The following is a 144,179-nucleotide window of genomic DNA, read 5'->3' as shown; positions in this document are numbered from 1 at the left end:
TTAGAGACTCTAGGAACAACCAACAACCCTGCATTCTTGGAACGCAATGCCCTAGTAGGACAGTAGGGTATAATGAGTTCTTTAAGGTAAGATGGCGCCTGCCCATTAAGGGCTTTGTAGGCGAGAAGAAGAATTTTAAATTCTATCCTGTGTTCTATAGAGCCAGTGTAAGGCAGCCAGAACAGGAGTAATGTGGTCCCTTTTCCTAACTCTGGTTAGTACACGAGCTGCAGCATTTTGAATCAGCTGAAGCGCCTTGACTGACTTCTTGGTACACCCTGATAATAAAGAGTTACAATAATCCAGCCTTGAAGTAATAAATGCATGGACTAGTTTCTCTGCATCGTTTTGAGGCAAGATATGCCTGATTTTTGCAATGTTACGTAGATGGAAGTAGGCGGTCCTTGAAATTGATTTTATGTGGGCGTTAAAGGATAAATCCTGATCAAATATAACACCAAGATTCCTTACAGTCTCACTGGAGGCCAAATTAATGCCATCCATAGTTAGTATATCTTTAGATAATTTGTTTCGTAGATTCTTCGGGCCAAGTACAATAACTTCAGTTTTGGTCGTGTATAACATCAAAAAGTTTAAGGTCATCCACGTTTTTAAGTCCTTAAGGCAGTCTTGAATTTTATTTAGATGATTAATTTCATCAGGCTTGATTGATAAATATAGTTGAGTATCATCCGCATAACAATGAAAGTTTACAGAATGATTCCTTATAATATTGCCTAACGGAAGCATATATAATGTGAACAAAATAGGTCCGAGCACTGAGCCCTGTGGCACTCCATGGCTAACTTTGGTTTGCGTGGAAGATTCATCATTGACACGTACAAACTGAGAGCGTTCAGATAGATAGGACCTAAACCAGCCTAAAGCAGTTCCCTGTATGCCAACTAAGTGCTCTAGTCTTTGCAATAAGATATCATGGTCGATAGTATCAAATGCAGCACTGAGATCGAGCAAAACAAGAATAGAGACACGTCCCTTGTCAGAGGCTATTAGAATGTCATTTGTGACTTTAACCAGAGCTGTCTCTGTGCTATGATGTGTTCTAAAGCCAGACTGAAAAGCTTCAAATAAATCATTGTTTTTTAAGTAATCACACAACTGTTTTGCGACCGCTTTCTCAAGAATCTTTGAGAGGAACGGAAGATTAGAAATAGGTCTATAATTGGCTAAAACCTCTGGATCGAGGTTGTGCTTTTTAAGAAGAGGTTTTATCACTGCTACTTTGAATGATTGTGGAACATAGCCTGATAATAAAGACATATTCATAATATTTAATAAAGAAGGGCTAATTAATGGAAAAACTTCCTTCAACAGCTTAGTTGGAATTGGGTCTAACATACACGTTGATGGTTTAGAAGAGAGAATCATTGAATTTAATTGTTCAAGGTTTATGGCTGAAAAGCATTCTAGTTTACTATCTAGTGTAATATTAGAACTTACGTTTCCGGGAGCTGTTGATAACACTATACTGGTCAAAGGCAAGAGGTCATTAATTTTGTTTCTCAGAGTAACAATTTTATCGTTAAAAAAGCACATAAAATCATTACTACTGAGTGCTATGGGAATAGAAGGCTCAATCGAGCTGTGGCTCTCTGTCAGCCTGGCTACAGTGCTGAAAAGAAATCTTGCATTATTCTTATTCTCATCTATTAATGAAGAGTAGTAGGCTGCTCTCGCTTTACGCAGTGCTTTCTTATATTCATTGAGAGTAATATGCCAAATTAAATGAGATTCTTCAAGTTTAGTGGAACGCCATATCCTTTCAAGTTGTCTCGACTTTTGCTTTATTATGCGGGTTTCGGCATTATGCCATGGAGCTAATCTATGTTGTTTTATTTTCTTCTTTTTCAAAGGAGCAACAGAGTCTAATTTTATTCGCAGCGCATCTGTGGCACTATCAACAACATGATCAATTTGGGGTGGTGTACATTTTGTATAAGTTTCCTCCCTTACATGCAGACATGCTATCGAGTTAAGTATTGGTGGAATCTCTTCCTTACATTTAGCTATAGCACTAACAGATAGGTTTCTGCTGCAGGAGCTTTTGACTAATGCTTTGTAGTCTCGTAACAGTACTTCAAAAGTTACTAAGAAATGGTCGGATAAAGCAGGATTATGCGGTTTGACTAATAGTTGCTCAATTTCAATACCATAAGTCAGAACAAGGTCGAGAGTGTGATTATAGCAGTGGGTTGGTTTATTTACACTCTGACAGAAACCAACAGAATCTAATATAGAGTTAAATGCAACAGTAAGGCTATTTTTATCATCGTCAACATGAATATTAAAGTCACCTACGATAATTACTTTATCTGTTTTAAGAACCAAAGTTGATAAAAACTCAGAGGATTCTGATAATAATTCTGAATAAGGACCTGGTGCACGGTACACTGTAACAAATAAGATTGGCTGCAAAGTTTTCCAGGTCGGATGCGTAAGACTAAAAACGAGACTTTCAAAGGAGGTATAATTTAATTTTGGTTTAGTATTGATAAGTAAACTTGAGTCAAAGATTGCTGCAACTCCACCTCCTCGGCCCGTGCCTCGGGCAATATGAGTATTGATATGGCTGGGTGGAGTGGCCTCATTTATGCTGACATATTCTTCATGTCTCAACCAAGTTTCAGTGAGACAGCATATATCAATATTATAATCTGATATTAAATCATTTACCAATATTGCTTTAGATGCTAGAGATCTTATGTTTAAGAGACCACATTTAATCTTCCTGTTTTGTTGCACTGTAGTAGTTGTTACATTTACTTTTATTAGGTTATTATGTATGACACCTCTATTAGGTTTTACCTTAACTTGTCCTTGGGCAGACACACACACCGCTAATATTGGGTATTTTATTGGGTTCGGGATTCCTATGGATGACTGCCTAGGAGAGAGCGCAGAGAAGCGTGTAAGACTGCGACATCTGAATTTACTCTGACACAGAAACATCTATATTGATTCTGAGACTTCTACATCCAACTCACAGATGTAACCTTGCTTTGATAAAATAAATTATTCATATAACCCTTTTAGAAGTTAAGTTATAGTCATTTGTTTTGGGCATAGCATTTTCGAGCCTGAAACCTGAAAAACAGGCTCAGGGCTTAAGAGGTTAATTATGTGCCTTTAACTATTGCCTGCCCAATAATGGTTTCTGGCTAAGTCTAGTACAAAAGAGGATAAGGGCAAAATGGGAACCGTTTTAAACATCGGACCAAATGTGATTTTTTTTTGTTTTACTGAGAATAAAGTCAGAATTCTGAGAAAAAAAAAATCTAATTTCTGATATTAAACTCAGAATTCAGAATTTAAAGAATGCTAGTGACACGGAAGCGGGTAAGGGACACATGTGAATTTTATTTTGGACACGACCAAAACTTTATATTTTTGGGGTTTCTGAGAGTAAGGTCAGAATCCTGAGAAAAAGTATAAATTCAAATGTTAAAATCTGAATTCTGAGAAAAAAGACAGTATTGGAAGACAAACTTAGAATTTTGAGATCTCCCAACAATGGTAATGTTTAGGTGGATTAAGGAACTTCCCCTGGATTCTATTAGGCTCTAACGGTTACAAAGAGGTGTCAATCACCCAAATCGACCAATGGGTTCTATACAGTAGATACGGCAAATGTACCCAGAGGTGTTTTCTTTTTTCTAAACCTCTCTAAAAAGGTCATATCTCACTTGTTTTGCATCAATCGTGATACAGGGTACTTATTATATGTTATAGTTTGGATTCCTAAAGCTTTTTGTCTACTATCCCATCATTCAAGGGTGGTTTTCACTATAAGTAATGGGTTTTTAGACATAAACTATAATTTACCTTTTTTTACCATGTTCAATCTGAAGTTACATTAAAAATAAAAACATCCATATTGACTCTGACACTTCTACAGCCAACTCACAGCTGTATCATTGCTTTTAGAAAAAATATTATTAATGTAACCCTTTTAGAAGGGAAGATATGGCCATTTGTTCTGGGAATGTCATTTTCGAGCCTGAAACCTGAAAAACAGGCTCAGGGCTTAACAGGTTAATATATGAATGATCCATTGCCCCTTCCCCACACACACGGTAGGTCCTGCTCTGAATCTGAATCACACACACACACACACACACACACACACACACACACACACACACACACACACACACACACACACACACACACACACACACACACACACACACACACACACACAACACACACACCACACACACACACACACACACACACACACACACACACACACACACACACACACACACACACACACACACACACACACACACACACACACACACACACACACTTCATTCTTGAAAGCAACCCAGCAACATTTAAAGATGCAGTGCAGACCTATGTAGAACTTCCACAGCTACTGGGAACAAAGGGAGAGAAAGATGTGCCAGTGAAGGTCTGGCTGATGCCACTGAAACTGTTTGAACCTGCAGCTACTGGGGTGAGGACAGATATCAGCATTGAGTTAGTGAGGAAGGCGCAGGAAGCTCTGGAGAAGTTAAGGGAGGCAAAAATGAGATGCAACGATTCTCTGGAAGACAAAGTGGTAGAGAGTTTCCCCGTGCTTCAGGAAGAGTTGAGCACTTTCCTCAAACTGTGTGGTTATTATAAAACCAACATGCAGCAAGCCATGGCAGAGAAACTTCCCTCCATCCGTGAAGGAAAGGAAGATGAGAGCTCACTGGAAAAAGTCTTTGAAGACAGGCACAAGTCACCCTTCAACCATGAAAAACTAAACAAGTGGCTGGATCACAAAGAGAGAGAACTCAACATCATCAAGTCCTTTGTCGACACCATGGAGGGAGTAAAGATCGTCCTGAACCAGAACGAGCTGGACAAAGAGGTCCTTGCTTCAGGTGTAGATGATGTTCTGTGCTTTGTTTTCACCTCCATGCTAAAGGGTGATATCTACCTTGATGAGATGGCTGACTTCTTGAAATCACCCAAGTTAGGAAGTACCCATGAAGAGGAGTGGTACTACTCCGATGAAGTTCTGAAATCAATGAGAGAAAAAGCCACATTTCTCCAGGGTGCTTCCAAAGGGCTGAAGAACAACAGCAAATTCCGTTTCCTTATAACGGCCAAAACCAATCCCAAATACAAAGGAGCAAGCATCTACCACTACAAGAAAGGCCATCTGGTCAATGAAGACTTTCAAAAGCCTTCTTCTGTGGAGACCATCACACACAAGAGAGATCTGATCTGGTCAGGCTTTTTTTGAGTCAAAGATATGAGTTCTCCAGCAGTTTGACCATCAAAGTTACTGATAAGATACATTGTTATGTTTTCTCCATCAGATGCCTGTGATCTCCACCTGGACCCAAACACTGCCCACAACCGTCTCACTCTGTCTGATGGAAACAAAAAGGCAACACATGGAGCATCACAGAATTATCCTCCTCATCCAGAGAGGTTTGGAAACACATGCGCACAGGTGTTGTGCAAAGAGGAGTTATCTGGGTGCCATTACTGGGAGGTCGAGTGGAGCACCAGTGACAGGGAGTCTGTTTATGCTGCTGTTGCATTCAAAGAAAAAGCTTCGTTTTTGTTTTGTTTGATCCAGCATGCTGGTGTTTCAGCAATGAAACCAATCTTAAGGCATTGCATGTCAATGAGCTGGTGTGGGAAGCACCCCTTGGTGACTTCAATAGATTTGGGGTGTATCTGGACTGGCCTGCTGGCACTTTGTCCTTCTACGGAGTCTCCGGCAACACACTGAGTCCCCTGTACACCTTTCACACCACATTCACTGCGCCTCTTCTCCCAGGCCTCTGCGCTGGTTATGATTCCAACTATGCCTACCTGTGTCCAGTTGAATTGTAAATTAACTGGATTCATACAGCGCCTTTCCAGTCTTTACGACCCATCAAAGCGCTTTTACATTGGCAGCCATTCACACACATTCATAGAGGCAGAGGCTGTCACACACGTGCTCATAGCCTAACGTTCACACACATCTACACACAGTCGGCCATTCTTGGTCTGCCTAAAGTTTAAAATGGAAACCTATAACATCCCAATTTAACTTAAACTTGCTTCACAAAATAAAATTGCAATCAAACCCAAAGGGACGCGAATGTTTTATTATTGCTTTCAACAATTTAGCTTGTATGATGAAGCATTCTGGGGAGTGGTCTTCACTGTACTCTGGGTAGAGTTCCCATTCATTAACATTGTGTGCAGTTATTGTCTGGTGTGAAGCGGGTACACCTGTTGAACACCTGAGAGGTCAACATGTCCCAACTCCTCCCACTAAGGCAATGATGAAGAACTCTTAGCTTCTTGGTCGCTCTAACGTTTGAAATGGCAACCTAACATCCCATTCTAACTTTAACGTGCTCCACAGAATCAAACATTCATTCAAACCCAGAGGGACCAGAACAAACGAGGATATCAAAAAGTGATTTATTTATCAGTAAATGTTGATTTCATCATCTTCTCAAACTGTTTAAAGTCGATGCTTTACGAACAGTTGAACAATATTTCTTCATAGGAACTTTCTATCGTAGTAACATATACTCAAGCATTATATATCCGGCAATCGCTCTGTCAAAACTGATGTTGAAATACAATATAAACATAATGGGGAACAATAGTTGCTTATTCTGTTGAATCTATGCTCATTATTTTAGGACTTAAGGTTCTTCAAGAGCCAATTGCTTTGGCTTTTTTTAAAGCAAGTTATATTTAGAGAACACAAGAGGAGTCTTTTCTCTCATGAAACCGGTGTGGGTGGGTTTCTCTGAGGACAAGATTAGACATGCTTTATCAACATTAGAATGATGACATATGAAATCATAGTTTAAGTCAAAGACAAAGAATATCTGTTTTGTTAAATGTATCATTTTGATTATGTTGGGAATATCCTATCGCTTATTTCAGCATTTGTTTATTTCCTTCTTTGTGCAGAACTCACAGCTCATGAAGAAAATAAAATGCAGAACTTGTTTTGTTTGAGAGAATCACTGATAACACCATGTAGTTGGAAATATTGCTGATGGTTATAAAGATGAAGCAACATCAGATTCCTGTAACACTCCAACATCTGGATATGTTCACTCTGTGCTTTAATAAAGAGACCTGACTTTACTCTGAGGGCCAGTTGTTATTTATTGTATTCTGGAAGTGGTGTCTCATCCACTATATTCTGACTAACGGGGTCAAATCCATAGTTTTCTTGTTATTGACTTTATATCAATTGCATTCTGGTGAATTGTATATATAGTTGCAAGAAAAAGTATGTGAACCCTTTGGATTCTCCACACATAGCATTGTGTGTTCCTTCCAAACAACTCAATTTTGGTTTCATCTGTGTTACGGTGTGCAGGAAGCAGGACCCAAATGCAGATTTAAGTGACAAAATAAATCCTTTATTTCAAGGCTACAATATTCAGAGACAGAACAGAACACTCACCGCAGTTTACTCACAACACAAGATGAACCGACACTGAACACAGGAAGAGACAAGACTAAATACAGGAAGGGTTAATCACAATACGAGACACAGCCGGGCAGGGGAGGAGAAACACAAGGGCCACAGGTGAAAACAATCAGACAACTAGACACACCAGGGAAACTAACGACGGGAGGAAAAACACAGGAAGAAGGACCAGACAATATACAAGGATGAAAATACCCATAACCAGACATACAAAACTACAACACAGACAGATCCTAACAGTACCTCCCCCTCAAGGGACGGATCCCAGACGTCCCAAAACAAAACCACCAAAAGTCCAAAACTACAAGCAGGGTGGGCGGAGGGGGTCCGGAGGAGGGACGCACCACCAGGCCACCAGGGCGGGCGGAGGGGGACCGGAGGAGGGACACAAAACCAGGGCCAACAGGGTGGGTGGAGGGGGTCTGGAGGACGGGCTTGGGCTGACAGCCCAGGGGCAAGGCAGAGCTTGAAAAGGGGGTTATGGAGGGGCGAAGGCAGTGGCAGGAAGAGTCAGGGGGCCGGGCCCGAGGGCGAAGACCGCGGCTCTCAGGGGGCCGGGCTCGAGGGCGAAGACCGCGGCTCTCAGGAGGCCGGGCAGAACCTGGTGTCGGCCGGACAGATACCGGCGCTGGTGGGACAGGCCTCGGCAGGATCCCCCACGGAAGAGGACCAGGAGTTGGCAGGACCCCCGCCAGGAAGGCAGTCGGCGGAACCCCCAACGGGACAGGACACAGGGTTGACAGGACCCCCGGCAGAAGGGCAGTCGGCGGGACCCCCAACGGGACAGTACACATGGTTGGCAGGACCCCCGGCAGGAGAGAAGTTCGCGGGACCTCCAACAGGACAGGACACAGGGTCGGCGGGACCCCCAACGGGACAGCACACAGGGCTGGCAGGACCCCCGGCAGGAGAGTAATTCGCGGGACCTCCAACAGGACAGGACACAGGGTTGGCAGGAACCCCGGCAGAAGGGCAGTCGGCGGGACCCCCGACGGGACAGCACACAGGGCTGGCAGGACCCCCGGCAGGAGAGTAGTTCGCGGGACCTCCAACGGGACTGGACATGGAGCCGGAAGGACCCCCAGCGGAACCTCCATCGGCATAGGACATGGGATTGGCAGGACCCCCGGCAGGAGAGTAGACGGCGGGACCCCCAACGGGACAGGACATGGGATTGGCAGGACCCCCGGCAGGAGAGTAGACGGCGGGACCTCCAACGAGACAGACATGGAGTTGGCAGGACCCCCCGCAGAACCTCCAACGGACCAGGACATTGGGTAGGGACTTGAGACGTGACTCAAGTAGGGACTCGAGAGGAGACTCGAGAGGAGACTCGAGAGGGGAACCAAGGGGGAACTCAAGAGGGGAACCAAGGGGGAACTCAAGAGGGGACTCGAGAGGAGACTCGAGAGGAGACTCGAGAGGGGAACTAGAGAGGGGACTCCAGAGGGGACTAGAGGAGAGACTAGAGGAGGGACTAGAGGAGGAACTAGAGGAGGAACTAGAGGAGGAACTAGAGAAGGGAACTCGAGAGGGGACTTGAGAGGGGAACTAGAGAGGGGACTCGAGGAGGGACTAGAGGAGGGAAATCGAGAGGGGACTGGAGAGGGGACTCCAGAGGGGACTAGAGGAGAGACTAGAGGAGGGACTAGAGGAGGGACTAGCGGAGGGACTAGAGAAGGGAATTCGAGAGGGGACTCGAGAGGGGAACTAGAGAGGGGACTCGAGGAGGGACAAAATGAGGGACTAGAGGAGGGACTAAAGGAGGGACTAGAGGAGGGAACTCGAGAGGGGACTCGATAGGGGACTCGAGAGGGGACTGGAGAGGGGACTCCAGAGGGGACTAGAGGAGAGACTAGAGGAGGGACTAGAGGAGGGAAATCGAGAGGGGACTGGAGAGGGGACTCCAGAGGGGACTAGAGGAGAGACTAGAGGAGGGACTAGAGGAGGGACTAGAGGAGGGACTAGCGGAGGGACTAGAGAAGGGAATTCGAGAGGGGACTCGAGAGGGGAACTAGAGAGGGGACTCGAGGAGGGACAAAATGAGGGACTAGAGGAGGGACTAAAGGAGGGACTAGAGGAGGGAACTCGAGAGGGGACTCGATAGGGGACTCGAGAGGGGACTCCAGAGGGGACTCCAGAGGGGACTAGAGGAGAGACTAGAGGAGGGGCTAGAGGAGGGACTCAAGAGGGGACTCGAGGGGGAACTGGAGAGGGGAGTGTGGCGGCTGGGGCCGGGACTGGGGCCGGGACCATGGCTGCTCGGGCCAGAACCGGGGCTGAAACCATGGCTGCTGGGGACTGTACTAGGTCTGGAACCATGGCCGGAAATATGGCTGTATGATCCAGTTCTGAAGCCGGAAACATGGCTGTATGGGCCGGCTCTGGAGCCGGAATTGAAGCCAGAATCATGGCTGTAAGGTCCGGTTCTGAAGCCGGAAACATGGCTGTAAGGTCCGGTTCTGAAGCCGGAAACATGACTGTAAGATCCCGTTCTGAAGCCGGAAACATGGCTGTATGGGCCGGCTCTGGAGCCGGAAACCTGGCTGCTAGGACCGGTACCTGAGTACGAGCTGGCTTCCTGACCTTGCGTGTTTTAGAAGTCTTTTGGAGGCTCCGTGGACCTCCAAACGCCAGGCGGGATCCCAAGAAAGGGTCAGAGAATGGAGACTGGCACTCAGGGCTGCGTGAGAAAACTCTGAGAAACTCAGGCAATGAGCCTCTCAACCATGGCATGTTGTCCACCTCCATTTGTGCCTTTTTGAGGACAGCCTCTTTGTCCCTTTTAGCCAAGGTTCTACTCCATACAGCATAATGACACTGAAGAGTGTACTCTAGGGATAACAAGTCCAAATCAAAAATCAAATCAAAATCAAAAATCCGCTGGGTCCATGGTTGGTCGGTTCGTAATGTTACAGTGTGCAGGAAGCAGGACCCAAATGCAGATTTAAGTGACAAAATAATTCCTTTATTTCAAGGCTACAATATTCAGAGACAGAACAGAACACTCACCGCAGTTTACTGACAACACAAGACGAACTGACACTGAACACAGGAAGAGACAAGACTAAATACAGGAAGGGGTAATCACAAGACGAGACACAGCCGGGCAGGGGAGGAGAAACACAAGGGCCACAGGTGAAAACAATCAGACAACTAGACACACCAGGGAAACTAACGACGGGAGGAAAAACACAGGAAGAAGGACCAGACAATATACAAGGATGAAAATACCCATAACCAGACATACAAAACTACAACACAGACAGATCCTAACAATCTGTCCACAGAATATAATAATAATAATAAATTATATTTATATAGCGCCTTTCAAGGGACCCAAGGTCGCTGTACATGGTGGACAAACAAAACAAACAGACAATCAACGGACAAACCAAAGAAATAAATAAAGGAAGCCAGGGGACCAGAAAAGGGCTAGGGCCCGAAGGCCAGGGTGAACAGGTGTGTTTTTAGTGATGATTTGAAGATGTCCAGGGAGGCAGCATTACGGATCTCGGCAGGAAGTGCATTCCAGAGGGTGGGGGCCGCAACACTGAATGCCCTGTCACCAACAGTTCGGAGGCGAGAGCGGGGGATGGAGAGCAGGCCCGTGTCTGAGGACCGCAGACTCCGAGAAGGGGTGTAGGGATGGAGGAGGTCCGATAAGTACTGGGGAGCGAGGGTATGGAGGGACTTGTACGTGAGGATGAGTGTTTTGTATTGAATCCGGGACCAGCCAATGTAGGTGGATGAGGGTGGGGGTGATATGGTGCCATGGCTTGGTGTGGGTGAGAAGCCTGGCGGCAGAGTTCTGGACATATTGGAGCCTATCCAGGGTTTTGCTGGGAACCCCGGACAGGACTCCATTGCAATAGTCCAGACGGGATGTAATGAAGGCGTGTACCAGGGTTTCTGCCACAGAGTCAGAGAGAGAAGGCCGGATTCTGGCAATGTTTTTTAGGTGGTAGAAGGCGGATTTGGTGACAGCTTTGACATGCGCCTGGAAAGAGAGGGTGGTGTCCAGGATGACTCCCAGGTTGCGGACTTCAGTGGACGGGGAGATAGAGCAGCCGTCAATGGAGAGAAGCAGGTCTCCAACCTTCTGGAGCTGCATCTTGGGAGCCAGATATGTTGCCAGTAGTGCTGTGGAACATCCAGGTGCTCTTTTGCAAACTTCAAACGTGCAGCAATGTTTTTTCTGGACAGCAGTGGCTTCCTCCGTGGTGTCCTCCCATGAACTCCATTCTTGTTCAGTGTTTTACGTATCATAGATTCGTCAACAGAGATGTTAGCATGTGCCAGAGATTTCTTTAAGTCTCTAGCTGACACTCTAGGATTCTTCTTCACCTCATTGAGCATTCTGCGCTGTGCTCTTGCAGTCATCTTTACAGGACGGCCACTCCTAGGGAGAGTAGCAACAGTGCTGACCTTTCTCCATGTATAGACAACTTGTCTTACAGTGGACTGATGAACATCAAGGCTTTTAGAGATACTTTTGTAACCCTTTCCAGCTTTATGCAAGTCAACAATTCTTAATGGTAGGTCAGTGTACATCTGGACCGGGTGACGACATTACCTATTGACGCAGCAACCACTGTAAGTTATATTCTTGTTTAATTAGACTTCTCTGTTTCATTTATTCTACTCTGTATAATTGTTCTGTAGTTATTGTAGCTAAAACGGCTAAATCGCTTTTGAGAGATTTTAAATCTCAGATCTGCTCAGGCGAAACCTGCTTCACAGGTCTCAGCACTCAAGCCTGCATTACAATACAGGCAGGGCCAGTCTATTGTCGCCCATCAGCTGTAGATAGTTAACTAATTAGAGGGGCGTGGCCCTACAGCTGTGAGAACGGAGCAATCAGGCGTCCATTTAGGTAGCTATTTCCAGGAGCGTCAGCTTAAGCGTCAGACAGCCGAAGACTGACAAAGACATTGGAGTCCTGCGGGAGTAAGACTGACAAAGACATTGGAGTCCTGCGGGAGTAAGACTGACAAAGACATTGGAGTCCTGCGGGAGTCACGAGGGAGGCAAAGAGGAGGCAAATCCTACTCTGATTGAGCTGGTGTCTTATTTCTCTTTTCTTTAGTTTTCTAGCCCCTCATGCTATAATCATGTGTATTTTCTCCATTCCTGTTCATGTGTCTTCTCGCAATTATCATTGGCCCCGTGTATCTCCTAATCGATATAACCGGCCTGCTCTCGTCTATCCCACATGCTCCACTGAGATCCAACATCTAGTTTCAGGTGGCCTGTGGAACTGCCAGTCAGCTGTTCCTAAGGCTGACTTCATCTCTGGCTACGCCTCCCTGCAGTCTCTGGATTTCCTTGCTCTCACTGAGACCTGGATTACTCCATCCAACACATCCACCCCAGCAGCTCTCTCCACTGCATATTCCTTCTCCCATACACCCAGACCAACTGGCAGAGGAGGTGGCACTGGTCTCCTGCTCTCTCCCAAATGGAGCTTTTCCCTCTTCAAGCTACCTAACTTCACTCCTTCCACCTTTGAATTCCATGCCGTCACAGTAACCCATCCTATACAGTTAACCATTGTTGTTCTCTACCGTCCACCAGGTGCCTTGGGGGACTTCTTGGAGGAATTAGATCATCTCCTCTCACACATCCCTGAAACTGGCCCTCCCGCTGTACTTCTCGGAGACTTCAACCTCCAGACAGGGAAGATAGACAAACTAACATCTCTGTTAACCACCTTTGCTTTCTCACTGTCTCCGTCCTGTTAGAGATGTGGAGGACAAACTGGGCCGCTTTTCAAATCTCCGCGCGTCCCTATCCAGCTGGTTATAATACAGGAAGGAATCCATATCTACAAAGTAACCGTTAACAATAATCTACTTTAATGGCAATATGACAATGCAATACAATCATTACAATACAACATGATATATTACAGTTATATTGTAATGCTTAAAGAGTAATGCCGGCTTACTCCTGCACTGGTTCGCATACTGCAGAGATACTTTCACCCGGGGCAGCATGTGAAGAAGAGGCAGAAAGCCAGGGATCAACCGGAGATATGGCGGAGTAAGAAGGAGGGCTTAAGGGTTAGGTCAGCTGGTCATCTTTTCCGGTCATCTCATTGGGCGACGCAACGCTGGCCAGCAGGGAACCAAACAGGCTCACTTCACAACCAAAAGGTCTCAAGGACCTGCATACCTACACCTCCCCCACAGAGCAATAAAACCCTGTTTACTCCAAACAGCCCCAACTCCAGCTCACAGTTTTACACAACTTATTCCCATTTTAAGCTCATCCATAGTTTGCTAATATGAATACATACAAATATTACCCCACAATTCCCCCTTTGTATCTCCTTCTCCAGAGATAAACTCAGACAAGGCATTTTGAAAGATACCCACTGTCATTCTTTTCTACTGTGTCCGTCCCCCAAACATTGTATACATCCATCCGAAGCTGGTATTTAGAGTACTTGAAACCTTCATGGAGACAGAACACCACTTTCCGTGGCAGTGAAGGAACCATGAGGGAGTAGCTGAGTGCTAGAATCATCAGCCCCCCCCCCCTCGGAGGAATAGCCCACAAGGACAGCTAATAGGGAGGGGGAGATGCGGCTTTCCCTTCACGGGCGGAACCGATCAGAGAGAAGTAGACTCCTCTGCTGCCTCGACAAGTCCCCTGTGCCGTCCTGGCTTGCCGTGTCTTTGTCCCCCCGATCCGCTGACAGCAGCTTCTGGGCTGCCTGCTAGAGAGATGTCTTCCTCCTCCTCGTCCTCCGGCCCGCTGATGGCGGCTTCCGGGTCGATGCTGTAGAGATGTCTTCCCGATCCTCCTTCTCCAGTCCGCTGCTTCTGAGTAGTCCACGTCTGCCAGGCCCACGTCCGTCCTGATGTCGTCCCCTGGTCCTAGCAGGTGGTTTCCCCGCCGCACACTGGCTCCCGTGGTACGAGCTGTCCCCCTTTTCTCCCAGGCAGACGGCATAAGAGGTCCGCTGGGTCACTCGGTCGGGGTCGGAGAGCTTGGAGTTGAGCCACTTTGTCCTGATGACTTTCAGCCAGACGAACTCTGCTGTGTCGGCCTCGTGCTTCTCGGGTCCCCCTTTTGGCGCCAGTAACCTGTGTGGAGAAATCTGATACAACTCCCTCAAGCCTACGCTCAGCTGTTTTGACCCACTTGGAGCCTGTTGGTGGGGTGTCTTGAAACAACAGCCGTCTGTGAACCGGTTTTCTAAATTAATTGTAGACCTCCTATCTGCCAGTACAGCTTCAGAATCTTAGTACTTGGATTGTGCCAACTAAATAAGAACCTCAACATCTTTAGGTAAACTAAATAACATATTTCAATAGCTCTGAATTTCTGACAAGCATCCGTGTTTATTTTTAAATGAAATCCTATTTAAAATCTAAATATAATATGAACTGCTAATGTTTCTGGTAAAGAAACACACTAATGTTATGGATTCAAAAACAACCAAAATCACGATGCTAACAAAGTGAATGATTTCCTGGTGATACTGCTTCTACCTGTCAGTGCTTAGATATTATCACGCTGAAAAAATGAATACAGAATTCCAACAAACTGTCATCAAATGTCTTTCTATTATAAATTTAGATGAAATGTATATCCCCATAATGACCTAAACAATAAAGTCTATGGCTTTTACTTCTTTACCAGGCTAGTTACATGATGTTGTCTAAATTAAATTCTATCTCAATACACTACTATGTTTTAGCTTTAACTGTAATATGTTCTTTCTACATTTCAAACCTCAGTTGCTCTAATGTCTGTTAAAATATTACAAAATTGTTTCATTATCACAGGTCAACTTCTTCGGTTTCACAGTAGCCCCTTGGCCACTACTTCTTTGTTACCTGTTATAATTCAAATCAATATTTAGAAACATCTCAACATTCATCAAACAGTATCTTATCCCCAGATATGGAGCAGGTTAATTACATTCAATGCTCAGTTTGAACATCTGGGTTGGGGCGGAAGGTTTCTGTCAATCCTTAAAAGAAAAATTTAAATTGTGAATTTTACAGCCATGTTAACCTTTATACATTATACTCACTCCCCCCTTTTACACATGAAATCATGTGTAACAAAACCCTGTAATGGGAGGGGAACAAAAACTGTCAGGTAATTGGTTAGGGACATAACGAACATTATTTTAAATTTGACATCATTATCATTATTTCCACAGTGAACACTTCAGTGAAAAGAAGTGTTCCTCTCCGTCCTTCAGGCCTAAAAGAAACAGAATCTTCAGATTTTAGTTTTACATTTGCAAACCGCCAACTCATGTGAGAGGAAAATATCACATGTGCGGTTTCCCCTTTTTGTGGAATTTTTAGGAAACCTCTCGTTTCCCTTGGAGCTCCAAAATAATATGTTAGTCCAAAAACATGCTTGGTTGGTTATTGTTTTAGAATCATGCAGTTACACTGATCACATGCCGGCATACATTCACTCACACTGTCTGGTTGTCATGTCAAGTTTGGTTAGGTTCACCCCAGAGTCAGTCATCCACAGTGCCTTGTCAAGTTACACTGTCGGTCAGGGTCAAAGGTCAGTTGGTCTCCGTCTTTTTTGGCCATGTGTCGTGCTCTGCAGAGACTTTGACATTTCAGCATAGGCCAGTATCCTTTGTCTACAAAAATATGTCACGATTTCAACTATGATTTTCAAGATGATTCTCACTTGTCATTGGGACTTCCGCCTCCCACTTTTCCTGAAACTTGGTACAAAACTCACTTCCTTCGAGTACTACTACTACTGCAATCCATTTACACCTAATTAGTATTAAAATGTCTAATGATCTATTTCAGAAACTTGTCTACAATAACTATTATCTTGAGTCAAAACATTACTAGGATCTGTGTCGCTCCGCATTTCATAGCTCATTATAATTCTGGTCTACTTAAAAAACAATGATAAACTCTTTAGCAGTGTGTGGAACCTTGGGTGTCCGAACATGTAACAATTACTCCCTCCTTTTTTTTTTTTTTTAACAGTGCATTACAGCAATTAAGGCATTTTCATTTTTTCCCTCCCAAAAGAACCCTTACTCACTTTCCCTTAACCCCGCCCCATCCCAACCACCCCTCTCCCGGAGCACTGAGGCAACAGTACATCAATACAATACAAAATGATAGATACAATAATATACATATACATACATACATACATACTAACACATATCCAGGGTTGTCACATGGGCTGCCTATGTGGTGGACAGGGGAGTAATCATATCAGAATTATAGACGGATAAATAAAGGGAGAATCCCTACAGCGACACCATATCAGGGGGAAGACGGTCTACATAGCTGATCAGTGGCCTCCAATGAGCGTAAAACTTATCTGAGGAACCCCGGAGAGTAAACTTAATTTTTTCCAACTTTAGAAGAGACATAGTATCACTCAGCCACATTTGAAAAGAGGGAGGTAAAGGAGATTTCCACAAAAGAAGGATTTTCCTACGAGCAATCAAGGAGGTAAAGGCGATGACATTGGTTTGAGTGTTTGTAATGTTGATTCCATCTGGGGGCCTACCGAAAATAGCTACATGAGGGGATGGAGAGATTTTTAGACCTCCAATGTCAGAAATACATTCGAAGAAAGATTGCCAGAAGCTAGATAATTTAGGGCACGACCAGAACATGTGAGTCAGGTCGCAGGGGGCCTGGGAGCATCTATCACACCGGTCATCCAATCTATCTGGATAAATCCTGGAGAGCTTAGCCTTGCTATAATGTAGTCTATGGAGAACTTTAAACTGTATTAGGCTGAGTCTAGCGCAACTGGAGGATGAGTTAACGGCTCTCAGGGCCTTCTTCCAAAAGTCATCAGAGAAGGTGAACTGTAGTTCCTTTTCCAAATTAGTTCTAATCTTGTTAATGGCAGATTCATCAACCGGAGAAAAAAGATCATAAAAGTAAGAGACATGGCGCCTAGACAAAGTTCTTGCTCTAAGTACAAGATCCACTCCACTGGGAGGCAGGGATTGAGGGAATTGTGGAGAGTGGGTCTTAGCAAAATCCCTTAGTTGAAAGTATCTAAAGAAATCAGATCCTCTTAGATTAAAGGCAACCCGTAGTTGGTCAAAACTGGCAAACAGGCTATCAATGTATAGCTCCCCTATGCAGCGGAGGCCTTCCCTCTCCAAGTGAGAAAATCGGGGGTCAATTGTGGCTGGTAAAAATAGATGGTTGTTACAGACAGGAGTTGCTTGAGGAAGAGTAAGCCAACCAAAGTGACGTCTAACTTGTGCCCAGATCTTTAAAGTGCCAATTACAACGGGGTTAGATGTGAATTGTGAGGGGGAAAGGGGCAGAGTGCTACACGCGAGGGCTTGAAGTGACGTGGATCGACATGAGTTGGCCTCCACAAGACACCAGTCACTCTGGGGTGAAGTGAACCAGAGCATGATCTTGTGTGTGTTTGTGGCCCAGTAGTAACCCATAAGGTTAGGTAAACCAAGCCCACCCAGGAACCTGTCCCTCTGCAGTAATGGTCTACTAGCTCTTGCATGTTTACCAGCCCAAATAAATGAGGAAATAATATTATCAATAGCAGTGAAAAAAGATTTAGGCAAACAAATAGGTAGGCATTGGAACATGTATAGATATCTGGGCAGTACATTCATTTGTATTGTCTGAACTCTTCCTGCTAAAGAGAGTGCCAGATGGCCCCACCTCTGCAGGTCAGATTTGACTGTTGCCGTCAGGACAGTAAGATTTTGTTCCCGTAGCGCACTAAAAGACTGCGTGATTGCAATGCCCAGATATTTAAACCCTGAGTTGGATATTCTAAAAGGCAACGACAACGGAGGTAATTCTGTAGCCAATTGGTTGATAGGGAAACATTCACTCTTTTGGATGTTTAATTTGTATCCTGAAAATGAACCAAAAGTGGTCAAAAGTGAGAGAATGTGTGGAGTACTAGCTATAGGATCGCGCACATACAGAAGGAGGTCGTCAGCATATAACGAGACCCTGTGTTCGATATCCCCTCTCTGAATCCCCTTAATTCCTCTCTCTGCTTTTAGAGCAATCGACAATGGCTCGATAGCAATTGCAAATAGTAGTGGGGAGAGCGGACACCCCTGACGCGTCCCGCGAAAAAGAGGAAAGAATTTGGAGCGCTGGGTGTTCGTACATACAGAGGAGTGAGGAGAAGAGTACAGAAGTCTAACCCAGGAGACGAGGTCTGGACCAAAGCCCAGCTGTTGAAGGACAGAAAACAGATAGGCCCACTCAACCCTGTCGAAGGCCTTCTCAGCATCAAGAGATATGACAACCTCCGGTTCAGCAGGAGAAGGCGGGCTGTGGATGACGCTGAGAAGTCTTCGGACATTTGTGAAGGAGTGCCTCCCCCCTATGAATCCTGTCTGATCTTCCGAAATGATGGAGGGTATAATAGATTCCAACCGGCGAGCAAAAATCTTCGCAAGTATTTTCACATCTACAGACAGGAGCGAGATTGGGCGATATGATGCACAGCTCAACGGGTCCTTACCCTTCTTAAAGATCAGAGAGATAGAGGCTTGCATAAGGGTAGGCGGCAGTGAGCCTTGGACGTACGACGAATTAAACATATCTAATAATAATGGGGAAAGTTGATTTGAGAATTTTTTGTAGAATTTTACCGGGTATCCGTCAGGTCCCGGTGATTTGCCACTATTCATGGACTGTATTGCCTCTTTAATCTCAGCAAGCTGCAGGTTGGCATCTAGTGTCTGTTGGTCGTTAGTCGAAATCTTGGGCATATCCAATTTATCCAAAAATGTATGTAGCAGATCTTCGTTATCAGGGGATTCAGACATGTAGAGACAAGAGTAGTAGGTTTTAAAGATGTTATTAATCTCTCCCGGGTCAGAAGTGAGAGAGCCCAACCCGTCCCGAATCTGGGTGATTTGGTTCGAGGCCACCCTAGCCTTTAGTTGGTGGGCCAGGAGATGGCCAGCTTTATCGCCATGTTCATATATAGACCCTCGTGAGTGTAGAACGAGTCGTTCAGCCTCTCTTGTTAGGAGAAGGTCAAGTTCTGTTTGGAGCCCCATCCGTTCTTTAGATAGATCAGGTGATTGAGTGGAAAATAGTTGGTTGTCTAGATCAGTGTTTCTCAAACTTTTTCATACCAAGGACCACTTAACCAATAAAAAAACACTCGCGGACCACCTAACTCCACAAATATCCCAAAACACATCATTTTTCTAGAACAGATTATAAATCGCCTGAAAATTGTACAAACAAGTGGCAACATGTGTGACGAAGGTGTTGCCCTGGGCTTTATCATGCAATAGAAAGTGAAACTTAAGCTCGTTCCATTGCGGAGATATTCCCGCGAGAGTGCGGAAAACTTAAATGTATTTATTTATTTCAAATGTGAAATGTTACCAATATACTCACGGACCACTAGGGGGCGCTCACGGACCACCAGTGGTCCGCGGACCACACTTTGAGAAGCACTGGTCTAGATTAATGATAGATTCTTCTAGTTCTCTTTGGCGTGCTCTACGAAGTTTATTAACATGAGACGTATGCGAGATGATCTTACCCCTAAGAAAAGCTTTAAGGGTTTCCAGAGTAGGGACGCAGAGGTCTCTTCATTTTGGTTGGTCTCACAGAAGAATGCAATTGATTGCGAAATACACTCACAAAAGGCTGCATCAGAAAGTAAAAGAGGGTCAAGACGCCAGAATCTAAATTCCTTAGGCTTATGATCAAAGTGAAGGTCCAGGATCACAGTTGAATGATCTGATACAGTTATCGGTGAGTATTGAACGGAGACAATCGACAAAATAAATGTTTTATCAACAATAAAATAATCTATGCGAGAGTATGAACGATGTGCATGGGAAAAGAAAGAGTATTGCCTAGCCGAGGGGTGTAAAAATCTCCACGGGTCGACGTAGCCATAGTGGTCCATAAAAGCAGAGAGAGTCTGTGCCGTTTTAGAGGGCGCCACAGTTCTGGAACTAGATCTGTCTAGTGTTGGGTCTATAACACAATTCATATCTCCTCCCAGTATCAATAGATGGGAATTCAAATTGGGGATGGTGGAGAATAGCGATTTCACAAAATTATGATCATCCCAATTGGGAGCATACACAGAAACTAAGATGACCGGCTTCTGATAGAGAGTACCAGAAATGATGACATAACGTCCATTTGGATCTAAAATTGTATTAGTAGGGGTGAAATTTACTTTTTTCCGAATTAAAATGGCTGTGCCCCTTGTCTTTAGGTTAAATTGTGAATGAAACATTTGTCCAATCCACGGCCTATTCAGCTTTCGCTGATCAGATTTACAGAGATGTGTCTCTTGTATAAACATTATATCCGCCTTCAGGTTTTTAAGATGTGTCATAATCTTTGTGCGTTTCACCGAAGCATTCAACCCACCAGTGTTCAAAGAGAGTATCCTGACCGCCTGTCCACCACCAGTCCCTGTACCAGTTATATTAGCCATGACACTGCATACAGCATCGAAGGTGTAAGATCAGCCTTAGAACATCCACAACTAAAAATGGAGAGAACAGTGTACATAAAGATGACAAAACAGAATGTAAATGAAACAGCTGCCTCAAACAAATGGAAACCTGTAGCCCCATCAAGATAAATGCCCCACCCTCTCCCTCCCATCCTCTACTCCTTCCCACCTCCTCCCATGCCCTAGACCCCCTCCCTCCCCACCCCTGAGCTCCATCTGTCAATGAAATTGGCAATAACTTCCCTACCTGAATCATCTCTCCTTCTTCAAGGTGTCTCAGTACCCACATCATGCAGATACAACCTCCTTAGTAAGTGTAACAATTGTGAACAGCAAATGTTAACAAGAACATTGCAAAAGTGCAAGAACATCCCGGGTATAGTGTAAATACAAAAATGAAAACAATTAAATTAAATTAAAATAGATGTAAACATGTCACATCGTCTGCTGACTTGGCCGAGCAACGTTAGTTATAAAATAAATTACGTCCCAACAGAACGACGGCTGTAAAGTGCCCAGAAACAATTGTGAACAGCATGAGTTAACAAGGACATTCGAAAAAGTGCAAAAAACACCCCGGGTATATAGTGTAAATATACAAATGTAATCATACAAAAAATAAATGTAGACAACATGTCGCATTGTGCGCTGTCATGGCTAGGTAACGTTAGATTATACAATCAATTGTGTCCCAACATAACGGTTGTAACGTACCCAGTCCACCATCAATGCAGCGCCAGCGCGGTTTAGCCTAGCCTAGCTTAGCTCAGCCACCACTAGCCTAGCACAACATCAGTGGTTAGTTAGCCGGCTCGCGTTCATAGCCAGCTGCAAAGGCTACAGCCTCCAGGGGCGAGGGGAACCTTTTCTTAGCCCCACTTCCAAGTGTGATCTGCAGGCGAGCAGGGAACAGAAGAGCCGGTCTGAGGCCTAGGTTGTACAGCTTTGACATGATGTCTCGGTATTTCGCCCGCTGTTCGAGAACCTCCTGTGTGAAGTCCTCGTAGATCGGGACTGGTGTCCCACGGTAGCGGAGATCCCCTCGTCTCTTGCGGGCCTCCCGGACAATCAGGTCCTTTACTTGGTAGCGATGCAGCCGCAATATCACAGGTCGCGGTCTCGTCCCTGGCTGCGGCCTAGCAGCCGGCGCTCTGTGTGCACGGTCCAGCTCGGGAGGGGATTGGAGAGTTTCATTGCCTAGCAGCTCCACCAAAAATTCAGAAAAGAAGGTTGTAGGCCGGGGTCCCTCAATAGACTCAGGAAGTCCAATGATTCTAATGTTATTTCTGCGGCTCCGACCTTCCAGATCTGCGGTCTTCGCAGCTAGCTTAGCATTGCTATCTGCTAATACCGCACACTTCTCCTCGAGTATACGGAGTCGCTGATCTTGCAGATTGGCATTGGTCTCAAGAGAGTCTATTTGTTCCCCATGTTCTGCTACTGTGGTCTGCGTTTGGTTCAGCTTCGCCTCCAGTTAGGGCTGGGCGATTTGGCCTAAAAATAAAACCTCGATTTTTCTAACTAATGGACGATTTTCGATTTAAACCTCGATTTTTTTCTGAAATGATATGGATCCTCCTGGATGTGGTGAGTTAAGTATGGCGAGTAAAAAGAAGAACAAAACAGATGGTTGGAGTAAAGATGCGAGGACTTGACATTTTATTTTGGGATCATCCACATTTCCAACAAAGGTTCACGGATGAAAAAAATGCCAATACTGAATCTGATGTTAGAAATGTTGACTGCATCTGGTTTCATTTCAATTTCAACATTTCTATTATTTCCAAATGCACCTGCATGGAAAGAAAACCTATTAAATATCACTGTCCAGAATAATTTGGGTTGCATATTTAGTTATGTGAGAAAAATATACATTATACACTTTTGTCAATCATTTCAACAAATCATATCTCAAAGAAAATTAAAAGAAAGTATAAAGCCTCATATATCTTTGAAAATGTAAAACTGTTTTATGAAATATGTTTTTGTTATGTTCCAATACAAAATATAAAGGCTATAGGTCATCAGTTAAACATTTTTAAAAATAAAATATATATTGTTATATGTTTTTAATATAATAGTGAAATAGAAAAACATGTCCAAAATAAATCAGGTTACAGGATGTTGATTTCAGGAAAGGTAATATTGGGGTTTGTTATAGCTTGCAGGAAGTTAACCATTAGAATAATTGCAATGCATGAATTCCAGGTTAGTCTTGCTGTTGGCATCAAACAAAAAAATCACTTCAGACTGGTTTCATCATTTAAAAATATCATCATGTTGAATGATACAAATACAACAAATAATGATAATAAAAAAATACCCTCAAACAAAATAACATCCCTTTAACTTTCTAGGAAGTTTTCTACAGGTTTTTTCGCGAGGAAGACAAGCCTGTCTACTGCCTCTGGCTTGAGGCATGCTCTTTGGCATGTTACAATATTACCCCCCGTACTGAAAACCCTCTCCGAAGGGGCACTTGTGGCAGGAATGGAGAGATATTTCTTGGCCAGATAACTCAGTCTTGGGAAGTTAGCTTCATGTAGCTTCCACCACTGCATGTCTCTGTCGCAGGTGCTGGAATAAGTTGGTTGTGTTCCCATGTTTTGCAGCGATCGTCTTTCTACAGACCTTACACAGAACAGTTGTTTGTTCTATGTCTGACTGCTTGTACCCGAACCACTTCCATACAACTGAACTTACTGAAGTGGTACCTTTTTTAGGAATGAGTTCTTCTTCATCTGTGTTCGTGGACATTTTTATGCTACGTCTGTCGTAGTGATGTGTCGGTCGCGAACTATTTAAGTGAACGACGGGAGCCGGCTCTCGCCCGCGAACGAGCCGTTTTTTTTTGCGGAGGGATCGGCATGAAGGCACATTATGCAATGTGCAATGTGCACATTATCCCGCTTATTACATGGCCAAATTCTCAGCAAAGTAACGACATGACTCCCAATATTAATTGAAATGCTTTTATGGATTTAGAAAATGATTTTATTGATTTAAAAAATAGTTTTGTATTGATTTAAATTGACATGCATCCGCTAAGAAAAATAGTGCGTTGTTACTGTTTGAACTAACGTAGCAACGGCAGGAACTGCTTTGATAGTGTTTTTGAGGAGCTTTTTGATTACAGATCCAAAAAAAAATCGCGGTTTTTCGGTTTAGCCATTTCACAAACCGTAGGAAAGTAAAAATGCGATTAATCGTGAAAACCGAAAAAATCGCCCAGCCCTACCTCCAGTACCGCAAAGGCAGCTTTGAAATCAGCTGAAATGCTAGTTCTGTGCTCTTCAAGCAGGCTAATTATGCTAGCCATGTCCGCGCCAGCAACTTCACTTGCACTTGAGACAGCAGTTTCGGTCTTTTTTGCCTGTTTCGTCTCCGTTTTCAACGCAGGTTTCGGCATCACATCGGCTTGTTCTGATTTATAGTCCAAATTATGTTCACACAATACGGGTTTAACTCAACTTCGGTGGTTTTAAATTAAATGTAGAAAGTAAAATCGTGGGAGAACGAGACAACGCAGCCCTCACATGTTCGTCCAACCGCTCCCTCCTTTATCAAGGATTTAAAAGCGAAGTCGTTTTATATTTCTATCTTAAAGCCCTCCTATGGTAATAACTATGCCACAATGGTGAAATCAACACTCTAGATTGGAATTTTATATGTGGCTTGGCACCAGCTATTAATACAAATAAAGATTTGTCCTATAGAGTGGTTCCTAAAACTATCCTTTTAATGGTGATCAATATTGTAACCAATGAGATCGCTACTTTATTCATACGTGAATAAAAATCTCTTAAAGAATGATTTGTTAACATGATGAAAATATTGCTACTTTAATATTTTCCTCTTTACTGCTATTTTTAATTTACCAATTGATTAATACATTTTTCTGTCTTTACGTATTTATGAAGTTAATTCAAGTTATTTAAATGTGCGTTTTGTGAATAAGTGTGTTTATGTGTAAACTCACTCATTCCCGTTCTCCTTTTCTCCTCCCCTGGTTTTCTCAAGCCGTGACCCCGGCCTCCTCACTTCCAATCGACCATGCTAACTCCTCTGATTCTGTCTTCTCTTCAGTCCATCAGCTGTTGAAACCATCCGCTGTAACTTTTTTTGCAGCCATTGGCCCAGTTACATCCGCAGCCCCATCATGCCACTGTTGTTGCACACCTCCTTTACAGTATCTCTGCTGTTTTTATGGAGGGCGGATTCTGCTCTCATGTCTATTGTGCCAAATCTCGCGGCGCAGTTTGGAACTTCATGTCCTGTTTGAGGGACCGATGAGAGTTTGCCTCTTTGTCAGCATGCTGGTTTGGTTCTGGATGCCTCAGGTCGTTGTTGGTTCAGCTCTGGTTCTCTGTCTGTACGATGGAGAAGGAGGAGTCTCCTGTTGGGTTAGGTCTTCATCTGCTTGGAGGGTCGGGATCATAGCCTTTCTAACTCAGGGGGAGTCCAGGTCTCGGTACACATTACCTATAAGAAGTCTAGCCCACTGATGTTAAATAAATCCAACCCTTTCCACTCTGTCTCTTTCTAATCATACTATCTGTCTTAGTTGTTAAATGCCATGTAAACAACATAATTAATGTCTACTTATGATATTACAAAAACTCACTCCAAAAATGGTTTCATCCATTGTTACATATTTACCCAACACAACTCCGAAATACTTACATGTTTCCAGCATCACATATTCCACACACTATGAAAGAACATCTCCATATCTTCTCTCATTTTAAATCCCACTGTTACTTCGAACAATAGTAAACCTGCAGAGCACACCAATCGGATCACAGTAATGAAATTTGAATCAAGTGTAGGCCTATGTCTTTTTTCTGAACATTTATTTATATTGTCTAAATTCCTTGTCTATGATGTGCAAACAGTTCGAGTGTAAAATGTGTTTTGCACAATGTATTTACACTCTACAGATTCTTGAATTTACTCATCTCCTGGTGCTGTCGTTGTCGTTGTTTCTATTAACGTGCTTCCCGTCTTCAATACCGGCCAGCAATGTAATGATGAAACTCTAAGCTCGAAAAATGTCAAGGGTGTGATACCCCCTTTCAGCCACTAGATGGCAGCAGCAGAAGTTTCAAGGGTGTGATACCCCCTTTCAGCCACTAGATGGCAGCAGCAGAAGTTTCAAGGGTGTGATACCCCCTTTCAGCCACTAGATGGCAGCAGCAGAAGTTTCAAGGGTGTGATACCCCCTTTCAGCCACTAGATGGCAGCAGCAGAAGTTTACAGACAAAGGGAAACGCTCTCCCTCGATTTAACATATAACAGAGCTCTGGCTTTTAGCTTTCAGCAATGGTCTGTTATTTAACCCCAGTTTTAAACGGCGACCCGATCTTAAATATCGTGTTTCCAGGTTTTTGTCGTGCAGGAATCAAACCTCGCAACCCACAAAACTGCACCGTCTCCACGCCACTCAGGAATAAACTACCTGCAAATCAGCGTCAAACTGCTCTATTTTACGTCACGCAGGACTTTCGTCTACCTGTCGATCAACGTTTACGTTTTGTATATAACTTTCCTAACATAGTCTAGACGTCGGGTCACCATTTGTTAGAGATGTGGAGGGCAAACTGGGCCGCTTTTCAAATCTCCGCGCGTCCCTATCCAGCTGGTTATAATACAGGAAGGAATCCATATCTACAAAGTAACCGTTAACAATAATCTACTTTAATGGCAATATGACAATGCAATACAATCATTACAATACAACATGATATATTACAGTTATATTGTAATGCTTAAAGAGTAATGCCGGCTTACTCCTGCACTGGTTCGCATACTGCAGAGATACTTTCACCCGGGGCAGCATGTGAAGAAGAGGCAGAAAGCCAGGGATCAACCGGAGATATGGCGGAGTAAGAAGGAGGGGTTAAGGGTTAGGTCAGCTGGTCATCTTTTCCGGTCATCTCATTGGGCGACGCAACGCTGGCCAGCAGGAAACCAAACAGGCTCACTTCACAACCAAAAGGTCTCAAGGACCTGCATACCTACACCTCCCCCACAGAGCAATACAACCCTGTTTACTCCAAACAGCCCCAACTCCAGCTCACAGTTTTACACAACTTATTCCCATTTTAAGCTCATCCATAGTTTGCTAATATGAATACATACACATATTACCCCACAGTCCCCACCGACTCATAAAGCTGGCAATGTCCTTGATCTCATATTCTCAAGGAACTGCGCTACTTCTAACCTCTCTGTAAACCCGCTCCACACATCCGATCACTTCTTCATTTCATTCTCTCTACCCCTTTCCAAACATAACAAACTAATCTCTTCTCATCCTGCACTTGTCCGCCGTAACCTTCGCTCCCTCTCCCCCTCTACCTTTGCCTCGTCGGTGCTCTCAGCCCTCCCTTCCTCTGACTCGTTCCAACTCCTGCCTTCAAACTCTGCTGCAGAAACTCTCCTCTCTACTCTCTCATCCACTCTGGACTCTCTCTGTCCTCTCACATCTCGGCAGGCTCGTCAGTCCCCTCCTGCTCCCTGGCTAAATGATGCACTGCGTGCTAATAGAACCGTCCTTAGGGCAGCAGAGCGGAAACGGTGGAAATCCAAACACCGTGACGACCTCCTAACCTATCAGGCTCTCCTCTCCTCTTTCTCTGCTTCGATCTCTCAGGCAAAAAGCACTTTCTTTCAAGATAAGATCCAATCTTCCTATTCCAATCCTAAAAAACTATTTTCCATCTTCTCCACCCTCTTGGACCCCCCCCAAAGCCCCTTCCCCCTCCTCACTTCTGTCAAGCGACTTTGTTACCCACTTTGAAAAAAAGGTTGATGATATTCGCTCTTCTTTTTCTGACTCACCTTTACTCACCGCTGGGTCACCAGACCCTCCTTCCACCAACACACTGACCTCCTTTTCCCCTCTCTCTCCAAGTGAGGTTCTTACCCTCATTACCTCTGCCTGCCCTACCACTTGTCCTCTGGACCCTATCCCTTCAAACCTCCTTCAGACTATCGCTCCTGATATTCTACCATTTCTCACCCATTTCATCAACACTTCTCTAACTTCTGGTCACTTTCCAAACAGTCTCAAGGAGGCAAGAGTAAACCCTCTCCTAAAGAAACCTACTCTCAACCCGTCTGATGTTATAAACTACAGGCCTGTCTCTCTCCTCCGTTCCTGTCTAAATCACTTGAACGCGCTGTCTTTAAACAACTCTCCTGTTATCTCCATCAGAACAACCTTCTGGATCCGCACCAGTCTGGTTTCAAGGCAGGTCACTCCACAGAAACTGCTCTCATTGCTGTCACGGAGGAACTGCACACTGCCAAAACTGCATCCCTCTCCTCTGTCATCATCCTGTTGGACCTGTCTGCTGCATTCGACACGGTGAATCATCAGATCCTCCTTCGCACTCTCCAAAAACATGGAGTTTCAGGCTCTGCTCTTTCCCTCCTCACCTCATACCTCAAAGACCGTACCTACAGGGTGACTTGGAGAGGGTCTGAGTCCGACCCTTGTCAATTAACTACAGGGGTCCCTCAGGGCTCTGTTCTTGGTCCCCTCCTCTTCTCCCTGTACACAAACTCGCTCGGATCAGTCATTAGCCCGCATGGTTTTTCTTACCACTGCTACGCTGACGACACCCAATTAATTCTGTCCTTTCCCCGCTCAGAGACCCAGGTCGTTGCACGCATCTCTGCTTGTCTAGCTGACATCTCTCAGTGGATGTCTGCTCATCACCTCAAGCTCAACCTTGACAAGACTGAGCTGCTCTTCCTTCCGGGAAAAGATTGTCCCACTCTTGACCTAACAATCAACATCGGCACCTCAGTTGTTTCCCCGACTCAGACTGCAAGGAATCTGGGTGTGACCCTAGATAACAACCTGTCCTTCACTGCAAACATCGCTGCTACAACCCGCTGCTGCAGATACACGCTTTATAACATCAGGAGGATACGTCCCCAGCTGACCCAGAAAGCGACGCAGGTTCTAGTCCAGGCTCTCGTCATCTCACGCCTAGACTACTGCAACTCCTTCCTGGCTGGTCTACCTGCATGTGCCATCCGACCTCTGCAGCTCATCCAGAATGCAGCGGCTCGTCTGGTCTTCAACCTTCCTAAATGTTCCCACACCACTCCGCTCCTCCTCTCCCTTCACTGGCTTCCGGTAACTGCTAGAATCCACTTCAAGACACTGGTACTTGCGTACCATGCTGCGAATGGATCTGGCCCTTCGTACATCCAGGACATGGTTAAACCGTACACCCCAGCGCGTGCACTACGCTCTGCATCAGCCAAACGACTCGCTGCGCCCCTAGCTGCGAAGGGGACCCAAGTTCCCATCAGCAAAAACACGTGGGTTTGCTATCCTGGCTCCAAGATGGTGGAATGAGCTCCCCATTGACATCAGGACAGCAGATAGCTTGCACATCTTCCGGCGCAGACTGAAAACTCATCTCTTTCGACTCCACTTCGGGCGATAGAACTATTAACAAAGCACTTATATACTAATAAAGGACTGGCTTATCTAAAGTCAGTTGAGTAGCACTTGAAATGTTTGGCTCTATGAAACCTGATGTACTTATATGATTCTGTTTTCTTCAAGGTTGTGTCTTCCTGGTCGAATGTACTTATTGTAAGTCGCTTTGGATAAAAGCGTCAGCTAAATGCAATGTAATGTAATGTCTTCTGAGAGCTCTTTTGTGCGAGGCATGGTTCACATCTGGCAATGCTTCTTAAGAATAGCAAATTCAAAAGTGGTGTGTATTTTTTATAAGGCACGGCAGCTTTAACAGACACCTCCAATCTCGTCTCATTGATTGGACTCCAGGTTGACTCCTGACTCCAATTAGCTCTTGAAGAAGTCTTTAGCTTAGGGGTTCACATACTTGTTCCACCCTGCACTGTGAATGTTTACATGGTGTGTTCAATAAAAACATGAAAACATATAATTGTGTGTGTGGTATTAGTTTAAGCATACTGTGTTCGTCTATTGTTGTGACTTAGATGAAGATCAGAACACATTTTATGACCAACTTATGCAGAAATCCAGGTCATTCCAAAGGGTTCACTTTTTCTTGCAACTGTATTCATTGTAATCTGGTGAATGGTGGCTTTCTTATTGTGTTCTGAGCATTACTGGTTAAACTGGTGAACGTTACCTAAAGCATTGCATCTTGGTCGAGATGACCAGAATCATTTTCAGCTTTACTTTCAAACTGTTTATGTTAGAATAATATTCAAAAGACTCGTTGTAACCCTGACCCTAGTTGGTCAAACATATGGTCCACAACAAGGCGGCCATCTTGAATTTGGTCAGATGTTCTACTTGGTGCTTTGTGCTGATGATCCATTACAGAGCACTTTACATTTCCTGTAATGTTTTTTCTGAACAGCAGTGGCTTCCTCCGTGGTGTCCTCCCATGAACTCCATTCTTGTTCAGTGTTTTACGTATCGTAGATTCGTCAACAGAGATGTTAGCATGTGCCAGAGATTTCTTTAAGTCTCTAGCTGACACTCTAGGATTCTTCTTCACCTCATTGAGCATCCTGCGCTGTGCTCTTGCAGTCATCTTTACAGGACGGCCACTCCTAGGGAGAGTAGCAACAGTGCTGACCTTTCTCTATGTATAGACCATGTGTCTTACCGTGGACTGATGAACATCAAGGCTTTTAGAGATACTTTTGTAACCCTTTCCAGCTTTATGCAAGTCAACAATTCTTAATGGTAGGTCTTCTGAGAGCTCTTTTGTGCGAGGCATGGTTCACATCTGGCAATGCTTCTTAAGAATAGCACATTCAAAAGTGGTGTGTATTTTTTATAGGGCACGGCAGCCTTAACCAACACCTCCAATCTCGTCTCATTGGTTGGACTCCAGGTTGACTCCTGACTCCAATTAGCTCTTGAAGAAGTCTTTAGCTTAGGGGTTCACATACTTGTTCCACCCTGCACTGTGAATGTTTACATGGTGTGTTCAATAAAAACATGAAAACATATCATTGTTTGTGTGGTATTAGTTTAAGCATAATGTGTTTGTCTATTGTTGTGACTTAGATGAAGATCAGAACACATTTTATGACCAACTTATGCAGAAATCCAGGTCATTCCAAATGGTTCACTTTTTCTTGCAACTGTATTCATTGTAATCTGGTGAATGGTGGCTTACTTATTGTGATCTGAGCATTACTGGTTAAACTGGTGAAAGTTACCTAAAGCATTGCATCTTGGTCGAGATGACCTGAATCATTCTCAGCTTTACTTTCAAACTGTTTATGTTAGAATAATATTCAAAAGACTCGTTGTAACCCTGACCCTAGTTGGTCAAACATATGGTCCACAACAAGACGGCCATCTTGAATTTGGTCAGATGTTCTACTTGGTGCTTTGTGCTGATGATCCATTACAGAGCGCTTTACATTTCCACATGATATGCTCCAGGTTCTTCTGGTAATAACTGATCTTGAAGATGATTTAAAGGTCTCAGAAATGTATTGATTAGACATCATTCAAATGAAGCGGGCGATGCCATGTTAAGTATCAGCAATTCCTCTCTAACAGGAAGTGACATCATACGATCATGTGGAGGAGCTCTAGCATAAAGTGCATTACCTTTGGGGCGGTGAATGAGCGACATTCTGAAATATAATTGTCACATAATGAGGTCAGAGTAATCAAGGAAGTACAACTCGGAAACCTACTTTCCATATTTGACATCGATACAGATCAAATGTTGAGCAGCTTGTTTCCCGACGTCGTGACGTTAAAAACAGAGATCCTTTTCCAGCAACTCGTGCACGTGTGATGTTGTGCACGTTGCTGTTTCCCCAATACATAGCACAAGCTGTGTTGACCTGATCCTGGCCTGTTGTCACTGTTCTAACTAGTCATATGTTAAGAAAGTGTTTTATATTATGTTGTAGTTTTAATTATGTTGTTTTGTGAAATCTAAATTAATATTAAACTCCCAAGGTTTTTGGAATACAACACTTTCCCCATAAATACACAAGTTGCTAAGAGGACTTTTTGGACTATAATGTTATTCTTGAAACCTTTTATCCACTAATCTACGCATGTGACAGTGTTGGTACGTTCTGGGTATTTCATAATACACTTATTTCCTTATCAATGAGACCCCCCCCCCCCCCCCCCCCTCCTGTATTGCTTATCTAGACGCACCAGGCTTCTGAGGAAAAGGGTGGCACCTTTACTCCTTAATCTCCGCAGCAGAAGGGAGCGGCTTCAGAGCGATAACTGCTGCTGCTTCTCAACCTGGGATTTAGTTTGCTCTAGTTTTTGTAAATATCTTTTTTTAATATCCCCAGTTTCTTTCCACCAAAGCAAGTGATGCTTAGCATGCACATTGGGTTTGGATTCACACAGTAGTGATACATACAGCAGTATTCATGTTCTCATAAGGGTTTCAGAGGAGCCTTTGAGTATGAACTTAATTGTCTCTAACCCTAAGAAGCACATGACATGTTTGACCCGCTGAGAAAAGGATGGAGGGGTTTGTTGCTTGTGTAAAATAAGCTCTATGTTCCACTTTCAGTTGTATCAGGCTATGTTCAGCAGAATAATCACATGTTTAAGTATCGAAACAAGTGATTCTTAGGCAGGCTGTGCAGTTCAGATAATTGAGAGAAAGACCCAAATGTGTCCTCTATGTGAAGATTAAAAATTGATGAAATCCTTTATCAAACCAAACAGTCGAAGCTTGTTCTGTACCGGGTGGGGTGAACATGGGATTTGACTTAATGAACAAGTGCCTTGTGGTCCAAAGGGCCTCCTGACCTCAGCCCATAGTCTCGTTGAATGACTTACTATTACACCTGAGTCCAAATGATGATTGAGGAGGGGTAAGTCTGCACGAACCACTGAGCCCAGGTGGTGCTGATATAAAGAACACTCATTTCACCCACTCTGCCTTTTCTCACATTGGTTTGTTTCAAACCAGTGCACCAACTTTTGAATGCTGCATGGCTAATCGTAGAAAAGGTCCTTCATATTCATCGTAATGTCATTTAGTCCGTACTTTGCTTTCTGATGCGGTAACATACTTATTGTATTCTGGTTAATATGATCATTCATTGGATAATATCTGTGATTGCTCTATGAAACGCTTTGCACAGGTTCACTGACGCGTAACATGAAGATAACGTGTTGTGCTGTTTTGGATTCACAGCTCTTTGCTGTCAACATTTAGTGAGTTGCTAAATCGAGCATTAGCATGGAAGAACTTAAAATGTTGAGATCTGGGCTTCCACCCTAATTATTGACCCAATGAAAGTACAAGCTTATCAAACCTGTGTTAAAGTTAATTAACACGTCTGACTCTGCTGCGCTTCCTGTCAGCAGTTACTCATAACTTTGGAAGGACTTCTGTACCACGTTAACTAATGTTACTGATGTTCTTATTCTTTACTAGGATCCCCATTAGCACTAGCATGAGCATTAGCTATTCTTCCTGGGGTCCTCACACACACAAAACATACAACATACAATGTTAGGCTTCCTCTTTGCCTTATACCCACAACTATTTGACTGGCCTCTGGCTGATCACCCATAGAGCAGAATAAAACAATTAATGCATTTTGATATTAGCTTTTTGATAAAAATGTAAAACCGGATGAAAAATGTAATTCCTTATAGCCGCCATACTTTGTGTAGAATTTCTTAGTCCTTTGTTGGAAAATGAGTACTAAAACTTTACATTTTAATTTGTAATCTAATGGGCCGTTTCTAGCTTTTTGGGGGCCCTATGCAAGATGCTGTTTGGGGGCCCTAGGGTGCGTCTCACTTCGGTTATTTTTCATTTCCTCGCTCCTCGGGCTCGGTATCACCGAAAGCTGATTTTTCTGCGCCATCTTGAGTACCGTCCCAGTGGCCTTATTTTTGCCGGAGGATCGAGGAGTGATAACGGAGGAACGATAATCGAGGAACTACCAGACCATCCTCCGGTGAAATCCTCAGATACTCGCTCCGCCCCCTTACTGTGTATCGCTCACTGATTGGACGATGCAGCGCATGCACTGATCTGGCTGCTGTCAGACGATCAGCTGTGCGGCGTCATCACAAACGGATGTCGATTCACGTGACGCTCCGGAGGAAACAACGTCCCATTAATCTTAAAACTAATTTCCCTGCTTCTCGAGGTTTCCTTGTGTCTCTCCATGCTTCCCTGGTGGGAGGGACTAAACGATAGACTGTATATAAAAATGGACGTAGGGTTCGTGACGTCACCCATAGGATTCTTCAGAGTTGCCGAGAAGCCCTTAGTAGGCGGAGTCGGCCACTAACGGCTCGACTGTGACATCAGAGTTCAACTCCCGCCTGCTCCAAATAAGGGCAAAGAGGCGGAGCCGAGGCGGGACCTGCTGCCACCGAGCTGGAAGTTCCAGAGCTAGCTGAAGCTACCAAGCTAAGCTAACATGCTCCCCATCTGCACACTGCCGGACAGTAAGTCCTACTGTAAGCGGACATGAAACTATTCAGCAAAACTATAAATAATAATCTAAGTTATTGAGTTTTTAGCATAATACTTCAGAATCTTAAAATCCCTTAACGTTTGTATGCAATTGTGCTAAATTCAACACTGGAATCAAGCAAATATTAATATGTTTGCATGACATTAGTTATATTTTGATATCACTTAACTATATGTTTAATACATTTAAGTCAAGCTAAGGTACATGTGATGGTAGCTAGTTAGTGCTCTTACCTGTGAGGCCTCCTCCAAACAGCATAATAACCAGACTGTATCATTAAAACTAAGTACCAGTTCTAGATCCTTGACTTTAGACAAACAATTCAAAAGACAACATTTATTTAAAGACCAATCTTTATTTGAATGTGTCTCTTAACCTGAGATATTAGTTATACAGTAATAGTATTGACAATCTAAAAAAACTGAGCAACTCAACAATCAACTTTATGTTTCTTATTGTCTAAAGCATTTATTATTTTCATTTTCCCAATCTCATATTCAGTGTGGACGGATTGAGACAGCGTGGTGTCCAGAGAGATATAGTTGTTTATAGTTGACTAATACAAGCAATATATGTAAATTACTTTAATATCAATAATAACAAGGAAAACATTACCTCTGCTCTCAAGCAGTGAAATAGTAGAACTTTTACATAAACATATATAGAGAACGCACACTCAATTCCCTTAGCATGTGCAATGCACACTAATTTTTACCCTGCAGCATTCCAGAGATCTGAGCTGTCTCCAAATAAGGACATCCCCTTGGCTCACATCTTACTCCAAATACAAAGGTTTCACCTCTCATATTTCCAGCTTCTTGTTACACAGACTGCCATTATTGATACAAAGTAATTAAACACACACATATATTAGACATGTATCGTTCCAGATAATTCACATGCTGTGTTTAAATAAGAATGTCTCCTTCTCCCACATCTCTAGTGAGCCTTACAGGAAATGAATCATTAACTAACAAGACTTTAACTGCATTATATCTGAGGAAGATATCTCTTGGAGTTCCCCTGTTAATTGCAAAGACCATTGATGATTAACAAATAAACTCATGGGCCTCTCCTGATATCCAGACTTTCTGAAAAATACTTTACTTCAATCCAGGGGTAGAAACATGTTTTTTTCTGCTGTAAAGTTGGGCATTTTAACATGGGGGTTTATGGAAATGGCTCCTTTCTGCAGTCAGTCCCTATCGGCCAATATATGAACTGCAGTGTGTGGCACTTCCGTATTGGCGTCCCGGCTCTTCTCCAGAGTTTGCCGATTGGACTAAACGCAGGGAAACAACGCAAGTGAGGGACGCAAGGAATCCATTTAACTGAAGTGAGATGCACCCCTTGTCTTTACAGTTTTTTAACTACAATGGGGGAATTCCGAAGCCTGTACGATGATCTGTGGAGATGCATCAATCTGTTACACTTTAAGAGGAAAACAGGCTAATTTCACAAAAACCAAGCAATTGAAACTTACAACAAATTATATTAAAAAGGTAAACAATAAGGCTCCTCTACGTCAATAAATGCAAGAGATGCAGCATTTTCTCAACAATGTGACAGCCCAACAATGATTTGGACTTTATTGATCCCCACACACACAAGCCACAGCTTTGCTATCATTGCAGTTTAGTTGTGTTTATATCCTACATTTGATTTGTAAGCGTATAATGCTTCACCAAACACAGGAGGGGGCTTGGCTCTCTACAAATAAAGACGGCTCACTTGAATTCTCCCCAAATATATTGAGGCTGAACCTGAACTTTCAGCTTGGGGGCCCCCTAGTGGCTGCAGGGGCCCTATGCATCTGCATAGTCCACCTATAGGAAGAAACGGCCCTGCACAGAATGTCCTAACTAACCATACATGCATTTCCACAAGAGGAAACATATTTCTTTTTATTAGGGTCTGAGACCTAGGTCGGCGAAGACCCTATTGAAATTGGTCGCCCAGCGACCGATAAACCTGCGAAACACACCCAAAACAGGGAAAACGACCGGCAAAAGCAAAGGTTCGGAAATCATGACGGCTGATAGGCCGCCCACGTGACTGCAACTCGCATAATTGATATCGTTACGATCAACTTAGTCGCTCACAACGCGAGCGATAACAATGCAAAACCCACAAAAAACAGGGAAAACGAGGGGCAAAAGCCCATTAAAAGTGGCCTAAATCATGCAGTAGGTAGCCCATGCGACAACAGTGTACAGTGTACTACAGCTTAGCCCACCTCAATGTTAAGTTGCACATTATTGGGATTGGACCGATTATTTGAACACTTTGCCCTTTTGAGCCCTGCAACATATGTGAAAACTCACCAAATTGTGCATGCGCGTCAGAAGTGGTGAAAATTGCGATGTGTAATTGGTTCCGGAACTTTGCGTAAAAAATTGCGTAGGCCACGCCCACTCCGCCCCCTTTAACTTTCACGTAAACGAACGAAACTTGCTACGCATATCTAGGGTGCGGAGACTAACCAAAAAGCCTCTTGGAGGGGTATAAAATACAACACATCCTCACTCCCAGGTCGGCCTATGTTGACGTTATGTCAAGTCCCCTGTCGGCTTTTTCCAACGCAAGGGGGGGGGCCTTAGCGTCCATTTTCAACGCAAGGGGGGGGCCCTTAGCGTCCATTTTCAGCTTTCCGGGATGTCCATATGCTTCTATGGACGCTCATGGAAGCACGGCGTTCGTTTGTGTCGACTGCCCTTAAAGGCAATGTGAGCGTCCATTCTCATTGGATAACGGAGAATTGTACACCCGGAAGTAAGTATTCCTCTTACTGTGGATTGATTTTACAGTGATATCTGCACTACTCATCGACTAAAAAACACCAGATTATCCTTGTTAATTACACAACATTGATTGGTTTAAATTGTGTGCAATGCTTTTGTATTTTTCCCCTTCGATTCGGAGAAACAAATGTTTTTTCTGAGTAAAGGATGGCAGAAGACACTACACTACCCAGAATCCCCAGCTATCGTTTGGACTACACCATGTGCTCTGTTTGACAAACCCCGTGATAGTCCTCAAGCTCTGTGATTGGAGAGTGTGCTCCGAGGGTTACGCCGAGCCTCGAACAGCACTTGAAATGGGATGGAACCATGCACGGCAGACTGTCCAAAACTGGATTTGAACGGGTCCACCGCGTCCCCTCCCCCACCCCGTCCCCAGAACTACAAATGCTGGCTATTCTGTTTCGCAACATGTTCTGTATCTATGGCACGTCTCTACTGGGAGTTGTAGTTTTAAAAGACGTTTTCGTATTTCCCATAATAAGAAGTTGCCAGTATTGAACTGTGTACATCCCTGGAGGTTTAGGGGATAGGAAACACTCACATTTAAAACATATAATTAATAAATGGGTGAAAATTGCTTGTGCCCATAATGGGCAGCATTAATATATATATACACACATGCCAGCTAAGGTCAGAAGAGCTTTATTTAACAGCTGGTCTTATGTTTGTGACCCCTGTTGTTAATTGATAACATTACATTACATTACATTACATTAATTGATAAGCCTGAAACATGCACTTGTTAAGGTTCAGCGGCACATTTTGCAAATATGGCAGTATAGCCATCGATCAGCTTAAGATAAGATATACTTTATTGATCTCAAGTTGGAACATTTGCATTACATCAGCATGTGTAACAGTTAAATATGCAGTGGTGTTTATTTGTAAATCATTTAGTATAATCACACAAATTCTGTGTTTTATATTCAACAATTCTGTGTTCTTTATTTATTGATTGTTCAATACCTGACAAGGTCGGAGATGAAATATCTACATACATCTTATAAGAGTATAATACATTATGTATAATATCAGTTAAAATAAGTGCTTCAACATAGTTAACATTGCTGGAGGTACGCACAAATATTGATAGATGTCTTGTAATGCACTATTGAGGAACCTGCGACCCAAGTTTTGTCATTCAATGCAGAACTACACCATAGTTGTGTAGGCCTATATGATATGTCAATAAACCTTAGAAAATCTTGAAATCTTGAAAGGGATGTGCAAAATAGTCATTATATACAGTCTTTAATTAACTATTAGTAGAGAATAACGAGTAATGAATATACTATATAGGGATCCTATTAATATCTAATAATAAAAATAATGAAATTCAATAACATGCTTTAACCACTAGGTGTCCCTTTATATCAGCTGTGCACCTTTATGGTGTAAATACAGCCTATCTACCAATTGGATCAAATATAAAAGTCAGCCGAATTAGTGTTGATACTGCAAGGAGACGTATTGTGTGAAAAGAAATGTAAGATGTTGTTTAATGGCTGATATATTTATGATCCACGTCACGTTTTCAGTTCCTCATGTTTGTCTAGAAGTCTTCTCATCAGGGCTCTATAAATACAGAACTACGGCAGATATGTAATATTTAATGCAGCCGAACCGTGTATTACAATGCCGGTATGTGATGACTTTCAAAGAGAAAAGCAAGCACACTCGGAATAAAGTATTATTGTATTTTTTTTTAAATGTTTTCGGTCTGTTTCCGTTATTTGTTCATGACGATGTGCTGTGAGATGTGAGACTGAAATTGCACAGGGGAAAATAACGTAGGCTATCTTTAGATGCGGATTTTGTTAAACTAATATGTTTTCGCTGTGGACCAACACTATACATTGACGGGGAAGGGGGTAGCAATAAAGATAACACCATTAAACAGTTACACAACATAACAGAAATAATATCGATAGCAGCGTCCCTAGCAACCACCTTGGTAACAATGAAAACGTTATGGACGCAATTTCCTGAAGTAATCTTCGTAATAACTAGCAAACTAAAGATCATGGACATCCACTGCACACATAATCTGAAATAACAACTCATATTTCTCGCATCAAATGACATCAAAACGCATTTTAATGGCCAAACTAACTTTAAAATAGGCATTTTCCATCGAGAATAAAACGAAGTTCGGCCATGTTTTCTTTTTCTGCAGGGAGAAATTTGAAGATCACGTGACGTCAAACAGAGCACATGGTGTAGTCCAAACGATAGCTGGGGATTCTGGGTAGTGTAGTGTCTTCTGCCATCCTTTACTCCGAAAACATATTTGTTTCTCCGAATCGAAGGGGAAAAATACAAAAGCATTGCACACAATTTAAACCAATCAATGTTGTGTAATTAACAAGGATAATCTGGTGTTTTTTAGTCGATGAGTAGTGCAGATATCACTGTAAAATCAATCGACAGTAAGGGGAATACTTACTTCCGGGTGTACAATTCTCCGTTATCCAATGGGAATGGACGCTCACATTGCCTTTAAGGGCAGCCGACACAAACGAATGCCGTGCTTCCATGAGCGTCCATAGAACCATATGGACATCCCGGAAAGCTGAAAATGGACGCTAAGGGCCCCCACCTTGCGTTGAAAATGGACGCTAAGGCCCCCCCCTTGCGTTGGAAAAAGCCGACAGGGGACTTGACATAACGTCAACATAGGCCGACCTGGGAGTGAGGATGTGTTGATAAAATAACGTACAGGAAGTCAGCCATTTTGAATTTGGTGTTTTTCGTCCTCCGTACGAATTTTGTATCGCGTTCGGGACTTTATCCGAACGACTCGAAATTCGTCGGGTATTATCTCGAGACATGGGCGGCAAATTGTTATCACGCAGTTTTTTTTTTTCCGTACGGCATAGCCGTGATTTTGCGCCAAAGTTCGCGTTCGCTCGATGCTAGGCGATCCCTCGCCATGGAACACGATGATATCATAACTCAAACTGACATACTCAGAACGCCACCAACCTTCACATGATGGTTAACACTGCGGCCCTGAACAGCTCTAGGTCAAATCTGATGTTACTTAATTTGCCGTTACCATGGCAACGGATCCTTCGCCATAAAACACGGTGTCGCTGTAACTCCAATTGACACGGTCCCATCGTCCCCCAATCTTCACTTTTATATCACCGGTCCATGCCTCAACAGCTCTACGTGAAATCTGAAATCTCACCATTTGTCGTTTCCATGGCAACGCTTCCTTCGCCAAAAAATACGATGTTGTTGTAATTCAATGGAAAATCGTCCAAACAGCACCAGACTTCAGACTATCATTAATGGTCGGGCCCTCCACAGCTCTACGCCAATCATGGGATGTCATCATATGCCGTTGCCATGGCGACAGATCTCTCGCCATGAAACAGGGTGTTGTCATAATTCAATGGAAAATCGTCCAAACGCCACCAGACTTCAGACTATCATTAATGGTCCGGCCCTCAACAGCTCTACGTCAATTATGGGGTGTCATCATATGCCGTTGCCATGGCGACAGATCCCTCGCCATGAAACATGGTGTTGTTGTAATTCAATGGAAAATCGTCCAAACGGCGCCAGACTTCATATGATGGCTAAAGGTCCGGCCCTCAACAGCTCTACGCCAATTGTAGGATGTCACCATATGCCGTTTCCATGGCAACGCATGCCTCGCCATAAAACACAATGTTGTCTTAAGTCAATGGAAAATGGTCCAAACTGCACCAGACTTCAGATGACAGTTAATGGTCCGGCCCTCAACACCTCAATATGACAATAGTGAGTTTTCCTCAAAAGCTGTTGCCATGGCAACGCTTCCCTTGCCGTTAAGCACGATATTGATATAACTCCTGTGTAAATGGTAAAAAAGTGTTCAAATTTCACATATGTCCTCGAGACATATATGTGTAAGTTTTGAAATTTCGTCAAATGTCGTTGCTATGGTAACAAAATGGTCGCCGTGAAACACGATGTTCTCATAACTCCAGTTAACAGGCTCCAAACGGCACAAAACTTCACAGGTTTGATAATGATGCAGACCTCAACACATCTAAGCATATTATGGGGTGTCATCAAATGCCGTTGCCATGGCGACAGATCACCCGCCATCAAACACAATGTTTGTGTTACTGCTGTAACTCAAAGACATTGTCCGATCGGCCTGAAACTTCCCACGTTTGCCAACGGCCGAGTCCTCGAGACACCTAGACACACACGTTGACGTGCGGACAACAGCCTGTGGACGCTGCTTGCAGCTTTAATTTTTATTATTATCATAATAATGATACATTTAATAAATAGAGAACATTTTTATACAAATGGTGACACATTTTAAAAAAAAAAGCTCTTATTGGTACCAGTTACAGAAAACAACGTTGTGTCTTTAAAAGAGTACAGACTGAAGAACATCAAATGTGCGTTTCACATTATTTCTCATAAGGTTTATAGCCTGACTCCGGCCTGTTACAGGGAAAGGCTGTGTGAGGTCAGTAGGCGTGTCGTGGTGGAGCTCGGGGAGGAGAGTATCTGAAAGTGACTGATAAGTCACCTCACAACACCATATTTTATCAGACGTGAAGCATCTGCTGGAAGTCAGAAGACCCTCACACAACTCTGCTGATCTACACAACTTCACCAGGTGAGGACTAACAGACGAACATAGATTTATAATAAAAACTTTACTTTTCTGTCTAAAACTACAGCTGCTGGATTAGTGTCTGCAGGGAAATACTACATTAGTTGACAGTCAGATTCCAAGTGTTATTAACTCTCAAGTATGACAAGCCATTTGAGTATTTATTCCATATCCTTGATATCAGACGGCAGCTGCCTACACTAGTTGGCTCTTTGATTTCACTTGTTAGATATATGGTCAAACTAATTTGTCACTCTGCTTTATTATTATAAAACATTACACTAGTCGCTCTTTTTCAGCAACTAGTGGCCCTTTTGTCCGACTAGTTACCAAATAAGCCTTACTAGTGACGCCAGGAGCAGCACTAGCACCAAAGTCCCAACTTGTAAGCTTTTTGATGAACTAGTGACCCTCTGACCGTACTAGTGACGCTAAAAGTCTTACAAGTTAACTAATGCGTTGCAAAAGCTCTGAAATGTTAACTAGTTACAAAAAAGAAGCAGAATTAGTTAACTAGTGGGCGTGGCATACATTTTTCTGTACTAGTTAACTAGTAGCACCCAGAATCACTCACTAGTATTTTTGTAATTATGATCATATGACTTCCTGTCTGCAGTCCTAAGGCAACTTTCTCATTTTAACAAAGTCTTCAATGTTCTGACCTAATTTGAGATACAGTCTGATAGCAGAGTAAGCATAACTGTCTCTGATGTTTCGTTATTCCTCCGCTTAATATGATCATAATTACAAAAATACTTTTGTTTTATACTTTTGTAAATATAGTCATATGACTGTATTTTAAAACACAGTGTATTTAACACTAGAACCGCCAACGGGTCAATTTTACCCGCAGCTGTTTTTTGATTTTATGTAACTTTTTTTCAATAACATATTAAAGTCTCCCAGTCCGTGACTATTCTTGAAAGTGTGTTATGTAGCACCCTCTGTTGTTAACAATTGTCAATATGAAGTCAGATTGAAAAAATCGCCAAAAAAAATGCCATTTATACCTATATCCGCCAGCGGGTAATATTTACCTCATAGAAAATGCAGCGTAAACATGACGTGTTGCTATAGCAACGCCTTTTGTCTACTGCGGTTCCTTATAAATAGAGAGATAGATTGAGAGAGAGAGAGATAGATAGATAGATAGATAGATATATTGATAGATGGATAGAGAGAGAGAGAGATATACAGATAGATAGTTATAGATAATGTAACATCTTGGAGAATACAAGATTTTGGATGACTGAGCTCACGTTGAGGACGTAATGCATGTGTGCAGGTTACGTGCCAGTTGAATGAAGATGGATACTCGCAATGAGAGAAGTAGTCCGCGTCGTCTATTTATGTAGTCAATTATATGTCCATAGAACAGAACATTACAGATAGATCGATAGATAGTTATAGATAGATAGAGAGAGAGAGATTTGTACCTAAACAAAACACAAGTCTAACACCAAGCGTTTAAATCAGCACTCTTAGCGATATTTTATACTTCATGCTATCTGCACAATCTATATCATATGAAAAGCTGAGAGTCCACAGATTCTATTGGTATAAGTTTCATTCCTGTGCGAAAAAAACTCACTGTTCTGTATGATAAATAAAAGAACATTGTAGCCTACCTTGAAAATCAATAGCGGGTACATTTTACCCGTTGGCGGTTTTAGGTTTACAGCGACCTCTGGTGGTTCTAGTGTTAAGCTCTTAAAGAAAACTATTTGGGCTGGGTGGCGCTCCAGCTTAGGGCCAATAGGAGAGCTCGATGCATTATTTCCCTCCTCCTCATTAGCATTATGTGCAACTAGTGTGACTAGTGCGCATTTGGGATCCACTAGTGCTACTATTGAACATTTTAAGCCTCACTAGTTCACTAGTTGAATTTAAATGTATCTCACTATTTAACTAGTAAAGGGCAAAGGGTTCACTAGTTAACGTGAAGACATTTTGAGCCCCACTAGTTAACTAGTAAGGTAAAAAGAGGCGTCAACTGGTTAATTAGTGAACCTTTTGCCTTTACTAGTTAACTAGTGAGTGATTCTGGATGCTACTAGTTAACTAGTACAGACAAATGTATGCCACTAGTTAACAAGTTCTCCTTCTTTTTTGTAACTAGTTAACATGTCAGAGCTTTTGCAGCACATTAGTTAACTTGTAAGACTTTTAGTGTCACTACTACGGTCAGCGGTAGAGATTAAACCAAACCAGCCAAACTCTTTTGAGAGCCAGGGAATGAGCAGCCATGCTCCTTTATTGACCACAGTCCACTGACATTCAAACTGAGTGAAACTATAAAAAAAAGAAGTTACAAGGCACTTAATGACATGCAAGTGTAACATACACAGATTAACACATAGGACCGCTAAGTGTAAACAAGGTAAATATAGCTAATGCTAGCTGTGCAATAAGCATGTATACAGGCTAGGATGGCTAACGCTAGCATGTATGCTAACGCTAGCGCGAATGCTAACGCATTTTCTCATTGAGTTTAAACATCTCCAAATGTCATCACATAAACACAATATATGTGTCTAATCCTTACAGTGTAATAGCGCGTTTCCACTGCAGCGGGTAGCCCCGTTTAAGCGTCCTTAACCGTCCTCAAGCTGCCAGGCCGGTTTTTGGTGGCGTTTCCATATAGCCTAGTACCGGCCAGCGGGTACTTTTTCCCTCTTTTTCCGGCCTCATAAAATCGTGGTTCCCTCAGACCAGGGCCAGGGCTGAACTAGTGACGTCAACACTCTCGACTGCTGATTGGTCAGAGAGAATCGTCACAAGATCGCGCGCGAGTTCATCCCTAGCGTCGCATATATATTTAGAAGCAAGCTTGCAGCATTTTTATAAACAGCATTTTGTAAACGGATGAGCTACAAAAATGGCTACGTCTAATAAGAAAAGCACACCGTGGTCGACCGAGGAGGTGACGACGTTCCTACATCTCATTGGGGATGATCAAATCCAGCGGGAGCTCGACGGAACAACTCGAAATGTGAACAAAAACAAAGCCGATCGCCCCGCCTACACTGCGTTGCTACCCCAGGTCCTAAACTGTAATGGAAATGCGCCACGGCCTGGGCCGGCCAGCGAGGCAGCCCGAGGCCAGAGCGAGGACGCTTAGGGACGCTTAAACGGGGCTACCCCGCTGCAGTGGAAACGCGCCATTAGTGTAAGACTAATTTATTCCGGCAAATTACTCAGACCTACTAATTGACCTAACATAAATTATTGAGTCTATGTAAGTTTACTGCTTGACTCGGATCCACCAACGTCAGCAAGATCTCACCTCTATAGAGAGGCGAAGTCCCTCCCCTTCCGAAAGCCTCCATGGGACCCCGGAAGCGGAAAATTATACATTGAAGTCAATGGAGAGAGAAAGGTTATCTTTTGATCCCGTTTGAATTGTGCCACGAATGACACATATGATGTTTGTCAATTTAAAAGAACATTTTGCAAGTCAAAAAAATAAAAATGTGTCGTAAAACTGTGAAGTTACACATTTTTTCGTGTGAAACCGCTCAGTGAACTACATGTCTCTGGTCTCGCACAATACGCGTCACCAACATAAAGATGGCCGTCACGTTAGCACATTTCACCACATTCTTTCAGAATGAGAATAAAAGTATTTTACGAGGTGAAAATCACTACAAGTCTGGGCACGTTGAGAGCTGTACCTATCTGAAAGGGGAGTTAGTCGGTTCTGTAAGAGCCAGCATGCGGGACCGGCTTTACAAGGTTTCGGTGAGTAATATGAGTGCAATGTGTAACGTTAATGTCAGCTAGCTAACATTAGCTAACAAGGTACAGTAACGTGTTTTGTTTTAACAACTAGTTTTCTCCTTAAGAACTTCGTGGTCTCTGTGTATGCTGTGGATAACATTAGTGTTCACAAGAACAAGGTACACTCCCGTGTTTTGTTTTAGTTGCTCTTCAGATTGAAGCGGCCAGTTTTATATCGACTATACTGTATGTGTGATCTCCTTTTTGTCGTTGTGTCATTTGAGTTTATTTGCTGTGTGTCGATTCAAGGATTTTGGTTATCTAGGCACAGCTGTGTGTGACTCCCTCTGGTACACCGGTATGTGTTTTCCTAATGTAGAGAGCATTGATTAATTAATAAACTACACACTGAGTCTAGATCCTGACCAAATCCTTTTTTATTGTTGATCAAATGTTTTTAAAAAATGTATTCATACACATTTAGAAAAATACAATGTACAATCACAACCAATACAACACAAATTACAAAAAATACAGAAAAAACAAACAATAACAACAATCAGACAAGAGGACAAAACTATGGAAAAATAAACCCTCCCACCCCCAGATCCGGACCATCCTTGTATTATTGCTCATTCAATCTATTATAGCATGCTAACAAATGGTACTTACTTTATTTTTACAGATCTGCATGGGAGACGATGGCACGATGCAGAGCGCTGTCTGTGATTGTGCACAGGAGATGTACAAATGCAGCCACGCTGCAGCATTGGCAATATTTTCCATGTGGCAGATCAGCTCCACAGATGTTGAGTGCCAGTGGAGGAAGCCTGGCACTTCCAAAGTAGTCCAGCCGGTGTCTCAACTTTACCAACAGCGAGAGGAGACATACAACCCACTGGCCAGAGACATCGCCAACTGTCAACTGGGGGGTTGTAAACGAGGCCGAAGGGGTGAAGGCTTTTGTGGAGGCATCAAGTGACAGTGTTCGAATCGAGTCTGGTCTCTTTGTGAGTGAGTCGGGTGTTTTGGGAGCATCACCCGATGGACTTGTGCAGCCATCTGCCCTGCTGGAGGTGAAGTGTCCACACAGCCAGAGGAACATGACCATCGCGGAGGCAGTCCAGTTACCATCCTTCTGTCTCCGTGAGGAGGGTGGGTCATATATTCTCAAGGAGAATCACCCATACTGGCACCAGGTCCAAGGGCAGCTGCACATCACAGACCGGAGTCTCTGCTACTTTGTTGTGTGGACCACGAAGGAGGCGATCATCATCCCCATCCCCAAAGACCCTGCATGGCATGGAAATCTCCTCCTCCTGGAACAATTCTACACCCAGCATATGCTCCCTGTGTTGGCCAGTAGAGAGGAGGACATTTCAATAAACATACTCTTAACACCCTCGGACTCTGCGTTGTGTTTCGTATGTGTGATGGGGTGTTATGCAGAGGGGAGGAAAACAGGACACAGCAGATTGGGATTGTGGTGGAGATGCTGAGCAGTTATTTAATTGTTGCATGTAATTATTATTATACTGTGTGCTTCTTAGTTATTCCATCTTTTGCTGTAACATGGATCTGTATGTAACTCTATATTTACTTGTTATCTACCACACTTCCTTCTACATCATACACCATCATTATACATGATGGTGTATATAGGATATATATATATATTTGTATACATATCTGTAAATTGTATAATTTTATTTAAACGTCTTTTTGATCTCTCAAACTGAGTAAGATTGACAATAAAGTTGACTTTGAAAAATATATATATTCTTTATGAAAATAGTTGACTGTTGTCAAATGAATCCAAATGAAACGTTGGACTGAACTACAACTACGCCTTTAAATCTCTACGGACTGTTTTTCAGTGGGATGGCAAGTTCCTATCTTTAAACATTTATTCGTTTTTTCTCAGAACAGATTTGATTTTATGAAGTTAATTTAACTTTGCCGACCATGTAAGGTCATCATTAAAAGGTACAATCAATTTGTTTAGGGTTGACTAAAATAATGAAAAACATTCATTTGGATAATTTACTGACAGAATAAGAAACTCAATGATGCTCTACTCACCTGTTCCCTTTTTATAAAGTGAAACAGTTGAAACGATAGATTTTAGTCAACTTAAAAACAACCTTCTCCAAAAGCTATCAAGGAATATACCGAATACTTGTTTTAGAACTTTATTACATATTTTTATATAAATAGTTTGAATGATCCATAATTGACAGAAGCTTGTGTTTACACTGACCTGTTACTCATATATTAATGTCTTTGTAACATCAGTAAACCACTACCTCACTAATTTCTTTCATTCATCACGGTTCAGTAAACTAAGTGATACATGAAACAGTTTAATCATTATAATAACGTAGGATTGCAACTCTTTGAAAATGTAGGTGGCTCTTAAAAGAGCTGTTGTGTTTGGGTGTGCTGGTCTCAGGTCAGTCTAAGCCCTCTCTCCGCGGATGCGGCGGGCCAGCTGGATGTCCTTGGGCATGATGGGGACCCTCTTTGCTTGGTTCATCTTACTGGGGGGCAGCTACATGGATGTCGGTGCAGTCCACAATCATTGCGCAGTTGAAGGCAGAATGAATTTATTATTGACTCCGAATGAAGCACAACTTCATGTCATACAATACAATGACTTTATTTGTAATTGTGTAAAAAAATATAAGCATTGATTAGCAAGCAGGACCTGCAGGAACAGAGAATGGTGATGGAGCTGGGAAGAGAGAAGAATAAAGAAAACAGATCAACTTTATTATCAGATATTAAAAATTCAATTTCAAAACAAGTTGCCGCTCCTACAGTTTTCTAGTATGTAAAGATGATTTCACATGACCTATGCAACATATCACACTCAATACATGTGTGTCTCTGGGGGGTGCATTGTGCCTTTGATGTATATAAATAATATACCATAACCAAATACTATTACGTACAGTGGAAATCAGGTTGCCAGAGCAGGTCAGTGCATGTTCCTCAACGTCTCAGCAGTTACAGGTGAGGTAAAGAAAATAAAAGAAAAAAAGGTCAGTAACAACACTTTAAAGTAACAACACTTTGAATAATGATCTCTTCTAACAATTTTCTCTCAATAAGCACACAACGACTGTCTTTCCAACAAACAGATTGTCATCACAATGAAACACGTCCAGAAGAATGTCATGCAAAGCTCCATGCCTGCCTTCGACTCTCCCTGAACTGCTTCCTTAGCACCCGGTGGAGGGCGCAGTAGGCTACTCTTCAAAAGTTTCACGAAATACTTACCATCATGTTTGGTTACTGTTTAACATTTTGGTTTACTTCATGTAATAAAATAATAACTTCATGGTAAGGCTACTAAAAATGACAAGGCTAAGTAATGTAATGCTAACTAACGTGCTCGCTACTCGTCGCTACTAGCTAGGTAGCTAACTTGACTATGTTCCATGCACAACATGTATATGACCTATGATATTACCTGATATGTCTGATCCAGCGACTCCTGGTCCTTTCATCAGACAGGAATCGATAGAAGGAGCAAGTGGTATGATCACTTTTATGACTACAACCTGGTACAAAGCACACAGGCATCTTGTAAAAGTGAATTTATTTTTAGCGATCTATCATTTATTGGAGGGAATAAATCAGTTATGAGATCTTCTTCTTCTTCGCTTTAATTACGAGTCTTATTATAAATCACCGAGCATGCCTGTGACATCACTTACGCGACCCAGAATGGGATTTGGGATTTGTAGTCTTTGTAGTAGCGTATTTTTCATAGTATTATATTTCAGCAGTTTTATGACAAAATGTGACTTTTTTGACATGGAAATGATTGTTTAAGATTGACAAACATCATATGTGTAGTTCGTGGCACAATTCAAACGGGATCAAAAGATACGTGTTCTCTCTCCATTGAATTCAATGTAAATTTTTCGCTTCCGGGGTCCCATGGTCCGGAAGTAGATGGGCGTGACTTCGCCTCTCCATAAACTCCTGAAGAACCAGGTTCAATTAACTGCTGTTTCAATTCAGACAACTCTCTTAAATCTGTTTAAGCGATCCCAAAGGATTTTGATATCAGTAAATGAGGTGTGGCCCTACCGAAGTGTGAGTGTGGCAGGGTGCAGTCTTACCTTTGAAGCAGGAGAGGAGAGCGCAGAAGTCTTTTAAGTTGTTCCAATCCAAAAGGTGGGATCAGTTTATTTTAAGAAAAATAGGTCCAAACTTATACAGGGTTTTTACCTTCTCTCGTTACAACATTATAATCATACTAAACCTATCATGCTGTGATCATGTTCTAATATGAAACTTTAATTCGCAGTTTTACATTTATTAGGCCTACATTAAATTGTAACTTCAACTGCCCAATTCAATTGTGATTTTTTAAATATTCCGATAGAATTTAAAGGCATTTCCTCATTAATGACCAGTGAACATTTAAACTTTCATTCACCAAATTAATTCAAATCAATTCCATACCTATGTTTTCCGACAGGTGGCGGGAATAACATTCAAAAACCCACACCTATCCGCATGAATTCGGAGGAAGATTCCTCACAGCTGTCGGGCCTAATCTTCACAAACACATCAAATATCAAATCATTCCACTAATTTCACAAATAAATTCACTCATTCAACCAAGACATTTTAGAGATATTTACCAAGTCTGAGAGAACCTTACCGAGAGCTAAAACCCAGCTCTCCGGGGTGAGAGCTTTACCTGGAGAGAGTATACCAGGGGAACCCCCCCCCCCTCTCTCTCGTTTGCTCCCTCTCCGCCAGTGTCTTTATGCTCAACAACAGGATAGAAAAACCTAAAAACACCTCCTCCATACCCATATTTGTGGAAGCTGGGCATAGCCTCTGATGTACTAGACTGGACATGACCAGACATATTCTATGGCTATGGCATAAGACACACCTTCCCATGTTTGTGTAAAAAGGACATGACCCCTACTCTGCAGTGCTTGCAAAATATTATTCTCGGCTATGACATAACCACCTTTTTGGGGCCTCAGTGTATTTCTCCTTAAGTCAGGAGCCCCCTTCCCTGTGTACTGCTGTGAGGGAAGAGGGAAGAAACTGTCTCTCCCTTATCAGTGAAACTCATAAACCATTATAGGCCTTACACTCTCAATTTAACAAACCACTTGTGTTTTGTTTATACTGTAAATATAGAAAATCATAAAATATGAAGCATTTTCATCGTGGGTTATACAAGAATATTCATCCATCCATCCATCCATCTTCTCCCGCTTATCCGTGGTCGGGTCGCGGGGGTAGCAGTTCCAGCAGAGAGCCCCAAACTTTATTTTCCCTGGCGACATCAACCAGCTCTGACTGGGGGATCCCAAGGCGCTCCCAGGCCAGCGAAGAGATATAATCCCTCCACCTGGTCCTAGGTCTACCCCTTGGTCTCTTCCCAGCTGGATGTGCCTGGAACACCTCCCTAGGGAGGCGCCCATGTGGCATCCTAACTAGGTGCCCGAACCACCTCAACTGGTTCCTTTCGACGCGAAGGAGGAGCGGCTCAACTCCGAGTCCCTCCCTGATGACCGAACTTTTCACCTTATCCCTAACGGCCCTGTCACACTGTCCCGAAATTGACTCCCGATGGACACACGAATATGGAATTGTGAATTTCGCACGAAGATGGCCCCGAACCACACACGAAGGCAACATTTACATTACATTTAAGACATACAACTGCAATGAAAGTACCAAAAACAATTATGTTACAGTACTATGATACTGTACTGATATCTTCAGACTTTGTTCTTTACTTTATCCGTCGTTATATGAAGAAAATATTACGTTTTCTCCGTAATGTTGTTTCCATAACAACAACAACTTCCTGTCAACTGTCCTTCAAAATAATATATTATATCCTTTTTAGTTTCACAGAACACAAATTGGGTTATTTACATAATATATTTACATGATTTTGTTGTGCAATAAAACAACCCGATGGATACACGATAAAGGAAATGTTCAAATTCGGCTGTGATCGTAGCAGCATCGGGCCATTCGTGAGGGCATCTTAAGCCTTCGTATGACCGCCAGTGGAGTTTCTCAGGCTCCGGCAGCAACTTCGTGAGCGGTGGCAAAATCTTTGGCATGCCAAAAGATAGCCGAAGGACCTTGCGAAGGTTCATTTTCGTGTTGAATTCGTGTGTCAATTTTGTCCTTCGTAAGGCCATCGTGAGGGCATCTTGTTATCATCGGTGCCATCGGGCATTCGCCCCGATCAGAGTGAGGGCGAACGCCCGATGGCACTGATGATAACACGAAGATGACACGATTTGACAAGATGCCCTCACGAGTGCCTTACGAAGTTGCCGCTCACGAAGTTGCTGCCGGAGCCTGAGAAACTCCACCGGCGGTCATACGATGGCTTAAGATGCCCTCACGAATGGCCCGATGTTGCTACGATCACAGCCGAATTTGAACATTTCCTTTATCGTGTGTCCATCGGGTGTCAATTTCGGGACAGTGTGACAGGGCCTTAAGGGAGACACCAGCCACCCTGCGGAGAAAACCCATCTCGGCCACTTGTATCCGCAATCTCGTTATTTCGGTCATGACCCATCCTTTATGACCATAGGTGAGGGTAGGAACGAAAATGGCCCGGTAGACAGAGAGCTTTGCCTTCTGGCTCAGCTCCCTTTTCGTCACAACGGTGCGGTAAAGCGACTGCAGTACCGCTCCCGCTGCTCCGATTCTCCGGCCCATCTCACGCTCCATTGTTCCCTCACTCGAGAACACGACCCTGAGATACTTGAACTCCTTCACTTGGGGTAAGGACTCATTCCCTACTTGGAGTGGATAGTCCATCGGTTTCCTGCTGAGAACCATGGCCTCAGATTTGGAGGTGCTGATCCTCATCCCAGCCGCTTCACACTCGGTTGCGAACCGATCCAGTGAGTGCTGAAGGTCGCAGACCGATGAAGCCATTAGAACCACATCATCTGCAAAAAGCGGTGGTGTAATCCTTGGTCCACCGAACTGCAAACCCCCTCCCCCATGACTACGCCTCGAAATCCGAGCCATGTATATTACAAACAGGATTGGTGACAAAGCGCAGCCCTGGCGGAGGCCAACCCTCACCGGAAATGGGTCCGAATTAATGCCGAGGACCCGGACACAGCTCTCGCTTTGGGAGTACAGAGATTGGATGGCCCTGAGTAGAAACCCCCTCACCCCATACTCCCGCAGCACCTCCCACATTAACTCCCTGGGAACTCAGTCATACGCCTTCTCCAAGTCTACAAAACACATGTAGACTGGATAAGCGTACTCCCAGGCCCCCTCCAGGATCCTTGCGAGAGTAAAAAGTTGATCCGTCGTTCCACGACCAGGACGGAATCCGCATTGTTCCTCCTCAATCTGAGGTTCGACAATCGGCCTGACCCTCCTTTCGAGTACCTTAGAGTACACTTTCCCGGGGAGGCTGAGTAGTGTGATGCCTCTGTAATTGGCACACACCCTCTGATCCCCCTTTTTAAAAGGGGAACCACCACCCCGGTCTGCCACTCCTTCGGTACTGTTTCCGACTTCCACGCAACGTTGATGAGAAGTGTCAACCATGACAACCAAGAATATAATTGACTATATTTGATTATAACTAACTGTCGTTTTAATTATTCAACCTAATATGAAGATCTCAACACAAGTGAAATCAAAGAGCCAATTAGTGTAGGCAGCTGCCGTCTGATATCAAGGATATGGAATAAATACTCAAATTGCTTGTCATATTCAACTCAAAACTCCTACTCCTTAACAGACGTTTAAATCAGGTTCTGAAGTCTGTGTTGTTTCTTCTCAACAGGTTGGAGAAATGGCCTCAGATCTCATGACCGTTGCTGCTCTGGGACGACCTTTCACCCTAGGGATGCTCTATGATGCCCGGAAAGATGAACTGGTCCCAGGTAAGACTTCACATTGTCACAAAACTTTCATCATAGTCACCGTACAACAACAATTCACCAGGCCTAACATTACTTTGTAAGTTATCTTTTGATTGTCATGGTAAATTGAGTGTGTTACGAGAGTTGTTTCTTTGTCTCTTTGTCGAGCATCTGTGTATATCGGGATATATTTTCACTTCTTCTGTCCGTTGATTGAATTTTCTATGCATTTTAATCTTAATTATGTGCCTTTAACTGTTGCCTGCCCAATAATGGTTTCTGGCTAAGTTTAGTACAAAAGAGGATAAGGGCAAAATGGGAACCGTTTTAAACATCGGACCAAATGTGATTTTTTTTCGTTTTACTGAGAATAAAGTCAGAATTCTGAGAAAAAAAAATCTAATTTCTGATATTAAACTCAGAATTCAGAATTTAAAGAATTCTAGTGACACAGAAGCGGGTAAGGGACACATGTGAATTTTTTTTTGGACCCGACCAAAACTTTATATTTTTGGGGTTTCTGAGATTAAGGTCAGAATCCTGAGAAAAAGTATAAATTCCATCCATCCATCCATCTTCTTCCGCTTATCCGTGGTCGGGTCGCGGGGGGGGTAGCAGTTCCAGCAGAGAGCCCCAAACTTTCTTTTTCCCTGGCGACATCAACCAGCTCTGACTGGGGGATCCCAAGGCGCTCCCAGGCCAGCGAAGATATATAATCCCTCCACCTGGTCCTAGGTCTACCCCTTGGGTCTCTTCCCAGCTGGACGTGCCTGGAACACCTCCCTAGGGAGGCGCCCAGGTGGCATCCTAACTAGGTGCCCGAACCACCTCAAACTGGCTCCTTTCGACGCGAAGGAGGAGCGGCTCAACTCCGAGTCCCTCCCTGATGACCGAACTTCTCACCTTATCCCTAAGGGAGACACCAGCCACCCTGCGGAGAAAACCCATCTCGGCCGCTTGTATCCGCGATCTCGTTCTTTCGGTCATGACCCATCCTTCATGACCATAGGTGAGGGTAGGAACGAAAATGGCCCGGTAGACAGAGAGCTTTGCCTTCTGGCTCAGCTCCCTTTTCGTCACAACGGTGCGGTAAAGCGACTGCAGTACCGCTCCCGCTGCTCCGATTCTCCGGCCATCTCACGCTCCATTGTTCCCTCACTCGAGTATAAATTCAAATTTTAAAATCTGAATTCTGAGAAAAAAGACAGTATTGGAAGACAAACTTAGAATTTTGAGATCTCCCAACAATGGTAATGTTTAGGTGGATTAAGGAACTTCCCCTGGATTCTATTGGCTCTAACGGTTACAAAGAGGTGTCAATCACCCAAATCGACCAATGGGTTCCATACAGTAGATAAGGCAAATGTACCCAGAGGTGTTTTATTTTTGCTAAATCTCTCTAAAAAGGTCAAATCTCACTTGTTTTGCATCAATCTTGATACAGGGTACTTATTATATGTTATAGTTTGGATTCCTAAATCTTTTTGTCTCCTATCCCATCATTCAAGGGTGGGTTTCACTATAAGTAATGGGTTTTTAGACATAAACTATAATTTACATTTTTTTTACCATGTTCAATCTGAATTACTTAAAATAAAAACATCCATATGACTCTGACACTTCTACAGCCAACTCACAGCTGTATCATTGCTTTTAGAAAAAAGATTATTAATGTAACCCTTTTAGAAGGGAAGATATGGCCATTTGTTTCTGGGAATGTCATTTTCGAGCCTAAAACCTGAAAAACCAACACACTCTCACTCCCTAAGCGTCCAGGAGCGACGTTTGGTCAGTGTCCGTGGCGTCCAGTTGTGACGCTCCTCGGCTCCTTCAGCGTCATAAAGGGAGGCAAATAGCTTTCAAATGATTGCAATGTATTCCCATCTGCGGCGGGATTTGACGCTCATGGAAGCACGGCATTCGTTTGTGTCGGCTGCCCTTAAAGGCAATGTGAGCGTCCATTCCCATTGGATAACGGAGAATTGTACACCCGGAAGTAAGTATTCCCCTTACTGTCGATTGATTTTACAGTGATATCTGCACTACTCATCGACTAAAAAACACCAGATTATCCTTGATAATTACACAACATTGATTGGTTTAAATTGTGTGCAATGCTTTTGTATTTTTCCCCTTCGATTCGGAGAAACAAATATTTTTTCGGAGTAAAGGATGGCAGAAGACACTACACTACCCAGAATCCCCAGCTATCGTTTGGACTACACCATGTGCTCTGTTTGACAAACCCCGTTTTTTTCACCATTCATTCCAATGGCTGGCGTCTATGTCACGTGATCTTCACATTTCTCCCTGCAGAAAAAGAAAACATGGCCGAACTTCGTTTTATTCTCGGTGGAAAATGCCAATTTTAAAGTTAGTTTGGCCATTAAAATGCGTTTTGATATCATTTGATGCGAGAAATATGAGTTGTTATTTCAGATTATGTGTGCAGTGGATGTCCATGATCTTTAGTTTGCTAGTTATTACGAAGATTACTTCAGGAAATCGCGACGTTTTCATTGTTACCAAGGTGGTTGCTAGGGACGCTGTTATCGATATTATTTCTGTTATGTTGTGTAACTGTTTAATGGTGTTATCTTTATTGCTACCCCCTTCCCCGTCAATGTATAGTGTTGGTTCACAGCGCAAACATATTAGTTTAACAAAATCCCTATCTAAAGATACGTTATTTTCCCCTGTGCAATTGCAGTCTCACATCTCACAGCACATCGTCATTAACAAATAACGGAAACAGACCGAAAACTTTTTTAAAAATAAAATAATACTTTATTCCGAGTGTGCTTGCTTTTCTCTTTGGAAGTCATCACATAACGGCATTGTAATACACGGTTCGGCTGCATTAAATATTACATATCTGCCGTAGTTCTGTATTTATAGAGCCCTGATGAGAAGACTTCTAGACAAACATGAGGAACTGAAAACGTGACGTGGATCATAAATATATCAGCCATTAAACAACATCTTACATTTATTTTCACACAATACGTCTCCTTGCAGTATCAACACTAATTCGGCTGACTTTTATATTTGATCCAATTGGTAGATAGGCTGTATTTACACCATAAAGGTGCCACACCTGATATAAAGGGACACCTAGTGGTTAAAGCATGTTATTGAATTCATTATTTTTATTATTAGATATTAATAGGATCCCTATAAAGTATATTCATTACTCGTTATTCTCTACTAATAGTTCATTAAAGACTGTATATAATGACTATTTTGCACATCCCTTTCAAGATGTTCTAAGGTTTATTGACATATCATATAGGCCTACACAACTATGGTGTAGTTCTGCATTGAATGAAAAACTTGGGTCGCAGGTTCCTCAATAGTGCATTACACGACATCTATCAATATTTGTGCATACCTCCAGCAATGTTAACTATGTTGAAGCACTTATTTTAACTGATATTATACATAATGTATTATACTCTTATAAGATGTATGTAGATATTTCATCTCCGGCCTTGTCAGGTATTGAACAATCAATAAATAAAGAACACAGAATTGTTAAATATAAAACACAGAATTTGTGTGATTATACTAAATGATTTACAAATAAACACCACTGCATATTTAACTGTTACACATGCTGATGTAACGCAAATGTTCCAACTTGGGATCAATAAAGTATATCTTATCTTAAGCTGATCGATGGCTACTGCCATATTTGCAAAATGTGTCTCTGAACCTTGACAAGTGCATGTTTCAGGCTTATCAATTAATGTAATGTTATCAATTAACAACAGGGGTCACAAACATAAGACCAGCTGTTAAATAAAGCTCTTCTGACCTTAGCTGGCATGTGTGTATATATATATATATATTAATGTTGCCCATTATAGGCACAAGCAATTTTCACCCATTTATTAATTATATGTTTTAAATGTGAGTGTTTCCTATCCCCTAAACCTCCAGGGATGTACACAGTTTAATACTGGCAACTTCTTATTATGGGAAATACGAAAACGTCTTTTAAAACTACAACTCCCAGTAGAGACGTGCCATAGATAGAGAACATGTTGCGAAACAGAATAGCCAGCATGTGTAGTTCTGGGGACGGGGTGGGGGAGGGGGGGACGCGGTGGACCCGTTCAAATCCAGTTTTGGACAGTCTGCCGTGGTTCCATCCCATTTCAAGTGCTGTTCGAGAATCGGTGTAACCTTCGGAGCACACTCTCCAATCACAGAGCTTGAGGACTATCACGGGGTTTATCAAACAGAGCACATGGTGTAGTCCAAACGATAGCTGGGGATTCTGGGTAGTGTAGTGTCTTCTGCCATCCTTTACTCAGAAAAAACATTTGTTTCTCCGAATCGAAGGGGAAAAATACAAAAGCATTGCACACAATTTAAACCAATCAATGTTGTGTAATTAACAAGGATAATCTGGTGTTTTTTAGTCGATGAGTAGTGCAGATATCACTGTAAAATCAATCGACAGTAAGAGGAATACTTACTTCCGGGTGTACAATTCTCCGTTATCCAATGGGAATGGACGCTCACATTGCCTTTAAGGGCAGCCGACACAAACGAATGCCGTGCTTCCATGAGCGTCAAATCCCGCCGCAGATGGGAATACATTGCAATCAGTTGAAAGCTATTTGCGTCCCTTTATGACGCTGAAGGAGCCTAGGAGCGTCACAACTGGACGCCACGGGACACTGACCAAACGTCGCTCCTGGACGCTTAGGGAGTGAGAGTGTGTTGGAAAAACAGGCTCAGGGCTTAACAGGTTAATATATGCATGGTCCATTGCCCCTTCCCCACACACACGTTAGGTCCTGCTCTGAATCACACACACACACACACACACACACACACACACACACACACACACACACACACACATACACACACACACACACACACACACACACACACACACACACACACACACACACACTTTTCTTATGGAAACTCCTGGCAGGATATGAAGCTGCAACCTGCAAAACTTTGAAATGATAAGTGTTATGTGAATTTATATAAACAAAAGTTTTGCCCTGAACTGATCCAAAAACTGTTTGCTTGCCAATTTGTTCAGGTCTCAGATTGTGGAATGAGGAAACTCTAAACGTAAAAACAACTGAAACCCCTCAGCACAGCAGTTATTTTGAAATGTCTGCATCTGACTCCATCGAATCCAAGTCCACCATGATGGACATTGATGCTTCTCTGAAGGCCAGTTTCATGAGTGGACTGATAGAAGTTGGAGGATCTGCCAAATATCTGAATGATGAGAAGAAATTCAAGAATCAGAGCAGAGTGACGTTTCAGTACAAAGCTACCACCAACTTCCAACAGTTGTCAGTGACTCAACTCAAAGCGATGAGCCAAGAACAAAGAGATCTCATCAAGAATGGCTTGGCGACTCATGTAGTCACAGGCATCCTGTATGGGGCAAATGCCTTCTTCGTGTTTGACAGTGAGAAGTTAGAAGACAGACAAGTCCAGGACATCCAGGGCAGCATGCACGCTGTGATAAAGAAGATTCCTTCTTTAAATATTGAGGGAAATGTTAAACTCAAGCTGACTGATGAAGAGAAAGCCCTGACTGAGAAATTCTCCTGCAAATTCTACGGAGACTTAATTCTTGAAAGCAACCCAGCAACATTTGAAGATGCAGTGCAGACCTATGTAGAACTTCCACAGCTTCTGGGAACAAAGGGAGAGAAAGCTGTGCCAGTGAAGGTCTGGCTGATGCCACTGAAACTGTTTGAACCTGCAGCTACTGGGGTGAGGACAGATATCAGCATTGAGTTAGTGAGGAAGGCGCAGGAAGCTCTGGAGAAGTTAAGGGAGGCAAAAATGAGATGCAACGATTCTCTGGAAGACAAAGTGGTAGAGAGTTTCCCCGTGCTTCAGGAAGAGTTGAGCACTTTCCTCAAACTGTGTGGTTATTATAAAACCAACATCCAGCAAGCCATGGCAGAGAAACTTCCCTCCATCCGTGAAGGAAAGGAAGAGGAGAGCTCACTGGAAAAAGTCTTTGAAGACAGGCACAAGTCACCCTTCAACCATGAAAAACGAAACAAGTGGCTGGATCACAAAGAGAGAGAAGTCAACATCATCAAGTCCTTTGTCGACACCATGGAGGGAGTAAAGATCGTCCTGAACCAGAAGGAGCTGGACAGAGAGGTCCTTGCTTCAGGTGTAGAAGATGTTCTGTGCTTTGTTTTCACCTCCATGCTAAAGGGTGATATCTACCTTGATGAGATGGCTGACTTCTTGAAATCACCCAAGTTAGGAAGTACCGATGAAGAGGAGTGGTACTACTCCGATGAAGTTCTGAACACAATGAGAGAAAAAGCCACATTTCTCCAGGGTGCTTCCAAAGGGCTGAAGAACAACAGCAAATTCCGTTTCCTCATAACGACCAAAACCAATCCCAAATACAAAGGAGCAAGCATCTACCACTACAAGAAAGGCCAGCTGGTCACTGAAGACTTTCAAAAGCCTTCTTCTGTGGAGACCATCAAACACAAGAGAGATCTGATCTGGTGTAAGTCAAGCTTTTTTTGAGTCAAAGATATGAGTTCTCCAGCAGTTTGACCATCAAAGTTACTGATAAGATACTTTGTTATGTTTTCTCCATCAGATGCCTGTGATCTCCACCTGGACCCAAACACTGCCAACAACCTTCTCACTCTGTCTCACGGAAACAAAAAGGCAACACATGGAGCATCGCAGAATGTTCCTCCTCATCCAGAGAGGTTCGGAAAATGGCAACAGGTGTTGTACAAAGAGGAGTTATCTGGGTGCCATTACTGGGAGGTAGAGTGGAGCACCAGTGACAGGGAGACTGTTTATGCTGCTGTTTCATACAAGGGAGCTGACAGACATAGCTCAGATGTGAGCGGGTTCGGCTATAATTCAGAATCCTGGTGCTTCGGCAAAGATGTGGGAGAATCACAATACTCTCTTGAGGCATTCCATGCCAACAAGAGGGTGTGGAAAGTACCTTATGCCTCTGATGGCTTCAGGATTATCGGGGTGTATCTGGACTGGCCTGCTGGCACTTTGTCCTTCTACAGAGTCTCCTCTAACACACTGACTCACCTGTACACCTTTCACACCACATTCACTGAGTCTCTTCTCCCAGGCCTCTGCGTTGATAGAAATTCCAGCTATGCCTACCTGTGTCCAGTTGAATTGTAAATGATCTGGATTTTTTCAGCGCTTTTCCAGTCTTTACGACCCATCAAAGCGCTTTTACATTGGCAGCCATTCACACACATTCATAGAGGCAGAGGCTGTCACACACCTGCTCATAGCCTAACGTTCACACACATCTACACACATCCCAATATAACTTAAACCTGCTACTCAAAATCAAAAATGCATTCAAAGAGGGACAGGGGAATGTTTTATTATTGCTTTCAACAATTGAGCTTGTATGATTGAGTATTCTGGGGAGTGGTCTTCACTGTACTCTGGTTAGAGTTCCCATTCATTAACATTGTGTGCAGTTATTGTCTGGTGTGAAGCGGGTACACCTGTTGAACACCTGAGAGGTCAACATGTCCCAACTCCTCCCACTAAGGCAATGATGAAGAACTCTTAGCTTCTTGGTCGCTCTAAAGTTTGAAATGGCAACCTCACATCCCATTCTAACTTTAACGTGCTCCACAGAATCAAACATTCATTCAAACCCAGAGGGACCAGAACAAACGAGGATATCAAAAAGTGACTTTTGTTTATCAGTAAATGTTGATTTCATCATCTTCTCAAACTGTTCAAAGTCGATGCTTTACGAACAGTTCAACAATATTTCTTCATAGGAACTTTCTATCGTAGTAACATATACTCAAGCATTATATATCCGGCAATCGCTCTGTCAAAACTGATGTTGAAATACAATATAAACATAATGGGGAACAATATTTTCTTATTCTGTTGAATTGATGCTCATTATTTTAGGACTTAAGGTACTTCAAGAGCCGATTGCTTTTGCTTTGGCTTTTTTTTAAAGCGAGTTATATTTAGAGAACACAAGAGGAGTCTTTTCTCTCATGAAACCGGTGTGGGTGGGTTTCTCGGTTGAGGTCAAGATTAGACATGCTTTATCAACATTAGAATGATGACATATGAAATCATAGTTTAAGTCAAAGACAAAGAATATCTGTTTTGTTAAATGTATCATTTTGATTATGTTGGGAATATCCTATCGCTTATTTCAGCATTTGTTTATTTCCTTCTTTGTGCAGAACTCACAGCTCATGAAGAAAAATGCAGAACTTGTTTTGTTTGAGAGATTCACTGTTAACACCATGTAGTTGGAAATATTGCTGATGGTTATAAAGATGAAGCAATATCAGATTCCTGTAACCCCTAGTTTCCACCGGGTCCGTCTGCGGCGCGTTACGGCCGCGTTGCGGCTGCGGCGCGGCGTCCGCAAGGATCGCGGCCACTCTAGTCAATGGGTGCTATTCCACCAGACGCGCCGCGTTACGGCTCAGAAGCGTCCCAGAAGCGTCTCGCCGCTGGGCTCCGCTCAAAATAGGATTGAAGTCTATTTTTCGACGCGACGCAGCCGTAAGGTAATTTCGGGCAGGCAGGAAGTGGAACGTTCAGAGCATATATAGCATATATATATATATATATATATATATATATACACACCAGAGGTTGCGCTAGACTTTTTCGCTGCCCGTCATTTTGACGGACAGGATCGTAAAATTTCCGTCAAAATCCATTATTACCCGTCGGTCTGTACACAACTGACGGGGGGGCGGAAGAGCACGCTCGTGAACTGTCAAGGGGGGGGATTAACGCCGGTATTATGCCGTGTTGATGCCAATTATTATTATGCCGTGTTGTGCCGTGTTGTTGATCAACAATAACAGATAGCGAATGTCGTCGTTAAGGTGCTTTTTTTCGAGGTCGAAGTTAACCTTAAATGTTTCCATCTTAAGCTTTGTTAGTTAGTTAGTTAGTTAGTTAGTTTCGTGACGGACGTAATGTAACAGTTGTAACGGTTCTCAGACGCGGAGGGATACTGATTTGTGAAAAGTAACAACAACTATTCCCTGGATAGACGCTCATTGTATCACGGCTAAGAAACATCAGATTGCTTGATTTGACTTGTACGTTTCATAAACATATACTAACTGTGCTTAACCCCCCCCCCCCAAAAAAGTTGTAAATCAAACAAGTGCAGTACATGCTATGTTATAAAGCCGTGGAGGGCGGGAGTTTATAAACCAAAGAGTAACCGCCCTTAAGGGACGCTGTAATAAGTAAAGCGAACGCACCCGCAAGGACACCTGTAAGTAAGGGGGTATACTACGAAGCCGGATTTTCGCTTAGCGGCTAAATTCAGGGAAAACTCCGGCTTTCCGGTCCTCCGAAGCTGGTTCTCTTTTTAGCAGGCTAGATCTCCATGGTAATATATGCTAAGCGGCTAACCTGGTCGGGACCAGGTTAGGTTGCAGGCTAAGAGCTCAACTCAGTGAAAGCACCGCCTGCTGATCAATCAGAGCTCAGTGTGCGGAGTTTAAAGCGATCAAGTCATATTACAGGAGAAAGGAAATACAGAAAAGCTGCCGTCGCAGGAAAGACGGCCGGCAACAATCAGCGACTGTGTGAACGTGAACATTAATAGAATATCAGCTCCATCTTCAGAGCAATCTGACTATTATAACATTAGCGTTAAGAAAGCTTACTGAAATATCTGCCACAACATAAGTAACCGGATCAGAGTCACATTAAGTACAGTCCATATCACTTCATAATGTATCATATATCTCCTGATCTGAGTCAGCTGAGCCGTATCTGGCCGTGCAACACTCACAGCGTCACAGACTGTATGCAGAAGTATTATTTTACGCAACACATTAAGTTGAGAAAACACTCGAGACAAATGTAATTAAAGTCAGATGGTGTTTTAGACGGGACAGTGATATCATAAACCTGTTAATGTACGCATTCAAACACTTTTTCTTTTGCCAGTTGTATTCACCTTGCAGGTGCAGCTCTGTGGCTTTGATCCTGGATAAAGTGTTTAAGTCATGGATGTTTAAAGTTTAACTTCTTCATTTTTGACTAGTATTAAAGTTCACTTTTCATTCAGCAAGTATGACGCTGCGCTGTCAGTACGCTTCTCCATGTTTGTGATTGGTCGAATGCTCCAGATACCACCCCTTTCATGTGAACGCGCACCTAGCTAGATAGGACACGGCTGGCTTGAGCGATCCACTTGATAACCAGCGTCGTAGGGTATGACGCCAGAGGAGGCCGGACCAAAACCGCGGCGCAGCCGTTACGCGACGCAGACGGACCCGGTGGAAAGTAGGGGTAACACTTCAACATCTGGATATGTTCACTCTGTGCTTTAATAAAGAGACCTGACTTTACACTGAGGGCCAGTTGTTGTTATTTATTGTAAGAAAGTGTTTTATATTATGTTATAGTTTTAATTATGTTGTTTTGTGAAATCTAGATTAATATTAAACTCCCAAGGTTCTTTGACTGCAACACTTTCCCCACAGATACATCTTTTATGGAAAGTTGCAAAGAGGTTTTCTTGGTCAACAATATTATTATTCTTGGTACATTTTATAAACACTAATCTATGCATGAAAGTGAATCTTAGGTTCTATATATATATCATAAGTATTTCCTTATCAAGAAGACCCTCCCCCTCATGTACAAGATGCACCTGGATTCCAAGGAGACGCTTTGCACCTGGATTCCAAGGAGACGCTTTGCACCTGGATTCCAAGGACATGGGGAGGGAGTTTTGGCATCTCATTGGACTGCCTGAGGGTTAGGGTGTGTCATGGGAATTATGATTATCAGATAATTGAATGCTTTGATGTTATTTAACATTCCAAGGAAATGGGGAGGGAGTGTTGGCATCTCATTGGACTGCCTGAGGGTTAATAATAATAATAATAATAATAATAACTTCATTTGTATAGCACCTTTCATACAGGGGATTGCAGTTCAAAGTGCTTTACATCAGTAAGAAATAAGACATACAATCAGTGTAAAACAAGCAGCAAGAGCAAAGCATAAAGTGGGATCAAATACTGAAACATAAAAACATGGGGAATAAAACATAGAGAAATAGTGCTATGTCAATCACAGAGAATCGTGCAGTATAATAGTGTAAAGCCAAAATGCTTTGGTAAAGAGATCGGTTTTAAGCTGCCTTTTAAAAATGCCTAACGTATTGGGTTCCCTAATATTGTTGGGTAACGTGTTCCACAGTTTGGGAGCGTAGTTTACAAAGGCTGCATCACCGATCTTCTTAGGACTCTTTCTGGTGACCTCTAATAGACCTGCATCTGATGATCGCAGTGTTCTGGCGGGTGTGTAGTTCATCAGAGAGTCAGCAATGTAGCTGGGTCCTTGTCCATTTAGAGCTTTGTATGTGAGGAGAAGCACCTTCAAATCAATTCTGAAAGTTACAGGAAGCCAGTGTAGAGTAGCTAAGACAGGACTAACGTGTTCCCTCCTTTTGGTATTCGTCAGTAGGCTAGCTGCAGAGTTTTGAATGAGCTGGAGTCTTCCAATAGCTTTCTTGGGGAGACCAGTGAATAGTGCATTGCAGTCGGCTAGATATAAAAGCATGAATTAGCTTCTCCGCATCATTTTGATTTATGAATGGTCGTACCTTCGGGTTAGGGTGTGTCATGGGAATTATGATTATCAGAGAATGCTTTGATGTTATTTAACATGTAAATAATGATACTCTGTAAGCCTTACACGTCAAGAGACGTAGATCTCAGCACTAGATGATCAGTCACAAGGTGCCATGTGAGCACACAGTGGGTGATCAGTGGTCTGATCATGGGTCTATTACTCTGATAGGGTCAGGGGTCAGTTATCTCCTGACTAAGCATGTATTCTTTGTCCCTGTATGAAAGCTCTCTCTTTTCACGTTGAGTAGTTGCACCCTGCTGTGGACACATTGCTCTTCATGTTGTTTGCCTCTTTTGCAAAAGATGAAAAAGACTCAGAAGGACAACTCTTTGACCAGTTTATTTCAAGAACTTCCACCACAGCTATAAACAGCCGGAGAACTCTGAGGCAGAGCTGTGGATCCCATGGATCTGCCAGAAACTGCAGTTCCTCAAATGATCAAGTGTCAGATATTGTTATGAAGGCTGTCTATCGATTACAAATTGCAATCGCGATTAATCGCATGATTGGCCAAAGTTAACTCTCGATAAATCGCAATTAATTGCTAATTATTTGCATGTTTTTGATCTATTCTACCTTAACCTGTTAGTTTAGAAGTCTAACACCAAGCGTCTGAATCAGCACTTAGCGAAACATGCTAACGCATCGTTAGCACATAACTCGCGACAAAGTCATGCTATCTGCTCAAACTACATATCATATGAAAGCTGACACTCTACAGATTCCATTGCTATAAGTCTCATCACTGTGCGACTTGATGTGGGAGTGGAAGGAAAGGCAGGAGTCAAAGATGACCCAGGTTGCGGACTTCAGGGGCCTCATTTATAACGCCGTGCGTAGGATTCACGTGGGAAGGTTGCTTACGTAGTAGAAATCCGAAAAATAGGTCCATACATTTGCCGCCATTTTCCGATTCACCGAACATTGCGTACCGGCGAGGAAAGTGCGTACGGCACTTCCTACGCCGGTTTCCCTTTATAAATCACAATGATCGGGGAATCCCTCCGGAGTGGAGTCATGACGACTGGATCTGAATTATGTGTTTGTATTTGGTGGTTTGTGTCCCAGCTGTCGATCAGCTGTGGGCAGGGTCTCCGCTGCAGCCTGTGCGTCTCAACCCCCCCCCCCCGCAGCAACCCTATATCCACCAGTTAAAGGAAATACAACTAATGTGTTGCGTTATATTAGCTGTTCAATTTACCACATATGGTGTTCTTAGCTTCCATACCTCCTGTGTTTTACGAGCGACTTATCAAGTCTTAGCAAACGGCATAAAACACGATTAAACGTGATAGTATATAAAACCATGCTCGAATCTACAACCTATAGAAATGCAACGGCGTCAGTTTAGACGTAATTCTGTCCTCCTGCACTCTAAAAACAAATGCCTTGGCTCAACAAAGAAAATCAACGCAACAGTTTGCATCGATGTTTATTGAGTTAAGACAACTTCTAATGAAATCGTCTTAAAGCAACAAAGTTATTTGAGTTAGGGGAGAAGGCTTTCCCTCTAATATCAGAGGTGTTTTTAATTACCACTTACTTCATAATTGGAGCATAAACACAAGTTTTGAAGTTGATTACTCAAAAGATTAAGTTGTTCCAACTTGTTTTACCACATGATTTAAATGTAATCTTAAATTGTATGGACTTAATTACCATCATTGTGAACACACGTTTTTAAGTTGACAAACATTTATAAATTAAGTTGCTCCAAATATATTGTATTTAATATTTTTCTTTCTTAGCTTTTCATGTTTTTGCCTTTAAAGAAATAAATTCATTGATTCCACAACAAAAATATTAGGAAATTCACTTTTTATTTTGAACTGCAGTTGTTTATTTCAACACATGTTTCAATCAGGAGAGAATTCATTTAGGTTGAACATGTATTGACACATACAGTATGATAAGGTGCATGAACACCTGAAACCACAGCTGACTGCAGGAGAGAGGAGAACCATTTTATAGTTTGGCTGCAGCTCGCTGATTGGTTGCTGGAGAATGAGGTGAAATGTAATTAAAGAGAACGCCTGTGATGAGCTGGTTATATGCAGCTGCGGAGTGAATGTATACACACCCAGTCTTCCTGAAAGAACTTGCGCTGAGCTTCATTTCAATCTTGAAAAAAAAGATAAATAACACAAATTTAAATTTCCCCTCAAATAATAAATAAACACATTAGCCATATAACCATGGGACACGGGCACACAGCAAATACATGCTGCCATCACAACGAAGTTAGAGGCCTTTGCATATTTAAAACCAGTGCCTAATATGTAACATCTGTAAAGTTTTTGTAAAACTACAGAAACAAACTCTCAATGGCCGCCAGTCTGCAGATCTCACACATCCATTTCACAAAAGATGTAACAAAGATGTTTGCACTGCCGACAGTCATTATCTCAAACAGTATGAACACATTTAACGCAGAATGCTCATTCATTTGTTTCCCTCCACCACGGTGGTTGCCATCGTCTGGTCAGATCCTGGGTGGACCGGTCACTGATGAAGGCGATATTCATGTCCTTTTGAAGCACATTAAATCATAGGTTAGCGCATAAGAGATAATGAATTAGGTAATTGCATACTTTTTAAACTCTTAGCGAATTCAGAGCCATTATTACCAGCTGCTAAAGCAATGCTGCTATTGTTTTCACCTATTGAGTCTGCATGTGCGTGTCGTCATGGCAACGTGGTCCTGAAGACACACAGAGGTGCTTTTGAGTACTTTGCCTAGTGTTTAAATGCATGTGGACAGATTTAGTCAATCACAACCGTGCAAGTTTTAGTGTCCCTTCTTATCTTTTTGGCAGGTTCCATATAATATGTGAACTGGTTAAGTGAAGAGCAGAAGCCACTCTTCAAATGTTACACAATCCTTTTCTCACGCCCTTGCTGTCAACACCTATCCATGCTGAACGTTGCTAAGATATTATTGATTTGGCCAAAAGTGCAATATGCTTCAGAATGTAACTGACAGAGAGCAGTGCTTTTGTCCTGTGTTTTTTTCCGCACCTTAAAATGTCCTTTGTATATTTCTATTTGTCTTAACTGTGGGAACTTGTCCAGGCATGTTAAATGGACTTGAAATCCTTAACTCAAGGTGTAGAACAATTAAGTTATCAAGCCAATTGCATGACTTACTACAACTTGAATTTAGTTTGAAGTCAATTAACGCAGAAATCAGAGTTCAAATTACACACAATATTAAGTTGATGTAATTACCAACATTATTACGTCAACACAACTTCTACATTAATGTTTGCAACTTCAAATGTTTATCTAAATCAATTAACTCACATTTTTATCTTGCAACCATGCATTTAATTAAGTGGAGGTGAAAGGTCGCCTGAATTCGTTTTTAGAGTGTGCTTACCGCATCCTTTATGAGAAAACATTTCATAACATTAACACAACATATTCGAGGTGGTTTTAAATAACATATCCGTATTTATTTATTTCTCCAAGTTATGTTCCTGTGTGCACTGAGGAGTCGCACACAGGCGTTTGTTTAATCATTTTAAGATTGGCTTTAATCAATGTTTGAAAATTAATTCTACATTCTACAGAAAAGGTGGAAGTGCTGTCACTTACTTACACAAATGGTGGTGTTACTCTTCTTCCTGGTAACACGTAACACCAGTGACATTCCTATACATATAAGCTTTGTATAAAGTATACAAATAATAAAAAAAATAAAAATACTTTAAGCTCTACTTGTTTCATCAAGTTAAGAGTTAGTTATTGCTATTTAACAGGTTTTAGACGTTTTTAGAAGGAATATATTTCTTTCTGTAGAATAATATGATAAATGAGAGGTAACATTTTATTTATGGTATTATTTCCACACATTTCTCTCCATTCTTCCTTCTGCCAACGCTGTCGCAGTTTCTCGTGTCTCCCGTTATTGTGCGTAGTGCGTACGCATGGGTTAGAGTTTGCGTGGAGGACCGCACGTTTTCCCGTCAAGTTAGTATTTATAAATCGCAAACATTGTGTAGAAACTGGCGTACGCCATTTTTTGAGCGTCTATCCCTTTATAAATGAGGCCCCTGGAGATGAGGTGATGGAGCAGCCGTCAACCTCCAGGATGAAGTCACCAACCTCCAGGAGCAGCATCTTGAGTGCCTCAACCATGAGCTCTGTTTTCTTGCTGTTAGGCTTGAGGAAATGTGTTGACGTCCAGGTTTTTATTTCGTGCAGGCAGTTAAGGGACCGAGGGGGAACTGGGAGGATGGAGTAGTGCTCACAGATTGTGGGTATCATCAGAATAGCAGTGGAAGTTGAGTCCATGATGGCGGATGACTTTTGTTTTCAGTGAAGGTTGATTTCATCATCTTCTCAAACTGTTTGAAGTCGATGCTTTACGAACAGTTAACATATTTCTTCATAGGAACTTTCTATCGTAGTAACATATACTCAAGCATTATATATCCGGCAATCGCTCTGTCAAAACTGATCATGAAATACAATATAAACATAATGGGGAACAATAGTTGCTTTTTCTGTTGAATTGATGCTCATTATTTTAGGACTTAAGGTTCTTCAAGAGCCGATTGCTTTTGCTTTGGCTTTTTCTAAAGCGAGTTATATTTAGAGAACACAAGAGGAGTCTTTTCTCTCATGAAACCGGTGTGGGTGGGTTTCTCTGTTGAGGACAAGATTAGACATGCTTTATCAACATTAGAATGATGACATATGAAATCATAGTTTAAGTCAAAGACAAAGAATATCTGTTTTGTTAAATGTATCATTTTGATTATGTTGGGAATATCCTATCGCTTATTTCAACATTTGTTTATTTCCTTCTTTATGCAGAACTCACAGCTCATGAATAAAAATGCAGAACTTGTTTTGTTTGAGAGAATCACTGTTAACACCATGTAGTTGGAAATATTGCTGATGGTTATAAAGATGAAGCAACATCAGATTCCTGTAACACTTCAACATCTGGATATGTTCACTCTGTGCTTTAATAAAGAGACCTGACTTTACTCTGAGGGCCAGTTGTTGTTATTTATTGTATTCTGGAAGAGGTGTCTCATCCACTATATTCTGACTAACGGGGTAACATCCATAGTTTTCTTGTTATTGACTTTATATCAATTGCATTCTGGTAAATTGTATATATTCATTGTAATCTGGTGAATGGTGGCTTACTTATTGTGTTCTGAGCATTACCCCTGCGAGATGGAGTTCATGACTTTATGAGCTGTTCATGAGCACTCATGAAACATTCATGAACAACTCATTATATGTTCACTTGTCATGTTCATGAACCAAAATTCTTAAAATGCTCATGAACCATTTTAAAGAGCAGTTCATGAAATGTTTATGAACATTGTTCATTCATATAAAGTTCCTGTTTTGCTCATGACAGACTTTTATGAGCAATTTATGAACTTTTCATGATCCAGCCAATCACAAAATTATAATTAAAACCCCCAAAAGTTTGCATGAGCATTTCATGAACTTTTCATGACTATGAGCATTTCATGAATTTTGGATGATTGTGGCAAGTTCAGAATAGTTTTGAATATTCATGAGCATTTTATGAACTTTTGATGATCAGTGTGATGATTTTAAAGACCTCGTGAATATTCATCTACTATTTGAACATTTCTTTATTTTTTAAAACTTTTAATCTTAAAACAAAACAATAGTGCATTTGAAACTGAACATTATCTGTATTTATTTTGGTGACATTCATATCATTTTATGGTTTATCTGTACTGTTTGAGAAGCAGTACGAGTAAGTAGCGCCAAGGTGGAACCTTTGGCAGGTGAGCGGTGACATATGGGTTATCTTAGGGGGGGACACTTCCGCCCCTCCAGTCAGAAGCAATCCAGACGATCAACCGGATCCTGTGCATAATTATTGCTGCTGCACTTTTCTGTTTTCTACAGGTCAGTACATGATGAAAATGATCGATGTTAACTTGTGTGAATTAGATATGATGTCGGAGATGTTTAGGAGAGTGTGTCAGAAAGTTTTGAGCAAGTTTGACATAGTAACGGTATTTTAAAAATACTAAACTGTCGGTGTTCCGGATTGACTGGTTCCCCGATCAACTGGTTGACAGATGTGGAGGCGTGGCCTCGACTGAAATACACATTTCGATCGCTTCTTCTGTCGTTTACATACATCTTTTGGTATATTTGGCTGGATAGGAACACTTTGATGTACATTCAGTTCCAGTGTGTGAGGTTGTGCTTACGATGGCAATATCCGGACGCGAACAGCGAGGACTACAAAAAGAAAAACGAGTTGATCGGGGATGTCTGTTCAAAACATTGCGAGCTCCAATAAATCATTTAAACCAGCTATTGTTGCCAGACTTATTTCTGAATATCGTTCTTAATGTGATACCAAGTCCATCTGATACCTGTGTACACCTTCAGACAGCCTCCAAGTGAAGCACATGTTATTTACTCACAGTTTGAAAGCAGCGTGGAGAAGTCCTTCAGCTGTGTTAAACTGTGATCGCTCGAATAAATCCTTAAAACCAGCTATTGTTGCCCGATTTATCACTGAATATCGTTCCTAATGTGATACCAAGTCCATCTGAGACATGTGTACACCTTCAGACAGCCTCCCAGTGAAGCGTACGTTGTTTACTCAGAGTTTGAAAGCAGCGTGGAGAAGTCTTCAGCTGTGTTAAACTGTTCCTCTCAGGTAAACTGTGATTCGCCCATGGGAAAATGGGATCCGCCCAGATTAAACTGTGTTACGATTTCTGTGGCTATCTACCAGCGATCATGTTTAATATGAAAGACACACACATATACATCCCTTATAAAAACGGCATTCTGCAGCACTCATCCAGATAACATGTGACTGTTAACTCGTTTTGCAAAGATAGCAGCAGAAATGTCATTGCTGCATGTGCAGGGATATTAGACTTTAAAATGCTGATGGGTCATTAATGTTGGTCTCGGCAAACAATATTAGGAATCCTCTATTCAAACCACATAATATTCAGTGTCCATCGACATGAAAATAACAAAAAAGTTCATGCTGGACTCAAACCCGAGTCCCAACCATAGACTGTACAGGGTCCCAACAACAAAGGTCACTCCAGCCCTGCGCGTTATGAGTGCGCCACAGATCAACACGACGTATCGAACCACCACACTATAATATTTTAAATTAACCTTGTTAAAAAGTTCCAGAAAAATGCAACCCGACCATCATTTATAATGTGAGCGAATGTACACTTTAAGCCATATAATATACATATTATAATATAGTATACTGACTGAGGTCTGTATCAAGCCTCATTAAGACCCACCGAGATCAGATATCCTAGTTTATCAGCCTGCGAGCCCACATTATGTTGTGATAAGTGTTAGTTTTACATATAAGTGTGTTAGGGTTAATCTAAAATATTATAGTGTGGTGGTTCGATACGTCGTGTTGATCCGTGGCGCACTCATAACGCGCAGGGCTGGAGTGACTTTTGCTGTTGGAACTCGGGTTTGAGTCCAGCATGAACTTTTTTGTTATTTTCATGTCGATGGACACTGAATATTATGTGGTTTGAATAGAGGATTCCTAATATTGTTTGCCGAGACCAACATTAATGACCCATCAGCATTTTAAAGTCTAATATCCCTGCACATGCAGCAATGACATTTCTGCTGCTATCTTTGCAAAACGAGTTAACAGTCACATGTTATCTGGATGAGTGCTGCAGAATGCCGTTTTTATAAGGGATGTATATGTGTGTGTCTTTCATATTAAACATGATCGCTGGTAGATAGCCACAGAAATCGTAACACAGTTTAATCTGGGCGGATCCCATTTTCCCATGGGCGAATCACAGTTTACCTGAGAGGAACAGTTTAACACAGCTGAAGACTTCTCCACGCTGCTTTCAAACTCTGAGTAAACAACGTACGCTTCACTGGGAGGCTGTCTGAAGGTGTACACATGTCTCAGATGGACTTGGTATCACATTAGGAACGATATTCAGTGATAAATCGGGCAACAATAGCTGGTTTTAAGGATTTATTCGAGCGATCACAGTTTAACACAGCTGAAGGACTTCTCCACGCTGCTTTCAAACTGTGAGTAAATAACATGTGCTTCACTTGGAGGCTGTCTGAAGGTGTACACAGGTATCAGATGGACTTGGTATCACATTAAGAACGATATTCAGAAATAAGTCTGGCAACAATAGCTGGTTTAAATGATTTATTGGAGCTCGCAATGTTTTGAACAGACATCCCCGATCAACTCGTTTTTCTTTTTGTAGTCCTCGCTGTTCGCGTCCGGATATTGCCATCGTAAGCACAACCTCACACACTGGAACTGAATGTACATCAAAGTGTTCCTATCCAGCCAAATATACCAAAAGATGTATGTAAACGACAGAAGAAGCGATCGAAATGTGTATTTCAGTCGAGGCCACGCCTCCACATCTGTCAACCAGTTGATCGGGGAACCAGTCAATCCGGAACACCGGCAACAATAGATGCCATTTTCGCGGGCTTCAGCCGCGCCTGGGTAAATGTGACCTGAGCGAAGGCTCGCAGGCAGGTTAGCTGCTGCGCACGGGTAATATGTTTTGTTTACCTGAGTGAAGTCTTGCAGGCACATTGCCTTGTTTTTTGTTTATTAACCAGTTAAGCCCTGAGCCTGTTTTTCAGGTTTCAGGCTCGAAAATGCCACTAACACAACAAATGATATATCTTCACTTCTAAAAGGGGTAAATTAATCATTATTTTTCTCAAAGCAAGGTTACATCTGTGAGTTGGATGTAGAAGTGTCAGAATCAATATAGATGTTTTTATTTTAAAGTAAATTCAGATGGAACATAGTAAAAACATGTAAATTCTAATGTCCACCTAAAAAAAAACCTTTACTTATAGTGAAAACCACCCTTGCATGATGGGATAGTAGACTAAAAGCTTTAGGAATCCAAAGTATAACATATAATAAGTACCCTGTATCAAGATTGATGCAAAACAAGTGAAATTTGACCTTTTTAGAGAGATTTAGAAAAATAAAGTCTAAGCGGACTCACCTCTGGGTAATTTGGGAACCATCGGTTCCATTTGAACTTTTTCACTGTAAAAATCATTTTTATTACTTTGAATTATCACTATAGGTATTCATTCCATCCAAATACAACTGTTGTGAAAAAAAAACAAAAAAAAACATACTACTCTTACAGTGAGCCTCTGAATTAGCCCCGAGCGAAAAATGCTAACCTATTACAGCACCGAAAATCACTCCTCGCTCCCTTATTACTTATCCTAGCTGCACATCCAACACATTGTTTATGATCGCAAGGAGACACAGAATCTAACGGTGCCCACCTCAACAGCCCAACACTGAAAGATACAAACTCGCGACGTTATCAACAAAAACGTACATCAAAACAAATGGCGCTAGCGCTAATGCGCTAGGCTAACAATGACTTACCTTCCTCGTTTTCTGGTCTAAACTGGTCTTCAATGGCATTAAAACGATAAAAACGATGATGTAGTTAATCCATAGATTATTATCCAATGGGGCTGTGTCCCCTTTGAAATGTTCTGATAATCTATAAGCAATAAAACTGCAATTCCGTTATCTGCTGTCCGCTCTGTGCTCCGTGCGCTCTGGGTCCTGCTGCAATACCTGCTTCTTTACGCTGTAAACAATAAATGAAGTCTGCTGCGTAATGTTGGCACGCTGGCTGCCATTCTTTATACTTTACGCAGGACCATATCTCTGGAACCCATTGGTCGATTCGTGTGATTTACACCTTTTTCTTAACCATCAGAACCAATAGAATCGATGGGCAGTTCCCAAATCTACGTAAACATTACCATAGCGGACGTAATAGAGAAGCAAACGAAGCATATCTGAAAGTGCAAGCCTGGACGGCAATACTTTATACCGAGTATATTGCCATAAATATGATGATTGATTATCAGTAAAACATTCTACGTGACACAAAGACATTGGATTAACCTTGAGATGCGTTTTTATTCCGTTGAACACAACTTTTGATCACAAATCAAAAAAGGTAAGACGTAATTATTGTAATATTTTTGGAACCGGATGTTGTTTACTTTCTCTTTTCTGGCTGATAGCTCCAGGAATTCGAGGTTTTACAGTGATGACATTACATGTGTGGAATCTGTGGAGTCTCAGCTTTAAATCGTATATCTTGTTTGTGCAGTTAAGATAGTAATAAGGGCATTTCTACCGTGTGTTGTGTGTAAAAAAGCGTTAGCATTAGTTAGCATTGTTTCGCTCAATGCTAATTCAAAGGCTTGGTATTACTTTTGTGTTTTTTTTAGCTAACAATTGTTCTTATTGTCAGTTAGCGGAGTTTCTTACCTTTAAAAGGGTATGAAACATTAATAGTTTCATAAATGTTAAGAAGCCCTGAGACATGTGAGAGAAAAAAAACTGTGGGAGGGGTCCACTGGGGGGACCTTCGGGCTTAACTGGATAACATTGACAGTGTATTTTTGTGATCTCCATAATATGTTATATTTGGTAAAGATAGAAAGTATTATTAATAGCGTTGTGTGTTTATATTGACTGTTGAATGTCTCCTTGAGATACAGTAATGGACTGTGACAGACGGATAACTTAAATGGAGAAATGTGATGTTTGTAAAGTACAGCTATTTGAATGTAACTGTGTACTTTGAATTTTGAATAAGAAGCAATCCAGACGATCAACCGGATCCTGTGTATAATTCTTGCTGCTGCACTTTTCTGTTTTCTACAGAAATCATTTATTGTTGCTGTGGTACCCAAGCTTTTGGGACCCGTAACAAACAAATGTGTGCAGCTCAGTGTCAAGAACTGTGCTTCAAATGGTGATAGGATTAATTGTAGTGCTCCACCTGTATACATGTATGTTTGTTAATTTGAATAAAGTTCCATTGTGATTGACATAATTGTTGTTTTCTATGGTTGCCAATTGACCCACAGTCAATGGTTCATGAACAGTTCATGTACATGAACAGTTCATAGCCAGCCATTGAATTCTATTCAGTGACTGGGTATGAACTGTTCATGAAGTTGTTATGAACAGTTCTTGATATGTTCATGACCCATGGTTAATTCATGAACAATTCTTGAAATGTTCTTGGTTGAATACTGAATATCCCTACACTCACTGAACACTCCATTTCATGAATTGTTCATGAACCATTCCAGCACAGGAGTTTCATGAGTAGTTCATGAACTGCCCTAGTGCCATTTAATGTTCATGGAACTTTCATGAACAATTCATCAACTTTGTTATGAGCTGTTTATGAGCTGTTTATGAATATGGTTCACGGAATGTTCATGAACTTCTCATGACAAGTTCATGAACAGTTCACTATCATCTCACTGGGGTACTGGTTAAACTGGTGAAAGTTACCTAAAGCATTGCATCTTGGTCGAGATGACCTGAATCATTCTCAGCTTTACTTTCAAACTGTTTATGTTAGAATAATATTGAAAAGACTCGTTGTAACCCTGACCCTAGTTGGTCAAACATATGGTCCACAACAAGGCGGCCATCTTGAATTTGGTCAGATGTTCTACTTGGTGCTTGGTGCTGATGATCCATTACAGAGCACTTTACATTTCCACATTATATGCTCCAGGTTCTTCTGGTGATAACTGATCTTGAAGATGATTTCAAGGTCTCAGAAATGTATTGATTAGACATCATTCAAATGAAGCGGGCGATGCCATGTTAAGTATCAGCAATTCCTCTCTAACAGGAAGTGACATCATACGATCATGTGGAGGAGCTCTAGCATAAAGTGCTTTACCTTTGGGGTGGGGAATGAGCGACATTCTGAAATATAATTGTCACATAATGAGGTCAGAGTAATCAAGGAAGTACAACTCAGAAACCTACTTTCCATATTTGACATCGATACAGATCAAATGTTGAGCAGCTTGTTTCCCGACGTCGTGACGTTAAAAACAGAGATCCTTTTCACAGCAACTCGTGCACGTGTGATGTTGTGCACGTTGCTGTTTCCCCAATACATAGCACAAGCTGTGTTGACCTGATCCTGGCCTGTTGTCACTGTTCTAACTAGTCATATGTTAAGAAAGTGTTTTATATTATGTTGTAGTTTTAATTATGTTGTTTTGTGAAATCTAAATTAATATTAAACTCCCAAGGTTTTTGGAATACAACACTTTCCCCATAAATACACAAGTTGCTAAGAGGACTTTTTGGACTATAATGTTATTCTTGAACCTTTTATACACTAATCTACGTATGTGACAGTGAATCATAAGTTCTGGGTATTTCATGATACACTTATTTCCTTATCAATGAGACCCCCCCCCCCCCCCCCCCCTCTGTATTGCTTATCTAGACGCACCAGGCTTCTGAGGAAAATGGTGGCACCTTTACTCCTTAATCTCCGCAGCAGAAGGGAGCGGCTTCAGAGCTAACTAGTCATATGTTAAGAAAGAGTTGGATTCCAAGGAGACGCTTTGCACCTGGATTCCAAGGAAATGGGGAGGGAGTGTTGGCATCTCATTGGACTGCCTGAGGGTTAATAATAATAATAATAATAATAACTTCATTTGTATAGCACCTTTCATACAGGGGATTGCAGTTCAAAGTGCTTTACATCAGTAAGAAATAAGACATACAATCAGTGTAAAACAAGCAGCAAGAGCAAAGCATAAAGTGGGATCAAATACTGAAACATAAAAACATGGGGAATAAAACATAGAGAAATAGTGCTATGTCAATCACAGAGAATCGTGCAGTATAATAGTGTAAAGCCAAAATGCTTTGGTAAAGAGATCGGTTTTAAGCTGCCTTTTAAAAATGCCTAACGTATTGGGTTCCCTAATATTGTTGGGTAACGTGTTCCACAGTTTGGGAGCGTAGTTTACAAAGGCTGCATCATCGATCTTCTTAGGACTCTTTCTGGTGACCTCTAATAGACCTGCATCTGATGATCGCAGTGTTCTGGCGGGTGTGTAGTTCATCAGAGAGTCAGCAATGTAGCTGGGTCCTTGTCCATTTAGAGCTTTGTATGTGAGGAGAAGCACCTTCAAATCAATTCTGAAAGTTACAGGAAGCCAGTGTAGAGTAGCTAAGACAGGACTAACGTGTTCCCTCCTTTGGTATTCGTCAGTAGGCTAGCTGCAGAGTTTTGAATGAGCTGGAGTCTTCCAATAGCTTTCTTGGGGAGACCAGTGAATAGTGCATTGCAGTCGGCTAGATATAAAAGCATGAATTAGCTTCTCCGCATCATTTTGATTTATGAATGGTCGTACCTTCGGGTTAGGGTGTGTCATGGGAATTATGATTATCAGAGAATGCTTTGATGTTATTTAACATGTAAATAATGATACTCTGTAAGCCTTACACGTCAAGAGACGTAGATCTCAGCACTAGATGATCAGTCACAAGGTGCCATGTGAGCACACAGTGGGTGATCAGTGGTCTGATCATGGGTCTATTACTCTGATAGGGTCAGGGGTCAGTTATCTCCTGACTAAGCATGTATTCTTTGTCCCTGTATGAAAGCTCTCTCTTTTCACGTTGAGTAGTTGCACCCTGCTGTGGACACATTGCTCTTCATGTTGTTTGCCTCTTTTGCAAAAGATGAAAAAGACTCAGAAGGACAACTCTTTGACCAGTTTATTTCAAGAACTTCCACCACAGCTATAAACAGCCGGAGAACTCTGAGGCAGAGCTGTGGATCCCATGGATCTGCCAGAAACTGCAGTTCCTCAAATGATCAAGTGTCAGATATTGTTATGAAGGCTGTCTATCGATTACAAATTGCAATCGCGATTAATCGCATGATTGGCCAAAGTTAACTCTCGATAAATCGCAATTAATTGCTAATTATTTGCATGTTTTTAATCTATTCTACCTTAACCTGTTAGTTTAGAAGTCTAACACCAAGCGTCTGAATCAGCACTTAGCGAAACATGCTAACGCATCGTTAGCACATAACTCGCGACAAAGTCATGCTATCTGCACAAACTACATATCATATGAAAGCTGAGACTCCACAGATTCCATTGCTATAAGTCTCATCACTGTGCGACTTGATGTGGGAGTGGAAGGAAAGGCAGGAGTCAAAGATGACCCAGGTTGCGGACTTCAGGGGCCTCATTTATAACGCTGTGCGTAGGATTCACGTGGGAAAGTTGCTTACGTAGTAGAAATCCAAAAGATAGGTCCATACATTTGCCGCCATTTTCCGATTCACCGAACATTGCGTACCGGCGAGGAAAGTGCGTACGGCACTTCCTACGCCGGTTTCCCTTTATAAATCACAATGATCGGGGAATCCCTCCGGAGTGGAGTCATGACGACTGGATCTGAATTATGTGTTTGTATTTGGTGGTTTGTGTCCCAGCTGTCGATCAGCTGTGGGCAGGGTCTCCGCTGCAGCCTGTGCGTCTCAACCCCCCCCCCCCGCAGCAACCCTATATCCACCAGTTAAAGGAAATACAACTAATGTGTTGCGTTATATTAGCTGTTCAATTTACCACATATGGTGTTCTTAGCTTCCATACCTCCTGTGTTTTACGAGCGACTTATCAAGTCTTAGCAAACGGCATAAAACACGATTAAACGTGATAGTATATAAAACCATGCTCGAATCTACAACCTATAGAAATGCAACGGCGTCAGTTTAGACGTAATTCTGTCCTCCTGCACTCTAAAAACAAATGCCTTGGCTCAACAAAGAAAATCAACGCAACAGTTTGCATCGATGTTTATTGAGTTAAGACAACTTCTAATGAAATCGTCTTAAAGCAACAAAGTTATTTGAGTTAGGGGAGAAGGCTTTCCCTCTAATATCAGAGGTGTTTTTAATTACCACTTACTTCATAATTGGAGCATAAACACAAGTTTTGAAGTTGATTACTCAAAAGATTAAGTTGTTCCAACTTGTTTTACCACATGATTTAAATGTAATCTTAAATTGTATGGACTTAATTACCATCATTGTGAACACACGTTTTTAAGTTGACAAACATTTATAAATTAAGTTGCTCCAAATATATTGTATTTAATATTTTTCTTTCTTAGCTTTTTCATGTTTTTGCCTTTAAAGAAATAAATAAATTGATTCCACAACAAAAATATTAGGAAATTCACTTTTTATTTTGAACTGCAGTTGTTTATTTCAACACATGTTTCAATCAGGAGAGAATTCATTTAGGTTGAACATGTATTGACACATACAGTATGATAAGGTGCATGAACACCTGAAACCACAGCTGACTGCAGGAGAGAGGAGAACCATTTTATAGTTTGGCTGCAGCTCGCTGATTGGCTGCTGGAGAATGAGGTGAAATGTAATTAAAGAGAACGCCTGTGATGAGCTGGTTATATGCAGCTGCAGAGTGAATGTATACACACCCAGTCTTCCTGAAAGAACTTGCGCTGAGCTTCATTTCAATCTTGAAAAAAAAGATAAATAACACAAATTTAAATTTCCCCACAAATAATAAATAAACACATTAGCCATATAACCATGGGACACGGGCACACAGCAAATACATGCTGCCATCACAACGAAGTTAGAGGCCTTTGCATATTTAAAACCAGTGCCTAATATGTAACATCTGTAAAGTTTTTGTAAAACTACAGAAACAAACTCTCAATGGCCGCCAGTCTGCAGATCTCACACATCCATTTCACAAAAGATGTAACAAAGATGTTTGCACTGCCGACAGTCATTATCTCAAACAGTATGAACACATTTAACGCAGAATGCTCATTCATTTGTTTCCCTCCACCACGGTGGTTGCCATCGTATGGTCAGATCCTGGGTGGAGCGGTCACTGATGAAGGCGATATTCATGTCCTTTTGAAGCACATTAAATAACAGGTTAGCGCATAAGAGATAATGAATTAGGTAATTGCATACTTTTTAAACTCTTAGTGAATTCAGAGCCATTATTACCAGCTGCTAAAGCAACGCTGGTATTGTTTTCACCTATTGAGTCTGCATGTGCGTGTCGTCATGGCAACGTGGTCCTGAAGACACACAGAGGTGCTTTTGAGTACTTTGCCTAGTGTTTAAATGCATGTGGACAGATTTAGTCAATCACAACCGTGCAAGTTTTAGTGTCCCTTCTTATCTTTTTGGCAGGTTCCATATAATATGTGAACTGGTTACGTGAAGAGCAGAAGCCACTCTTCAAATGTTACACAATCCTTTTCTCACGCCCTTGCTGTCAACACCTATCCATGCTGAACGTTGCTAAGATATTATTGATTTGGCCAAAAGTGCAATATGCTTCAGAATGTAACTGACAGAGAGCAGTGCTTTTGTCCTGTGTTTTTTTTCCGCACCTTAAAATGTCCTTTGTATATTTCTATTTGTCTTAACTGTGGGAACTTGTCCAGGCATGTTAAATGGACTTGAAATCCTTAACTCAAGGTGTAGAACAATTAAGTTATCAAGCCAATTGCATGACTTACTACAACTTGAATTTAGTTTGAAGTCAATTAACGCAGAAATCAGAGTTCAAATTACACACAATATTAAGTTGATGTAATTACCAACATTATTACGTCAACACAACTTCTACATTAATGTTTGCAACTTCAAATGTTTATATAAATCAATTAACTCACATTTTTATCTTGCAACCATGCATTTAATTAAGTGGAGGTGAAAGGTCGCCTGAATTCGTTTTTAGAGTGTGCTTACCGCATCCTTTATGAGAAAACATTTCATAACATTAACACAACATATTCGAGGTGGTTTTAAATAACATATCCGTATTTATTTATTTCTCCAAGTTATGTTCCTGTGTGCACTGAGGAGTCTCAAACAGGCGTTTGTTTAATCATTTTAAGATTGGCTTTAATCAATGTTTGAAAATTAATTCTACATTCTACAGAAAAGGTGGAAGTGCTGTCACTTACTTACACAAATGGTGGTGTTACTCTTCTTCCTGGTAACACGTAACACCAGTGACATTCCTATACATATAAGCTTTGTATAAAGTATACAAATAATACAAAAATAAAAATACTTTAAGCTCTACTTGTTTCATCAAGTTAAGAGTTAGTTATTGCTATTTAACAGGTTTTAGACGTTTTTAGAAGGAATATATTTCTTTCTGTAGAATAATATGATAAATGAGAGGTAACATTTTATTAATGGTATTATTTCCACACATTTCTCTCCATTCTTCCTTCTGCCAACGCTGTCGCAGTTTATCGTGTCTCCCGTTATTGTGCGTAGTGCGTACGCATGGGTTAGAGTTTGCGTGGAGGACCGCACGTTTTCCCGTCAAGTTAGTATTTTATAAATCGCAAACATTGTGTAGAAACTGGCGTACGCCATTTTTTGAGCGTCTATCCCTTTATAAATGAGGCCCCTGGAGATGAGGAGATGGAGCAGCCGTCAACCTCCAGGATGAAGTCACCAACCTCCAGGAGCAGCATCTTGAGTGCCTCAACCATGAGCTCTGTTTTCTTGCTGTTAGGCTTGAGGAAATGTGTTGACGTCCATGTTTTTATTTGTGTGCAAAGTTTAAATCTCTCAAGTCATATTACAGGATAAAGGAAATACAGTTTAAACTGCCGTATGCAGAGAAGACGCCGACGTGTCGCACTTATCATTCATATTACATCATCAATCAGATCATCGATCATATAATATCATAATATATCATATATTTCCGTATCTGGCCGTGCAACACTCACAGCGTCACAGACTGTATGCAGAAGTATTATTTTAAGCAACACATTAAGTTGACGAAACACTCGAGTCAAATGTAATTAAAGTCAGATCGTGTCTTAGACGTGAACGCGCTCTCAGCTGGAGAGAGAAACCCTGGCTTGATTTACCGAGTTGATAACCAGCGTCGTAGGACCGCTTAGCGAGATCTCGTTTGTTAGTTTGTTGTTGTTGTTGTTGTTAGTTTGTGTGTTACTCAAACATATCCAGGGTCTGTTGAACTGGCTTCGTAGTACAGGGCACAGGTGGCTGGCAGCGCTAATGTCAAAGACACAGACATTATACATTATATTTGTATTTTACCAGGATGCAGTGACACAAATATTTACATATTTACATGTACTATCTACAGCACCCGCCGCCCCTGACATCCCCCACTCCCCCCGTTGACAATTTACTAGCGGTACCGAAGTGGGCCGGTCGAGAGTCCCGGGATGATTTTTAGTCCCATTCCACCACTGGCAACATGACCGTATGATCGCCCATATTGACGCACCTAATTCCTAAACTTCTAACAGATACAACATAAACCGATCCTTCAGCCTCATATGAGCTCTCAGACACGTTCAACATTAAACTGTCATCGCTGTCTGAGCTTGCTGCTGTGTGCGCCATCGTGCGTTTACATGCAGATGCTGGGATCCTGAACGGTGCAGCTGGAGCGCTGTGCCCGCAATGACGTCACACATCATTTGGCGGGACTTGAAGAATCCCCGAGCAGATCCAGGAAATGGTCAACATTGAAGGGCAGATTAATGGTTATCAAAGTACAAATATCCAAAATCAGTTCAGTAACGGTTTTCAAGGGGACAATATTTACTCAAATTGATGGGTTTGGATGATGGGGGAAACTCGTGTCACAGGCTCTTTAAGGTGTTGCTTAAAATAATACGTCTGCATACAGTATATGTGACAATGTAACTAAGTGTTGCACGGCCAGATACGGCTCGAGAAGCTGACTCAGATAAGGAAATATTGTGATATCGATGTGAGATCGATGATCTGATTGATGATGTGATGTCAGTGTGATATGAATGATAAGTGCGACAAGTCGGCGTCTTCTCTGCATACGGCAGTTCAAACTGCATTTCCTTTTTCCTGTAATATGACTTGATAAATTTAAACTCCGCACACTGAGCTCTGATTGGTCAGCAGGCGGTGCTTTCACTGAGTTGATCTCTTTTCTATAGACGCCGGAGCCGGGCAGCGTAAGATGAAAAAAAAAGTTATTTAGCCTTCCCAAACCTGAGCCTCACGCGCCGTCTATGATTGTATGTATTCATTGTAATCTGGTGAATGGTGGCTTACTTATTGTGTTCTGAGCATTACTGGTTAAACTGGTGAAAGTTACCTAACGCTGCTGCTCGAGTCCTCACTAACACTAAGAAAGTGGATCACTCCTGTTCTGAAGTCTTTACACTGGCTTCCTGTGTGTCAAAGAATAGATTTCTAAATACTGCTGCTGGTTTATAAAGCACTGAATGGTTTAGGCCCAAAATACATTTCTGACCTCCTGCTAAATGATGAAGCATCCAGATCTCTCAGGTCTTCAGGGACTGGTCAGCTTTCTGTCCCCAGAGTCAGAACTAAACATGGAGAAGCAGCGTTCAGTTATTATGCTCCAAATATCTGGAACAAACTCCCAGAAACCTGCAGGTCCGCTGCAACTCTGACTACTTTCAAATCCAGGCTGAAAACTTTTCTTTTTAATGACTGATTTTAAATGCCATTTTCTTAATCTCTTTCATTTTTTGTAAAGCACTTTGAATTGCCTTGTGTTGAAAAGTGCTATATAAATAAACTTGCCTTGCCTTGCCTTGCCTAAAGCATTGCATCTTGGTCGAGATGACCTGAATCATGCTCAGCTTTACTTTCAAACTGTTTATGTTAGAATAATATTCAAAAGACTCGTTGTAACCCTGACCCTAGTTGGTCAAACATATGGTCCACAACAAGGCGGCCATCTTGAATTTGGTCAGATGTTGTACTTGGTGCTTTGTGCTGATGATCCATTACAGAGCACTTTACATTTCCACATGATATGCTCCAGGTTCTTCTGGTGATAACTGATCTTGAAGATGATTTAAAGGTCTCAGAAATGTATTGATTAGACATCATTCAAATGAAGCGGGCGATGTTAAGTATCAGCAATTCCTCTCTAACAGGAAGTGACATCATACGATCATGTGGAGGAGCTCTAACATAAAGTGCTTTACCTTTGGGGTGGTGAATGAACGACATTCTGAAATATAATTGTCACATAATGAGGTCAGAGTAATCAAGGAAGTACAACTCGGAAACCTACTTTTGAAAGCCTTACTTTGGAATGAAAAAGTAGGCCCCTTTCATTCCACCCCATGTGTGGAATATAAAGTACACAGAAAAAAGTCGGCCGTTTGTATTTAATGAAGACTGAACCGTTTCAGTGCGCCTTCATTCTCCATGTTATTTTCCTCAGCCACTTCTTTAGAAGTTACTCATGAAACTGAATTACATAATCTGGAAACTATTCAACCATTCACGCCAAGTAGATTATATCACATCTTATATTGCTGTCTGCACAGGTACAGGATGACTGTAAAAACAACTAGATCAAATGCTATCCCCATAGGCGGCGCGTGAGGCTCAGGTTTGAGAAGGCTAAATAATTTCCGGCGTGTATAGAAAAGAGCTCAACTCAGTGAAAGTACCGCCTGCTGACCAATCAGAGCTCAGTGTGCGGAGTTTAACTTTATCAAGTCATATTACAGGATAAAGGAAATACAGTTTAAACTGCCGTATGCAGAGAAGACGCCGACGTGTCGCACTTATCATTCATATCACACTGACATCACATCATCAATCAGATCATCGATCATATATATATATATATATATCAGCTTCTCGAGCCGAATCTGGCCGTGCAACACTCACAGTGTCACAGACTGTATGCAGAAGTATTATTTTAAGCAACACATTGAGTTGACAAAACACTCAACTCAAATGTAATAAAGTCAGATCCCCTCGTGTTTTAGACGGGGCAGTGATATCATAAACCTGTTGTACGCTTTCAAACACTCGGTAGTTTATTTATTTTTTAACCAGTTGTTCTGTATTCTCCTTGCAGGTGCAACTATGTGGCTTGTATCCTGGATGATATGTTTAAGTCATCATGGATGTTTAAAGTTCATATTTGTCTAATATTAGTTTACTTTTCATTAATGAAGTATGACGCTGAGCTGTCAGTACACTTGTCCCTGTTTGTGTTTGGTCAAATGTAGCTAACCCCGCCCCTTTCACGTGAACGCGCTCTCAGCTGGAGAGAGAAACCCTGGCTTGATTTACCGAGTTGATAACCAGCGCCGTAGGACCGTTTAGCGAGATCTCGTTTTGTTAGGGTTAGTTAAGATAACTCATATCAGACATATCCAGGGTCTGTTGAACTGGCTTCGTAGTACAGGGCACAGCGCTAATGTCAAAGACACACACATTATATTTTTATTTGACCAGGATGCAGTGACAAAAATATTTGGGAAGGCTTAGCCTTCCCTAGCCTACAGTACCCGCCGCCCCTGGCTATCCCCTATTTCCTATTTCTTTGTGAGAGGTGACTTGGTATTACTTATGTCACCCGTTTAAGACATGTTCTTTCTTGTCTGTGGAAATACTGCATTCCCGAGCACAGTGGACTTTCTGTTTATCTGTTTATCACATGGTTATAGCATAATTCTGAGGAAGCCGTTACAGCCGGTTAGGCAGGTCGGAAATGTTTTGGCAGGTGTGTTCAGGAGTGAGAACAGGGGGTCAGGGGAGGAGAGTATCTGACAGTATATAAGTCACCTCACAACATCACATTTCATCAGACTTGAAGCTCCTGCTGGAAGTCAGAAGACCCTCACCCAACTCTGCTGATCTACACAACTTCACCAGGTGAGGACTAACAGACGAACACACATTTATTTTAAAAACTGTACTTTTCTGTGTAAAACAGCTGCTGGATTAGTGTCTGCAGGGAAATACTGCATTACTAAGCACAGTTGAGAGTCAGACTCCAAGTGTTATTAACTCTCAACACTCCTACTCCTTAACAGACGTTTAAATCAGGTTCTGAAGTCTGTGTTGTTTCTTCTCAACAGGTTGGAGAAATGGCCTCAGATCAAATGATCATTGCTGCTCTGGGACGACCCTTCACCCTAGGGATGCTCTATGATGCTCGGAGAGATGAACTGGTGCCAGGTAAGACTTCACATAGTCACAAAGCTTTCATCATAGTCACCGTACAACAACAATTCACCAGGCCTGACATTACTTTGTTAAGTTATCTTTTGATTCTCGTCGTGCCATTTTAAATTGAGTGTGTAATGAGAGTTGTTTCTTTGTCTCTTTGTGCACCTGTGTATATCGGGATGTTCTTTCACTGCTTTTGTCCGTAGATTATATTTTCTATGCATTTATTACACGGCTTAGTTGAATACTTGATTCTGATTGGTCAATAAGAACATTTCAGAGGTTATTGATACACTATAACACACCACTGCAAAATAATGATCTTTGCTGAGGAGGATCAAGGGAGAGAAAGAAAGAGGTTAAAAGACAGAGCGTTGGAAGTCAAATAAATGAACTGAAGCAGAAAGACAGGAAGTAAACACTAACAGGAACACGGTATGGGCTCTGTCGGGTTTAAGGACTTGTTTGTGGAAACTGTGAACAGACTTGGACAGAGAACATTGGTCAGAGCTCCATCAGTTAGTGCAGAGCGGAGTTTACTTTCTTAGAGGAAGAAATACGATCATTTTCAAGTCAATAAAATAATTTAAATGAATATTGGGAGTCAAGTCGTTAGTGTGTTAGTGTGCTAGTGTGTTAGTGTGTAATAAGCGGGATAATGTGCAGCGAGGCGGGCATTATTCAGAGTGATCAGGGAGCCCGACGCTAAGCGGAGGGATCTTGATCAGCGGGTCGGGTCAGAATCTACAGAATGCTAGAGTACAAAAGAAGATTTTTTGTTTGGGTTATTTTGTTTGTTCCTGTGGTCAAAGCCGCAAAGTCACAAATGGCAGATTTTCAGAAAAAAAGTTAAACTAAATAAAAAAATGTACAATTAGATTTTCTCTTAGAAAGTCTTTAATCTCAGAACTGAAAAAAGGAAATCACTTTAGATCTCCTCTGTACTCTAGAATTATTAAATATTGAATGCTAGAGTATTGAAGAGTAAAATGGCCACTTGTGAACCATTTTTTTATATTTAACAAAAAGTTCATTTTTTTGTGTTATGAGATTAAGGTCCTGCCCCATATCACACACACACACACACACGCACGCACACACACACACACACACACACACACGCACGCACACACACACACACACAACACACGCACGCACACACACGCACACACACACACACACACACACACACGCACACACACACACACACACACACACACACACACGCACACACACACACACACGCACGCACACACACACACACGCACACACACACACACACACACACACACGCATGCACACACACAACCCCCCGCCCCCTCCAGAGATCCTGGGTTGGGGAGATCTGCTTTTTAACATACTGTGCCGCCGTTCCGTGGTCCAGCCCCGTCCTGCACTTTTTAACCAGTCTTTTAAAACGGTCTTGTCCTCACAGAGCTTTTATAATGCTTTTAAAAGGGGTTTTACAAGTTCTTAATAGGGCTATGTTTATGGAGGTTTTTAATGTTTTTCTGGTTCAGGACGATATTTACTCCCTCCATGGTGTCGACAGCCCTACGCTCTTCCACAACCTAACCCTAAACCTAACCAAGTCGTCATCCTAAAATTAATGATTCCCCTTATGGGGACCTCCAATTTGTCCCCATAAGGGAGACGAGTCCCCACACGTGACTGTGTAAACAGATTTAGGTCCCCACAAGTATAGTAATGCTAGACCACACACACACACACACACACACACACACACATATTTCTGGCAGGATATGAAGCTGCAACCTGTAAGACTTTGAAATTATAAGTTTGATGATAATTTATATAAACAAAAGTTTTGCCCTGAACTGATCCGAAAACTGTTTTCTTTCCAATTAATTCAGGTTTCAGTATGTGTAATGAGGAAACTCTAAACGTAAAACCAACTCCTCAGCACAGCAGTTATTTTGAAATGTCTGCATCTGACTCCATCGAATCCAAGTCCACCATGATGGACATTGATGCTTCTCTGAAGGCCAGTTTCCTGTGTGGACTGATAGAAGTTGGAGGATCTGCCAAATATCTGAATAATGAGAAGAAATTCCAGAATCAGAGCAGAGTGACGTTTCAGTACAAAGCTACCACCAACTACAAGCAGTTGTCAATTGATCATGTGACTCTGGACACCAAACAGATGGAGTTTATTAAGAAGGGCTCAGCCACTCATGTAGTCACAGGCATCCTGTATGGGGCAAATGCTTTCTTTGTGTTTGACAGTGAGAAGTTAGAAGCCACCCAGGTTAAGAAGATAGAGGTCAGCATGCATGCTGTGATGAAGAAGATTCCTTCTTTAAATATTGAGGGAAGTGTTGGCATCGAGCTGACTGATGAAGAGAAAGCCCTGACTGATAAATTCTCCTGCAAATTCTACGGAGACTTCATTCTTGAAAGCAACCCAGCAACATTTGTAGATGCAGTGCAGACCTATGTAGAACTTCCACAGCTACTGGGAACAGATGGAGAGAATTCAGTTCCTGTGAAGGTCTGGCTGACGCCACTGAAGCGTTTTCATCCCGAAGCTGCTGAGCTGGCAGGGATCAGCAATGGACTAGTTATCAAGATGCAGGAAGCTCTGGAAGATTTAAAGGAAACACAAATGAGATGCAACGATTCTCTGCAAGACAAAGTGGTAGAGAGTTTCCCCGTGCTTCAGGAAGAGTTGAGCACTTTCCTCAAACTGTGTGGTTATTATAAAAAGAACATCCAGCAAGCCATGGCAGAGAAACTTCCCTCCATCCGTGAAGGAAAGGAAGATGAGAGCTCACTGGAAAAAGTATTTGAAGACAGGCACAAGTCACCCTTCAAACATGAAGAACTAAACAAGTGGCTGGAAAACAAAGAGAGAGAAGTCAACGTCATCAAGTCCTTTGTCGACACCATGGAGGGAGTAAAGATCGTCCTGAACCAGAACGAGCTGGACAGAGAGGTCCTTGCTTCAGGTGTAGAAGATGTTCTGTGCTTTGTTTTCACCTCCATGCTAAAGGGTGACATCTACCTCGATGAGATGGCTGACTTCTTGAAATCACCCAAGTTAGGAAGTACCGATGAAGAGGAGTGGTACTACTCCGAAGAACTTCTGAAAACAATGAGAGAAAAAGCCACATTTCTCCAGGGTGCTTCCAAAGGGCTGAAGAACAACAGCAAATTCCGTTTCCTCATAACGGCCAAAACCAATCCCAAATACAAAGGAGCAAGCATCTACCACTACAAGAAAGGCCAGCTGGTCAATGAAGACTTTCAACGTCCAAAGCCTCCTTCTGTGGAGACCATCAAACACAAGAGAGATCTGATCTGGTGTAAGTCAGGCTTTTTTTGAGTAAAATATATGAGTTCTCCAGCAGTTTGACCATCAAAGTTACTGATAAGATATTTTGTTATGTTTTCTCCATCAGATGCCTGTGATCTCAACCTGGACCCAAACACTGCCAACAACCGTCTCACTCTGTCTGACGGAAACAAAAAGGCAACGTGTGGAGCATCGCAGGATTATCCTTCTAACTCAGAGAGGTATAGCTCATGGACACAGGTGTTGTGCAAAGAGGAGTTATCTGGGTGCCATTACTGGGAGGTAGAGTGGAGCACCACTGACAATGAGTCTGTTTATGGGGCTGTTACATACAAGGGATCTAACAGAAAAGACAACAATTTGAGCGAGTTTGGGCATAATCCAGTATCCTGGTGTTTCGGCAAAGGTTTATATTCAGAAAAAATCCATCTTAAGGCATTCAATGTCAAGCTGAAGTGGCAAAAAACCCATCTCCCTGGTGAGTTCAGTAGATTCGGGGTGTATCTGGACTGGCCTGCTGGCACTGTGTCCTTCTACGGAGTCTCCGGCCACACACTGACTCACCAGCACACCTTTCGCACCACATTCACTGAGCCTCTTATCCCAGGCCTCAGGGCTCATCTTGATTCCAACTATGCCTACCTGTGTCCAGTTGAATTGTAAATTAACTGGATTCATACAGCGCTCTTTCAGTCTTTACGACCCATCAAAGCGCTTTTACATTGGCAGCCATTCACACACATTCATAGAGGCAGAGGCTGTCACACACCTGCTCATAGCCTAACGTTCACACACATCTACACACATCCCAATATAACTTAAACCTGCTACTCAAAATCAAAAATGCATTCAAAGAGGGACAGGGAAATGTTTTATTATTGCTTTCAACAATTTAGCGTGTATGATTGAGTATTCTGGGGAGTGGTGTTCACTGTACTCTGGTTAGAGTTCCCATTCATTAACATTGTGTGCAGTTATTGTCTGGTGTGAAGCGGGTACACCTGTTGAACACCTGAGAGGTCAACATGTCCCAACTCCTCCCACTAAGGCAATGATGAAGAACTCTTAGCTTCTTGGTCGCTCTAAAGTTTGAAATGGCAACCTAACATCCCATTCTAACTTTAACGTGCTCCACAGAATCAAACATTCATTCAAACCCAGAGGGACCAGAACAAACGAGGATATCAAAAAGTGACTTTTGTTTATCAGTAAATGTTGATTTCATCATCTTCTCAAACTGTTTGAAGCCGATGCTTTACGAACAGTTGAACAATATTTCTTCATAGGAACTTTCTATCGTAGTAACATATACTCAAGCATTATATATCCGGCAATCGCTCTGTCAAAACTGATGTTGAAATACAATATAAACATAATGGGGAACAATAGTTGCTTTTTCTGTTGAATTTATGCTCATTATTTTAGGACTTAAGGTTCTTCAAGAGCCGATTGCTTTTGCTTTGGCTTTTTTTAAAGTGAGTTATATTTAGAGAACACAAGAGGAGTCTTTTCTCTCATGAAACCGGTGTGGGTGGGTTTCTCTGTTGAGGTCAAGATTAGACATGCTTTATCAACATTAGAATGATGACATATGAAATCATAGTTTAAGTCAAAGACAAAGAATATCTGTTTTGTTAAATGTATCATTTTGATTATGTTGGGAATATCCTATCGCTTATTTCAGCATTTGTTTATTTCCTTCTTTGTGCAGAACTCACAGCTCATGAATAAAATAAAATGCAGAAATTGTTTTGTTTGAGAGAATCACTGTTAACACCATGTAGTTGGAAATATTGCTGATGGTTATAAAGATGAAGCAACATCAGATTCCTGTAACACTTCAACATCTGGATATGTTCACTCTGTGCTTTAATAAAGAGACCTGACTTTACTCTGAGGGCCAGTTGTTGTTATTTATTGTATTCTGGAAGAAGTGTCTCATCCACTATATTCTGACTAACGGGGTCAAATCCATAGTTTTCTTGTTATTGACTTTATATCAATTGCATTCTGGTAAATTGTATATATTCATTGTAATCTGGTGAATGGTGGCTTACTTATTGTGTTCTGAGCATTACTGGTTAAACTGGTGAAAGTTACCTAAAGCATTGCATCTTGGTCGAGATGACCTGAATCATTCTCAGCTTTACTTTCTAACTGTTTATGTTAGAATAATATTCAAAAGACTCGTTGTAACCCTGACCCTAGTTGGTCAAACATATGGTCCACAACAAGGCGGCCATCTTGAATTTGGTCAGATGTTCTACTTGGTGCTTTGTGCTGATGATCCATTACAGAGCACTTTACATTTCCTGTAATGTTTTTTCTGAACAGCAGTGGCTTCCTCCGTGGTGTCCTCCCATGAACTCCATTCTTGTTCAGTGTTTTACGTATCGTAGATTCGTCAACAGAGATGTTAGCATGTGCCAGAGATTTCTTTAAGTCTCTAGCTGACACTCTAGGATTCTTCTTCACCTCATTGAGCATCCTGCGCTGTGCTCTTGCAGTCATCTTTACAGGACGGCCACTCCTAGGGAGAGTAGCGACAGTGCTGACCTTTCTCTATGTATAGACCATGTGTCTTACCGTGGACTGATGAACATCAAGGCTTTTAGAGATACTTTTGTAACCCTTTCCAGCTTTATGCAAGTCAACAATTCTTAATGGTAGGTCTTCTGAGAGCTCTTTTGTGCGAGGCATGGTTCACATCTGGCAATGCTTCTTAAGAATAGCACATTCAAAAGTGGTGTGTATTTTTTATAGGGCACGGCAGCCTTAACCAACACCTCCAATCTCGTCTCATTGGTTGGACTCCAGGTTGACTCCTGACTCCAATTAGCTCTTGAAGAAGTCTTTAGCTTAGGGGTTCACATACTTGTTCCACCCTGCACTGTGAATGTTTACATGGTGTGTTCAATAAAAACATGAAAACATATCATTGTTTGTGTGGTATTAGTTTAAGCATAATGTGTTTGTCTATTGTTGTGACTTAGATGAAGATCAGAACACATTTTATGACCAACTTATGCAGAAATCCAGGTCATTCCAAATGGTTCACTTTTTCTTGCAACTGTATTCATTGTAATCTGGTGAATGGTGGTTTACTTATTGTGTTCTGAGCATTACTGGTTAAACTGGTGAAAGTTACCTAAAGCATTGCATCTTGGTCGAGATGACCTGAATCATTTTCAGCTTTACTTTCAAACTGTTTATGTTAGAATAATATTCAAAAGACTCGTTGTAACCCTGACCCTAGTTGGTCAAACATATGGTCCACAACAAGGCGGCCATCTTGAATTTGGTCAGATGTTCTACTTGGTGCTTTGTGCTGATGATCCATTACAGAGCACTTTACATTTCCACATGATATGCTCCAGGTTCTTCTGGTGATAACTGATCTTGAAGATGATTTAAAGTTCTCAGAAATGTATTGATTAGACATCATTCAAATGAAGCCGGCGATGCCATGTTAAGTATCAGCAATTCCTCTCTAACAGGAAGTGACATCATACGATCATGTGGAGGAGCTCCAGCATAAAGTGCTTTACCTTTGGGGTGGTGAATGAGCGACATTCTGAGATATAATTGTCACATAATGAGGTCAGAGTAATCAAGGAAGTACAACTCAGAAACCTACTTTCCATATTTGACATCGATACAGATCAAATGTTGAGCAGCTTGTTTCCCGACGTCGTGACGTTAAAAACAGAGATCCTTTTTACAGCAACTCGTGCACGTGTGATGTTGTGCACGTTGCTGTTTCCCCAATACATAGCACAAGCTGTGTTGACCTGATCCTGGCCTGTTGTCACTGTTCTAACTAGTCATATGTTAAGAAAGTGTTTTATATTATGTTGTAGTTTTAATTATGTTGTTTTGTGAAATCTAAATTAATATTAAACTCCCAAGGTTTTTGGAATACAACACTTTCCCCATAAATACACAAGTTGCTAAGAGGACTTTTTGGACTATAATGTTATTCTTGAACCCTTTTATACACTAATCTACGCATGTGACAGTGAATCATAAGTTCTGGGTATTTCATGATACACTTATTTCCTTATCAATGAGACCCCCCCCCCCCCCCCCCCTCCTGTATTGCTTATCTAGACGCACCAGGCTTCTGAGGAAAAGGGTGGCACCTTTACTCCTTAATCTCCGCAGCAGAAGGGAGCGGCTTCAGAGCGATAACTGCTGCTGCTTCTCAACCTGGGATTTAGTTTGCTCTAGTTTTTGTAAATATCTTTTTTTAATATCCCCAGTTTCTTTCCACCAAAGCAAGTGATGCTTAGCATGCACATTGGGTTTGGATTCACACAGTAGTGATACATACAGCAGTATTCATGTTCTCATAAGGGTTTCAGAGGAGCCTTTGAGTATGAACTTAATTGTCTCTAACCCTAAGAAGCACATGACATGTTTGACCCGCTGAGAAAAGGATGGAGGGGTTTGTTGCTCGTGTAAAATAAGCTCTATGTTCCACTTTCAGTTGTATCAGGCTATGTTCAGCAGAATAATCACATGTTTAAGTATCGAAACAAGTGATTCTTAGGCAGGCTGTGCAGTTCAGATAATTGAGAGAAAGACGCAAATGTGTCCTCTATGTGAAGATTAAAAATTGATGAAATCCTTTATCAAACCAAACAGTCGAAGCTTGTTCTGTACCGGGTGGGGTGAACATGGGATTTGACTTAATGAACAAGTGCCTTGTGGTCCAAAGGGCCTCCTGACCTCAGCCCATAGTCTCGTTGAATGACTTACTATTACACCTGAGTCCAAATGATGATTGAGGAGGGGTAAGTCTGCACGAACCACTGAGCCCAGGTGGTGCTGATATAAAGAACACTCATTTCACCCAGTCTGCCTTTTCTGGCATTGGTTTGTTTCAAACCAGTGCACCAACTTCTGAATGCTGCATGGCTAATCGTAGAAAAGGTCCTTCATATTCATCGTAATGTCATTTAGTCCGTACTTTGCTTTCTGATGCGGTAACATACTTATTGTATTCTGGTTAATATGATCATTCATTGGATAATATCTGTGATTGCTCTATGAAACGCTTTGCACAGGTTCACTGACGCGTAACATGAAGATAACGTGTTGTGCTGTTTTGGATTCACAGCTCTTTGCTGTCAACATTTAGTGAGTTGCTAAATCGAGCATTAGCATGGAAGAACTTAAAATGTTGAGATCTGGGCTTCCACCCTAATTATTGACTCAATGAAAGTACAAGCTTATCAAACCTGTGTTACAGTTAATGAACACGTCTGACTCTGCTGCGCTTCCTGTCAGCAGTTACTCATAACTTTGGAAGGACTTCTGTACCACGTTAACTAATGTTACTGATGTTCTTATTCTTTACTAGGATCCCCATTAGCACTAGCATGAGCATTAGCTATTCTTCCTGGGGTCCTCACACACACAAAACATACATAAAACATACAATGTTAGGCTTCCTCTTTGCCTTATACCCACAACTATTTGACTGGCCTCTGGCTGATCACCCATAGAGCAGAATAAAACAATTAATGCATTTTGATATTTGCTTTTTTATAATTTATAATTTCTTAGTCCTTTGTTGGAAAATGAGTACTAAAACTATACATTTTAATTTGTAATCTAATGGGCCGTTTCTAGCTTTTTGGGGGCCCTATGCAAGATGCTGTTTGGGGGCCCTAGGGTGCGTCTCACTTCGGTTATTTTTCATTTCCTCGCTCCTCGGGCTCGGTATCACCGGAAGTTGATTTTTCTGCGCCATCTTGAGTACCGTCCCAGTGGCCTTATTTTTGCCGGAGGATCGAGGAGTGATAACGGAGGAGCGATAATCGAGGAACTACCAGACCATCCTCCGGTGAAATCCTCAGATACTCGCTCCGCCCCCTTACTGTGTATCGCTCACTGATTGGACGATGCAGTGCATGCACTGTTCTGGCTGCTGTCAGACAATCAGCTGTGCGGCGTCATCACAAACGGATGTCGCTTCACGTGACGCTCCGGAGGAAACAACGTCCCATTGCTCTTAAAACTAATTTCCCTGCTTCTCGAGGTTTCCTTGTGTCTCTCCATGCTTCCCTGGTGGGAGGGACTAAACGATAGATTGTATATATAAATGGACGTAGGGTTCGTGACGTCACCCATAGGATTCTTCAGAGTTGCCGAGAAGCCCTTAGTAGGCGGAGTCGGCCACTAACGGCTCGACAGTGACATCAGAGTTCAACTCCCGCCTGCTCCAAATAAGGGCAAAGAGGCGGAGCCGAGGCGGGACCTCCTGCCACCGAGCTGGAAGTTCCAGAGCTAGCTGAAGCTACCAAGCTAAGCTAACATGCTCCCCATCTGCACACTGCCATGGCATTTTACATTTCTAAGGTAAGCGGACATGAAACTATTCAGCAAAACTATAAATAATAATCTAAGTTATTGAGTTTTAATATAATACTTCAGAATCTTAAAATCCCTTAACAATGCAATATGCAATTGTGCTAAATTCAACTCTGGAATCAAGAAAATATTAATATGTTTGCATGACATTAGTTATATTTTGATATCACTTAACTATACGTTTAATACATTTAAGTCAAGCTAAGCTACATGTGATGGTAGCTAGTTAGTGCTCTTACCTGTGAGGCCTCCTCCAAACAGCATAATAACCAGACTGTATCATTAAAACTAAGTACCAGTTCTAGATCCTTGACTTTAGACAAACAATTCAAAAGATAAAATGTATTTAAAGACCAATCTTTATTTGAATGTGCCTCTTAACCTGAGATATTAGTTATACAGTAATAGTATTGACAATCTAAAAAAACTGAGCAACTCAATAGTCAACTTTATGTTTCTTATTGTCTAAAGCATTTATTATTTTCATTTTCCCCCTCTCATATTCAGTGTGGACGGATTGAGACAGCATGGTGTCCAGAGAGCTGCAGACTTCAGGGAGAAACCTCCGTGTGATGGACGGATTGAGACAGCGTGGTGTCCAGAGAGCAGCAGAGACTTCAGGGAGAAACCTCCGTGTGATGGACGGATTGAGACAGCATGGTGTCCAGAGAGCTGCAGAGACTTCAGGGAGAAACCTCCGTGTGATGGACGTCCTGTCTGTTGGTTTGAAGAGGACTGAGGGTCTTTCCTCAGCGAGGAGGACCAGGCCTGATGGAGGAGCCCATGCTGGGCAAAGCTGATACCAACTGCACAGGCCTAGTCTGTCACTTTATTTGACTAAATGTGTTCACTTATACATTTAATAGGTTTACACCTTCTGTCCATATGTGCTTTTTATTTAAAACATGTTTGATTAACTTTTGGTTCACATTTCAATAAATTGTATTTGTATTTGCACTCCTTTTGTCCATTATTCTTACTGAAAATGTTAGATTACACATTCACATCTGACTGAAGATTGGTCCCATTTATTTGTGACGTTGCAAACTCTGCGGTACAAGGCACAAGTGATGTGAAGCTCATAAAGTGAGGCAAATAGAAATAATCAGCTGATGGAGTGTAGCTGTGGAAATAGCTGCATTAAATCAGCTGACTGTGTTTTCACAATAAAAGTAGTTTCTTAGTGAATGTCCTGTACTGGTCTTAACATCTCATAACATCAGCTTTTAATGTTCCTCTTGGATGTTCTTCTTGACCCTCAGAGAAGGAGAACATGTTGTGTCTTTCAGGCATGTCCTTTCCTAACAAAAATGACAGGAAACATAAAACATATTATTGCAGAACAAGTGTGTTATTTATGAAAGCGGTGTGTTTGTGTGTTTAGGGGCTGTAGATATCATTATTTTGTAATTGTAATGGTTTTTTTTTAATTTCAACAATGAGCTACAAAGACAATCAGATTATGAATAAACACTATGAAGTTCATCAACATTGAAATATATGTTATTATCAAAATAATATTTAACTGTTATCAAAACGTAGTGCTGCTGTAGAAGCTTGCTCTGTTGTCTCACTGAAAGAATCACTTTTACCACGTTTTTTACAGACAATATTGAGAGATAAATAGTAGCAGTTCTCACTATGTGTTAAATATCTTTGCCTTCAATACATTAAATTAGAAAGCTGACAAAGTAATATTGCTTGTTAACAATAACATCTAAATGTAACTTTTTGCATGGATAAAACCCTCAACTTAACTGATGTGTAGGTGATCTAGTATTTAGTATTGTTTAATGGAATGTATATCAGTGTATTAAAGTCAATACTTCATTCATTTAAACCAATATCTTTCTTGATTCTTTGTACAGTATGAAAAAAAGAGTCTTTGTACCTGAGCTGAAGTTCACTGCTGTGAGGAGTCCAGTTCTGTCTCTCACTCTCTGGTCCAGCCTGTCTGCATCACCTGGACACCTTAAACAAACAGATATATATGTAAAGTACCATGTGTACAAACAATATAACTGATTCTCTTCTGTTGAACATGTTGGATTGTGTATTGTCCGAGTCAGGGTCCTTTTTATTTCACTGTAACTTTGGAAGTTGTGTTACCAATGCTTACTGTTTATTTGATACCCATTTGGTAATGCAATTAATAAAAACAACAAGGTTTGGGTTCGTTCTTCAGATGACTGTGACGTTAACGTGTAAGCTCGATAATGAACTCCAGCTCAACCAACCATATTGTAATATCTAAGTAATCATCTTGAAATATGACATTAATATTTGTAATATACACACATCTTATTGTGAGGTTGATTTCACATACACTACTTCGACATTAGCTTGTCTACATACTTGAGCATAGCCGATTTAAATTAACCTTAGCGATGCATACAGTTCCTACTGTGACAACCCTGTGGTTGTCCACCAGTTGGTGCTGCTGTAACCTGTGTGTTTGTTTTAATCAGCAGTGATGGGACCCACCTGTGGCGCTGATTCCAGGATATAAGAGGGCTGCAGAACAGGCTCTCGCTCTCTCTCAGCTGCCCTGCTCGGTGCATCAGGACACCGCTCCTCTGTTCTGTTTTATTGTTGTTGTAACCACTGTGTTGGTTAAAATAAATGATTGTTTTGGGCAACTCCGGTGTGGAACTGTTGTCCTTATGTTACAAGCAGAGCCAGCTTGTAATATATGGGGGCTCGTCCGATCCAAGAACCAGGTGATAGTTGTTTACTTGATTTGTTTGCCTTGATTGTGTAGACAGTTTGTTCCTGGTGTAGGGCATTAAGGAGTAGCTTTGGAATTACCTTTCCTGATAGGCATAAGCAACATCTCCTTCAGGGGAGCTTGTTGGTTTGTTATTTTTGTTTGTTGTTTTTGTGCATAAACATGATTCGACATTTTTTTGTCATGGGTACACGTCCGTGGCTGTCTTGGTGAGTAACAGCTTCGCTGGGGCTTTACCAGGTCATTGGGTAAGTGTTTAAAACACCTGTCGTGGCATGCATGAAGACTAGGGTGAGACAAGATAGCTAGTATTGGGTAGGCAGTTAGCTAGGGGAGAGGTATTCCAGAGTGAAACAAAAAAAAAAATATTTTTAGGTGTCTGTGCACCGGGTTCAAGGGAGTTTGCAGAATCATGGCTACATTAACAGATTTTGTGAAGTGTCCCAGTGTGGAACTACTGGAAAAATGTATTAAAGACCAACTGTTAAAAATTGCAGATTATTTTTAGGTAGACGTTCCAAAGCAGGGTCGTAAAGACACCATAGTGACTACGTTACAGGCCCAGTTGATACTGCCAGCAGTGGCTGTCGATGATGGCTCTGAGGAGGAGTTGACGAATGCAGCTATAAATCCAGAGCGTCAGAGAAGTGCAGGTTTTTCTTTGTTTGACTTTGGTGAAATGACATTTGAACAGAGAAAGGAAATAATGCTGTTGCAGTACCAACAAGACAGTGAACGTGAGGAACGAGCAAGTGAACGTGAGGAACGAGCAAGTGCTCGTGATGACCGGGCTAGCGCTTGTGAACAGGAAACTGAGAGAGCGTTTAAGGTTAACTACAGTGGTGCGGGAAGCTGAATTGCAACAAGAGCGTTACAAGTTGGACCTCATCCAAGAGGGTAAGCTTTCTTCTGGGGTGTCCCCAGCTACTTTTGATGTAGCTTATAACTTGAGGTTGTTACCGAAATTCGAAGAGAAGACTGTAGATTCTTTTTTTGGACTTTTTGAGTGACTTGTGGTCTGATTCAGAGAAAACATTGCTGTTACAGTGTGTGTTAACTGGTAGGGCTCAAGAAGCATTTTCTGCATTAAGTATGGCTGACAGTGAAGATTACTTAAGGGTAAAGACTGCAGTGCTAAAAGCTTATGAGTTGGTGCCTGAGGCCTACCGTCAGCAGTTCAGGAAGCTAAGGAAGTCAGAGGGACAGACCTATGTGGAACTTGTTCGGGAGCTGACGATGAAATTTAATCGGGTCACGGCTTCCGAAGTAGTAAATCTTAATGATTTGAGGGAGCTGTTCCTTCTTGAACAATTAAAAGATATTCTTCCAGAACGCGTTGCTACGTACATGAATGAGAATAAGGTTAAAAATGTAACAGACTGAGGGTGTTAGCTGATGAATACACGTTAACACACAAGATTCATTCAGGGGAGCGATTTGACTGGGGGAGCAGAAATAACTGGTCTGGTGACCCCAGATGTACAGTAGATCCAAGTACTTGCTACTTTTGTTTGGGTAAAGGACACCAGAAAAAGGAATGCCCAGTACTTGCAAAAACCAAGGGACTCCAAAATGTTCAGTTTCCCAGGCCTGTTGCCCTTGCAGCTTCTCCCCACAAGGTTGCTAGGGATGAGGCTATAGCTGCGGTTAAACTCTATACTACCCCGCAACCAGTTGCTGCTGCGGTTTCTAACTACGGACCAGCCCTGCAAGAGGTGAAGCCTCGCCCCTCCCAGTTGGCAGATGAAATTGATCCAGGGTATGCCCCTTTCCTACGAGAGGGTTATGTGTCTTTGCAAGGAAGTGAAAACAAATTCCTTGTTAAGATACTGAGAGACACAGGTGCTATCGATTCATACATAACTGAGGGTGTTCTTCCATTTCCCTCTGTAACGGACACTGGAAGTGGTGTCTATAACATCAGGAAGATACGTCCCCAGCTGACACAGAAAGCGACTCAGGTTCTGGTCCAGGCTCTCGTCATCTCACGCCTAGACTACTGCAACTCCCTCCTGGCTGGTCTACCTGCATGTGCCATCCGACCTCTGCAGCTCATCCAGAATGCAGCGGCTCGTCTGGTCTTCAACCTTCCTAAATTTTCCCACATCACTCCGCTCCTCTGCTCCCTTCACTGGCTTCCGGTAACTGCTAGAATCCACTTAAAGACACTGGTACTTGCGTACCATGCTGCGAATGGATCTGGCCCTTCCTACATCCAGGACATGGTTAAACCGTACACCCCAGCACGTGCACTCCGCTCTGCATCAGCCAAACGACTCGCTGCACCCTCGCTGCGAGGGGGACCCAAGTTCCCATCAGCGAAAACACGTGGGTTTGCTATCCTGGCTCCAAGATGGTGGAATGAGCTCCCCATTGACATCAGGACGGCAGATAGCTTGCACATCTTCCGGCGCAAACTGAAAACTCATCTCTTTCGACTCCACTTCGAGCGATAGATTTATTAACGAAGCACTTTTATACTAATAAAGGACTGGATTATCTAAAGCCAGTTGAGTAGCACTTGAAATGTTTGGCTCTATGAAACCTGATGTACTTTATGATTCTGTTTTCTTCAAGGTCGTGTCTTCCTGGTCGAATGTACTTATTGTAAGTCGCTTTGGATAAAAGCGTCAGCTAAATGTAATGTAATGTAATGTGTATTGTTCAAGGGAATGGGGATGCAGTTGTCTGCTCCAAAGCATCGGTTGGTGTTGTCCTGTGATTTACGGCAGGGTGAGGTTGCCATGGGAGTCCGGCCATCTTTGCCTGTTCCGGGAGTGGCAGTCATCCTCGGAAATGACTTGGCTGGCGGCAGAGTGTGGCCTGATGTGCCTCTTTCACCAGGGGTGTCCTCTAAGCCAGTGAGGGGCGAGCTTGCTGACCCTGAGAAGAAGCTGACAAAGGTAGTTCCAGCTTGTGCAGTAACTCGAGCCCAGACCTATAAAGCACAAGATAAAAAAGTCATTTCTGAGAATATTGTTTTGGCGCTACCTGTTGTTCCATTGTCTTTCTCTCGTAGTGAATTGGCAAAGCAGCAGCAGGAGGATACAACTTTGCAGGAGCTTTTGTCCCAGGTTCACCCCAGTTTACCAGCCCCACTGAGGAAAGTCATCACCAAAGAGTCCGGCGTGCAGGTGAATGTCAAAGTGGATAAAACCGTGCAGTGCTCGCTGGGTCCTAATACAGACAAGAAGCTAGCAGCAGTCACTTGACAGTAGTGTTAATTTCGTCAGCTATTTTTTTTATTTAGTTTTAGTCTTAGTCCTGTGTTAAATTTCCTTTTTAGTTTTAGTCAGCTTCATCCTGTTTTTATTTAGTCGACTAAAAGTCTGAGCATTTTAGTCAAAGAAAACTAATTATTTTAGTCTACTTTTTGTCAATGAAAACGGTTGCGTCTTTTTTAGTCATCAGATTATATAGAACATTTCAGTCAAACTAGTCCAGCCAAAACCAATCATTTGTAATTTTAGTATATATAAATAAATAAGATTATGTCTTGTCCTTATTTGATGAAAAACACAGGTTGAATGATTAAGAATGCAGCTTTGCAGAGAGGATCTGCTCAGGTTTGTGGTGTTTTTACCAGCTGTGTTATGGCCACATTGCTTCCCTTCTGATGAAATGCATTCGCTTTTTTTCTCCGCCTCATTGTAGCGAAAATGGGCCCAAATATCACATCGTTTCTTTCTCCCAAGCAGTGGTGGCTTTAGACTTTTTCGTTGTCAGTAATTTTGACGGACAGGATTGTAACATTTCCGTCATAATCCATTACCCGTCAAGTACACAATTTATCACTCACTCGCGCTGACGGGGGGTCTTCGGTTAACGCGAGTGCGACCACTGCTCCCAAGCCCTGTTGCCATTTCATTTTCTGTTAAAGAAGGTTAGTTAGACCATGAGTTAGACCCGAGTCTTCCTGACAGTTCAGTGTGCCGCTGCACGGTGTAATTCAAATGTACCGCCGCGCGCAGCACAGACACACAGCTGCTGCCCAGCCGCAGCACCGGAAATGGTGGGAGAAAAACTGACTATCAGAGACGTAACATTATCTTTGATAATATGTCGTCTCTTCATTTTTCGTCAACGAAAGTAAAGAGAGATTTTGGCATAGTTTTTATTTAGTAAACTACATTTTCGTCTCGTCACTTTTCGTCAACGATATTGCATGTTGATTTCGTTGCAGTTATTGTTTACTGCCGTCTCGTTTTCGTCATGGAAAAAAAGGTCGTTGACGAACATATTTCGTCATAGTTTTAGTCAACGAAATTAACACTACTTGACAGAGCCGTCACTCAATGTGACCATGCCCTAATTTATGCAAACACTTTAAGACCTAATATAAATAAAATGTTAAACAATTCACTCACAGATCCATAATCATGAAGGTGGAATCTAACTATATTCATAATATCTATTGCATCCTGTGGGAGTTGGAGTGGTCTGAAACCCACCTCGGCTCCGCGTGTCGTTTGGTGAGCTGGGTCAGAGTTATAAAGGAAGGAATTCAGAGCACCAGAATAAGGGTTAAACAATAATCTGTTTTTAATGATAAACAACAATACAATACACTTTAAAGGGGACGCCACTTGCTCTGGTCCGCTTGCCGGGAGATCCCATCATCTGGACCAGGGCCGTTTCTAGCTTTTTGGGGGCCCTATGCAAGATGCTGTTTTGGGGCCCCTAGTTTTTACAGTTTTTACACACTCACACACACCATGTATACATCACTTCAGGGGACATTACATTGACTTGGCTTTTAAACAATCAAAAATGTGAACACTTTTAACTGTATTAAGGTATGATGATATTTCATCTGTTTGCATGTTTGTTTGTTCCTCTCTATTGTTGTACTGATGTTGTCTGCTGTACTCTATTTAATTATGTTTTTATTTCCTAGTCTTGTGGTCATTTAACATCTTGCCAAGGATAACAGTTGAAAATTAGCCTGCTGGCTAATACTGGCTCATTTACAGCAATGTGAATTAATGTGCACTGTCCTTTAAATAAATAAACAAACAAACTTACATGCATTTCCTGGAGACTGATCCTAACCTTAACCATAACCAACACATGCCTAACCCTTAACCTTAACCTTACCCTTAAGTCTTCACCCTAAAATTAATGATTCCCCTTATGGGGACCTCCAATTTGTCCCCACACGTGACTATGTAAACAGAGTAGCACCCATTATACTATTATCACTGTCAAGATCTGTCTTTATTGTATTTTGTCTTGTCTTTTTCTGTCTTTTGTTTCATGTTTTATTTGAAAGGTCTTCACCTCCTGACTTGCTTGTTTCTGTCTGTTGTGTTTTGTCTTGTCTAGATCTGTCTTTGGTTTTCTGTCTGCATTGTGTTTTGTCTTTAGATCTGTCTGTGGTTCCCTGTCGTTAGTTTCCCTGGTGTGTCTGATTACCCGATTGTGTGCACCTGGTGTCCCTGTGTTTTCTCCTCCCTCCTCACCTGTGTCTTGTTTGTGTGATTAGTCTTGTGTGTATTTAAGTTCTGGTTTTTCTGTCTTTGTCGGTTCGTCTTGTGTTTTGACTTGGTCTTCGGTGAGTGTTCTGTTCTGTCCTTGTGAATAGTTTAGTCTTGAAATAAAGGAGTTATTTTTGACACTTTAATCTGCATTTGGGTCCTGCTTCCTACACACACCGTAACAGTTACACTTTAAGAGGAAAACAGTCTAATTTCACAAAAACCAAGCAATTGAAACTTACAACAAATTATATTAAAAAGGTAAACAATAAGGCTCCTCTACGTCAATAAATGCAAGAGATGCAGCATTTTCTCAACAATGTGACAGCCCAACAATGATTTGGACTTTATTGATCCCCACACACACAAGCCACAGCTTTGCTATCATTGCAGTTTAGTTGTGTTTATATCCTACATTTGATTTTTAAGCGTATAATGCTTCACCAAACACAGGAGGGGGCTTGGCTCTCTACAAATAAAGACGGCTCACTTGAATTCTCCCCAAATATATTGAGGCTGAACCTGAACTTTCAGCTTGGGGGGCCCCTAGTGTCCGCAGGGGCCCTATGCATCTGCATAGTCCGCCTATAGGAAGAAACGGCCCTGCACAGAATGTCCTAACTAACCATACATGCATTTCCACAAGAGGAAACATATTTCTTCTTATTTTTATTATTATCATAATAATGATACATTTAATAAATAGAGAACATTTTTATACAAATGGTGACACATTTAAAGAAAGCTCTTATTGGTACCAGTTACAGTAAACAACGTTGTGTCTTTAAAAGAGTACAGACTGAAGAACATGTGCATGCATCAAATGTGCGTTTCACATTATTTCTCATAAGGTTTATAGCCTGACTCCGGCCCGTTACAGGGAAAGGCTGTGTGAGGTCAGTAGGCGTGTCGTGGTGGAGCTCGGGGAGGAGAGTATCTGACAGTGACTGATAAGTCGCCTCACAACACCACATTGTATCAGACTTGAAGCATCTGCTGGAAGTCAGAAGACCCTCACACAACTCTGCTGATCTACACAACTTCACCAGGTGAGGACTAACAGACGAACATAGATTTATAATAACAACTTTACTTTTCTGTCTAAAACTACAGCTGCTGGATTAGTGTCTGCAGGGAAATACTGCATTAGTTGACAGTCAGATTCCAAGTGTTATTAACTCTCAAGTATGACAAGCCATTTGAGTATTTATTCCATATCCTTGATATCAGACGGCAGCTGCCTACACTAGTTGGCTCTTTGATTTCACTTGTTAGATATATGGTCAAACTAGTTTGTCACTCTGCTTTATTATTATAAAACATTACACTAGTCGCTCTTTTTCAGCAACTAGTGGCCCTTTTGTCCGACTAGTTACCACATAAGCCTTACTAGTGACGCCAGGAGCAGCACTAGCACCAAAGTCCCAACTTGTAAGCTTTTTGATGAACTAGTGACCCTCTGACCGTACTAGTGACGCTAAAAGTCTTACAAGTTAACTAATGCGCTGCAAAAGCTCTGACATGTTAACTAGTTACAAAAAAGAAGCATAATTAGTTAACTAGTGACATACATTTTTCTGTACTAGTTAACTAGTAGCACCCAGAATCACTCACTAGTATTTTTGTAATTATGATCATATGACTTCCTGTCTGCAGTCCTAAGTCAACTTTCTCATTTTAACAAAGTCTTCAATGTTCTGACCTAATTTAAGATACAGTCTGATAGCAGAGTAAACATAACTGTCTCTGATGTTTCGTTATTCCTCCGCTTAATATGATCATAATTACAAAAATACTTTTGTTTTATACTTTTGTAAATATGGTCATATGACTGTATTTTAAAACACAGTGTATTTAAGCTCTTAAAGAAAACTATTTGGGCTGGGTGGCGCTCCAGCTTAGGGCCAATAGGAGAGCTCGATGCATTATTTCCCTCCTCATTAGCATTATGTGCAACTTGTGTGACTAGTGCGCATTTTGGATCCACTAGTGTTACTAGTGAACATTTTAAGCCTGACTAGTTCACTAGTTGAATTTAAATGTATCTCACTAGTTAACTAGTAAAGGGCAAAGGGTTCACTAGTTAACGTGAAGACATTTTGAGCCCCACTAGTTAACTAGTAAGGTAAAAAGAGGCGTCAACTAGTTAACTAGTGAACCTTTTGCCTTTACTAGTTAACTAGTGAGTGATTCTGGATGCTACTAGTTAACTAGTACAGAAAAATGTATGCCACTAGTTAACAAGTTCTGCTTATTTTTTGTAACTAGTTAACATTTCAGAGCTTTTGCAGCGCATTAGTTAACTTGTAAGACTTTTAGTGTCACTACTACGGTCAGCGGTAGAGATTAAACTGTCAGCCAAACTCTTTTGAGAGCCAGGCAATGAGCAGCCATGCTCCTTTATTGACCACAGTCCACTGACATTCAAACTGAGTGAAACTATAAAAAAAGAAGTTACAAGGCACTTAATGATCTCATACATGCAAGTGTAACATACACAGATTAACACATAGGACCGCTAAGTGTAAACAAGGTAAATATAGCTAATGCTAGCTGTGCAATAAGCATGTATACAGGCTAGGATGGCTAATGCTAGCGTGTATGCTAATTCTAGCGTGTATGCTAATTCTAGCGTGTGGCTAATTTATTCCAGCAAATTACTCTGACCTACTAATTGACCTAACAGAAATGATTGAGTCTATGTAAGTTTACTGCTTGGCTCAGATCCACCAACGTCAGCAAGATCTCACCTCTATTAACTCCTGAAGAACCAGGTTCAATTAACTGCTGTTTCAATTCAGACGACCCGCTAAATCTGTGATAACGGAATAACATTAAAAAACCCACACCTATCCTCATGAATTTGGAGGAAGATTCCTCACAGCTGTCGGGCCTAATCTTCACAAACACATCAAATATCAAATCATTCCACTAATTTCACAAATAAATTCACTCAGCATTCAACCAAGACATTTTAGAGATATTTACCAAGTCTGAGAGAACCTTATCGAGAGCAAAAACCCAGCTCTCCGGGGAGAGAGCTTTACTGGGAGAGAGTATACCAGGGGAACCCCCTCCCCCCCCTCTCTCTCTCTCGTTTGCTCCCTCTCCGCCAGTGTCTTTATGTTCAACAACAGGATATAAAAACCTAAAAACACCTCCTCCATACCCATATTTGTGGAAGCTGGGCATGGCCTCTGATGTACTGGACTGGACATGACCAGACATATTATATGGCTATGGCATAAGACACACCTTCCCATGTTTGTGTAAAAAGGACATGACCCCTACTCTGCAGGGCTTGCAAAATATTATTCTCGGCTATGACATAACCACCTTTTTGGGGCCTCAGTGTATTTCTCCTTAAGTCAGGAGCCCCCTTCCCTGTGTACTGCTGTGAGGGAAGAGGGAAGAAACTGTCTCTCCCTTATCAGTGAAACCCATAAACCATTATAGGCCTTACACTCTCAATTTAACAACCCACTTGTTTTAATTATTCAACCTAATATGAAGATCCCAACACAAATGAAATCAAAGAGCCAATTAGTGTAGGCAGCTGCCGTCTGATATCAAGGATATGGGATAAATACTCAAATTGCTTGTCATATTCAACTCAAAACTCCTACTCCTTAACAGACGTTTAAATCAGTTTCTGAAGTCTGTGTTGTTTCTTCTCAACAGGTTGGAGAAATGGCCTCAGATCACATGACCGTTGCTGCTCTGGGACGACCTTTCACCCTAGGGATGCTCTATGATGCCCGGAAAGATGAACTGGTCCCAGGTAAGACTTCACATTGTCACAAAACTTTCATCATAGTCACCGTACAACAGGCATCCTCAAAGTCCGGACTCCGATCCGGACCGAACCACAACTGTCTCTGGACTCTGAGCAAATTATACTTTTCATATGTATTAGCTGTATTATCTGTGTTTTCTGCGAGACATCGCCACAACGCAACGAGTCAAAATGATCCGCTATGTCCATAGACTGCAAACAGCGCTCTGCATGTCCTGCTCCACTGTCTGTGTGTGTCTGTCAACGCATTGGTCCAATCACATTCCAACCCAGTCTCACGGCATTTCGTGTTCACCAACACGATTTTTAATCTATTGATTCGTGTTCACCAACATGATTTGCCACTTTTTTTCCTGTTGCACAGCACGATTTTAAAAGCAATGTATTTCTACTGCCTGCAGCATGTCTTTTTCTCCGTTCGGGTCGTGGGAGACCGGAAGCTGTGTGGTTCATAAAAACATGTTCTTACTTAATATCAAGCCACAATTATTGCTTTTATTTTAAATCGTATAATTTCGGACTTTTATTGCCATCTGTGAGGAAAATAAATGGGGCTCAGAGCCTCAGAATACGGAAATCTGTATTTTTTTATATTTTGTCGTGGTTTCGTTCCATTTCACACAGCTGTTTGACGCTCTGCGTAACCTTACGGGGACTGTAGTCCTAAACGATAGCTGGGGATTATGGGTAGTGTAGTGTCTTCGGCCATCCTAAACTCAGAAATGTTGACAATCGCAATGACCCTCGAATTGTCCCTTATAGGCCTAAGTCTGTTTCCGGTTATTTTTATTTTGAAATTCAGTTCCTGACGGACGCCAAAAAAGCCCGAGATTATGGAATTAAACCAATAAATAAAAGCAAGGATAATTGTGTGTTATTGGTGAGTAAATAACATTGTGTTATTTTGAAAAGAATAACAAATTAGAAGGAAAAAAAGATTTAAAAAATACAGATTTCAGTATTCTGAGGCTCTGAGCCGTTTATTTTCCTCACAGACGGCAACAAAAGTCCGAAATTATACGATTTCAAATAAAAGCAATAACTGTGGCTTGATATTGAGTAAGAACATGTTTTTATGAACCACACAGATTCCGGTCTCCCTCGACCCGACCGGAGAAAAAGACGTGCTGCAGGCAGTAGAAATACATTGCTTTTAAAATCGTGCTGTGCAACAAGAAAAAAAAGGGGCAAATCGTGTTGGTGAACACGAATCAATAGATTAAAAATCGTGTTGGTGAACATGAAATGCCGTGAGACTGGGTTGCACATTCAGCATCCCGTCAGCGTTTTTTCCCCGCAAACAATCTGCGAATCAGAGGCACAGTAGGGTGGGTCTTCGCGGAATGCGGGTGGGAAAAATGTGTGTCTCGTCTCTTTCAACCTGTCTGAGTCAGAGCGAGAGTTTAAAAAAAAAAAATTCAGAGCGAGAGTTAACAGCTCATCTAGTTCCATCTGTACTGTAGCTAGTAGCCTAGTTTCACCTACCGGGGTGGCAACTTGACACCCTAAAAATAGACCTTGCCACCCCAGCTGCCACCCCAGTTGGCAGCTTTGTTTTGAAAAAAAGTTGTGGCTCATCGGACATTTATGAGAGAAAGTCTCTAATGTCCGAGTGCAAGTGAATGCAGCACAAGATGCACGTCATGTAACCCCTCCCCCGGTCCTTGCGCGAGCGTGGACATATGATTGGCGGCGATTTCATTTGAACGGGACGGCGCAAAACGAGAAGCATTCGGACCCAAGCACTGAAGGAATGAGGTATTTGCGGTCTACAATGACAGAGAAGAGCCTGTCAGTTTGGCTGTACTCAGCATTGAATCAAAACGCACTAAAGCTGTTGATCTTAATACGTTTGTGAGGCGTTTTGCTGAACAAAATGGTAATCGCCGCATTCAGCTGTAATAGACATGTCAACTTGATGCTCTGCTCACGGATGAGCATACACAACTATTAAGATGATGACCTTACGTCAGAGTTCCCGTTAGAATATTTTTTCGCCGGTCAACATGTCCGTTTAAGTTGAAATCTTCCGGACAAAATGAGAAAAGTGCCGGTCAAAGGTCTTCTTTGTTATTTATTGTGCTTTAAAACAAATTGATATGATTCGATATTAAACAAACTAATCATAGCAGATTAACTACATTACTCAAAAGTGTACAGTAATTTAATAACACGGGAATAATAAACGGAGCGCTCTCCCTCTCCTGACAGCCCGTCAGTATCATGCAGCTCCCGGATCAGTAATGAGTGACCCGACAGTAAAACTAAACTTATCTATAACTAGTTACGGTAGTTTGAGAAGTCATTAAAATAGCTACGTGTGATATTCTAACCTGAAGTGCGTGTTTTGTCCGCTCACCGCTGCATGTGATCATGCAGAGCTGCGTGTCGACTCGTCAGCAGCAGCTGATCTCTCTCTCCCGTCAGATTAGACTTCACTCTCATTTATCTCCATATCGATCAGATCCAACTAGTTCTAGCTAATGATATGACTACCTGCTTATTAAAAGACACCTAAACAATAAGTGTCGCTATGCAACTGGGTGAGACCACAAAGTATAGCGCAGCATTATGCATTTGTTTACATGCCCACCGGAACCCCGAGGCATTACCAACAGATCAACGCACAATCAACCCATCCAGGACATCTCTTTCTCCACATTAAGTGTTAGACATTATAATGGACTATTCTTGTCTGTCACATACTCGTTTGTCTGTCACATAAGTGGCGCAAGTTGCGCAACTGATGCGGTATAGCGCTAAACGGAAATTATTTTGAACGGATACTTTGACCGGAGAGATTTAGATTTGCCGGTCTTCAGCATATTTTACCGGTCGTAGTCCGGTAATTACCGGCTAACGGGAACTCTGCCTTACGTGTATAAATATATTGTTTTCTTTGAGGGGGTCTGCCCCCAAAAAACAGTTTTAAGTCCTGAGAAAGTCAAATAAGACGGTGTGTAAAACGACACTGCCCAGCCAAACAAAAGTAACCACTTTGATTGTACTAGGCCAGTAGGTAAGGACTTTCCACTGGATAATAACGGAGTATAAAAGAATGCATGACTGAAGTGATGGAGACCATGTTGAAGGCAAACAAAAAAAGGAAATAACAGGTCAAATCAAGCAAATCCCCCTCTCAGATTCCACAGCAACCAGAAGAACATAAATACTGGCTGGTGATTTGAGTCATCAGCTTTGTGATGGAATAAAAAATGCACAGTGCATTTCCTTAGCTGTGGTGGTGAGTCCACTGACACCACTGACAATGCTCAGTTGCTGGTGTTTGTGAGTTGTTATGATGAGGCAAAGGGGGAGTTTGTTGAAGATGTGTTGGGCCTGAAGAACCTCAGTGGACACACAAGGGGGAATACATTTATAAAGCAATAATGGGAATGCTGAATGAAAGAGGGTGCAGCTGCCTTTATTCATAACTGTGCAGCTCTTACACTGCGACTCTGAGGGGTCAAGCACAGACACAATAACAATGAAAACTGCTGCATACAGATTATTTTTGTTTTTGCAACCTCGTGTTAAGAATCTTGTTGCAATTGTTTAAAAGTTTGAATGACCGTGATAAACGGACCTTTGTCTTATTGAAATATTTATTTTTGACCTTTAAGATTTGTATTTGAGTACCCCTGCCGTAAACAACAATTCACCAGGCCTAACATTACTTTGTAAGTTATCTTTTGATTGTCATGGTAAATTGAATGTGTTATGAGAGTTGTTTCTTTGTCTCTTTGTCGAGCATCTGTGTATATCGGGATATATTTTCACTTCTTCTGTCCGTTGATTGAAGTTTCTATGCATTTTAATCTTAATTATGTGCCTTTAACTGTTGCCTGCCCAATAATGGTTTCTGGCTAAGTCTAGTACAAAAGAGGATAAGGGCAAAATGGGAACCGTTTTAAACATCGGACCAAATGTGATTTTTTTTTGTTTTACTGAGAATAAAGTCAGAATTCTGAGAAGAAAAATCTAATTTCTGATATTAAACTCAGAATTCAGAATTTAAAGAATGCTAGTGACACGGATGCGGGACACATGTGAATTTTTTTTTGGACCCGACCAAAACTTTATATTTTTGGGGTTTCTGAGAGTAAGGTCAGAATCCTGAGAAAAAGTATAAATTCAAATTTTAAAATCTGAATTCTGAGAAAAAAGACAGTATTGGATGACAAACTTAGAATTTTGAGATCTCCCAACAATGGTAATGTTTAGGTGGATTAAGGAACTTCCCCTGGATTCTATTGGCTCTAACGGTTACAAAGAGGTGTCAATCACCCAAATCGACCAATGGGTTCCATACAGTAGATACGGCAAATGTACCCAGAGGTGTTTTATTTTTTCTAAACCTCTCTAAAAAGGTCAAATCTCACTTGTTTTGCATCAATCTTGATACAGGGTACTTATTATATGTTATAGTTTGGATTCCTAAAGCTTTTTGTCTACTATCCCATCATTCAAGGGTGGTTTTCACTATAAGTTAGACCCTCCAGAAAAACGCGGGCTAAAATCCTTGATTATGCGATTAAACATGCAGGGTTTTATGTGATTTTATGCGGTGAATATGCGGGAAGTTGCAAAATATGCGGAATATTTTTTTGGAAATATTGGGCTGACTTATTTATTCTCTCTCACACACAACCTGCCACTAACGTTAAACCCCTTTATTATTCAATTCAACACATTCAATGTTTATTTATTGTAAAAGCAATTGGGCTATTTTAATCACACACACACACACACACACACACACACACACACACACACACACACACACTTCTCCGCCTCATTCTGTTTTCATTTGTTCGTTATCTGACCAGCTTCAATCTTGTAGGCTTCTCACCTCGTTTCTTGTAGCCCTCAAAGGGTTTTGGAGGTCGATGCCTCGGTGAACGTGAGTTGTTTGGCTTTCTTGTCCGCAGCAGCAGAAAGCATGTTCGAATGTTTGAATGAATCAAAGTGGGTCGTCACCGTCGATGTTCTCTTATGCTCCAACTTGCACAGGGTGCAGAATAGTTTCCCCCCACTTTCGTGCAAGACATCGGGGAACTGCTTTGCCCGGTCTTTAGCAGAAATGTTTGTGCGGCCTTTTGATAAATATGCGCCATTTTGCTGATTATGCGGTAAATTCTGCGATCGCAGAATCGCGTTTTTCTGGAGGGTCTAAAGTAATGGGTTTTTAGACAAAAACTATAATTTACATTTTTTTACCAATCTGAATTTACTTTAAAATAAAAACATCCATATTGACTCTGACACTTTTACAGCCAACTCACAGCTGTATCATTGCTTTTAGAAAAAAGATTATTAATGTAACCCTTTTAGAAGGGAAGATATGGCCATTTGTTCTGGGAATGTCGTTTTCGAGCCTGAAACCTGAAAAACAGGCTCAGGGCTTAACAGGTTAATATATGCATGGTCCATTGCCCCTTCCCCACACACACGTTAGGTCCTGCTCTGAATCTGAATCACAGACACACACACACACACATACACACACACACACACACACATACACACACACACACACACACACACACACACACACACACACACACACTTTTCTTATGGAAACTCCTGGCAGGATATGAAGCTGCAAAACTTTGAAGTGATAAGTGTTATGTGAATTTATATAAACAAAAGTTTTGCCCTGAACTGATCCAAAAACTGTTTGCTTGCCAATTTGTTCAGGTCTCAGATTGTGGAATGAAGAAACTCTAAACGTAAAAACAACTGAAACCCCTCAGCAGAGCAGTTATTTTGAAATGTCTGCATCTGACTCCATCGAATCCAAGTCCACCATGATGGACATTGATGCTTCTCTGAAGGCCAGTTTCATGAGTGGACTGATAGAAGTTGGAGGATCTGCCAAATATCTGAATGATGAGAAGAAATTCAAGAATCAGAGCAGAGTGACGTTTCAGTACAAAGCTACCACCAACTTCAAACAGTTGTCAGTGACTCAACTCAAAGCGATGAGCCCCCAACAAACAGATCTCATCAAGAATGGCTTGGCGACTCATGTAGTCACAGGCATCCTGTATGGGGCAAATGCCTTCTTCGTGTTTGACAGTGAGAAGTTAGAAGACAGACAAGTCCAGGACATCCAGGGCAGCATGCAAGCTGTGATAAAGAAGATGTCTTCTTTAAATATTGAGGGAAATGTTGAACTCAAGCTGACTGATGAAGAGAAAACCCTGACTGAGAAATTCTCCTGCAAATTCTACGGAGACTTCATTCTTGAAAGCAACCCAGCAACATTTCAAGATGCAATGCATACCTATGTAGAACTTCCACATCTACTGGGAACAAATGGAGAGAAAGATGTGCCAGTGAAGGTCTGGCTGATGCCACTGAAACTGTTTGAACCTGCAGCTACTGGGGTGAGGACATATATCAGCATTGAGTTAGTGAGGAAGGCGCAGGAAGCTCTGGAGGAGTTAAGGGAGGCAAAAATGAGATGCAACGATTCTCTGGAAGACAAAGTGGTAGAGAGTTTCCCCGTGCTTCACGAAGAGTTGAGCACTTTCCTCAAACTGTGTGGTTATTATAAAACCAACATCCAGCAAGCCATAGCAGAGAAACTTCCCTCCATCCGTGAAGGAAAGGAAGATGAGAGCTCACTGGAAAAAGTCTTTGAAGAAGGACCAGAGTCACCCTTCAACCATGAAAAACTAACCAAGTGGCTGGATCACAAAGAGAGAGAACTCAACATCATCAAGTCCTTTGTCGACACCATGGAGGGAGTAAAGATCGTCCTGAACCAGAACGAGCTGGACAGAGAGGTCCTTGCTTCAGGTGTAGATGATGTTCTGTGCTTTGTTTTCACCTCCATGCTAAAGGGTGATATCTACCTTGATGAGATGGCTGACTTCTTGAAATCACCCAAGTTAGGAAGTACCCATGAAGAGGAGTGGTACTACTCCGATGAAGTTCTGAACACAATGAGAGAAAAAGCCACATTTCTCCAGGGTGCTTCCAAAGGGCTGAAGAACAACAGCAAATTCCGTTTCCTCATAACGACCAAAACCAATCCCAAATACAAAGGAGCAAGCATCTACCACTACAAGAAAGGCCAGCTGGTCACTGAAGACTTTCAAAAGCCTTCTTCTGTGGAGACCATCAAAGACAAGAGAGATCTGATCTGGTGTAAGTCAGGCTTTTTTAAGTCAAATATATGAGTTCTCCAGCAGTTTGACCATCAAAGTTACTGATAAGATACTTTGTTATGTTTTTTCTATCAGATGCCTGTGATCTCCACCTGGACCCAAACACTGCCAACAACCTTCTCACTCTGTCTGACGGAAACAAAAAGGCAACACATGGAGCATCGCAGAATGTTCCTCCTCATCCAGAGAGGTTCGGAAAATGGCAACAGGTGTTGTGCAAAGAGGAGTTATCTGGGTGCCATTACTGGGAGGTCGAGTGGAGCACCAGTGGTGACAGGGAGTCTGTTTATGCTGCTGTTTCATACAAGGGAGCTGACAGACATAGCTCAGATGTGAGCGGGTTCGGCTATAATTCAGAATCCTGGTGCTTCGGAAAAAATGTGGGAGAATCACAACACTCTCTTGAGGCATTCCATGCCAACAAGATGGTGTGGAAAGTACCTTATGCCTCTGATGGCTTCAGTAGATTTGGGGTGTATCTGGACTGGCCTGCTGGCACTTTGTCCTTCTACAGAGTCTCCTCTAACACACTGACTCACCTGTACACCTTTCACACCACATTCACTGAGCCTCTTCTCCCAGGCCTCTGCGTTGATAGAAATTCCAGCTATGCCTACCTGTGTCCAGTTGAATTGTAAATTATCTGGATTTTTTCAGCGCCTTTCCAGTCTTTACGACCCATCAAAGCGCTTTTACATTGGCAGCCATTCACACACATTCATAGAGGCAGAGGCTGTCACACACCTGCTCATAGCCTAACGTTCACACACATCTACACACATCCCAATTTAACTTAAACCTGCTACTCAAAATAAAAAATGCATTCAAAGAGGGACAGGGAAATGTTTCATTATTGCTTTCAACAATTTAGCTTATATAATGAAGTACTCTGGGGAGTGGTCTTCACTGTACTCTGGTTAGAGTTCCCATTCATTAACATTGTGTGCAGTTATTGTCTGGTGTGAAGCGGGTACACCTGTTGAACACCTGAGAGGTCAACATGTCCCAACTCCTCCCACTAAGGCAATGATGAAGAACTCTTAGCTTCTTGGTCGCTCTAAAGTTTGAAATGGCAACTTAACATCCCATTCTAACTTTAACGTGCTCCACAGAATCAAACATTCATTCAAACCCAGAGCGACCAGAACAAACGAGGATATTAAAAAGTGACTTGTTTTCAGTGAATGTTGATTTCATCATCTTCTCAAACTGTTTAAAGTCGATGCTTTACGAACAGTTGAACAATATTTCTTCATAGGAACTTTCTATCGTAGTAACATATACTCAAGCATTATATATCCGGCAATCGCTCTGTCAAAACTGATGTTGAAATACAATATAAACATAATGGGGAACAATAGTTGCTTATTCTGTTGAATTGATGCTCATTATTTTAGGACTTAAGGTTCTTCAAGAGCCGATTGCTTTTGCTTTGGCTTTTTTTTTAAATCAGTATTTTAAAGCAAGTTACACTGAACAAAAATATAAACGCAACACTTTTGTTTTTGCTCCCATTTTTCATGAGATGAACTCAAAGATCTAAAACATTTTCTATAAACACAAAATAACCATTTATCTCAAATATTGTTCACAAATCTGAAAAGATCTGTGATAGTGAGCACTTCTCCTTTGCCGAGATAATCCATCCCACCTCACAGGTGCGGCATATCAAGATGCTGATTAGACAGCATGATTATTGCACAGGTGTGCCTTAGGCTGGCCACAATAAAAGGCCACTCTGAAACGTGCAGTTTTGCTTTATTGGGGGGGTCTGGGGGGGTCTGAAAACCAGTCAGTATCTGGTGTGAGGGGTAGGGTTAGGGTTAGGGTGATGTTGTGAATCGAGTGGCCCATGGTGGTGGTGGGGTTATGTTATGGACGACGAACACAGGCCACTCGATAATCAATATTTTAAAGTGAGTTATATTTAGAGAACACAAGAGGAGTCTTTTCTCTCATGAAACCGGTGTGGGTGGGTTTCTCTGTTGAAGACAAGATTAGACATGCTTTATCAACATTAGAATGATGACATATGAAATCATAGTTTAAGTCAAAGACAAAGAATATCTGTTTTGTTAAATGTATCATTTTGATTATGTTGGGAATATCCTATCGCTTATTTCAGCATTTGTTTATTTCCTTCTTTGTGCAGAACTCACAGCTCATGAAGAAAATAAAATGCAGAACTTGTTTTGTTTGAGAGAATCACTGTTAACACCATGTAGTTGGAAATATTGCTGATGGTTATAAAGATGAAGCAACATCAGATTCCTGTAACACTTCAACATCTGGATATGTTCACTCTGTGCTTTAATAAAGAGACCTGACTTTACTCTGAGGGCCAGTTGTTGTTATTTATTGTATTCTGGAAGAAGTGTCTCATCCACTATATTCTGACTAACGCGGTCAAATCCATAGTTTTCTTGTTATTGACTTTATATCAATTGCATTCTGGTAAATTGTATATATTCATTGTAATCTGGTGAATGGTGGCTTACTTATTGTGTTCTGAGCATTACTGGTTAAACTGGTGAAAGTTACCTAAAGCATTGCATCTTGGTCGAGATGACCAGAATCATTTTCAGCTTTACTTTCTAACTGTTTATGTTAGAATAATATTCAAAAGACTCGTTGTAACCCTGACCCTAGTTGGTCAAACATATGGTCCACAACAAGGCGGCCATCTTGAATTTGGTCAGATGTTGGTGCTTTGTGCTGATGATCCATTACAGAGCACTTTACATTTCCACATGATATGCTCCAGGTTCTTCTGGTAATAACTGATCTTGAAGATGATTTAAAGGTCTCAGAAATGTATTGATTAGACATCATTCAAGAATGAAGCAGGCGATGCCATGTTAAGTATCAGCAATTCCTCTCTAACAGGAAGTGACATCATACGATCATGTGGAGGAGCTCTAGCATAAAGTGCTTTACCTTTGGGGTGGTGAATGAGCGACATTCTGAAATATAATTGTCACATAATGAGGTCAGAGTAATCAAGGAAGTACAACTCAGAAACCTACTTTCCATATTTGACATCGATACAGATCAAATGTTGAGCAGCTTGTTTCCCGACGTCGTGACGTTAAAAACAGAGATCCTTTTTGCAGCAACTCGTGCACGTGTGATGTTGTGCACGTTGCTGTTTCCCCATTACATAACACAAGCTGTGTTGACCTGATCCTGGCCTGTTGTCACTGTTCTAACTAGTCATATGTTAAGAAAGTGTTTTATATTATGTTGTAGTTTTAATTATGTTGTTTTGTGAAATCTAAATTAATATTAAACTCCCAAGGTTTTTGGAATACAACACTTTCCCCATAAATACACAAGTTGCTAAGAGGACTTTTTGGACTATAATGTTATTCTTGAAACGTTTTATACACTAATCTACGCATGTGACAGTGAATCATAAGTTCTGGGTATTTCATAATAGAGAACCGCAGTGACGCATCCAAAAACCCGTTAGTAAACTTCTTCCGGTTCCTTCGTCAAAAAGCAAAGCACTTTCTCCATTGGACTTTGGAAAATAGCTGGAAATAAGGTCTGTGGTTGAAACACATTGAAGAGACGGATCACGATTTGTTCAGCCGGATAATCTCCACATGTCTATCCTACTTTTATAATTTTCTAATCATAAATCTAGTCGCCAGAAGCAAAATGCTAACGTAATGCTATAAACGAACTACAAGCGAGAACAGCAGGGTCGCACGACTTCAACGTCACACCTACTTAAGATCGTTTCAACTGACTTTCGCGCGTGTGCATATTTTAACAAAGCTTTTCATTTGAGCCACACTGAATTTCACTAGAAGTCATGGCTGTGTCAATTACCAGTCTGATAGAGGAGAGAACCACTACAAGTCAGGACACGTACAGCAGTGCAGCCTAGATGAAGGCTTACCGGTGTTGTCAGGGCTAGCATGAGGGACAAGGTTTATAGTGTCGGTGAGTAGTGATAGCAAGAGTATCGTTAACCTAGAGTTAATTTATTCACATTAGTGACATTAATTCCCATCAACAAATCCATTTTATGTGTCACATGAAATCTTTATTACAAATATTACACACCAGAAAACACAGAAATGAAAATAAATATACAGTAGGCTATAAACAATGAAAGGGATAATTGGGAAGGCATTACAAATGAAAATATATTTTAAATAACAAGACACTGGTACTTGCTTACCATGCTGCGAATGGATCTGGCCCTTCGTACATCCAGGACATGGTTAAACCGTACACCCCAGCACGTGCACTACGCTCTGCATCAGCCAAACGACTCGCTGCACCCTCGCTGCGAGGGGGACCCAAGTTCCCATCGGCGAAAACACGTGGGTTTGCTATCCTGGCTCCAGGATGGTGGAATGAGCTCCCCATTGACATCAGGACGGCAGATAGCTTGCACATCTTCCGGCGCAGACTGAAAACTCATCTCTTTCGACTCCACTTCGAGCGATAGATTTATTAACAAAGCACTTATATACTAATAAAGGACTGGCTTATCTAAAGCCAGTTGAGTAGCACTTGAAATGTTTGGCTCTATGAAACCTGATGTACTTTATGATTCTGTTTTCTTCAAGGTTGTGTCTTCCTGGTCGAATGCACTTATTGTAAGTCGCTTTGGATAAAAGCGTCAGCTAAATGCAATGTAATGTAATGTAAAAATAAAACAATCCCACCACCACAGGTATCTACAGGAGAAGAGGGAATTCTCTCCACAAAATGTGAATGCCCACGTGGAGAATGGAAATGCAGTCATGCGGCTGCATTAGCCATCTTTGCCATCCACAATTTCAGCTGCACTGACACCCCCTGTCAGTGGAAGTAGTAGTAGTAGTAGTAGTAGTAGTAGTAGTAGTAGTAGTAGTAGTAGTAGTGGTGGTGGTGGTGGTGGTAGTAGTAGTGGTGGTGGTAGTAGTGGTGGTGGTAGTAGTAGTAGTAGTAGTAGTAGTAGTAGTAGTAGTAGTAGTAGTAGTAGTAGTAGTAGTAGTAGTAGTAGTAGTAGTAGTGGTAGTAGTAGTAGTAGTAGTGGTAGTGGTGGTGGTGGTAGTAGTGGTAGTAGTAGTAGAACCTTTATTTATCCAGGAAAATCAATTAAGAACAAATTCTTATTTACAATGATGACCTGACAGGAGGCAAAGGCTTCCTGAGGGGATGGGGTTTGGGAGGAAAATAAATAAAAAGACAGACTCCGGGCACGACAGAACCCAGGAGACAACACAAACACATAGAGCAAAGATGAAAACAATATTGCTGTAGTTCAATCAGTCATTAAAATCAGCATCAGGCAAAGCAGCTACATGTGTGTACCAGGGTGTCAATAATAGTGACATTGAAGGTGCAGGGGGAGACAAAGGTTTTCATTTTCAACGTTTTTTGAATGAAATTCCAGCTATCAGCTGCTGCAAACTGAAAGGCGGAGCGGCCAAAGGATGCATGGGCTTTGGGGATCTTTAACAGGATGCTTGTAGCTGACCGGGTGTTGTGCGTCGGGGGTGTGCGGAGTTGCAGTAATTGTGTGAGGTAGAAGGGGGTGAGGCCTAGGAGTGTTTTGTAAATAAACATCAGCCAGTGGATGTTGCATCTGGTCTCAAGAGAGGGCCAGTTAGCCAGAGAGTACAGGTCACAGTGGTGTGTCCTGTAGGGGGCGTTGGTGGCGAAGTGGATGGCGGAGTGATACAGAACGTCTAAATGATCGAGAGCTCCTTTACACGCCGAGCGGTAGATGGTATCGTCGTAGTCGAACAGAGGAAGGACAGTCATCTGGACCAGAGAGAGTTTAGCAGATGAAGTGAATGAGGAGCGATTCCTATATAGAAAGCTGAGTCTAGCTTTAACCTTGGTCTGAATTTCGGAGAGATGTTCTGAGAATGACAGATTACTGTCAATCCAAAATCCAAGGTATTTATAAGATTGAACTATTTCGAGGTCCCGGCCATCGGCGGTCACAATAGTGCCAATTTGGGAGGCACCACTGCGGCCAAACCACATGATCTTGGTTTTAGTGGTGTTCAGGACCAGGCCAAGGGCAGAGAGATGTGACTGGACTCTCTGAAAACTGTCCTGAAGAGTTTTCAGGACAGTATCTGGGGATGGGCCAGCAGTGTACAGAATCGTGTCATCAGCATATAGGTGGATAGAGGAGTTGCCCACTGATTTCTCCATGTCATTTATATATATTGAGAATAGGATGGGTGCTAGAATAGAGCCTTGTGGTACTCCCTTAGAGATGGATAGGGGCTGTGTCATCAGATTTTCAGATTTGACACACTGGGTGCGCATGGACAGGTAGTTTTCAAACCAGGCTATCGATTGGTTAGTGACACCAATGCATCTAAGCTTTCCCAGAAGCAGTTGGTGATCTACAGTGTCGAAGGCTTTGGCAAGATCGATGAAAATGGCAGCACAGTATTGTCTGGAGTCAAGGGCATTGCTGATATCATTTAGGACTTTGAGAGTCGCCGTCTCACACCCATGTCCTGCACGGAACCCAGACTGCATGTCAGATAGTATGTTGTAAGTCTTCAGAAACCATGTTAGCTGTTTGCAAACTAACTTTTCGAACACTTTCGCTATACAGGGTAGAATGGATATTGGACGATAGCAGTTGGGGTCAGCATGGTTTCCCCCTTTAAACAAAGGTTGCACTAAGGCTGCCTTCCAGGCAGAAGGTAGCACTGCTGTCTGTATGGACAGATTACAAAGGTGGGAGATAGCTTCTGCAATAATCGGGGCTGCAACTTTAAAAAAGAAGGGGTCTAGCCCATCGAGACCTGCAGGTTTGTTGGGGTCAAGTGTGCTAAGGACCTCCAGCACATCGTTCTCACTAACTTCCTGTAGGCAGAAGCTGTGACATGGGGCTGCGCTAGAGGGGCTGGGTGGCGGAGTGTTGGTGCGGGGCTTAGGAGGCGCTATAGAGCCAAATAGGTTCCCACATTTAACAAAGTGCTGGTTAAAGAGCTCTGCTATGCGTTCATTACCGGTGACTACTGTGTCCTCAATAACGAGGGAGTTAGGGAGATGAGAGGATGGGGGTTTATTCTCCATCTCTTTCACTGTTTTCCAGAATGTCCTTGGATTGGATCCACAGAGGTTGAATTGATTATGGAAGTAATCAACCTTGGCTTTGCGGATAGCCTGTATAGATTTATTTCTAATTTTCCTGAATGATAGGCAATCGTCGTGGGATTTTGAGTGACGAAGCCACAGGCAGCTAAACGTACACATTCAGTGGAGGAGCTATTAACTCCAACCTATAACTAATTCAACCCGCTGACAAGAGAGCCCACCTCCGAAGATCGTGACTGGCTGAGGGACAGACTCGGGGGCAGGTTCTCAGGAATTTCTTGGCTTCTCTCCCCCGAGCCAGAAGAGGAACACTACAGCTTGGAAACACTTACTGTTCCTGAAATTCTCAAATCTGTTGGGCATCAAGGACCTGAGGCAATTGTGGCAAGCATGGCATTGTCTGAGGAGCAAAAGAGGGCAATTCAGGTGGCTACCACTGGTCAGCGAACCAACCCAAACTGGCATTTGTTCAGGAAAGGAAGGTTGACTGCCAGCAACTTTGGAGCTGTCCTGAGGTCAAAGCGTGTGACTGCTTCCCTTAGTGCCAGGTGCTAGGGCAACAACAGGCCCTTGATGGTGCTTTGTCTGTACAGTGGGGGACTATGAATGAATGTGAGGGCGTCAGTGCATTCACCACTGCAACCCAGGTGCAGGTCCATGAGTCAGGTTTGTGGCTCTCCCAATCAGGAGTGTTGGGGGCATCTCCAGATGGTCTGGTAGGGTCTTCCGCTGTGCTGGAGGTAAAGTGTCCCTACAGAGCCAGGGAAATGACAATTAGTGAAGCATTGCAAATCAAGGGCTTCTGTGTCAGTAAGGAGGGAGAAACATTCAGCCTGCGTGAGGAACATCCTTACTGGCACCAAGTGCAAGGTCAGCTTCACCTCACTGCAAGAAAGAAGAAGAAATACAAAAATTGTGAATCGTTTTTAATTTACATTTACTCGTCGTTGCAATGTTGTGGTTGTTAGAGTGTTAGGTTTCCTGTCAGCTCGTCTGTTGGGAAGATATCAAATATTAGTTTCATGGAAGTCACACCGTCACATATAAGAGCATTAAGACATACTGTACATAGGCTAAAACAAAACATCTAAAGATATAACCTTGCACTTTGTCTCGTGAACATTTTCACTATTTTGACATTTTTATAGATGAAAATTGAACTAAAGAAATAAATGGTAGATTAATCCATATTGAAAATAGGTGTCAGCTGCTACACTAATTATAATAGTTATATTTCTTAATTCATTAAGATAAGATATTACTGTATTGATCCCAATTTGGGAAATGTTTGTGTTGCAGCAGCATAACAAGAAAAACAAAATCTAAATTATTATATATATAAAAGTATGTGAGGGATGGAATATTAAATTGAATATAAATGTAAAATGTACATGTGATTTTACATCCAAGAGAAGCTATGGAGCAGAGAGTTCTCTGCCAGCCAGAGGTGATTTGTTATTAGTTCAATATGTCAAACTGATTTCCCTGACTACAATCTTTAGTTACATGGTGAAACGTTATGCTGCTTGTACTAATTAGACTTATCATATAAGCCACACAGGTTTGAATAGGATTTATTCATAATCTTTACTTATGTTGCGGTCTTTTCAGCAGCGCCATCTCTAAAACGGCGATACAGTCACTACCCATCATTTACATTTCACCGTGACATGGACAAAAATGTAACGTCAGCTTACCTCATGGCACGAATCCAGACTCTCCTTTGGAAAACATTGGCCGGGAAACGATAGAACGAGCACGTTTAATGCGAAGACCTGTGGCTGCAACCCGGAGCAAAGCAACAAACCATTGCATAGTAGCGCTAGCTTTAGCTAACGTTAGCTAACGAAACGAACTGCCGAGTAAAATTGGAAAACACTGGTAATTAATTATTCTATAATTTGTAAAACTACGGTGTTAAAAACGACCATTTCAAAAATACAGATTCTAATGGTCAGATATAGATATACAGATACTAAAGATATAATAGGCAGGTATTTGCTTTCAAGCAGAACACGGGGGAAAACAAACTTAGCGGGAGTGTTTACGTGTTAGGCGTAATGACGTACAACGGCCTCGACAATTTCTGTAGTCCTATTCAGCCACTCGGTAACAACCATCGTTTTTCAGACACGTAAACTCTTCAAAAATCACCAGTGGGGTCACTGCTGATGTATTTAATGTCGTAGAACAAAACGTGATTTATCTCTTAAATTTGTGTCAACCACAGACCTTATTTCGAGCTATTTTCCAAAACCCTATGGAGAAAATGCATTGCTTTTTGATGAAGGAACCGGAAGTGCTAAAAATGCTAACTTACTTCCAGATTTTACGACGCGTCACTAGGGTTGCCAACTTCCAGAAATGGAAAAACGGGACACATGCATGTGTCCCACGCGTGCGTGCGCGCGAAGATTTTCGGGTTTCTGGCGGATTTAGTTACTTTTTTTTGTTACTTTATTTCGGTTTTAGGGTTAGGTTAGGGTTATGTTATTAAATTATTTTGGGGGAGCCAGCCCCTAGGGTTCGAAAATGTTTTTGGGGGTCAAACCCCCCAAAACCCTCAAAATGCATAGAAAACTATGCATACCTATAACACAATACAAACACAATGGTCTTACACCTGCATTAGGCTACTACATCACATTGTACATCAGCATGTTCAAATCGGATAGGTGGGCACTAGGGACATCTGGGCACCTCGATGTACAATTGGCTATTTTGTCCAAAATGTTAAAAACTAAAATATTTGAAAAATGGTATTAAGTAATGCAAAGTATACATGTGAACATGCACGGTACATCATTATTAGACTTAATGTTATCCTTCAACCAACCATTGTTGCTCGCTTGTGCAGTTCTGTGCCAGCATGCTGTTTCAGGTCGTTTTCTCCACCGTGACCTATTGAAAACTCCCTCCGACACAAGGTGCAGAAGACCCGAGACAGATCTCCACTCACGGGCTTTACCCAACTGTATTTTTCTTCCCACTGTATGTTGTAAGACACAAGTCTTTTCTTTTTAGAAGGGCCAGGGCCCAGAACCACATCCTCTCTCTCTTCTCCTCTTTCATTATCACCTCCACCGGCAGCGCTCATTTTTCCGCACAACTGAACAGGCTGACATGCCACACACAAACAATGATGCCGCGCCCGCGAAAATCTCACACACACACACACACGTGCGAGCATTGTGCCTGCCCTGTCAACTGAGCGGTCCTAGCGCCCTTCCCATACAGCACACAAACACACAGGCACGCAGCCAGACACACTGCATTGCGTGCAAACAGATTCTTTTTTATTTTGTTTCCCTTTACCGGGAATCCGGGACAAACAATGACCCGTACGGGACACGCCCCTTTTGGCTCAAATACGGGACGTCCCGGCTAATACGGGACGGTTGGCAACCCTACGCGTCACTGCGGTTCTCTATTCAAGCTCGGGAGGGTGTGTGTTAGTGTATGTGTGGCGTGAGCGAGTGAGATAAAGTGTGCGCACCGGTTACGTGTATTGTTGTTGTTAGCATCTGGTGCTAGCTAGCTGCGCTAACGTATATAAGGAGCTTTTTCAACAACAAGGTGGAGGAGAGTCCTCTCCTGTCAGACTGAGAGACTGATAACCTCAGCTCAGGTGAGGTAAAGGACTCTCTGAGTGTTTAGATAGTTAACTTAGTCTGAGTTATCTCAGTGGGTCTCAAACGGTTTGGTCACCATTTATGTAAACACATATTTCCATTTGAGGGCGGAGTGATTAGTAAAATATGCATGAATAATACCAAAAAAAACGTTAACTAGGTGAAAAAAGGTAAGATAAACTATTAAAACATGTTGAGAGCTAAAACTAGTCTTTGCTTCTGCCTCAAAGAGGAGCAGGGGGGAGAGCGGGGAGACAGGAGAGGCTGGTTCACAACTATAAATGAACCAAAAACAAATAAATAAACAAGTTTCAATGTTTTTTCATATTGGATATGGTATGTTATTGGTTATGGCCATGTTCTTATGATTTTATGATTATTTAAATGTATACAGTTATGTTTCATGTGGGTGTAGTCTCTTTATTTAATGCTTAACTATTGGTAGCATCTATAGGTCACCTTCTTCACCTGCAGAGTCTTTTAACCATATAATTGACACTATCAACTCCATTTCCTGCGGAAATGAAATAATCTTGCTTGGTGATTTCAACAAACATTGGTTGGATAAATCATCTGATGGAGAGACAAAACTTTTCAGTAGTCTAAATGTTAAACAGCTAATTAATGAGCCAACTCGTATCACTCCTAGAACCCAATCTCTGCTTGACTGGATACTGGTGTCACACCCTGACAGAATCTTAAAATCTGGTGTCATGTCGGATTGCTTCAGCGATCATTCAATTGTTTATTGCGTATGGAAAATCAAATTAATTAAACTACCTCCAAAACTAGTCAAAATCAGACAATATAAAAAATGGAATGTTGATTTATTTATTAATGATGTTGTTGCCCTTAATTGGGACAGATTTCAATGAATACCTTTTGTACAAGATGCTTGGGATTTTCTGCATAAAGAGCTCACTGATGTCATGAACAAACATTCACCTGTGAGAACGGTTAAGGTCAAAGGTCAACATCTCCCTTGGATCAATTCTGAACTCATCAGTCTCTTTAGGGAAAGGGATAAAGCATGGTCGATATATCGTCATTCAAGGACTATAGCTGATTGGGAAGTATACAGGCATCTCCGAAATCTGAGTAAAACCAAAACCCGAAATGCTAAATCAAACTACTATAAAGAATCTCTCACATCGGACTTTAAGAATCCCAAGCAATTTTGGACTAAAATTAAATCTATTTTAAATAAATCAGGTAAATATTCTATTAATAAAATAAGAACTGCTGATACAATAATTCATGACCCATTATCCATTGCCCAAATATTTAATCAGCATTTGGCTAATGTATGTTCCACACTACTATCTGACTCCTATTTGACGACTGGTATTTCTAATAGTAACTCATACTGCAACAGTTATTTTTCTTTTAAGAAGATTCCACCACACGGAGTTCATAATGCTATCACAGAATTAAAAGTGGATGGCAGTGCAGGACTCGATGGTATAGAAAACAGGTTCATAAAATTGGCATCCCATATTCTCGTGTACCCACTTGCTGATTTGTTCAACCTGTCTTTGTCCACCTGTGAGTTGCCGACTATTTGGAAATGTGCACGCATCACTCCACTGCATAAAGGTGGTGATTTACTTGATACAAATAATGATAGACCAATCTCTATGATCTGCTCTATTTCCAAAGTTTTGGAGAAAATAATTTATAATCAACTGTCACATTATCTCAATACTTATAATATTTGATCTCCGGTTCAATCTAGTTTCAGGCCTAATCACTCATCACAACAACTGCCCTACTTACATTTACGAATGACTTGTACTCTGCTGCAGATGATGGTGAACTCACAGGTGCCATTTTTATTGACTTGACAAAAGCCTTTGATTTCGTTGATCGATATCTGCTCTTGGATAAACTTCACGGCATTGGCCTTTCTAATAATACAGTGTTATGGTTTAACTCGTACCTTCACAGTAGAAAGCAATGTGTGGTTGTTAATGGAAAACAGTCTGACCTGTTGATCCAACAAAAGGGTGTACCCCAAGGATCAACTCTGGGCCCACTTCTGTTCTCTGTTTACATAAATGATTTATCTTCTTGTCTCATTAATTGTTGTACTCACCTTTATGCTGATGACACTGTCATATATACATCCAAATCAGATTTTTCACAAATTCAGATCTCTCTTCAATCAGATTTTAATATCTTACAGGACTGGCTATCACACAATAAACTACTGCTTAACAAAACAAAATCTTATACCATGGTCTTTGGTACCAGGCAGAAGCTCAGATCCAAACCTAATGTAGTAATAACATGTAAGGATGGCACTTCTCTGCATAAAGTTGATAGCTTTAAATATCTTGGTGTATGGCTAGACTCTGAACTTTCATTTAAACTACAGATAAAGCATGTAATACAAAAAGTCAATTACGGAATCTGTGTTTTACACCGCTCTCGCAATTGTTTTACGCTCAGTGTCCGAAAGAGAATTGATTCTCAACTTATTCTTCAGATTATGGACTATTGTGATGTTGTCTACCAAAATGCACATAAATCAGATCTTGCTCCACTCAACATAGCCTACAACAGACTATGCAGATTTGTTCTTGGTTGTCCTTTTCGTACACATCACTGCACAATGTATAACCAACGTAAATGGCCTTCTTTAAATGTAAGAAGACACACGCATTGGCTTCAGCTGATATTTAAATGCATTTATCTTAACTATCCCCCTTATTTAAAGCAGTATTTTGTACCCTACTCACCAAATCATCAAGTTAGACATTCTGTTCAGATTTATTTCTCTGTCCTCTCTGCAAAAAAATGGATTGGCAGAAGAGCGTTCATGTTCAAAGCCCCAACTGACTGGAATACTTTACCTGCTGCTATTAGATCTCTGTCATCATTGGGTTTATTTAAACATGCATTGTTATCTCACTTTCAGCTGGTCTGCACTTGTTATAACTGATATTGATGAAACTGATTTGCTTGACTGTCTCAAATTGTAATGATTGTATGCATTGCTTGAATTTCACTTAAAAGACTGTATGTGGTTTGTCTTGTGTGTCATGTTTTGCATTTTGTCTTTTTGTTTATGTCTGTAAGTTGTTGCTATTGTCGGGACCCCCTTGAAAACGAGATGGTGCATCTCAAGGGGTTTATCCCAATCAATAAAAATGTCTATATATTATTTCCCCCTCAAAATGCACCAGATTGATGCATTTAAGTCCAATATTTAAAACAAATCTTACTGGGGAGAATGCCCCCGGACCCCCCTATAGGATTTGAGGTCCACCCCCACTTAAAATATGTTCAAATAGGTTCCTAAATACATTTGCACATTTTTAAAAATAGTAACCCATGTCCATGTGTTTATTTGTAGGTAGTACATTTAGAGGGCTATCACTATGGGCAGCAACGCTGTAAAAATAAATCGAGCAAAATGGCACAAAAAACTGGTAGTGGCCAGGCTGGGTGTATAATTCCCGGCCTGACTTATTGTCCCAGTCCGGCCCTGCTGGAAGTCAGAAGACCCTCACACAACTCTGCTGATCTACACAACTTCACCAGGTGAGGACTAACAAACACAGATTTATTATAAAAACTTTACTTTTCTGTGTAAAACTGCAGCTGCTGGATTAGTGTCTGCATGGAAATTGGAGTCAGACTCCAAGTGTTATTAACTCTCATCACTCCTACTCCTTAACAGACGTTTAAATCAGGTTCTGAAGTCTGTGTTGTTTCTTCTCAACAGGTTGGAGAAATGGCCTCAGATCAAATGATCATTGCTGCTCTGGGACGACCTTTCACCCTAGGGATGCTCTATGATGCTCGGAGTGACAAACTGGTGCCAGGTAAGACTTCACATAGTCACAAAGCTTTCATCATAGTCACCGTACAACAACAATTCACCAGGCCTGACATTACTTTGTTAAGTTATCTTTTGATTGTCGTCGTGCCATTTTAAATTGAGTTTGTTGTGAGAGTTGTTTCTTTGTCTCTTTGTGCAGACTTGGACAGAGAACATTGGTCAGAGCTCCATCAGTTAGTGCGGAGCGGAGTTCACTTACTTAGAGGAAGAAATACGATAATCTTCAAGTCAATAAAATAATTTAAATGAATATTGGGAGTCAAGTCGTTAGTGTGTTAGTGTGCTAGTGTGTTAGTGTGTAATAAGCGGGATAATGTGCAGCGAGGCGGGCATTATTCAGAGTGATCAGGGAGCCCGACGCTAAGCGGAGGGATCTTGATCAGCGGGTCGGGTGTTGTTTTTTTTTTACTAATGACCGCCTCGCTGCACATTATCCCTTTCTTCATCTTAAGCCTCTGCCTTTAACTATTGCCTGCCCAGGGACAGAGATGCCTTTCTGGCTCACTGAGAATAAAGTCAGAATTCTGAGGAAAAGTCAAAATGTTGATATTAAATCCTGAATTCAGAATTTACAAAATGTATTTACAGAGTTCTTTTTTTGTGTACTGTATGTACAATTATATTTGCTCTCAGAAAGTCTTTAATCTCAGAACTGAAAAAAGGAAATCACTTCAGATCTCCTCTGTACTCTAGAATTCTTAAATATCGAATGCTAGAGTATAGAAGAGTAAAATGGCCACACACACACACACACACACACACACACACACACACACACACACACACACACACACACACACACACACACACACACACACACACACACACACACACACACACACCATGTATGGGGACCTCCAATGTGTCCCCATAAGGGAGGCGAGTCCCCACACGTAACTGTGTAAACAGATGTAGGTCCCCACAAGTATAGTAATGCTAGGCCACACACACACACACACACACACACACACACACACCATGTATGGGGACCTCCAATGTGTCCCCATAAGGGAGGCGAGTCCCCACACGTAACTGTGTAAACAGATGTAGGTCCCCACAAGTATAGTAATGCTAGGCCACACACACACACACACACACATACCATGTATACATCACTTCAGGGGACATTACATTGACTTACATGCATTTCCTGGAGACTTATCCTAACCTTAACCATAACCAACACATGCCTAATCCTAACCCTAACCAAGTCTTCACCCTAAAATTAATGATTCCCCTTATGGGGACCTCCAATTTGTCCCCATAAGGGAGGCGAGTCCCCACACGTGACTGTGTAAACAGATGCACAGAATATGTGCATTTCCAGGAGAGGTTCAATGTTAAATGATATCGTGCAAAATGACAGGCTAAAACCCAGGAATAAGTGTTTGAAAGGCGGGAAAAGTTGTTTAAAATAGTCTGATACCTCCAGGGCGCATCACCGTATTTTACAAGCCAGGGAAGGTGTCTGAATCCTGGGTAAATATTGTTTAAATAGTCTGATACCTGGCACTGTATCAACCCCTGGGAACCTTCAAGGTTAAATAAATGTTTTATTATTTATTTAATTATCACACGATTTTTACAAAAACAGTATACACAATATGCATAATAAACATAATAATAACATGATTAAAACATGATTAGCAGGGGCCCGGGGGCCATATTAGCCGTCTAACTTGTACGGTGCACCGAGAGAAAAAGGCTGAGTCCACGGCCTCTACCCCCACATCAGGAGTATCAACCGGCCCTGAAGAAGAGGTATCGCTGCTCTCCGCCCCTGAGCCCTCTTCGGAGGTATCTGACGGCGGTAGAACTACTTCCGATGATGATGATGATGCTGCAGCTGCTGCCGCCCTGAACATGGAGCGGATCTTCAATCCCTCCTTTATTCCAGGCGTATTCGCGTAGAACCGGTCTGCAGTGCTTACATCGTGACACATAAACCGGGCGAGAATCGACCTGCTTTCTGGATCTTGGTGATGCTTGATATTGTCTGCCAGGGCAGTGCGCAGGATTGTGAAGGTGACGGCTGTTTCTAGCCCAGCATCAGCCCAAGCCCTCTTCAAGTGAGCGTTCAGGTTCCTGGAGACATGCTTCCCTGTTGTGAAAAGGAAGAATTCATTCTGAGGACCCGACAAGCCCTCTTTTATCCCCATCCACCGCATGACCCAGCTCAACTCGTTCACTGTAAGCACCAGCTGTGCTTCGCCAAAAGTCTTGGCAGTCTTGTGATCCTGCACGTGGATGATGTAGCCCTCAGCAGTGCTCCTTAAGTCCGCCTCTAACACCTCAGTGTTGGTCATGTTTGCGTACACACCCGGACGGTGGCCATACAGGAGGCTCCAATGGAGGGTTAGATAGCTATATAGCAGGTACTGGGTGATTGAGGTCGGATTGCAAGCCATCAGGTCAAGTAAATCAGGGATGCGCTTCTCAGCGGCCGCCATGGCGGCGAGAAGCTCTGCCTGGCTCGGCAGACGATCCAGCTTGTTCCTCTTCACCTTGAACTGGTGGACAGTGACAGACTTTTTCAAGTCGTTCATGTTGGCTTTCACCTCTCTGATGATGTGGGTCATATCAGACTGGGTGAGCCTGCACCCCCAGAGCTTTGACTCAGACAAGTACCTCAGTAAATGGTTCACATTCTTCAGGAACAACAGCGATGTTGTGACTGCCCGGCCCGACTTTACAATATACTCGCTCCAGCCACGGACCCTCTTCGTGTCTTTTAGGAACAGCCAATCTGACAGCCGGTTAACACCATGGGCCATGAATACGAGGAAGTTCTTTATCCGGCTGACCTTGGACAGACACTTTTCTTTCCGTGTTACTGTCGGTGCGACACCCTCACAATGATCCCTGTATGTCTGAATGTACGTCTCCATGCTTTGAGGCAACGTGATTTCACGCATGGTATTCCCCCGTCCCTTCCCAGTGGACCAGTGATTTGGGGGAGAGGCCCAGTCCTTAGCCAGATTAGCTTTCAGCTTATTGTAGACAGACGCACGGGTCTTCTGGCATACAGGGGTCTCACTACCGGAGGCTTCTGGGGACCGCATGACAGTCTTGACCGGGGTCTTGAGAGGGGTTTCACTACCGGAGGCTGCTGGGGACCGCATGACAGTCTTGACCGGGGTCTTGAGAGGGGTTTCACTACCGGAGGCTGCTGGGGACCGCATGACAGTCTTGACCGGGGTCTTGAGAGGGGTATTGCTGCCGGAGGCTTCTGGGGACTGCATGACAGTCTTGACCGGGGTCTTGAGAGGGGTCTGACTACCGGAGGCTTCTGGGGACCGCATGACAGTCTTGACCGGGGTCTTGAGAGGGGTCTCACTACCGGAGGCTACTGTGTTTATGCCGGAGGTACTTGAGATTGCCAAGGCAGGCCGCCTATGAGCTCCCAAATTCCGCCTGGAACCTCCGGGAATTGTGGACTAAGCTCCATAAACTTACAGTCACCCAGAAATGTCACTTTAATAGCCCAAAAATATATAATACAAATGCATTTAAATAGTAAAAGGTACAATTGTGCTCCGAATTACCCGGAATTTGATTTATATAGCCCCATGAGAGTGAATAAAAATCATTTTCATGGAAAAAAGTGTTAAAACGCCTGATTAATATGTTTGTAATGCTGTTAGCAGGGTCTCACAGGCACATATGCAGAGATCCAGGGTGTTGCACAAGGCTTTTCTACCCAGCAATGAGTCTCTGAAAGGCGGGGGAAAGTGCTGTGAATAGAGGGAGAGAGCAGCCAGAGAGAAGCGGGCTGTGAGAGCCACAGAGCGCACCCAGAGATCTCCTTGCAACGCATAGCTCTTGCACCCAGACTGCACCCAGAGAACAGGCTGCTTCACAGCACTTTACAAGCCAGGAAAAGTGATTGAATCCTGGGTATACATGTTTTAAATAGTCTGATACCTCCAGGGCGCATCACCGCATTTTACAAGCCAGGGAAGGTGCCTGAATCCTGAGTAAACATTGTTTAATTGTTTTTAAATGTGTGGGCGCTGTTCAAAATGGCAGCCCACTGCTCCTAACACTAGGATGGGTCAAATGCAGAGAAACAATTTCCTCACGAGGGATTAATAAAGTATATCAAATCAAATAAAAAGAAACAGTGTTTTGTCACTTTCAAAACTCTCCCGTCATTGACCGGAGAAATTGGGTCGATGTTGTATTCAATCTGACCGTTAATATTCCAGTGAGACGAAGTACATACAATGACCGGAGTGATCCCATGTTCATTTAGTCCCAAAACCGGAGCATTCCCTCACCCTAATCCTAAACCTAACCAAGTCTTCACCCTACAATTAATGATTCCCCTCATAGGGACCTCCAATTTGTCCCCATAAGGGAGGCGAGTCCCCACACGTGACTGTGTAAACAGATTTAGGTCCCCACAAGTATAGTAATGCTAGGCCACACACACACACACACACACACACACACACACACACACACACACACACACACACACACACACACACACACACACACACACACACACACACACACACACACACACACACACACACACACACACACACTTTTATTATGGAAACTCCCGGCAGGATATGAAGCTGTAACCTGTAAAACATTGAAATTATAATTTGTTTGATAACTTATATAAATAAAAGTTTTGCCCTGAACTGATCCGAACACTGTTTGCTTTCCAATTTGTTCAGGTCTCAGATTGTGGAATGAAGAAACTCTAAAAGTAAAACAAACCCCTCAGCAGAGCAGTTATTTTGAAATGTCTGCATCTGACTCCATTGAATCCAAGTCCACTCTGATGGACATTGAAGCTTATCTGAAGACCAGTCTCATGTGTGGACTGATAGAAGTTGGAGGATCTGCCAAATATCTGAATGATGAGAAGAAATTGAAGAATCAGAGCAGAGTGACATTTCAGTACAAAGCTACCACCAAGTTCAAGGAGTTGTCAATTGATCATGTGACCCTGGACACCGAACAGATGGAGTTTATTAAGAAGGGCTTGGCCACTCATGTAGTCACAGGCATCCTGTATGGGGCAAATGCTTTCTTTGTGTTTGACAGTGAGAAGTTAGAAGACAGCCAGGTTCAGGAGATAGAGGGCAGCATGCAAGCTGTGATAAAGAAGATTCCTACATTTGATGTTGAGGGGAAAGTTGAAATCAAGCTGACTGATGAAGAGAAAGCCCTGACTGAGAAATTCTCCTGCAAATTCTACGGAGACTTCATTCTTAAAATCAACCCAGCCACATTTCAAGATGCAGTGCAGACCTATGTAGAACTTCCACAGCTACTGGGAACAAATGGAGAGAATTCGGTCCCAGTGAAGGTCTGGCTGATGCCACTGAAGTGTTTTGATCCCAACACTCCTGAGCTGATGACGGGGATCAGCATCGGACTAGTGAAGAAGACCCAAGATGTTTTGGGAGATTTAAAGGAAATAAGAATGAGATGCAACGATTCTCTGGGAGACAAAGTGGCAGAGGACTTCCCAAAGATCCGAAAAGACCTAAACACTTTCCACAAACTGTGTGGTTATTATGAATCCAGCCTCCAACAAACCATGGCAAAGAAACATCCCTCCATCCGAGTAGGAAAGGAAGATGAGAGCTCACTGGAAGAAGTATTTGAAGACAGGAACAAGTCACCCTTCAGCCATGAAAAACTAACCAAGTGGCTGGATCACAAAGAGAGAGAAATCAACGTCATCGGGGCCGTTGTGGATATCATGAAGGACGTTAAGATCGTCCAGAACCGGTCTGAACTGGACCAACTGTGAAATATCCAACTGTGTGCTTTGTATTCACCTCCATGGAGAGTGCTGACCCCTGCCTTGAAGCGATGGATCAATACGCAAACTCACTAAAATGGGCGAGCACCGAAGAAGAGCCATGGTAATGAAGCTTAGCGCAAGTTCAAGAAGGAAGACCATACCCCTGGTGTTACACGTCACTGCAAGCTCCTCTCCCATTAAGTAATCAGGGGCGGTACTCCCCAGCTAGCAATCATTGCACCTGCTAAACCCTTTAAATCTGCTCTTCCCTCTCTGTCAGTTGTCATTTCAGGTGTCAACGCACAAGTGTACGCGTCACGGCGTTCATGGTTAAGCCAAGCAGCAGCAGGGCTTTGGCCCAGCTGAGGGCTTCGTTCCAGCTCCAGGCATTTATTCATCAGCTCCGCAGTATCGCGGATTAAGCTACAGGCTGCGTTCCCCAGTCGGGTAGCGGGTCAGCCGGCCGTCCCGCAAGCCCGGACGCGGGAGGAAAAGACAAGGAAATCTGGCTCCATGGAAGTTCCTCCGGCCTAATGGGAATGGCTACTTCAAGCAAACAACTGACGTACGCTTCAGTCTCTTGAGAAGGCATCACTGGCATCAGGGCCGCCTAATGCAGCGCTTCCGGCTTCACGCGGAACGGGTCCTCATCACATGCGGAGTTTTACCCATTCTGGCTTCAACTACAACCCCTCCTGCAGGCAGGCAGGCAGGGCTTAAGCTATCCCATTGAAGCTATTCCTCCTGCGCTCACTTCAACAGGCGTCAGGGTAACATTGGCAAAGGCAGTTGCAACAAATTCACGAGATGTTTCGTATATTGTTACAACATTTGGGTCATGCAGAGTGAGATCGCTACCCCTTAAGAGAGGGGTGTGGCGTGTGCATGTGTGCGTGGGCATGGTATGAGCGAGCGGGATACATGTTTTTAGAAATAAACGCGGCAGCAGAAAAAAGGAAGGTCTGCGATCTTGCGAAATCTATCTTGCGAAACAGGAGAGCTAAATTATGCAACGACCTCCCAAGAAGAGCTCGCCTCTCTCCAGTCTTTCCGATAAAATGGGTTATTGAACCAGAAGCGTGTTGCTTCTGCCCTGGGAGACGACAGAGAGTCACCCCCCGTTTCCTCGACTACGGTCTGGGAGCCGACAGGAAGTTCAACACTATGCATTGCTACCTCTAGTCAGGGTTAAGGTGAGCTTCAGGCAGTGTTGGGGGTTACAGTGCTACAGTGCTACAGTATGGAGTTTCAGTAACGTATTACTTGCATTACTAATGCAGTCGGGTAATTACTCATTACAATGCTCAGTAACTAAACGCAGGTTCAAGCTTCAACACAGCGTTTCCTGAAATGAATGGCGTTCCGTAGGGCTTCTTTTCCTCAATGAACAAGTCGCTGCACATTATCCTGTTTATGACCAGATACTAAATAAATTAGGAATTCACTCCCAATATTAATTTAATGATTATTGACTAAATGATCGGTTTTCTCTTTTTCTTCTCCACTAAGAATATTCCGTTTCTTGGTGCACCAACGGCTGGATCTGCGACAACAACATCTCCTTGGCAGCAAGGCAAGTTTATTTATATAGCACTTTCAATACAAGGCAATTCAAATTGCTTTAAAAAATGAAAGACATTAAGAAATGGCATTTAAAATCAGTCATTTAAAAGGAAGCTAATAAAATAAACATTAAAAGAAAAAGTACATGGATCAAAGTACAGTGCAGTCTAAGATATGAATAGTTCAATTAAAAGCAGCGACAAAAGAAAAGTCTTCAGCCTGGATGTAAAAGTAGTCAGAGTTGCAGTGACTAAGGGTGCAACAACTAATCGACTAATCGATCAAATCGATTACCAAATTAGTTGCAACTAATTCAGTCGTCGATTCATTGTGACGTCAGCAGTGTGTTTACGTGCGTAAGCTCCAACGTTATTGGTCTTTTTATCAGTACCGGAGACATTTATAAATATATGTCATGTTTATTGCTACAAAAACATTATATCGCAGTCTAGTGTCACAACTCGTTCTAATATGCAAAGGACAAACAAATGCGCCTATGATGTATTTTCGATCAGATGAGATCTCTCTCCCCCATCGCGAGGGGACGGGGCAGTTTACACACACAGCTGCTACATGCAGCGGAGCACACTGCGGAGGTGGCGGAGAGAACGCGCTCCGAGGCGTGGTTAACTTCACCCGCTTCGATGTGGAGAATGCTCGTTGCCAAAGTGCAATAAGAGTTTATCATGTAAGGGCGTAACACGAGCACTTTGTCTAAACATTTAGCAAAAGTGCTCCACATCCAGACGGAGGAATGTACCGAGTTCCACTGTCTTTCTAGCAGCTCCGTAGCTCCATTCACGAGTAACGTTCCCACGTCAGATGTTATGTATGCTAGCAGCAACACACAGAGTAACTACATTATACAAACTCGGTTAATGATTAGAGGTAACTGAGTATTTATTAGTTTCAATTTCAGCTTTTCTGTTTACAGCCTGTCGACAGATTATTTAATACAATTCGGTAAATGCTCAGGGCAATCTCGATGACAAGGTCAATGTTCCCCCCTTTCTACGCACGGAGATAATGTAATCTAATAGCGTGCAGGTCAAGGCTGGCTCTTCAAAGCAGATATTACGACGCGCTTTAATGTTCCCATCATCGTTCAGCGGAACTCTTTCAGCCTTAAGTCAAGTAGGAGAAACTATGCGTGCACCGGCTATTCGGGTAATAATATTAATAGCGTCTCTCCCCAGATCAAATCACCCACTGCTCAGGGAGATCTCCTAATGCGTTGCCTTCACGCATCTAGCGTTCAAATACAACATTACTAAACTACAACTCCGCTCAACTGGGAAAAGAGAAGAAGAAACAGAAGAGACTCCTCCAGGAGCACAGCGTTCCTAATCATGAGGAACTACAGGCCCAGTCTCACACCGGAGTTCCTAGCCATCACATCAAGCTCATGGTATTATCGTTCCTCTAACCAACTGCGTGCATCCACATAAACGTCTTCAACGACAGTTGCTCTTCCTCACCGGGCAACCGTACTTTGCATGCGGATTCTTCGGCACGCATCATCTCCCGTTTCCTGGACGTGGCATCCGCCGGCCTCACGACGACCGTGTTTTCCCCGACTTAAGGACGTGCACTGCACATCCTCCGTTTTGGGGGGGATATCTGCATGAGATCATTCGCATAGCGGCACACTCAGATTTCCACTATTTCTACACATTTATTATCACACTTGCTGGATCTAACACTAGCGTCCCTCCATCATCCTCACTTCAGATGATAGAAGACAGTCTTAATCACTCAATCAGCTCATCAGCATCTATGACTCATCCCGGCACACTTAACGCTAATTAAGATATACTATATCATGGGTCATGTCTCAGTATTTAACTAAGTGTACGTCTTTTCTGCGTGCATCCTGCACTTCATTCATATTCTCGGGTTCATGCTCACTTGGCTCGTGGTAAACCAGGTTACGATATTCATGCATCACCGTACTCAAGCTAACAGCTCTCGGGCATTATATCATCTACATCTCCCTCTTCACCGGACATCGGCTCGTGCCGCCAATCAAGATCTCTTCAGTTTACCTATGGTAAATATGCATATAACTGGTGGTGGCGTCTAATAGCATATCAGGGCTTTCGTTCAGACAGGTGCAGCCATTCAAGGCATATCTCCCTCCTCCCTGCCAACTCGGACGGTGGTCCTCCTCCGCCTTCATATCCCACATTCGCCCGGACATCCGTGCGTGCTGGCTATCCAAGGTCCGAACACTAAACGGTATTTATACATACAACTGGTGGTGGTCTTAGCAAGTCAGCACATGTACGGTCACCGTGTTCATGTTTAAACACTTCATATCGTCGTGACCTTCAGGTTCGCTCGTATTGAATCCTGCCGCGCAGGTTGCGGCCAGTGGGTCCGCATTATGTTTAAACCCTGCACGTGCAGGGCGAGTAGGTCAGTGTCATGTTTAACCCTGTGTGTACAGGTTGCGGCCTATGGGTCAGCATTTGTTTAACCCTGTGTGTGCAGGTTGCGGCCTATGGGTCAGCATTTGTTTAACCCTGTGTGTACAGGTTGCGGCCTATGGGTCAGCATTTGTTTAACCCTGCGTGTGCAGGTTGCGGCCTATGGGTCAGCATTTGTTTAACCCTGGGTGTACAGGTTGCGGCCTATGGGTCAGCATTTCGTTTAACCCTGTGTGTACAGGTTGCGGCCTATGGGTCAGCTTTTGTTTAACCCTGTGTGTACAGGTTGCGGCCAGCGGGTCAGCGTCATGTTTAACCCTGCGCGTGCAGGTTGCGGCCGGTGGGTCAGCGTCATGTTTAACCCTGCGCGTGCAGGTTGCGGCCAGTGGGTCAGCATCGTCTAATCCAACATGCAGGCGCTAAGCATGGTTGGCGTTCACATTAACCCTACAGTTATTCCGACATTCTCATCATGTCCCTGTGTTATCTCATTTCATCCACAGATCTCCTCAATCAGCCAGCAAGGTAAGAAATGCTTCACATCTCAGCACTTCTCACTTCTCTTCTCTTTGGGGGTTCATCGGAGCGGTTTTCCCCTCCCGAATGATTATCCTACAAACCGGGGCCTAATCTCCAAACATCAGTTGATTCATTGTTGTAATCTGTCATCATAATTTTCTATACCACGTGTCCGGTATTAAACATGTATTTCATACATCACGTCTCTCATGATTGAAATGAAGCTTAGCGCAAGTTCAAGAAGGAAGACCATACCCCTGGTGTTACACGTCACTGCAAGCTCCTCTCCCATTAAGTAATCAGGGGCGGTACTCCCCAGCTAGCAATCATTGCACCTGCTAAACCCTTTAAATCTGCTCTTCCCTCTCTGTCAGTTGTCATTTCAGGTGTCAACGCACAACCCGCCTCCACCCCTTCGCCTCCTGTCTCCTAATTCAGGGCCAAGCTAATCCTTCTTCCTCCAGACCAGACCGAACCATTATCACCACCACCAGTGTCTAGACCCCGGGGGGTTCATCGGAGCGGTTTTCCCCTCCCGAATGATTATCCTACAAACCGGGGCCTAATCTCCAAACATCAGTTGATTCATTGTTGTAATCTGTCATCATAATTTTCTATACCACGTGTCCGGTATTAAACATGTATTTCATACATCACGTCTCTCATGATTGAACTACTCAGACGAGGTCTTACAAAAGATGAGAGGAAAAGCCCAAGATTTCATAGCCATGGCAAAAAGATGCACAGATGACTCTTTCTTCTTAGTAGCCATTGAAAATAAGAAGTTCAAAGGAGCAACCATCTACTGGTACCGCCACGGCATTCTGAAGAATGAAGACTTCAAACCACGCAAAGAAGAGAAGACTGAATACTTCACATCACTCAGTGAGATGAAGACTGAAGACTTCCCATCCCTCAGTGAGGTGAAGAAGCATACCGGAAAGTAGAGATCTAAACTGGTGTAAGTTATTTTTCATGCATTTTGAGTAAAATATTTTCATATATCTTTTCTCTAAAAACCCTCAGAATGACTAATTAAATATTTTGTTTTGGTTTCTCCATTAGATGCCTGTGATCTCACACTAGAAGGGAACACTGCAGGCAACTTTCTTGTGGTCAATACAGTTTTCTTTCCGCTATTAATCATTTTCTGAAGATACTTTATTTAGATGTTTCTGTTATGATCAGGGTTAGTTTTCCTTCGGATGCTTGCAACACATTTAGGGGATATCTGTGCTGGCCTCTAACACCAAATAAATGACCCTATTAACCCATATTAACCTGCAAAAGGTGTTCCACAGGGCTCTATCCTGGGGCCCTTTCTGTTTAATCTTTGTGAAGATGATACCAAGTGACTGTTATATCATTCTCTATGCTGATGACTCTGTTGTGTCCTGTTATGTGGATGCTGTTACAATTCTTCAGCACTTCCTTGCTGATTCTGAAGTTTCTCTCAATAACTACAAGTTAGTTCGTAGGGCAGATACATTGAAAACCATGCCCTTAATCACAGCCAGTATATGAATAATGGTATTCTCATCTCTACTGAGAATGGAACAAATATTGAAAGTCAAATAATAAAAGTATCTTGTTTTTTTATTTGGAAAGCAAAATAATATTCTAAATGCAATTTGACTTTCTTCTTGAGGATCTTGAGGAAAATCTTATCCACACTTTGGAGTTCAGTATCTTGCTTGATGATTGCAGGCACTGGGAATCGGACCACTGTCCTACCGACTCCTGAGCCACAGATGTATCTTTTATTATTGTTGTCACATGGATCGATTATCTTGTAGTTTTAATTACAGGGTTTATAACCTTTTTTCACATGTTGATTGTGGGTTTTATGGATTTCTCTCCTTTTCTGAGGACGTTTTGGATGTTTAGCTGCATTAATAAAGTTTGATTCTCACATGTTTATGCTTCTTTTGTTGAAGTAGTATGGTTCATTACAAATGTAAGTACGTGTACACAATCTGAGTTATCAGATCGATGTTGCACCTACATTTATATATATTATAGTATACAGTGTTATTTTACTGTACAGTATTTTACTCTCAATTTATAGATCTATATTTTTCTTATTCCTTCATTTTATTTTCACTATTACTTCACTCAAACTATTTAATTTCTCCTAGCGTCTTAAGTATATCTCATGATGAAGTGTTGGAGGAGCCAAAACTATGCTGTAACTGAAGCATATGCCGACAATCCTTTCAATACCTTGTTTTTCAGAAGCAAAGGAGATCTGTCTTTTAAAATAAGTCAAACAAAAGTACAAAGTCTCTAAGTCAGAAAGATGTCTTTGCAGCTCTGCAGGCCAGACATACATTGCACATGTTCTTCAATATTCAGACTGCAAACATGAATTAATATTACTATTAATAATGAATAACTAATTATTTAAATGTTTATTGCTACGGTCTCAGTTGTTGGAAACTTACTTAAAATGTTTTATGGTCTTATTTTAACAAAGTGATCACATGACTCCTTCTGATGTTACTGACGTTCTGCTGTAAGCTAGCTAGCTAACGTAGCTAACCTAGTAATTTCAGATATACTGACAGTTATGAGACGACTAACTCTGAGACAGAACGTTGATCAGCTTTATAATCCTGAACAACCCCAAATGGTTGAAATGGACATATGCAAAATAAATGATTTGGTTTTAAAGTCAAGATCTTCAACACGAATGGAAACCAACGTTGGTGAGGTCAACACAGCTTTACAGGTTATAGGACAAATCACAATTGTAAAGATAACTATTGTTAAAAATGAATTGTTTAACAATGTCAGATTGAATAATAAAGTGAAGTTAAAACAGTTTGACAATCAAGTAATGTCACTTTGAAATGAACATGGTAGTGTTTTTACTGATTTACCAAAAGTTGAGTATAAGGCCTGTCTTTGAGTTAGTCAGTAGTGTACAGTCAGTCTTTTTAAATAAACAATAGTAATACCAGCATCCCTCAGGAAACAGACCCAGGCCAGTAAAACCATAACTGAGCTTTTAGCACGAACATTTGTGATTTCAAACTCAAACATTTTCACTGGAAAAGTTGAGGAAAGTGAGTTATCTCACAAAAATACTAATTAAATATATATATTTGACCTTATCCTAATTCAACTAGATATATTGGAACAACCCTTGGCGTTGTCCCAATACAAGAAAAGACTGCCAGACTGTTGATAAATTGGAAATATATAATATTAATTGTTCCTGGTCTGATTAGATTTGTTGCTGGGTTATTTTATATTCTCAAACTCTGGCTTGAGAATGTTGGTTATTTAACTGAAGGGTAGTTTTGATTCTGTCTTTAACAATCTTCCAAGAAATAGCTCCTCTACATACAGCAGAGGGAGCCAGTTTCTTAAATTAAATAAAGGTTTGTACCTAC

The 144,179-nt window shown here is 42.1% G+C and overlaps 5 protein-coding genes across 6 annotated transcripts; all 5 read left to right on the top strand.

The window, feature by feature from the left end:
• Nucleotides 1-4,330: 4,330 nt before the first annotated feature.
• LOC117547277 (neoverrucotoxin subunit alpha-like) lies at nt 4,331-6,628 on the top strand (the record flags this gene model as incomplete). The annotated part of the gene is given in 3 exon segments (XM_034217884.1): nt 4,331-5,249; nt 5,340-5,591; nt 5,594-6,628. Coding segments are annotated over 3 exon segments (1,443 nt in total), but the record flags the coding sequence as incomplete, so codon positions are not given.
• A 35,155-nt stretch (nt 6,629-41,783) lies between these two features.
• Nucleotides 41,784-101,488, top strand: LOC117547280 (neoverrucotoxin subunit beta-like). 2 transcript variants are annotated; one of them, XM_034217888.1, is made up of 5 exons: nt 41,784-41,860; nt 53,406-53,505; nt 58,553-60,010; nt 60,107-60,240; nt 99,234-101,488. In XM_034217888.1, exons 2-5 carry the CDS (start codon nt 53,415-53,417, stop codon nt 99,237-99,239), a joined length of 1,689 nt encoding a protein of 562 aa, XP_034073779.1. In that variant the 5' UTR covers nt 41,784-41,860; nt 53,406-53,414; the 3' UTR covers nt 99,240-101,488. The 2 variants fall into 2 exon arrangements, with proteins under 2 accessions (XP_034073779.1, XP_034073778.1); XM_034217887.1 differs by lacking the exon at nt 99,234-101,488 and having other exon boundaries at nt 60,107-60,860.
• Nucleotides 86,474-92,284, top strand: LOC117547281 (neoverrucotoxin subunit alpha-like). The gene is made up of 4 exons (XM_034217889.1): nt 86,474-86,774; nt 86,981-87,080; nt 88,946-90,397; nt 90,494-92,284. Exons 2-4 carry the CDS (start codon nt 86,990-86,992, stop codon nt 91,048-91,050), a joined length of 2,100 nt encoding a protein of 699 aa, XP_034073780.1. The 5' UTR covers nt 86,474-86,774; nt 86,981-86,989; the 3' UTR covers nt 91,051-92,284.
• Nucleotides 101,489-105,907: 4,419 nt separating the features above from the next.
• Nucleotides 105,908-117,295, top strand: LOC117547279 (stonustoxin subunit beta-like). Its single transcript, XM_034217886.1, has 4 exons — nt 105,908-106,019; nt 108,652-108,751; nt 114,467-115,924; nt 116,020-117,295. The coding sequence occupies exons 2-4, from the start codon at nt 108,661-108,663 to the stop codon at nt 116,580-116,582; spliced, it is 2,112 nt and encodes a 703-aa protein (XP_034073777.1). The 5' UTR covers nt 105,908-106,019; nt 108,652-108,660; the 3' UTR covers nt 116,583-117,295.
• A 12,615-nt stretch (nt 117,296-129,910) lies between these two features.
• On the top strand, nt 129,911-142,695 carry LOC117547283 (stonustoxin subunit alpha-like). Its single transcript, XM_034217890.1, is given in 6 exon segments — nt 129,911-130,196; nt 130,381-130,480; nt 135,189-136,268; nt 136,271-136,393; nt 141,454-141,742; nt 141,847-142,695. Coding segments are annotated over 4 exon segments (1,569 nt in total). The 5' UTR covers nt 129,911-130,196; nt 130,381-130,389; the 3' UTR covers nt 141,729-141,742; nt 141,847-142,695.
• Nucleotides 142,696-144,179: the final 1,484 nt, after the last annotated feature.

The sequence above is a fragment of the Gymnodraco acuticeps genome, unplaced genomic scaffold (assembly GCF_902827175.1).
Source record: "Gymnodraco acuticeps unplaced genomic scaffold, fGymAcu1.1, whole genome shotgun sequence".
NCBI lineage: Eukaryota > Metazoa > Chordata > Actinopteri > Perciformes > Bathydraconidae > Gymnodraco > Gymnodraco acuticeps.
The sequence above is the reverse complement of the archived record's forward strand: the minus strand, read 5'-3'. Positions and strand labels throughout refer to the sequence as shown.

Excerpts from the sequence above, each read along its gene's own strand:
- LOC117547280 (XM_034217887.1), top strand. The coding sequence starts at position 53,415 with ATGGCCTCAGATCTCATGACCGTTGCTGCTCTGGGACGACCTTTCACC. Across the intron at positions 53,506-58,552 it reads GAAAGATGAACTGGTCCCAG|GTCTCAGATTGTGGAATGAG; the intron begins GTAAGACTTCAC and ends CAATTTGTTCAG. Across the intron at positions 60,011-60,106 it reads CAAGAGAGATCTGATCTGGT|ATGCCTGTGATCTCCACCTG; the intron begins GTAAGTCAAGCT and ends TTTCTCCATCAG.
- LOC117547279 (XM_034217886.1), top strand. The coding sequence starts at position 108,661 with ATGGCCTCAGATCACATGACCGTTGCTGCTCTGGGACGACCTTTCACC. Across the intron at positions 108,752-114,466 it reads GAAAGATGAACTGGTCCCAG|GTCTCAGATTGTGGAATGAA; the intron begins GTAAGACTTCAC and ends CAATTTGTTCAG. Across the intron at positions 115,925-116,019 it reads CAAGAGAGATCTGATCTGGT|ATGCCTGTGATCTCCACCTG; the intron begins GTAAGTCAGGCT and ends TTTTTCTATCAG.
- LOC117547281 (XM_034217889.1), top strand. The coding sequence starts at position 86,990 with ATGGCCTCAGATCAAATGATCATTGCTGCTCTGGGACGACCCTTCACC. Across the intron at positions 87,081-88,945 it reads GAGAGATGAACTGGTGCCAG|GTTTCAGTATGTGTAATGAG; the intron begins GTAAGACTTCAC and ends CAATTAATTCAG. Across the intron at positions 90,398-90,493 it reads CAAGAGAGATCTGATCTGGT|ATGCCTGTGATCTCAACCTG; the intron begins GTAAGTCAGGCT and ends TTTCTCCATCAG.